Raw genomic sequence first — 144,179 nt, forward strand, 5'->3', positions numbered from 1 at the left:
GTCAGAAGAAAATGTACAGCTGGTTAAATACGGCGTAAAACCCTATCTCTACCAGTGCGTGTTTCAGATGTTTTGATTTTTTCACAATTTCATCACACATTGAGAAGATACCACATAAATCAAAAGCCTCTTGTAATAATTGTGTTTTAAAGGCAGGAACATTTCGGTGATGCCGTTTATATGTAAGAGTGATGCCCTCAAATATTTTAATGATAATGCTTGGTATATAATTTCCTTTAGAATAATTACGGAGTGCACTACCATTACTTTTCTATTTATAAGTTCAGTATAGCAAGTAATGTATGTTGTGCTGGTTACGATTATTTTTTCCCATAGCCTACTTTAGACAAATTAGTAAATAATTTTTCATAATGGCATCTTAATAGCAGGAAGAGGAGGAAATGTGCAATCATACAGATGTTCACTTAATGATAGTCCGTCAGGATTCATCCGAACGAAGGTACAACAAGCAACCCGAAAGTTGGATTAATGAGTAAACACTGAACTGATACTGAGTACAGTTACAGCATTTGCCATGTGAATTAACTTAGTATACTGTAAATAAACAATGGTAATAGTGGCACAGTATTTGAAAGTTTTAATAATAACCTAGGACGTGTACAAGGACGGCTCAAATGCGATACAATCTTTTTTTCTTTGCCTAGTTAGATCCAAAGTTTGTGGGGCAGGGTCCTGAACTAATAATAATAATAAAAAAAAGCTGGTCTACGAGAGAGAGAGAGAGAGAGAGAGAGAGAGAGAGAGAGAAATGTGTATTTCTGTTGTTACAGGCCCTAATGAATGTTTTATTGCTGGGAATAGCTGGGCAATACGTGTCAGTGTGCACGTTAGAGCTTGTAGCACCATAGACCTTATAACACCATCAGCTTGTAGCACCATAGACCTCATAGCACCATCAGCTTGTGGCACCATAGACCTCATAGCACCATCAGCTTGTGGCACGATAGACCTTATAGCACCATCAGCTTCTAGCACCATAGACCTCATAGCACCATCAGCTTGTGGCACGATAGACCTCATAGCACCATCAGCTTCTGGCACCATAGACCTCATAACACCATCAGCTTGTTGCACCATAGACCTTATAGCACCATCACCTTGTAGCACCATAGAGCTTGTAGCATCACATAAGTTAAATCTATGAGAGATGAATATGTACAAGTTGGGAATGACTGTACTGCTTCACTCTGTTTATGTCCATACCACCCATTACTGTATATTTCTTTTTGTCTATTCACGTTATATTACACCTCCCTCCCGTCACCCTCTCCTCCATTTTAAAATGCTCATGAATTTCTTCAATATTTATATCATCCATCCTACTGATGCCTGCAGCTCTTTTGAGAATTGGACCGTAGAAATTTCTTTGTCACTCAGTGCCAAGAGTCATTACTGTGTAAATGTTAGCAGTAAAACACTTGTAGCATTTTCTTTTCAATACATTATATGAATCTGAGATGTCACTTTCTAATGAAATACATATAATACAATAACAGTTGACATCATCATTTGGAAATTCCGATATCTTCGTATGAATACATTCAATAGCTTCCATCCTCATGTAGCATTCAAATTTAAAGATTTCTTAATATTGGTACTTTTTACTCTCTCACAAAATGAAGGACAGGCGGCCCTGGAAAAACGTGATAAAAGATCTATACATGGACTTCTGCTACAGTATATAACTTACTTATTATATGTCAATATTGTTTGCAGTGAGGTAGGTGTGCTTGGAAAAAACACTTAAAACATGAAAAAAACACTGTTAAACATGGTAAAAGCATATTAAAACATGGTAAAAAAACACAATTAAATCTGAAAGAATATCTCTGCAGGTACACACAACATATGACTTGTTATACAGTGGTCTCCAAAGTTCACATATCAGCTTGAGCATATTATCCATACAGTAGACCCTCTCTACAGTACACAGGATCAACTGGGGACAAACCCAATCTGATAAAGCTGATAATCCATTAAGTCTGATGGTCCCCCTATGAAGTGGGATTTCAGGCACACAATGGAAAATACTTGAATGAAATAGCATAGTTCAGTACTAAAAAGGAAAACTATACCCATTCTACACTTACGCAGCCCATACTTTCACACCTTTGTCATAGCACTTCATGACTAGCCTATGCGGGTTGAAAATACCACTGCCAGCATTGGTAACTGCATCCTGGGTCACTCCGGACAGGGGAAACAATCTGGTAGCCCTGCATCATGCGCCTTATGTAATGTTCAGCATGCGTTAACGGAAAAAAAAAAAAAAAAAAAAAATGTCTGGTCGGCGCAGAGTTGTCTGGCAGGTCCACATCGTTTTTCCCATTTACCAGATGGTATACGGTGTGTATGATGACTTGTGCAGGGACCTCAAAGAGCCGTTAAATCCAATATGCAGTCTAGTGGGGTACAGTAAAGCAAGGGTCTACTATACAACTACAGAGTGAATGAATGAGTGTTTTTAACTAGGGTATTAAAGAGGAAAAAAAAAATCCAACCATAGAGTTAAACTGCTTTTCTTACAGCTCCTGACACAACACCACATCACATTCAAGACACCAATGCTCCTTGACTTTGGTGAAAGGTAACATGCCTGAGTGTATTCTTTTGAAACAATTTACCATACTAATCACCCTAAAACTTCTTTACTTCTGAATGAACCAGTAAGTGATGGGTGAGGGTACCTTTGTGACTAAATAGTTTACCACATATATCACACCTGAACTTCACCTTTGAATGAGTCTGTGAGTGCTGGGTGAGGTTGGCTTTGGTACGAAACAGCTTACCACAGTCATTACACTTCAACTTCTCCCTTGAATGGATAAGTAGGTGCTTAGTGAGGTTACTTTTCAAATTAAATTGTTTACCACAATAATGACACATGAACTCCTTCACTCCTGAATGTATATCCAAATGCCTCGTTAGATAAGATTTCTGGCTAAACAGTTTACCGCACACATTACACTTGAACTCCTTCTCTACGTAATGAACTACCGCATGTCGGGTAAGTTTGCTCTTACACGGGAACAGTTTGCCACACTCCAGACATTTGAACTTCTCGCACCTGAAAGGGTGTGTGTCTTGGATAGTTTCATTTACCCGAACCTCTATCTTCACATCTGGTTCTACAACTATCTCTTCACTAAACTCCCTCTCACACTTCACATGTGGTTCCACAATTATTTCCTCACTCTCTGACTTCATATCTAGTGCTTCCTTAATCACCTCCATTACATCATCCTTCCGAGTTCTCTTAATACCTGCCAAACTCTGCCGTTTCTCCACTCTATTTCACCTAACTGCCCATCTTACAATTTACATGTAACATGATAAATAGCCAACATCAATGTCATGTCAGAAAATACCTATTAACCCTAGACACAAGATATCAACACAGATCACTAATACTGGATCATAACTGTCAATTTAAAAATCATGATTACTAAACCATTAGTAACATATAGATAAAACTGACCACCACATTCTTCAATCTTCCCCATGTCTGATTTCTATACACATTTGCAGCATTATAGTATACCATAATCTATCAACATAATAAATATTTTATCCACATTGCACTCTTGCAGTACATTAATGGTTCAGGGTTCTTATATGAAATCCATAAGGTGCTTCTAATGGCATGTGCTCAAAAAATTATATCAGGTATTCTTCCAGGGAACACCACAAAGTGTGAACTCACTCACGACCACACTTAGCATTTATAACTCAAACAGCTGCCTGAAGATCACACTGCTGATGCATCTATTTCAGTGATGTGACTTCAGCTGTGGACCTGGAACATCAGCAGCCATCAGACCAGCATATTGTATCAACGAACCTGATAGCACTGTACAGCACTTTATGCACACACAATCAGGAGGCACAGCATGAAGATATGAGTCATGCCACACCCCTTACCTTATAGCTGGGCTCAGCACGGTCCACACCAGCTCCTCGGCTGCATTGCCTGATGGATGTCTTGTACTGTACATCAGGCATCCCTAATCCAACTGCTCTCTCAACACTCACCTGAAGCATAACACGCCATTCTAATTTACAAAGAGCAAGAGAGAAGAAATATCTGGATTACTTTACATGAGAAACAGATGACCAAAAGTTGCAAAAATCTGCGTAAACAGCAACACCACACTCTGCCTTCCAGATGTCCAAGTGTAGAGTTTGTGGATAACAGATCAGAAACAGTGTCCAAATATGTTTTAATGCGATTTCTTGGCGATATTTTTGTCTTGTTCTTTTTAAAGCAATACCGTATACAGTGGTTCCAGAAACTAACCCATTTCTTTCCACATACAGTGACCCCCTCTGTATAGGGGTTCCAAAACCTAATCTTCTGCTCTGCATGTACAGAAAGGCATAAATATCTTTCCAAAGTTTGACTAATACATAGCAAAATAATCAAACCATATGAAAGATACTGTACATGAGATAGGATTTTCATTGTATTGTGCCAGTTGACGAAACAAGAATGTGTCATGTCTCCATGGTTCTTCAATCTGTATCTGGATGGAGATATTAAATAGATACAAAGTAGGGTAGTGGTTGCTAAGTGAGGACGAAGGGGAAGTGGAAGGCTTGGTGAATGAGTTTAAGAGAGTGCTGAAGAAACGGAATCTAAAGGTGAATGTAGGGAAGAGTAAAGTTATTGTCTTCAAGAAAAATGAAGTCACTGAATGTACGGTGCGGTTGGATGGTGAGGAAATGGAAAATGTGAGTGCATTTAAGTACTTCGGTAGAATGCGTAAGGATGGAAGTTAAGAGGATGAAGTCCATGGAAGGGTACAACATGGAAGAAAGGTTGCTGGTTCTTTGAAAGCATTGGTAAGAAATAACGAAGTGAGCATGGAAGTATAAGACAAGTCACTGCATGTTAGTATTTTGATACCAACTCTAATTTGAAAGCGAAGCTTAGACCTTGTTGGAAGGGCAGAAGTCAAGAGTGAGAGCAGTGGAAATGAGTTGTTTGAGAGGAGCATGTGGAGTTACGTGAAGTGACCGACTGACAATTGAGGAAGTGAAGGAGCGGTGTGGTGTGGATGTAATGTGATAGAATGAGGTGGTTTGGTCACGTGGAGAGGATGGAGAGTGCGAGACTAACGAGAGGGTGTATATGAGTGAGGTGGAGAGGGGGAGAGGAAGGGGGAGACCGAGGATGAGATGGAGGGATAGAGTGGAGAGGTATATGAGAGAGGGAGGTGAGAGCTGCGGGAGGTTAATGAAATGGAAGGGGACAGAGCGACATGGAAGCGATCTTTCTGTGGCCACCCCTTCTAGGATTGAGTCTCCTGGCTAGATAGATAGATAGAAATTTTCTTCAGACAGAACTGAAAAGATAGCTGTTCTTTGACTGTACACTGACTCTTCTTTATTCACAAGTGCCTTGTGCATAATACCTGTAGCTATAATTAGAGTATACCAGGAATGACACGTATGCAGAAAAAGTATGACTATGTGTCTACAGCCAGACACCTTAATCCCATAAGGGGTGGTCACAAATAAATCTTCCCCATGTCAAACTGTCCACTGCCTTTTCACTGTCCCTCCTCAAACTTACAACCCCCTCTCCCATATAGCTTGTTACTCCGTCCCTCCATCTCATCCTCGGTCTACTCCTCCCTCTCCCCCGCTTCACCTCATTCACATACACTCTCCTAGTTAGCCTGTCACTCTCCATCCTCTCCACATGGCCAAACCATCTCAGTATGTTTCCCTTAATGCTTTGTGTCACATCCACATCTACACCACAATGCTAATTCACTTCCTCATTTGTCAGTCTGTCTCTCCATAAAACTCCACATGCTCCTTTCAAATACTGTAACTCATTTCCACTGCTCTCATTCTTGATTTGTGTCCCTCCAGGAAGGTCCAAGCTTTGCTGCAGTACTTTAGAGTTGGTATCACGTTACCGTCATTCAGCAACTTTTTTACTTCCATGCTCACTTCCCTATTTCTTATCTCAGCTTTCACGGAACCAGCAACCCTTCTTCCCTGTTTTGCCCTTTCAAGCACTTCATCCCCCAAACTTTGATCCTTACTCATCACGCTACCCACGCATTTAAATACACCCACATTTTTCCGTTTAGATGGTAGGTGGTGGTGACCATTATCCACTCACTTGATGTAGTGCTGCCTACTCCTTCCTCCACCCTATTACTGTTTTTTTCTGTGTCTGCTCTTTCTCTTCCTATTTCTCCTATTTCTTCTGTCACCTTTTATTACTCTTCTTTCTTTTTCATGTGGCTTTACATTGGGTGACAAACCAAACGGTTTCCGGTAAGCCAGGAAACCCATTATAATGCTGGGTGGTAACCATATAACCAACCCATATGTGTTCCCCATGTGTTAACAAGTGGGTTGGTGGAGGGTTAGTGCCCCTCCCCATAAAACAACTAACTCAAAGCATAATGACCACCCCTTACAGAACTATGGTGTCTGGCTATAGATAGATAGATTTTTCCATTTCCTCATAATCCAGCCTCACTGTGCATTCAGTGGTTTCATTTCTCTCGAAGACCACAAATTTATCCTTCCCTACATTCACCTTTAGATTCTGTTTCTTACATACTCTCCCAAACTCATTCACCAAGCCTTACAGATCCTTTTTTGTCTTCACTTAACAATACAGTACTGGTATCATCTGCCAATAACAGAACAGGAAGTTTCCAGACATTGCCCTGTCTCATTCGGGGTGCTCCAACATCCACTGCCCTACCTTCAGTCTCTTATAATTTCCTTCATAAACAAACTGAACAACCATGGAGACATGGCAGATCCCTGTTTCAATATAACATTCAGACAGAAAAATTCACTCAGTTTACCATTCACACACTCTGCAGCTGTAGTGCCCCCATAGGTTTATAGCAAATATTTTCAACATTTCCCACATTCCTTCTCTAACCACTCTGTCTTATGTCTTCCCCAAATCCATGACGGCAGCATACAACTTCTTTCCCTTCTCTAGAAACTTTTCTATTAAACATCTCTGCATGAATATCTCATCTACATGACCTCGTCCCTTCCTGATATCTCCCCATTCTTCTTCATCTAATTCCTTTGTTAAAACCCTATCTCTGCCAGTGTCTTCCCATAGACTTTTCCTATTACACTAGAAGACAAATGCCTCTATTATTACCACACACTTCTCTTTCCCCTTTTCCTTTGAACAGAGGAATGATTATACCTGACCTCCAATCCTCCGGGACTCTACCTTGCTCCTAGGACAACCTCCATATTTTTCCATAGCCACTCCACTATTATATCTCCCCCGTGCGTCAGCATTTCACCACACATTCAATTATTTCCTGTGGCTTTCCCCTTCCTGACTTTCGTCATTGCTTCCACTACTTCCATCCTACTGATCTCTTCCTCCCTTCTTATCTTCCTCCTCCCAGCCAGTCCCCAGTCATTTATATTATTGTTAGTCTCATTCTCTATGTTTAACAGTTCCATAAAGTGTTCTCTCCACCTACTTCACATATTCAAGGAAAAATATACAAAATACAGTACATGCTAGGCCAGCTTTATGAAGTGAGTGGAAGGTAGTGTAGTAAGCTGAATGATGGTAAACTTACACACAACATATGAATTAGCTTCTTATGTCCATTTTAGAAAACTCAGTAGTGTACTTTGAATGGGAAGTTCTCCACAACCCATGACTCATACTGGAGAATTATTTAGGGATCTATTAACTGTAAAGGCAATGACACAAGACAACATCTTTATCACTGTGAGCAAAGCCTAAACTGCAGGTTACACGGCAGCTCAACAAGGGGGGTAATATTTATAATCTGATCCAATACATATTGAATATATCCTTTACTAAGGTATCACAGTAACGAATATTTTTAATAAAACATCAGTATTTTTTGTTGTTTATATTCCTTTATTACAACAATGAACTGTTAGACATAAAGGCGTAAAAAAATTATTTACTGTGGTAGTTTACAAGGTATTCACGTAAATATTTAGGACCTTTAATGGCTCAGGTTATACATATAACAATTACCCATAGTTAAGGTGGTAGGTGGTGGTGACTCTCATCCGTTCACTTGATGCAGTTCACCCTACCTTCACCTTTTATCATTCCTTTTCTCATCTGCCTTCCTCTTTTCCTATTTCTTCCATCCTTCTTGTCACTTTTTATTACTCTACTTTTCACTTCAGGAAGCTCTACGTTGAGTGGCAAGCCTAATGGTTTCCTGCAACCCCCAAATATTCACAATGGTGGTTGGTAACTATATAACCTAATAACAGGATGATGTGGAGCCTGCTATAGTGTCCCTGTTAACCAGCTGGAGAGACACCAATGCGGCATCCAGTGAAAGACCAAATCTTCACATTTTTCCCCGTCTCTTCCTGTGGCAAGATGCTGTCTAGCTCAAGGAATCCCCAGGGGTGGCTGTGGTTGATGTGTCTGCGTCACCAGGAAGACCGGGGATGAACAACAACAACAACAACAACAACAACCGGAAGTAAAAAATAGGAATTATGTATAAAACCATAAGCTATAGGCAACCCGTGAAAATTTATCGACTTGTACTGATTAGCTACCGTACTTCAAGAAATATTTTTCTCATTATGGTCCATAACTGGGGGAGGGAGGGAGGGGGGAGAGTTCTGGGAGCTGTTGCCACTCCTTACACTCAGAGATCTTTGTGTGTGGCATGTGCTGGAATGTAATGCTTTATGGCAGTGAGATATTCACAGGCTCAAACGTACAGAAATAACAATGATTAGATGGATATGTAGTGCATCCTTGGATGCAAGGCCCGGTGGGGTTTGGGGTGGCGACTGAAGAGTTGAGAAAAAGTATGGGACCGGAATGAATTTGTGTTGTGATGAGGAGGGGTAGAATGAGATGGTGTGGGGATGCTGAGTGGATGTAGGACGACAACTGGGTGTGGAAGGCGAGATTTGTCAACATCAGGGGTAGGACTGCGAGAGGCAAACCGAAAAGATCTGGGACGACGTCATGGAGCATGACCTCAGGAATAATGGACTGAACAGAAAGGCTGCCAAAGATGACGCAACATCGAGAGTGGACATTAGGTGACAAAGGCTGATGTATGCATGCATGTTGGAGCCTTTATAAACAATATGATATGAATGATATGAGTTGGCAGCCTGGATGAGTGTCATGTGGTATGCTCTAGCCAACCACTGGCTGAGTTGCTGTTTGGAAACTCAGTGATGTAGTATTGTTAAACCTTAAATCATAAAGTGAATTGCAAACCCGTAATATTATATTGTAATTTTTGGTGTGGTTATTGGTTATGGTCATCTTGTATCCAACATCACTGAGTGCAGTCAGCAACCATATAAGAAAGTTAAACATGTACCACTCTACTCACCTGCTTCAGAATGTGTAAAAAAAAAGAATTAGGGACCTTGCATTTCACTTAATGGTTTAGTAATTAAGCATATCATCATCAGTTTTATTATGGCAGGCACTTTCATTCCTACTCTTGAATTTTAAGAATATGAGGCTGACAGCTAAAGCAAGGCTGGAATTTGAGTGAAACTGCAGGAAAGATCCCATGCATAGAATTTACTACTGCAATTTTTTTAAAGAATAAACTATAATGTAACTATCACTGGGATAGGCTTAAAAAGTTGCATACATGCGTACTTATGAAGATACAGTACAAACTATACAACCCATCAAAATCTTCCACAGGAGTGGCCTCTAAATTTTAATAATATCCAAGTCAGTCCTGCATCATCTTTGAACATAATTAGGGTTTAATTTTCTTGACTATGGAAAGATCATATTACCTCCCTTCCAAAATCTGCTCCCAATAGATTACATGTACTAAGCCGACTCTATGCCTTCTTTACCCATTCACAGTTATTGACTTTATACAGAGGTTTCATATGCCTCTGTGTCGAGTATAACTTTCATGTGTGGGGTGGCGCAGGGGGCGTAGTATCGGAGTGATGTCAGCTTGCACGAAACGCAAGTTCAGTTGACGCCTGACCGTGGTGGTGAGTGGATGTATGCTACACTCTCCAGACCATGACACATTTTCAGTCCGAAGTGAGGGAAGGGACTGAAATGTGTGTGGGAAGGTGTGGGGGTGTGAGGGAAAGCATAGGGGTGAGTGAACCTACTGCTATGTTATACAGTTAAACGAGTCCACACTTCTTCCCCTTCTTCGTTTTCCCTTATTATAAATGTTTAATTTGAGTCTGCCCTTTTATACATTTTCTGTTACTTAAGTCTATTGACGTTACACACAAGCCACGTCTCCCTGTGCCCTCAAGGAAAGTGTACAGACTTCGTATTTAGTAGTCTTAGGACACAAGGACGAAGTCCTGTGGAATGACGGGACAGGAAATTTTGTACAGCATACCCGTCAATGGCGGTTATGTGAGACACAGATATTAGAATTTGTTCTAGAGGTAATAAAAGCTAATTTGATCGTTTGGCCTCCGTGCTTAAAGACAATACGTTATATTATCCGCACCGAATTCATTAAATAAAAGTATAACCAAATGGTGTAAAGTCGGCAACACACATGCAGACGGGCAATGAGTACGTGCACCCATGCCAGACGTATGATAGTACTTCAGCCGTTCCTACAAGCGAAGTTAGTAAATTTCAATTTAATATTGATATGTATTGCTTTCCACATATAATAAACGTTGAGTAGAAGTAAAATAATAATACATGATCAGTCCCATTGCTTTAATATTTTGTATACTCACTCCCTGCTTCCAAAACAGCATCTAGACATCTGAAGCATCCATCTGAAACATTTAACCACCCATCTAAAGCAAACAAATGAACTCGAGCACCCCCGCTAGACTATCATGAAGAAAAAAAAAGTCGATGCCTATGTATTTAATACCCTTAAAAATGATTTATTTGTTGTATTCTATAGATAATACGTGTTGATTAGTAGGAAAATAATGAACGTGCCGAGTTTGGTTTTAATCCCCGGCAGGGCCCTCAGAGTAACACAAACACGTCCTATATAATTCCTAACCATATGGCTCATTATTGTTTATTAGTCCAACTCTTATAATGGGATTATGATATGGCAACAATAGATAGGAGAGGGGCTAACAGCAAGGACCCGCCCACATAGCCCACCTAACGTTCGTTTCCTATCGAGCATCCCTAGGGGTAACGATAGTTTTTCTTATGACTGTACAAAAATTAAGCTGAAACTACACCAATGTTGGCAAGACTCTGCTCACATTATTGTGTAGTATATTTGTAGATAATTATGGAGTTGTTACATTCATAGTTTCAGGAATAGAGTGCCGGTAAAAGCTTAACTGGACTCTAAACTGTTGAACTGATGCCTCCAGGTCCTCTGAGCCCAAAGGCTGTGGATAAGCGGTTGTCGTTTCTCAGCTGCGGGAGGCTCCATCAGTGGCTGTGAAGGACCTGCTGTGGTTCACATAAGGTGGACTATGTCTATGAGGCGGAGCATGTGACCACCATGATCATGTTTCCCCAAACCAAGAGTCATCACAATGACTGGCATCCCTAGCTTATGCTGCCTAACCACCACCACACACAAATCAATCCAGTGTTCTCCAACATGAACAGTAAAGAAAGAACTCTCTTCCCAGATCTGTCAGAAGAAAATGTACAGCTGGTTAAATACGGCGTAAAACCCTATCTCTACCAGTGCGTGTTTCAGATGTTTTGATTTTTTCACAATGAGTTCATCACACATTGAGAAGATACCACATAAATTAAAAGCCTCTTGTAATAATTGTGTTTTAAAGGCAGGAACATTGCGGTGATGCCGTTTATATGTAAGAGTGATGCCCTCAAATATTTTAATGATAATGCTTGGTATATAATTTCCTTTAGAATAATTACGGAGTGCACTACCATTACTTTTATATTTATAAGTTCAGTATAGCATGTAATGTATGTTGTGCTGGTTACAGTTATTTTTTCCCATAGCCTACTTTAGACAAATCAGTAAATAATTTTCCATAATGGCATCTTAATAGCAGGAAGAGGAGAAAATGTGCAATCATACAGATGTTCACTTAATGATAGTCCGTCAGGATTCATCCGAACGAAGGTACAACAAGCGACCCAAAAGTTGGATTAATGAGTAAACACTGAACTGATACTGAGTACAGTTACAGCATTTGCCATGTGAATTAACTTAGTATACTGTAAATAAACAATGGTAATAGTGGCACAGTATTTGAAAGTTTTAATAATAACCTAGGACGTGTACAGGGACGGCTCAAATGCGATACAATATTTTTTTCTTTGCCTAGTTACTTCCAAAGTTTGTGGGGCAGGGTCCTGAACAAATAATAATAAAAAAAAAAAGCTGGTCTACGAGAGAGAGAGAGAGAGAGAGAGAGAGAGAGAGAGAGAGAGATGGGTATTTCTGTTGTTACAGGCCCTAATGAATGTTTTATTGTTGGGAATAGCTGGGCAATACGTGTCAGTGTGCACGTTAGAGCTTGTAGCACCATAGACCTCATAGCACCATCAGCTTGTAGCACCATAGACCTCATAGCACCATCAGCTTGTAGCACCATAGACCTCATAGCACCATCAACTTGTAGCACCATAGACCTCATAGCACCATCACCTTGTAGCACCATAGACCTCATAGCACCATCACCTTGTAGCACCATAGAGCTTGTAGCATCACATAAGTTAAATCTATGAGAGATGAATATGTACAAGTTGGGAATGACTGTACTGCTTCACTCTGTTTATGTCCATACCACCCATTACTGTATATTTCTTTTTGTCTATTCACGTTATATCACACCTCCCTCCCGTCACCCTCTCCTCCATTTTAAAATGCTCATGAATTTCTTCAATATTTATATCATCCATCCTACTGATGCCTGCAGCTGTTTTGAGAATTGTACCGTAGAAATTTCTTTGTCACTCAGTGCCAAGTTTCATTACTGTGTAAATATTAGCAGTAAAACACTTGTAGCATTTTCTTTTCAATACATTATATGAATCTGAGATGTCACTTTCTAATGAAATACATATATACAATAACAGTTGACATCATCATTTGGAATTTCCGATATCTTCGTATGGATACATTCAATAGCTTCCATCCTCATGTAGCATTCAAATTTAAAGATTTCTTAATATTGGTACTTTTTACTCTCTCACAAAATGAAGGACAGGCGGCCCTGGAAAAACGTGATAAAAGATCTATACATGGACTTCTGCTACAGTATATAACTTACTTATTATATGTCAATATTGTTTGCAGTGAGGTAGGTGTGCTTGGAAAAAACACTTAAAACATGAAAAAAACACTGTTAAACATGGTAAAAGCATATTAAAACATGGTAAAAAAACACAATTAAATCTGAAAGAATATCTCTGCAGGTACACACAACATATGACTTGTTATACAGTGGTCTCCAAAGTTCACATATCAGCTTGAGCATATTATACATACAGTAGACCCTCTCTACAGTACACAGGATCAACTGGGGACAAACCCAATCTGATAAAGCTGATAATCCAGTAAGTCTGATGGTCCCCCCCTTAAGTGGGATTTCAGGCACACAATGGAAAATACTTGAGTGAAATAGCATAGTTCAGTACTAAAAAGGAAAACTATACCCATTCTACACTTACGCAGCCCATACTTTCACACCCTTGTCATAGCACTTCATGACTAGCCTATGCGGGTTGAAAATACCACTGCCAGCATTGTTAACTGCATCCTGGGTCACTCATGACAGGGGAAACAATCTGGTAGCCCTGCTTCATGCGCCTGATGTAATGTTCAGCATGAGTTAACGGCAAAAAAAAAGAAAAGAAAAAGAAAGAAAGTGTCTGGTAGACGCAGAGTTGTCTGGCAGGTCCACATGGTTTTTCCCATTTACCAGATGGTATCCGGTGTGTATGATGACTTGTGCAGGGACCTCAAAGTGCTCGTTAAATCCAATATGCAGTCTAGTGGGGTACAGTAAAGCAAGGGTCTACTATACAACTACAGACTGAAAGAATGAGTGTTTTTAACTAGGGTATTAAACAGAAAAAAAAATCCAACCATAGAGTTAAACTGCATTTCTTACAGCTCCTGACACAACACCACATCACATCAAGACACCAATGCTCCTTGACTTTGGTGAAAGGTAACATGCCTGAGTGTATTCTTTTGAAACAATTTACCATACTAATCACCCTAAAACTTCTTTACGTCTGAATGAACCAGTAAGTGATGGGTGAGGGTACCTTTGTGACTAAATAGTTTACCACATATATCACACCTGAACTTCACCTCTGAATGAGTCTGTGAGTGCTGGGTGAGGTTGGCTTTGGTACGAAACAGCTTACCACAGTCATTACACTTGAACTTCTTCCTTGAATGGATAAGTAGGTGCTTAGTGAGGTTACTTTTCAAATTAAATTGTTTACCACAATAATGACACTTGAACTCCTTCACTCCTGAATGTATATCCAAATGCCTCGTTAGATAAGATTTCTGGCTAAACAGTTTACCGCACACATTACACTTGAACTCCTTCGCTACGTAATGAACTACCGCATGTCGGGTAAGTTTGCTCTTACACGGGAACAGTTTGCCACACTCCAGACATTTGAACTTCTCGCACCTGAAAGGGTGTGTGTCTTGGATAGTTTCATTCACCCCAACCTCTATCTTCACATCTGGTTCTACAACTATCTCTTCACTAAACTCCCTCTCACACTTCACATGTGGTTCCACAATTATTTCCTCACTCTCTGACTTCATATCTAGTGCTTCCTTAATCACCTCCATTACATCATCCTTCCGAGTTCTCTTAATACCTGCCAAACTCTGCCGGTTCTCCACTCTATTTCACCTAACTGCCTATCTTACAATTTACATGTAACATGATAAATAACCAACATCAATGTCATGTCAAAAAATACCTATTAACCCTAGACACAAGATATCAACACAGATCACTAATACTGGATCATAACTGTCAATATAAAAATCATGATTACTAAACCATTAATAATATATGGATAAAAATAACCACTACATTCTTCAATCTTCCCCATGTCTGATTTCTATACACATTTGCAGCATTATAGTATACCATAATCTATCAACATAATAAATATTTTATCCAGATTACACTCTTGCAGTACATTAATGGTTCAGAGTTCTTATATGAAATGCAATAGGTGCTGCTAATAGCATGTGCTCAAAAAATTATATCAGGTATTCTTCCAGGCAACACCACAAAGTGTGAACTCACTCACGACCACACTTAGCATTTATAACTCAAACAGCTGCCTGAAGATCACACTGCTAATGCATCTATTCCAGTGATGAGACTTTAGCTATGGACCTGGAACATCAGCAGCCATCAGACCAGCATATTGTATCAACGAACCTGATAGCACTGTACAGCACTTTATGCACACACAGCCAGGAGGCACAGCATGAAGAAATGAATCATGCCACAACCATTACCTTATAGCTGGGCTCATCACGGTTCACGCCAGCTCCTCGGCTGCATTGCCTGATGGATGTCTTGTACTGTACATCAGGCATCCATAATCCAACTGCTCTCTCAACACTCACCTGAAACAACACGCCATTCTAATATACAAAGAGTAAGAGAGAAGAAATATCTGGATTACTTTACATGAGAAACAGATGACCAAAAGTTGCAAAAATCTGCGTAACCAGCAACACCACACTCTGCCTTCCAGTTGTCCAAGTGTAGAGTTTGTGGATAACAGATCAGAAACAGTGTCCAAATATGTTTTAATGGGATTTCTTGGGAATATTTTTGTGTTGTTCTTTTTAAAGCAATACCGTATACAGTGGTTCCAGAAACTAACCCATTTCTTTCCTCATTCAGTGACCCCCTCTGTATAGGGGTTCCAAAACCTAATCTTCTGCTCTGCATGTACAGAAAGGCATAAATATCTTTCCAAAGTTTGACTAATACATAGCAAAAAAATCAAACCATTTGAAACATACTGTACATGAGATAGGATTTTCATTGTATTGTGCCAGTTGACGAAACAAGAATGTGTCATGTCTCCATGGTTCTTCAATCTGTATCTGGATGGAGTTATAAAATAGATACAAAGTAGGGTAGTGGTTGCTAGGTGAGGACGAAGGGGAAGTGGAAGGCTTGGTGAATGAGTTTAAGAGAGTGCTGAAGAAACGGAATCTAAAGGTGAATGTAGGGAAGAGTAAAGTTATTGTCTTCAAGAAAAATGAAGTCACTGAATCTACTGTGGGGTTGGATGGTGAGGAAATGGAGAATGTGAGTGCATTTAAGTACTTCGGTAGAATGCGTAAGGATGGAAATTTAGAGGATGAAGTCCATGGAAGGGTACAACAGGGAAGAAAGGTTGCTGGTTCTTTGAAAGCATTGGTAAGAAATAACGAAGTGAGCATGGAAGTATAAGACAAGTCACTGCATGTTAGTATTCTGATACCAACTCTAATTTGAAAGTGAAGCTTAGACCTTGTTGGAAGGGCAGAAGTCAAGAGTGAGAGCAGTGGAAATGAGTTATTTGAGAGGAGCATGTGGAGTTACGTGGAGTGACAGACTGACAAATGAGGAAGTGAAGGAGCGGTGTGGTGTGGATGTAATGTGATAGAATGTGGTGGTTTGGTCACGTAGAGAGGATGGAGAGTGCGAGACTAACGAGAGGGTGTACGTGAGTGAGGTGGAGGGGGGGAGAGGAAGGGGGAGACCGAGGATGAGACGGAGGGATAGAGTGGAGAGGTATATGAGAGAGGGAGGTGAGAGCTGCGGGAGGTTAATGAAATGAAAGGGGACAGAGCGACATGGAAGCGATCTGTCTGTGGCCATCCCTTTGGGATTGAGGCACCTGGCTAGATAGATAGAAATTTTCTTCAGACAGAACTGAAAAGATAGCTGTTCTTTGACTGTACACTGACTCTTCTTTATTCACAAGTGCCTTGTGCATAATACCTGTAGCTATAATTAGAGTATACCAGGAATGACACGTATGCAGAAAAAGTATGACTATGTGTCTACAGCCAGACACCTTAATCCCATAAGGGGTGGTCACAAATAAATCTTCCCCATGTCAAACTGTCCACTGCCTTTTCACTGTCCCTCCTCAAACTTACAACCCCCTCTCTCATATAGCTTGTTACTCCATCCCTCCATCTCATCCTCGGTCTCCTCCTCCCTCTCCCCCGCTCCACCTCATTCACGTTCACTCTCCTACTTAGCCTCTCACTCTCCATCCTTTCCACATTTGCCAAACCACCTGAATATATTTCCCCCTATACTTTCTGTCACATCCATATCTACACCACAATGCTCCTTCACTTCTTCATTTGTCAGTCTGTCTCTCCATATAACTCCACATGCTCCTTTCAAATACTGTAACTCATTTCCACTGCTCTCATTCTTGATTTGTGTCCTTCCTGCAAGGTCCAAGCTTTGCTGACATGCGTTAGAGTTGGTATCACGTTACCGTCATTCAGCAACTTTTTTACTTCCATGCTCACTTCCCTATTTCTTATCACAGCTTTCACGGGACCAGCAACCCTTCTTCCCTGTTTTGCCCTTTCAAGCACTTCATCCCCCAAACTTTGATCCTTACTCATCACGCTACTCACGCATTTAAATGCACCCACATTTTTCCGTTTAGATGGTAGGTGGTGGTGACCATTATCCACTCACTTGATGTAGTGCTGCCTACTTCTTCCTTCACCCTAGTACTGTTTTTCTGTGTCTGCTCTTTCTCTTCCTATTTCTCCCATCTCTTCTGTCACCTTTTATTACTCTTCTTTCTTTTTCATATGGCTTTACATTGGGTGACAAACCAAATGGTTTCCGGTAAGCCAGGAAACCCATTATAATGCTGGGTGGTAACCATATAACCAACCCATATATGTTCCCCATGTGTTAACAAGTGGATTGGTGGAGGGTTAGTGCCCCTCCCCATAAAACAACTAACTCAAAGCATAATGACCACCCCTTACAGAACTATGGTGTTTGGCTATAGATAGATAGATAGATTTTTCCATTTCCTCATAATCCAGCCTCACTGTGCATTCAGTGGTTTCATTTCTCTCGAAGTCCACAACTTTACCCTTCCCTACATTCACCTTTAGATTCTGTTTCTTACATACTCTCCCAAACTCATTCACCAAGCCTTACAGATCTTCTTTTGTCTTCACATAACAATACAGTACTGGTATCATCTGCCAATATCAGAACAGGAAATTTCCAGACATTGCCCTGTCTCATTCGGGGTGCTACAACATCCACTGCCCTACCTTCAGTCTCTTATAATTCCCTTCATAAACAAACTGAACCATGGAGATATGGCAGATCCCTGTTTCAATCCAACATTCAGACAGAAAAATTCACTCAGTTTACCATTCGGACACTCTGCAGCTCTAGTGCCCCCATAGGTTTATAGCAAATATTTTCAACATTTTCCACATTCCATCTCTAACCACTCTGTCTTATGTCTTCCCCAAATCCATGACGGCAGGATACAACTTCTTTCCCTTCTCTAGAAACTTATCTATTAAGGATATCTGCATGAATATCTCATCTACATGACCTCGTCCCTTCCTGATATCTCCCCATTCTTCTTCATCTAATTCCTTTGTTAAACCGTATCTCTACCAGTGTCTTACCATAGACTTTTCCTATTACAGTAGAAGACAAATGCCTCTATTATTACCACACACTTCTCTTTCCCCTTTTCCTTTGAACAGAGGAATGATTATACCTGACCTCCAATCCTCCGGGACTCTACATTCCTCCTAGGACAACCTCCATATTTTTCCATATCCACTCCACTACTATATCTCCCCCGTGCGTCAGCATTTCACCACACATTCAATTAATTCCTGAGGCTTTTCCCTTTCTGGCTTTAGTCATTGCTTCCACTACTTCCATCCTACTGATCTCTTCCTCCCTTCTTATCTCCTTCCTCCCAGCCAATCCCCAGTCATTTATATTATTGTTAGTCTCATTCTCTATGTTTAACAGTTCCATAAAGTGTTCTCTCCACCTACTGCATTTATTCAAGAAAAAATATACAAAATGCAGTACATGCTAGGCCAGCTTTATGAAGTGAGTGGAAGGTAGTGTAGTAAGCTGAATGATAGTAAACTTACACCCAACATATGAATTAGCTTCTTATGTCCATTTTAGAAAACTTAGTAGTGTACTTTGAATGGGCGGTTCTCCACAACCCATGACTCATACTGGAGAATTATTTAGGGACCTATTAACTGTAAAGGCAATGACACAAGACAACATCTTTATCACTGTGAGCAAAGCCTAAACTGCAGGTTACACGGCAGCTCAACAAGGGGGTTAATATTTATAATCTGATCCAATACATATTGAATATATCCTTTACTAAGCTATCACAGTAACGAATATTTTTTATTAAACATCAGTATTTTTTGTTGTTTATATTCCTTTATTACAACAATGAACTGTTAGTCATAAAGGCGTAAAAAAAATATATACTGTGGTAGTTTAGAAGGCATTCACGTAAATATTTAGGACCTTTAATGGCTCAGGTTATATATATGACAATTACCGTTAGTTAAGGTGGTAGGTGGTGGTGACTGTCATCCGTTGACTTGATGCAGTTCACCCTACCTTCACCTTTTATCATTCTTTTTCTCATCTGCCTTCCTCTTTTCCTATTTCTTCCATCCTTCTTGTCACTTTTTATTACTCTACTTTTCACTTCAGGAAGCTCTACGCTGAGTGGCTAGCCTAATGGTTTCCTGCAACCCCCAAATATTCACAATGGTGGTTGGTAACTATATAACCTAATAACAGGGTGATGTGGAGCCTGCTATAGTGTCCCTGTTAACCAGCTGGAGAGACACCAATGCGGCATCCAGTGAAAGACCAAACCTTCACATTTTTCCCCGTCCCTTCCTGTGGTGAGGCGCTGTCTAGCTCCAGGAAACCCTGCAGGGGTGGCTGTGGTTGATGTGTCTGCTTCACCAGGAAGACTGGGGATGAACAACAACAACAACAACAACAACCGGAAGTCAATAATAGGTATTATGTATAAAACATTAGCTATAGGCAACCTGTGAAAATTTATCAACTTGTACCGATTAGCTACTGTACTTCCTGTCTAACTCTCTTTACCTCTTTCCAGAACATTTTCGTACATTCTCTCCGCTTTACATTCAAATTCCTTCCAAATTCCTCATCCACTCTCTTCCTACTCTTTCTCTTATTAATCTTTTCATTCCTCTCTTCCTCTCCACATATAGTCTGCCTTCCGTCTCTCAACTTCTCCCACGCCCTGTTTCTCACCGACTCACTATAAGCTTTCTTCTTTTGTACCACAGCCTGTCTCACCTCTCCATTCCACCATGCTGTTCCTTGCACCCCCTTCCGTCTTCTCTTCACCCCACACACCACCTCACATGCTGCACAAATTTCTTCCGTGAATATCTTGCACACACTTACCACGTTTCCCATCTGCTCCAATCCATAGTTACCCAGTCGCTCCTCGACTTCTCTCTTATATTCTGCCTTTATCTCATCCTCTTGTAACCTTTCCGCTCTCCTTGCATATACTACTTCCTCCTGTCCTTCCATTCTTCTATTTCTCCATTTCAATTGGATCATGATTTTCACCACCACTAAGTGGTGGTCAATCGACTCCCCTAACCTCTATATACTCTTGCATTCATTACACACCTTCGCATCCTTTCATGCACGCACACATACTCAGTCATTGCCTTCCGTTCATTCAATTCATCACCTAACCTTCTCGACAATCGCCATGTATACCTATGGATCATTTTGTACCTGAAGAAGTTACGAACCCCTTCCTGGCACAAATGTCCACTAAAGCACTGCCAGTCTTAAGAGTGTGATTAAATATCAGTGTTAGAGTGATATAAGTACGAAGTCTGTTCAGAAAATATCCAATCTATGGCTCTAAAAAATTGAATAGGTAATGTGTTGAGCTAGGACATTATTCACCCACAAAGTAGGACCCTTCAGACTTGACACACGTACCCCAGCATTCTTTCCACTCACTGAAACATTTTCAAAGTCGGTTTTTAGCACAGGAGTGAAACTTGGCACTGGGTGACAAAGAAATTTCTACGGTACAATTCTCAGAATAGCTGCAGGCATCAGTAGGATGGATGATGTAAATGATGGAGAAATTCATGAGCATTTTAAAATGCAGGAAAGGATGACGGGAGGGAGGTGTGAAATAACGTGAATAGATCAAAAGAAATATACAGTAATGGGTGGTATGGACATAAACAGATTGAAGCAGTACAGTCATTCCCCAACTTGTGCATATTCATCTCTCATAGATTTAACTTTTGTGATGCCACAAGCTCTATGGTGCTACAAGGTGATGGTGCTATGAGGTCTATGGTGCTACAAGGTGATGGTGCTATGAGGTCTATGGTGCTACAAGGTGATGGTGCTATGAGGTCTATGGTGCTACAAGTTGATGGTGCTATGAGGTCTATGGTGCTACAAGCTGATGGTGCTATGAGGTCTATGGTGCTACAAGCTGATGGTGTTATAAGGTCTATGGTGCTACAAGCTCTAACGTGCACACTGACACGTATTGCCCAGCTATTCCCAGCAATAAAACATTCATTAGGGCCTGTAACAACAGAAATACCCATCTCTCTCTCTCTCTCTCTCTCTCTCTCTCTCTCTCTCATATACCAGCTTTTTTTTTTTTAATAGTTCAAGACCCAGCCCCATAAACTTTGGAACTAACTAGGCAGAATAAAAGATTGTATCGCATTTGAGCCTTCCCTGTACACGTCCTAGGTTATTATTAAAACTTTCAAATACTGTGCCACTATTACCATTACTTATTTACAGTATACTAAGTTAATTCACATGGCAAATGCTGTAACTGTACTCAGTATCAGTTCAGAGTTTACTCATTAATCCAACTTTCGGGTTGCTTGTTGTACCTTCGTTCGGATGAATCCTGACGGACTATCATTAAGTGAACATCTGTATGATTGCCCTTTTTTTCCTCTTCCTGCTATTAAGATGCCATTATGTAAAATTATGTACTGATTTGTCTAAAGTAGGCTATGGGAAAAAATAACTGTAACCAGCACAACATACATTACATGCTATACTGAACTTATAAATATAAAAGTAATGGTAGTGCACTCCGTAATTATTCTAAAGGAATTTATATACCAAGCATCATCATTAAAATATTTGAGGGCATCACTCTTGCTTATAAACGGCATCACTGCAATGTTCCTGCCTTTAAAACAAATCATTACAAGAGGCTTTTCATTTATGTGGTGTCTTCTCAATATGTGATGAACTCATTGTGAAAAAATCAAAACATCTGAAACACGCACTGGTAGAGATAGGGTTTTACACCATATTTAACCAGTTGTACATTTTCTTCCGACAGAACTGGGAAGATGGTTGTGTATTTACTGTTCATGTTGGAGAACACTGGATTGATTTGTGTGTGGTGGTGGTAAGGCAGCATAAGCTAGGGATGGCTGTCATTGTGATGACTCATGGTTTGGGGCAACATGGTCATGGTGGTCACATGGTCCGCCTCATAGACATAGTCCACCTTATGTGAACCACAGCAAGTCCTCCACAGCCATTGATGGAGTCTCCCGCAGCTGAGAAACGACAACCGCTTATCCACAGCCTTTGGGCTCAGAGGACCTGGAGGCATTAGTTCAACCGTTTAGAGTCCAGTTAAGCTTTTACAGGCACCCTATTCCTGAAACTATGAAAGTAACAACTCCATAATTATCTACAAATATGCTATACAATAATGTAAGCAGAGTCTTGCGAACATTATTGTAGTTTCAGCTTAATATTTGTACAGTCATAAGAAAAACTATCGTTACGCCTAGGGATGCTCGATACGAAACGAATGTTAGGTGCGCTATGTGGGCGGGTCCTTGCTGTTCGCCCCTCCCCTATCTATTGTTGCCATATCACAATCCCATTACAAGAGTTGGACTAATAAACAGGAATGAGCCATATGGCGAGGGAATTCATAGGACGTGTTTGTGTTACCCTGAGTGGCCTGCCGGGGATTAAAAACGAAACTCGGCACGTTTATTATTTTCCTACTGATCAACACGTATTTATATATAGAATACAACAAATAAATTACTTTTAAGGGTATTAAATCCATAGGCATCGACTTTTTTTTTCTCTTCTTGATAGCCTAGCAGGGGTGCACGAGTTCATTTGTTTGGTTTAGATGGGTGGTTAAAAGTTTCAGATGGATGCTTCAGACGTCTAGAGGCTGTTTTGGAAGCAGGGGGTCGGTATACAAAATATTAAAGCAATGGGACTGAGCATGTATTATTTTCCTTGTACTCAATATTTCTTATATATGGAAAGCAATACATATCAATATTACATTGAAATTTACTAACTTGGCTTGTATCGGCTGAAGTACTATCATACATCTGGCATGGGTGCACATACTCATTGCCCGTCTGCATGTGTGTTGCCGACTTTACATCATTCTGTTATACTTTTATTTCATGAATTCGGTGCCGCATAATATAACGTATTGTCTTTATGCACGGAGGCCAAATGATCAAATTAGCTTTTATGACCTCTAGAACAAATTCTAATATCTGTGTCTCACATAACTGCCACTGATGGGTTTGCTGTACAAACTTTCCTGTCCCGTCATTCCACAGCACTTCGTCGTTGTGTCCTCAGTCTACTAATACCAAGTCTGTTTACTTTCCCTCAGGGCTCAGGGAGGCGTGGCTTGTGTGTGACGTCAGTTGACTTAAGTAACAGAAAATGTATAAAAGGGCAGACTCAAATTAAACATTATAATAAGGGAAAACGAAGAAGGGGAAGAAGTGTGGACTCGTTTAACTGCATAACATCGCAGTAGGTTCCCTGACACCCCTATGCCTTCCCTCACACCCCCACACCTTCCCTGACACATTTCAGTCCCTTCCCTCACTTCGGACTGAAAATTTGTCATGATCTGGAGAGTGTACCATACATCCACTCACCACCACGATCAGGCGTCAACTGAACTTGCGTTTCGTGCAAGCTGACATCACTCCGATGCTCCGCCCCTGCGCCAGCTTGGACCCGTTTTAGGTGGAAGTGATCCGACTTGGTATTAGTAGACTTAGGCTGTGTCATAGTGCATAGCTCTGAAGGGTTATGATAGTTTTTCTTATGACTACATATTATCCAACAGGTTACCCAAAAAGGTTGTCATGGTATGGAACTAAATCTGATTTGGGGTGAGCTTGTGTGAACAATTGATATATGCAAATACTGTATTATAATATGCCCTTGTAATGAATATAGCTATGTAATGAAGCTAGCTCTGTGGCTAGAATAGGGAGTAATTGGAAGAAGTTCAGGGAGCTGTTGCCTCTCCTGACATTGAGATGGCTGTCCCTCCTTGCTAAGGGATCTTTGTATGTGGCATGTGTTAGTAGTGTAATGCTGTATGGTAGTTAGACTTGGGCAGTAAAGGAAGAGGATATTCGCAGGTCCAAACGTACAGAAATGACAGTGATTAGGTGGATGTGCAGTGCATCCCTGAGTCAAGGCCTTGGGTAGCTAGATTTACGACGGAAGAGTTAATAGGTAGGATGGGACCAGTGTGTATCGGTGCTGTGATGAGAAGGGGTAGATTGAGACTGTTTAGGCATATGGAGAGAATGGGGGATGATAATTGGGTGCAGAAAGTGAGAAGTGTCAATGTTGGGGGTAGGGATGCAAGAGGTAGACTGAAAAAGACCTGGGAAGAGGTCATTGGGTGTGACTTCAGAGATCTATCAATCTATCTATCTATATACCTAGGCTGCTTCCCCCAAGGAAACGGAGGTAGCCGAGACAGGACGACACACTCCCCATTTACTCATCCATTCAAACACATTCATTCGCATCTTAGCCCCAAAGGGGAGAACGGACAGATCCTCACTGCACCACACCGCACAAGGGTCAACTGCGCAATGCAATCAGTGACATCCGCAGCAGGGCCCAACAGCAGAACTGGTTTACCCCTGCCACATCATAACAGACCCATCCCCTTACCCGCACCTGACCTGACTAGCTGGTCAGACCAAATGCGGGAGAATATCCCCTCAGGGCTGCTTCATCACTTATTCATTCACAATTTCTCTCCATTTATTTCTGTCACGCACAGCCACTCTTCCTTGCTCAACAGACATCCCTCTCGCATCCAGCGCTCTCTTCACACTGTCCATCCATCCTATTCGTGGTCTTCCTCTCAGCCTTACACCTTTCACATCAGATCTAGTTATCTTTTTCACCAATCGCTCATTATCCATTCTCTCCATATGCCCAGTGAGAGATACGGAACTAAATAGGGAACCTGCCAGAGATCGAGCAGCAAGGAGAGCCGCCATTAGGTGACCGAGCCAATGCATGCAAGCATGTTGGAGCCTTCAAAAATGAAACCAGTGAATCCACCAGATCTGCCCTTTTCAGTCTGTCTCCCTCTACTGCTGGTTACATCACGGGTTAAAGCTTCCAAGGCTTTACCAACTTTTAAGTATTGAAATCAGTCTTGTGAAGTATGCAAGAACTGACTAAGAGTTGTAATAGAATATCCTAATTTTTAAGTCCTTGTTCTTGGCATGGAATTTAACCACTGATTTAATTTGTGGGCTTTAATAGAGTATACAAAATATAAGGGCATACTTCCAGACCATGTTGAGATTTCATTAAGGTGGTATAGCCCCTCTTTTTGTGGATGCACCATTGAAATTTGAAAGTTGATTGCATTTGTGTGAAATATTTTTAGGTTGTATCATTGATAAAGGCTTCAGCATGCTTGCATGCATCTGCCTTTGTCACCTAATGGTGGCTCTTCACGCGGTTCGAGAGGTCACACTGTATGACTTCATCCCAGGTCCTTTTCAGTCAGCCTCTTGCATCTCTACCCCCGACGTTCATACTTCTCATTTTCCGCATCCAGTTGTAATCCTCCATCCTCTCCACATACCCAAATCATGTCAATCTGCCCCTCATCACAGCACCAATATGCTCCAGTCCCATCCTTCCTCTCAACTCTTCAGTTGTAAACCTAGCCCCCTCAGGCCTCACATTCAAGGACGCAATACACATCCACCTAATCAATGTCATTACCGTTCATTTGAGCTCTCACGACCATACAGCATTACACTCCAAACACATGCCGCATGCAAAGATCTCTTAGCACAGAGGGAGAGCCCTCGCAATGTCAGGAGAGGCAACAGCTCCTTGAACTTCTTCCAACCACTCCTTACTAACCACAGAGCTAGCTCCAGCCCCACCTCCAGTAAAAAACTTGTCCCCTAAATAACAAAACTTCAACACACTCAAGAAACTCACCAGCAGGATCAATCCTTTCACACCTGACTATCTCTATATGCTCTCCCAGACTCACTGTCATAAATGACTTTGTGTCATAAAAGACTGTGTAGGTTCCTTTGTGGTAGAGTTATATATATTTTAGACTTGTGGACGAGCGGTCTTTATATCTTGGAGTAGATTCCCATTTGTCATGTAGTGACAGGACAGGTAAAGAATAGTATGGGACTATTTTTATTTGTCTTGGAAATATTAACAAGTCTCTCACACAGAGCGGAGTATAAAGTCCCGGGTAGCTACCTCCCTGTCTCGCTCTCTCTCTCCCATGTTGCTAAGCCCTTCTCCCCACTGACCTGCCTGTTCTAAGGCCTGTCTCCTTCTCTCTTTCCTGTTCTGTGGCTAACCTCCGTCTGAGCTCTCTTTCCTAAATTCTGGTGTAGCAGGGGTGTGTCACGTGTGTTCCTTGTGAGTGGAAAGTTTTAGCAGCCCGTGTGTGAATATGTGTGTATGTGTGTGTATGGTCACTAGGCACTGTCGTATGCCTATAAAGCATTCCTTGAATTAAGAGTGTGTAAGCATGTTTAGCATTGCTCGATTCTCGCAGACACAATACCTTCTCATCATCTGACTCCCTGCTTCTATCTGTCTCTCTATCTATCTATTTATCTATCTATCTATCATGATTTGTAATTATAATATGTAGTCCTGACATCTGCTCGGCCGCGCGAAAATGGCGTACCATCGACAGTTAATAGTCCTAACATATTAATACATACTATATACACATTATAATGAACTTATAAGCTAATTAAGTGAAATACATAATATTGTAAAAGTAACATAATTGTATGAATATTGTATACATATATTATTCATAGTAAATAGGGATTATTCAGTAATATTACATTTTAAACAAGTTGTATACATTTTGTGAGATGTGTATGTATAACAGACATACGCATATAATTGTGCAATGGCAATACTGCTAGGTTATACATTACATTTTTGAGTTATCACTTTAGTAATGTCTAATATTTCACCTAACTTGTATGATGATACTGGTAATACAGAATTGTGCTATAGTTGTATGACTTATAATATTGTACTAACATTGTGGTAATACATAATTGTAATATTTTATGAATTGTTACACAATATTGTGGTAATGCATAATTGTGTAGGCCTTATAATTGTAGTTACATTTGTTAATGCAACTCTTACATAAGTGTTTTGGCCTTATAATTGTAAAGTTACATAAAAGTTACATAAAAGTATTTAATGATTGAATTATGAAGATAATTGAAGTAGGTTTATGAATTTAAGTTGTAACTATACAACACGTTTTATATGTTTGTGCAGAAGCTTATTGTCTATCACTGTGTATTGTATAAATGAAGTAACTATGTAACTCATTAATTTTTACCGTGGTGGGAATGGTGTGAGTGGTGGTGCAAGTGGTGAGTTGACTGACGCGGCGTCTTTTCAGCAAGCACGCATGATGACCTCAACTTCCCACACTGGTAGCTGTGGTGAGTGAATGAGTAGCGATGAGTAACTTGAGTGAAGATGAGTGAGTAAGATGAGTTATAAGTCGTGTCTCACTCTTCGTTTGTTTGTTCCGTTTTTCTATGTCGATGTTTTCTCGGTCCTTTTCTCTAGTGATTTACTCGTTGTGGGATGAAGGCTGCCGCTTCTTGTAGGTGCGTGTAGAAGATTATACAGACGACGTAGAGTTGTTAATTGTAGATTTGTAGACTATTTGCATTGTAGGCTGTATTTTGTAGGAATTCACTTGTAGAACTGAAGCTAATCTTGTAGAGTTTCGCCTGCTCTTGTATAAATTTGCTTTTAATTCGGAGACGATGTCCGTAGATTCGCTGGTTCATCGTAGAAATTGCAAGATCGTATCAATATTTTGTTAAACTACTTGCAAGGCGTCGTGTGACCTCTTTCACCTCTGCATCAGCATGATGATCGGGGAGACGGAGGGGGGTGGTTGGAGAGAATACTGTCAGGAGCTGATGTTGTTGGTTGTGAGAGTTAATCTTTTTGTTTTCAATCTTGATATTTTGTAGGAATTCAATGTTGATTCGTAGGCGAGGTTCGTATACGTTCGCTGCTACCAAATGTCATAAATGACTTTGTGTCATAAAAGACTGTGTAGGTTCCTTTGTGGTAGAGTTATATATATTTTAGACTTGTGGACGAGCGGTCTTTATATCTTGGAGTAGCTTCCCATTTGTCATGTAGTGACAGGACAGGTAAAGAATAGTATGGGACTATTTTTATTTGTCTTGGAAATATTAACAAGTCTCTCACACAGAGCGGAGTATAAAGTCCCGGGTAGCTACCTCCCTGTCTCGCTCTCTCTCTCCCATGTTGCTAAGCCCTTCTCCCCACTGACCTGCCTGTTCTAAGGCCTGTCTCCTTCTCTCTTGCCTGTTCTGTGGCTAACCTCCGTCTGAGCTCTCTTTCCTAAATTCTGGTGTAGCAGGGGTGTGTCACGTGTGTTCCTTGTGAGTGGAAAGTTCTAGCAGCCTGTGTGTGAGTATGTGTGTATGTGTGTGTATGGTCACTAGGCGCTGTCGTGTGCCTATAAAGCATTCCTTGAATTAAGAGTGTGTAAGCATGTTTAGCATTGCTCGATTCTCGCAGACACAATACCTTCTCATCATCTGACTCCCTGCTTCTATCTGTCTCTCTATCTATCTATTTATCTATCTATCTATTATGATTTGTAATTATAATATGTAGTCCAGCCCCACCTCCAGTAAAAAACTTGTCCCCTAAATAACAAAACTTCAACACATTCAAGAAACTCACCAGTAGGATCAATCCTTTCACACCTGACTATCTCTATATGCTCTCCCAGACTCACTCCACACATGGAATCAGCATTATGCACCCACTTACCACAGATACTGCACAAGATGAAGTTACTTCCCACACTCTTGTGGCAAACTGCACATGGCCACTCTCCCTCTGTTTTGACAGTGTGTGCATCTGATAAACTATGGTATATTTTATTTTTCGGATTCCAAAGTTGTATATCCACCCAGTTCCTAGGAAAGGAAGTTCCTCTGACCCCTCTGATTACAGACCAGTAGCTGTCACATCTTCTCTTGGTAAGGTATTTGAAACTTTATTTAATAAGCACATTCTTAAACATCTTGAATCCAACAACTTAATTAATGATAGACAAAATGGTTTTCGCCAAGAAAGATCCACCAATGACATACTCAATCTCCAAACTCATACTGTCCATCAATCAACTGACCTACATGGAGAAACTCATGCAGTAGTCCTTGATATTTCTAAAGGCTTTCGACAGAGTATGGCACCGTTCCTTGCTGTCCAGACTTCCTGGCTATCGAATAACGTCTTTTGTTCCTTTGATTTCCTCATATCCCAGTGAGAGGAAAATAAGGGTAAAAGTAGATGATGTATATTCCAATTTCCACTCAGTTTACACCGGTGTGCCGCAGGGATCAGTTCTGGTCCCAATCCTGTTCCTGATTCATATTAATGGTCGCTTATCTGTCACTCACAATCCCATCCACTCATATGCAGATGACTCAACACTACGTAGTTTATTCACAGTCAGACACCCATTTACAAAGTCTAATATCTCTACCCCTCAACTCAGTACAGCCATTTCCTTAAATCACGACCTATCTACAATCAGTGAATGGGGACAATACAACCTTGTCTCATTTAATGCTACAGTAGTAAAACTAAATATATACAATTTAGGCTACTAATAGACAGATATTGCCAGTTTCGTATATTACCTTCAATGGTACTAATATTCCCATCTCCAAAAGTATTGAAATTCCTGGCGTCTTACATAACAGTGCCCTCAGGTGGACCTCTCATGCTAGACCACTTGCTAAAACCACCTCAAAGAAACTTGGATTATTGTACAGAGTCCGTAACTTCTTCACTGACGAGCCGTTAGCTATAATTTATAAGAGCCATGTGTGCTCTCAGCTTGAATATTGCTCACCCTTTTGGAATGGATGTGGAGAGGTTGCATTAAAAGAACTAGACAAAATTCAGAACAAAGCTGTTAGAATTATTAACAACCCTGCCATTACAAATAAACTACCTCCCCTACAAGTAAGAAGGAATGTTGCCTCCCTTGCATTATTTTACAGATATTTTTATGGCAAATGCTCAGACGAAGTTGTGTTCATGGTGCCACCTCTCCATGCCTTCCCTCATGCTACATGGGCATCTGGTAGCGCTCATGTCTGGAATGTCACACAGCCATATTGCAGAACTTCTGCCTATCAGAATTCTTTCATTCCCCGAACCGCATCTCTTTGGAACTCGCTTCCCCAGAGTTGTTTCCCTCCAAACTTCAACCTACAGCTGTTCAGGTCTAACTGTTACAGATATTTTATGAACAGAGGACACCAGTAATTTGGTGTATGGATTTTTTTTTTCTTCATTTGTTTTTCCTTCCTCTGTTCTGTTATTTAAAAAAAAAAATGTGTTTTGAAAAAGTGGTGTTGGGTCTGTATAGAGGAGAGAGAAGTGCGAGTGAGGAAGGGCGCCGCTCTCCACCTCCCCAACCTCCCCCACCACCCTCCCCTCCCCACCCTGATGAAGGCGACGAAGGAGACGATGCTGGAGACGGTAGTGTGTCGTGGAACTGGGAAGATAGGAGTAATTTCACTCCTATCATTCACCCTTTCACTGAGGAGTGGCGATCTGGTTGCACGGCACCAGGTATGCACATGGGCTCCACTAGGGTGGCTTTCTTCCACCTGTTCTTTGGGGAGGAGTTTGTGGACCGCATAGTGGAGCAGACACACCTATTTGCAAGAGGCCAGCGCCGTGAAAGTGAACGTCTAGGTACAACCAGCAGGCACTCCCAGCATTATGACTACCCCTTAACCCTTGCTGAGATGTTCGTATTTTTTGCCCTGGTTCTCTTGATGGGTGTTGTAAGAAAAAATCAAATTCCTGCATACTGGACCACGGACCCAATGACCAACACACCTTTCTTTGGAAAGGTAATGGGTCGTAATCGAATCCAGCAGATTCTCAGCCGCCTCCACTTTTATGATGCAGACGACCCTCCTAATGCTAATAATACAGATAAAATGAGGAGAATTAGGCTTGTCTTTGATCACCTACGGGAAATGTTCCGCTCATTTTATCCTTTCAGAGACCTCGTCATAGACGAGAGTCTTGTGTTGTGGAGAGGCAATATTTCCTTTTGCCAGTACATACCCAGCAAGAGACACCGTTTTGGGTTCAAGATCTTTGTTATGTGTAACTGTAAGACTGGTTATGTGCAAGACATAGTCTTGTACATGGGTGCACAGACAGCCATAACAGAAGATCGTAGTATTGGACTCTCAGGGGCCGTGGTGAAGACAATGATAGAGGAGTACCTTCATCGTGGTCATGTGTTGTACCTGGACAACTGGTACACTAGCCCTCTTCTCGCTAGGTTCCTCCACCAACACGACACCGGAGTCTGTGGTACAGTAAAGAGAAACTGTCGCCATATGGTCAAGGTAGGGAGGAAACTAGACAAGAACGAGGTGGTTTTCTTCCAGGCAAATAACATCCTTGCCACCCTGTGGAACCACAACAGGGAAGTTTGCCTCCTGTCGACTGTACACAGCCCCCTGATGCACCACACAGACTCCGTTGATCACCACAGAGAGAGGAGGTGCCACGTCTGGAAACCTGAGTCGGTACTGGTCTACAATCTCAACATGAGGCAAGTGGATCAGTCAGACTCCATGATTTCCAGTGTGGACTGTGCCAGGACCACGCTGAAGTGGTACAAAAAGCTCTTCTTCCACTTGCTCGACATCACGGTTCTCAACGCACACTACCTCCACGCCATGAACAACGGGAATCTCCGAGACCTTTGAGGGGTTTGTGAGGGAGCTGTCTCGTGAAATTATCGCCAAATACGCACAGGACAGACCCCCACACAGCACCCGAACCCCCATGGGTCCCCATACTCCCCTACGCCTCACAGGACGCCGCTACCCGAGCACTATCCCTTCCCTACCAAACCGTCGTAAACCCCAGCGCCGCTGCCATGTATGCAAGCACTCGACAGTAAGACCAGCCACTCAGAGAAAAGACACAAGGTACGAGTGTGCAGAGTGCAATGTTGAGTTGTGCCTTCAGCCCTGTTTCAAAGAATATCACAACTACCTACACTACTGATACTGTGTGTGATAGTGATAATATGATGCTCAGTATAATGGTAAGGCCAGTAAGTATGTGATAAGAAATATATAAAGTTGAAACGTGTGTAATGTTAGTGGTAAAAATTTTATATATGTTGAGAAATAGTGTAAGTTGAAACAAGTGATACCACAAGTATACACACTGTGTAATTCTGCAATAATATGACGCTCAGTAGAACAGTCGGGTCTGTAAATATGTGATAGCAATGATTTAAAGTGCAAACGGGTGTAATGTTAGTGGGAAAGTAATTTGTAAGTTGAAAAATAGTATAAGTTGAAACAGATGATGTCACGATTACACTCACTGTGTCAATATGCAATAATATGATGCTCAGTACAATAGTAAGGTCTCAAAATATGTGATAGCAATTATATAAAGTGGACACATGTGTAATGTTAGTGGAGAAGTATTATATAAGTTGAAAAATAGAGTGTAATTTGAAACAATAGTCATAGCGACTTCGCCCGCTTTGTAATTATGCACTATTATTACACTAAATATTATCGTAAGGCCTAAACTATCTGAAAACAGTTCTCTAAAGTGGAAAAAGGTATAATGTTATTGGAAAAGTATTATGTTGGTTGAAAAAAGAGAATGTGAGTTGAAACGACAGTCACAGCGAGTTCACTCACTACATAAATATGCACTAACATGACGCTAAATATTATCAAAAGGCCTGTAAATATGTAAAAACAGTTCTCTAAAGTGGAAAAGGGTATAATGTTATTGGAGATGTATTATGTAAGTTGAAAAAATGAAATGTATAATGAATCAACAATGATAGCAATTCATAGGTGAACAGTTTGGGTGATTTCGCTAGGTTTGCCCAATGGAACAATGCTTATTTCACCTCTATATTTGTATAAAATCCAATTTACTCTTGTACCACATGTTTTTTAGTTTGTAATAAATCCATATCTACCTACTTTTATTGGTTTCCCAGACGTATAATAGCATAGAAAACGTGAGCCACTGACCACCTCCACAGAACACGATACCAGGTGTAACGAAGGTATACCTGTTTCGGACACTTACGGACCCTGGGTGAACACTTTCTTTGTGATGGGCCATTGTTTCTCACCAAAAGCAGAGTTTTGAGCCAAAAGAATTTTGGTCCAAAAATGGTCGGGATTAGGGGGTGTCAGTGGTGGAAAAAAATAATTTATTTGTTGTATTCTATAGATAATACGTGTCGACTAGTAGGAAAATAATAAACGTGCCGAGTTTCGTTTTTAATCCCCGGCGGGGCACTCAGGGTAACACAAACACGTCCTATGTATTTCCTCGCCATATGGCTCATTCTTGCTTATAATTCCAACTCTTGTAATGGTATTGTGATATGGCAACAATAGATAGGGGAGGGGCGAACAGCAAGGACCCGCCCACATAGCCCACCTAACATTCGTTTCTCATCGAGCATCCCTAGGGGTAACGATAGTTTTCCTTACGGCTGTACAAATATTAAGCTGAAACTACACCAATGTTGGCAAGACTCTGCTTACATTATTGTGTAGTATATTTGTAGATAATTATAGAGTTGTTACTTTCATAGTTTCAGGAATAGAGTGCCTGTAAAAGCTTAACTGGACTCTAAACTGTTGAACTGATGCCTCCAGGTCCTCTGAGCCCAGAGGCTGTGGATAAGCGGTTGTCGTTTCTCAGCTGCGGGAGACTCCATCAATGGCTGTGGATGACCTGCTGTGGTTCACAAAAGGTGGACTATATCTATGAGGCGGACCATGTGACCACCCTGGCCATGTTGCCCCAAACCAAGAGTCATCACAATGACAGCCATCCCTAGCCTATGCTGCCTTACCACCACCACACACAATTCAATCCAGTGTTCTCCAACATGAAGAGTAAAGACACAACCATCTTCCCAGTTCTGTCAGAAGAATATGTACAACTGGTTAAATACAGTGTAAAACCCTATCTCTACCAGTGCATGTTTCAGATATTTTGATTTTTCCGCAATGAGTTCATCACACATGGAGAAGATACCACATTAATGAACAGCCTCTTGTGATGATTTGTTTTAAAGGCAGGAACATTGCATTGATGCCGTTTATATGTAACAGTGAAGCCCTCAATTATTATAATGATGATGCTTGGTATATAATTTCCTTTAGAATAATTACGGAGTGCACTACCATTACTTTTATATTTATAAGTTCAGTATAGCATGTAATGTATATTGTCCTGGTTACGATTATTATTTTCCATAGCCTACTTTAGACAAATCAGTAAATAATTTTACATAATGGCATCTTAATAGCAGGAAGAGGAGAAAATGTGCAATCATACAGAGGTTCACTTAATGATAGTCCGTCAGGATTCACCCGAACGAAAGTTGGATTAATGAGTAAACTCTGAACTGATACTGAGTACAGTTACAGCATTTGCCATGTGAATTAACTTAGTATACTGTGAATAAACAATGGTAATAGTGGCACAGTATTTGAAAGTTTTAATAATAACCTAGGACGTGTACAGGGAAGGCTCAAATGCGATACAATCTTTTCCTCTTTGCCTAGTTAGTTCCAAAGTTTGTGGGGCAGGGTCTTGAACTATTAAAAAAAATAAAAAAAAAGCTGGTCCATGAGAGAGAGAGAGAGAGAGAGAGAGAGAGAGAGAGAGAGAGAGAGAGAGAGATGGGTAGTTCTGTTGTTACAGGCCCTAATGAATGTTTTATTGTTGGGAATAGCTGGGCAATACGTGTCAGTGTGCACGTTAGAGCTTGTAGCACCATAGACCTCATAGCACCATCAACTTGTAGCACCATAGACCTCATAGCACCATCAGCTTGTAGCACCATAGACCTCATAGCACCATCAGCTTGTAGCACCATAGACCTCATAGCACCAACAGCTTGTAGCACCATAGACCTCATAGCACCATCAACTTGTAGCACCATAGACCTCATAGCACCATCAGCTTGTAGCATCACAGACCTCATAGCACCATCAGCTTGTAGCACCATAGACCTCATAGCACCATCAGCTTGTAGCATCACAAACCTTATAACACCATCAGCTTGTTGCACCATAGAGTTTGTAGCATCACATAACTTAAATCTATGAGAGATGAATGTGCACAAGTTGGGGAATGACTGTACTGCTTCACATGTCCATACCATCCCAGTACTGTATATTTCTTTTTAGCCATTCACGTTATTTCACACCTCCCTGCCGTCACCCTCTCCTCCATTCTAAAATGCTCATGAATTTCTCCATTATTTACACCATCCATCCTACTGATGCCTGTATCCGTTCTGAGAATTGTACCGTAGAAATTTCTTTGTCACTCAGTGCCAAGTTTCAACTCCTGTGTAAGTGTTAGCAGTAAAACACTTGTAGCATTTTCTTTTGAATACATTATATGAATCTGATATGTCACTTTCTAATGAAAAACATATATACAATAACACTTGTCATCATCATTTGGAATTTCCTATATCTTGATATGGATACATTCAATAGCTTCCATCCTCACGCAGCATTCAGATTTAAAGTTTTCTTATTATTGGTACTTTTTACTCTCTCATAAAATGAATGACAGGTGGCCTTGGAAAAACGTGATAAAAGGTTTATACATGGACTTCTGCTACGGTGTGTAACTTACTTATACCGGTATGTCGATAATGTGTACAGTGACGTAGGTGTGCTTGGAAAAAACACTTAAAACATGGAAAAACCACTGTTAAACATGGTAAAAACATATTAAAACATGGTAAAAAAAACACTATTAAACCTGAAAGAATATCTCTGCAGGTACACACAACATAATACTTGTTATACAGTGGTCTCCAAAGTTCACATATCAGCTTGAGCATATTATACATACAGTAGACCCTCTCTACAGTACACTGGATCAACTGGGGACAAACTCAATCTGATAAAGCTGATAATTCAGTAAGTCTGATGGTCCCCCCCTGAAGTGGGATTTCAGGCACACAATGGAAAATACTTGAGTGAAATAGCATAGTTCAGTACTAAAAAGGAAAACTATACCCATTCTACACTTACGCAGCCCATACTTTCACACCCTTGTCATAGCACTTCATGACTAGCCTATGCGGGTTGAAAATACCACTGCCAGCATTGGTAACTGCATTCTGGGTCACTCATGACAGGGGAAACAATCTGGTAGCCCTGCATCATGCGCCTTATGTAATGTTCAGCATGCGTTAACGGCAAAAAAAAAAAAAAAAAAAAAGAAAGAAAGTGTCTGGTAGACGCAGAGTTGTCTGGCAGGTCCACATGGTTTTTCCCATTTACCAGATGGTATCCGGTGTGTATGATGACTTGTCCAGGGACCTCAAAGTGCTCGTTAAATCCAATATGCAGTCTTGTGGGGTACAGTAAAGCAAGGGTCTGCTATACAACTACAGAGTGAAAGAATGAGTGTTTTTAACTAGGGTATTAAAGAGGAAAAAAAAAATCCTACCATAGAGTTAAACTGCATTTCTTACAGTTCCTGACACAACACCACATCACATTCAAGACACCAATGCTCCTTGACTTTGGTGAAAGGTAACATGCCTGAGTGTATTCTTTTGAAACAATTTACCATACTAATCATCCTAAAACTTCTTTACTTCTGAATGAACCAGTAAGTGATGGGTGAGGGTACCTTTGTGACTAAATAGTTTACCACATATATCACACCTGAACTTCACCTCTGAATGAGTCTGTGAGTGCTGGGTGAGGTTGGCTTTGGTACGAAACAGCTTACCACAATCATTACACTTGAACTTCTCCCTTGAATGAATAAGTAGGTGCTTAGTGAGGTTACTTTTCAAATTAAATTGTTTACCACAATAATGACACTTGAACTCCTTCACTCCTGAATGTATATCCAAATGTCTCGTTAGATGAGATTTCTGGCTAAACAGTTTACCGCACACATTACACTTGAACTCCTTCACTACGTAATGAACTACCGCATGTCGGGTAAGTTGGCTCTTACACGGGAACAGTTTGCCACACTCCAGACATTTGAACTTCTCGCACTTGAAAGGGTGTGTGTCTTGGATAGTTTCATTCACCCCAACCTCTATCTTCACACCTGGTTCTACAACTATCTCTTCACTAAACTCCCTCTCACACTTCACATGTGGTTCCACAAATAGTTCCTCACTCTCTGACTTCATATCTAGTGCTTCCTTAATCACCTCCATTACATCATCCTTCCGAGTTCTCTTAATACCTGCCAGACTCTGCCGGTTCTCCACTCTACTTCACCTAACTGCCCATCTTACAATTTACAGGTAAGATGATAAATAGCCAACATCAATGTCATCTCAGAAAATACCTATTAACCCTAGACACAAGATATCAACACAGATCACTAATACTGGATCATAACTGTCAATATAAAAAACATGATTTCTAAACAATTAGTAACATATGGATAAAAATGACCACATTCTTCAATCTTCCCCATGTCTGATTTCTATACACATTTGCAGCATTATAGTATACCATAATCTATCAACATAATAATTATTTTATCCACATTGCACTTTCGCAGTACATTAATGGTTCGGAGTTCTTATATGAAATGCATTAGGTGCTTCTAATAGCATGTGCTCAAAAAATTATATCAGGTATTCTTCCAGGCAACACCACAAAGTGTGAACTCACTCACGACCACACTTAGCGTTTATAACTCAAACAGATGCCTGAAGATCACACTGCTGATGCATCTATTTCAGTGATGTGACTTCAGCTGTGGACCTGGAACATCAGCGGCCATCAGACCAGCATACTGTATCAACGAACCTGATAGCACTGTAAAGCACTTTATGCACACACAGCCAGGAGGCACAGCATGAAGATATGAATCATGCCACAACCCTTACCTTATAGCTGGGCTCAGCACGGTCCACACCAGCTCCTCGGCTGCATTGCCTGATGGATGTCTTGTACTGTACATCAGGCATCGATAATCCAACTGCTATCTCAACACTTACCTGAAGCATAACACGCCATTCTAATTTACAAACAATAAGAGAGAAGAAAAATCTGGATTACTTTACATGAGTAACAGATGACCAAAAGTTGCAGAAATCTGTGTAAACAGCAACACCACACTCTGCCTTCCAGTCGTCCAAGTGTAGAGTTTGTGGATAACAGAACAGAAATAGTGTCCAAATATGTCTTAATGGGATTTCTTGGGGATATTTTTGTGTTGTTCTTTTTAAAGCAATACCATATACAGTGGTTCCAGAAACTAACCCATTTCTTTCCACATACAGTGACCCCCTCTGTATAGGGGTTCCAAAACCTAATCTTCTGCTCTGCATGTACGGAAAGGCATAAATATCTTTCCAAAGTTTGACTAATACATAGCAAAAAAATCAAACCATTTGAAACATACTGTACATGAGATGGGATTTTCATTGTATTGTGCCAGTTGACGAAACAAGAATGTGTCATGTCTCCATGGTTCTTCAATCTGTATCTTGATGGAGTTATAAAATAGATACAAAGTAGGGTAGTGGTTGCTAAGTGAGGACGAAGGGGAAGTGCAAGGCTTGGTGAATGAGTTTAAGAGAGTGCTGAAGAAACGGAATCTAAAGGTGAATGTAGGGAAGAGTAAAGTTATTGTCTTCAAGAAAAATGAAGTCACTGAATGTACAGTGGAGTTGGATGGTGAGGAAATGGAAAATGTGAGTGCATTTAAGTACTTTGGCAGAATACGTAAGGATGGAAGTTTAGAGGATGAAGTCCATGGAAGGGTACAATAGGGAAGAAAGGTTACTGGTTCTTTGAAAGCAATGGTAAGAAATAAGGAAGTGAGCATGGAAGTATAAAAAAAAGTCACTGCATGTTAGTATTCTGATACCAACTCTAATTTGAAAGCAAAGCTTAGACCTTGTTGGAAGGGCACAAGTCAAGAATGAGAGCAGTGGAAATGAGTTATTTGTGAGGAGCATGTGGAGTTACGTGGAGTGACAGACTGACAAATGAGGAAGTGAAGGAACGGTGTGGTGTGGATGTAATGTGATAGAATGAGGTGGTTTGGTCACGTGGAGAGGATGGAGAGTGCGAGACTAATGAGAGGGTGTACGTGAGTGAGGTGGAGGGGGGGAGAGGAAGGGGGAGACCGAGGATGAGATGGAGGGATAGAGTGGAGAGGTATATGAGAGAGGAAGGTGAGAGCTGCGGGAGGTTAATGAAATGAAAGGGGACAGAGCGACATGGAAGCGATCTGTCTGTGGCCATCCCTTTGGGATTGAGGCACCTGGCTAGATAGATAGAAATTTTCTTCAGACAGAACTGAAAAGATAGCTGTTCTTTGACTGTACACTGACTCTTCTTTATTCACAAGTGCCTTGTGCATAATACCTGTAGCTACAATTAGAGTATACCAGGAATGACACGTATGCAGAAAAAGTATGACTATGTGTCTACAGCCCGACACGTTAATCCCATAAGGGATGGTCACAAATAAATCTTCCCCATGTCAAACTGTCCACTGCCTTTTCACTGTCCCTCCTCAAACTTACAACCCCCTCTCTCATATAGCTTGTTACTCCATCCCTCCATCTCATCCTCGGTCTCCTCCTCCCTCTCCCCCGCTCCACCTCATTCACGTTCACTCTCCTAGTTAGCCTCTCACTCTCCATCCTTTCCACATTGCCAAACCACCTGAATATATTTCCCCCTATACTTTCTGTCACATCCATATCTACACCACAATGCTCCTTCACTTCTTCATTTGTCAGTCTGTCTCTCCATATAACTCCACATGCTCCTTTCAAATACTGTTACTCATTTCCACTGCTCTCATTCTTGATTTGTGTCCTTCCTGCAAGGTCCAAGCTTTGCTGACATGCGTTAGAGTTGGTATCACGTTACCGTCATTCAGCAACTTTTTTACTTCCATGCTCACTTCCCTATTTCTTATCACAGCTTTCACGGGACCAGCAACCCTTCTTCCCTGTTTTGCCCTTTCAAGCACTTCATCCCCCAAACTTTGATCCTTACTCATCACGCTACTCACGCATTTAAATGCACCCACATTTTTCCGTTTAGATGGTAGGTGGTGGTGACCATTATCCACTCACTTGATGTAGTGCTGCCTACTTCTTCCTTCACCCTAGTACTGTTTTTCTGTGTCTGCTCTTTCTCTTCCTATTTCTCCCATCTCTTCTGTCACCTTTTATTACTCTTCTTTCTTTTTCATGTGGCTTTACATTGGGTCACAAGCCAAATTGTTTCCTGTAAGCCAGGAAACCCATTATAATGCTGGGTGGTAACCATATAACCAACCCATATATGTTCCCCATGTGTTAACAAGTGGATTGGTGGAGGGTTAGTGCCCCTCCCCATAAAACAACTAACTCAAAGCATAATGACCACCCCTTACAGAACTATGGTGTTTGGCTATAGATAGATAGATAGATTTTTCCATTTCCTCATAATCCAGCCTCACTGTGCATTCAGTGGTTTCATTTCTCTCGAAGTCCACAACTTTACCCTTCCCTACATTCACCTTTAGATTCTGTTTCTTACATACTCTCCCAAACTCATTCACCAAGCCTTACAGATCTTCTTTTGTCTTCACATAACAATACAGTACTGGTATCATCTGCCAATATCAGAACAGGAAATTTCCAGACATTGCCCTGTCTCATTCGGGGTGCTACAACATCCACTGCCCTACCTTCAGTCTCTTATAATTCCCTTCATAAACAAACTGAACCATGGAGATATGGCAGATCCCTGTTTCAATCCAACATTCAGACAGAAAAATTCACTCAGTTTACCATTCGGACACTCTGCAGCTCTAGTGCCCCCATAGGTTTATAGCAAATATTTTCAACATTTTCCACATTCCATCTCTAACCACTCTGTCTTATGTCTTCCCCAAATCCATGACGGCAGGATACAACTTCTTTCCCTTCTCTAGAAACTTTTCTATTAAGGATATCTGCATGAATATCTCATCTACATGACCTCGTCCCTTCCTGATATCTCCCCATTCTTCTTCATCTAATTCCTTTGTTAAACCGTATCTCTACCAGTGTCTTACCATAGACTTTTCCTATTACAGTAGAAGACAAATGCCTCTATTATTACCACACACTTCTCTTTCCCCTTTTCCTTTGAACAGAGGAATGATTATACCTGACCTCCAATCCTCCGGGACTCTACATTCCTCCTAGGACAACCTCCATATTTTTCCATATCCACTCCACTACTATATCTCCCCCGTGCGTCAGCATTTCACCACACATTCAATTAATTCCTGAGGCTTTTCCCTTTCTGGCTTTAGTCATTGCTTCCACTACTTCCATCCTACTGATCTCTTCCTCCCTTCTTATCTCCTTCCTCCCAGCCAATCCCCAGTCATTTATATTATTGTTAGTCTCATTCTCTATGTTTAACAGTTCCATAAAGTGTTCTCTCCACCTACTGCATTTATTCAAGAAAAAATATACAAAATGCAGTACATGCTAGGCCAGCTTTATGAAGTGAGTGGAAGGTAGTGTAGTAAGCTGAATGATGGTAAACTTACACCCAACATATGAATTAGCTTCTTATGTCCATTTTAGAAAACTTAGTAGTGTACTTTGAATGGGCGGCTCTCCACAACCCATGACTCATACTGGAGAATTATTTAGGGACCTATTAACTGTAAAGGCAATGACACAAGACAACATCTTTATCACTGTGAGCAAAGCCTAAACTGCAGGTTACACGGCAGCTCAACAAGGGGGTTAATATTTATAATCTGATCCAATACATATTGAATATATCCTTTACTAAGCTATCACAGTAACGAATATTTTTAATAAAACATCAGTATTTTTTGTTGTTTATATTCCTTTATTACAACAATGAACTGTTAGTCATAAAGGCGTAAAAAAAATATATACTGTGGTAGTTTAGAAGGCATTCACGTAAATATTTAGGACCTTTAATGGCTCAGGTTATATATATGACAATTACCGTTAGTTAAGGTGGTAGGTGGTGGTGACTGTCATCCGTTGACTTGATGCAGTTCACCCTACCTTCACCTTTTATCATTCTTTTTCTCATCTGCCTTCCTCTTTTCCTATTTCTTCCATCCTTCTTGTCACTTTTTATTACTCTACTTTTCACTTCAGGAAGCTCTACGCTGAGTGGCTAGCCTAATGGTTTCCTGCAACCCCCAAATATTCACAATGGTGGTTTGTAACTATATAACCTAATAACAGGGTGATGTGGAGCCTGCTATAGTGTCCCTGTTAACCAGCTGGAGAGACACCAATGCGGCATCTAGTGAAAGACCAAACCTTCACATTTTTCCCCGTCCCTTCCTGTGGTGAGGCGCTGTCTAGCTCCAGGAAACCCTGCAGGGGTGGCTGTGGTTGATATGTCTGCTTCACCAGGAAGACTGGGGATGAACAACAACAACAACAACAACAACCGGAAGTCAATAATAGGTATTATGTATAAAACATTAGCTATAGGCAACCTGTGAAAATTTATCAACTTGTACCGATTAGCTACTGTACTTCCTGTCTAACTCTCTTTACCTCTTTCCAGAACATTTTCGTACATTCTCTCCGCTTTACATTCAAATTCCTTCCAAATTCCTCATCCACTCTCTTCCTACTCTTTCTCTTATTAATCTTTTCATTCCTCTCTTCCTCTCCACATATAGTCTGCCTTCCGTCTCTCAACTTCTCCCACGCCCTGTTTCTCACCCACTCACTATAAGCTTTCTTCTTTTGTACCACAGCCTGTCTCACCTCTCCATTCCACCATGCTGTTCCTTGCACCCCCTTCCGTCTTCTCTTCACCCCACACACCACCTCACATGCTGCACAAATTTCTTCCGTGAATATCTTGCACACACTTACCACGTTTCCCATCTGCTCCAATCCATAGTTACCCAGTCGCTCCTCGACTTCTCTCTTATATTCTGCCTTTATCTCATCCTCTTGTAACCTTTCCGCTCTCCTTGCATATACTACTTCCTCCTGTCCTTCCATTCTTCTATTTCTCCATTTCAATTGGATCATGATTTTCACCACCACTAAGTGGTGGTCAATCGACTCCCCTAACCTCTATATACTCTTGCATTCATTACACACCTTCGCATCCTTTCATGCACGCACACATACTCAGTCATTGCCTTCCGTTCATTCAATTCATCACCTAACCTTCTCGACAATCGCCATGTATACCTATGGATCATTTTGTACCTGAAGAAGTTACGAACCCCTTCCTGGCACAAATGTCCACTAAAGCACTGCCAGTCTTAAGAGTGTGATTAAATATCAGTGTTAGAGTGATATAAGTACGAGGTCTGTTCAGAAAATATCCAACCTATGGCTCTAAAAAATTGAATAGGTAATGTGTTGAGCTAGGACATTATTCACCCACAAAGTAGGACCCTTCAGACTTGACACACGTACCCCAGCATTCTTTCCACTCACTGAAACATTTTCAAAGTCGGTTTTTAGCACAGGAGTGAAACTTGGCACTGGGTGACAAAGAAATTTCTACGGTACAATTCTCAGAATAGCTGCAGGCATCAGTAGGATGGATGATGTAAATGATGGAGAAATTCATGAGCATTTTAAAATGCAGGAAAGGATGACGGGAGGGAGGTGTGAAATAACGTGAATAGATCAAAAGAAATATACAGTAATGGGTGGTATGGACATAAACAGATTGAAGCAGTACAGTCATTCCCCAACTTGTGCATATTCATCTCTCATAGATTTAACTTTTGTGATGCCACAAGCTCTATGGTGCTACAAGGTGATGGTGCTATGAGGTCTATGGTGCTACAAGGTGATGGTGCTATGAGGTCTATGGTGCTACAAGGTGATGGTGCTATGAGGTCTATGGTGCTACAAGTTGATGGTGCTATGAGGTCTATGGTGCTACAAGCTGATGGTGCTATGAGGTCTATGGTGCTACAAGCTGATGGTGTTATAAGGTCTATGGTGCTACAAGCTCTAACGTGCACACTGACACGTATTGCCCAGCTATTCCCAGCAATAAAACATTCATTAGGGCCTGTAACAACAGAAATACCCATCTCTCTCTCTCTCTCTCTCTCTCTCTCTCTCATATACCAGCTTTTTTTTTTTTAATAGTTCAAGACCCAGCCCCATAAACTTTGGAACTAACTAGGCAGAATAAAAGATTGTATCGCATTTGAGCCTTCCCTGTACACGTCCTAGGTTATTATTAAAACTTTCAAATACTGTGCCACTATTACCATTGTTTATTTACAGTATACTAAGTTAATTCACATGGCAAATGCTGTAACTGTACTCAGTATCAGTTCAGAGTTTACTCATTAATCCAACTTTCGGGTTGCTTGTTGTACCTTCGTTCGGATGAATCCTGACGGACTATCATTAAGTGAACATCTGTATGATTGCACATTTTCTCCTCTTCCTGCTATTAAGATGCCATTATGTAAAATTATGTACTGATTTGTCTAAAGTAGGCTATGGGAAAAAATAACTGTAACCAGCACAACATACATTACATGCTATACTGAACTTATAAATATAAAAGTAATGGTAGTGCACTCCGTAATTATTCTAAAGGAAATTATATACCAAGCATCATCATTATAATATTTGAGGGCATCACTCTTACTTATAAACGGCTCACTGCAATGTTCCTGCCTTTAAAACAAATCATTACAAGAGGCTTTTCATTTATGTGGTGTCTTCTCAATATGTGATGAACTCATTGTGAAAAAATCAAAACATCTGAAACACGCACTGGTAGAGATAGGGTTTTACACCATATTTAACCAGTTGTACATTTTCTTCCGACAGAACTGGGAAGATGGTTGTGTATTTACTGTTCATGTTGGAGAACACTGGATTGATTTGTGTGTGGTGGTGGTAAGGCAGCATAAGCTAGGGATGGCTGTCATTGTGATGACTCATGGTTTGGGGCAACATGGTCATGGTGGTCACATGGTCCGCCTCATAGACATAGTCCACCCTATGTGAACCACAGCAAGTCCTCCACAGCCATTGATGGAGTCTCCCGCAGCTGAGAAACGACAACCGCTTATCCACAGCCTTTGGGCTCAGAGGACCTGGAGGCATTAGTTCAACTGTTTAGAGTCCAGTTATGCCTTTACAGGCACCCTATTCCTGAAACTATGAAAGTAACAACTCCATAATTATCTACAAATATGCTATACAATAATGTAAGCAGAGTCTTGCGAACATTATTGTAGTTTCAGCTTAATATTTGTACAGTCATAAGAATAACTATCGTTACGCCTAGGGATGCTCGATACGAAACGAATGTTAGGTGCGCTATGTGGGCGGGTCCTTGCTGTTCGCCCCTCCCCTATCTATTGTTGCCATATCACAATCCCATTACAAGAGTTGGACTAATAAACAGGAATGAGCCATATGGCGAGGGAATTCATAGGACGTGTTTGTGTTACCCTGAGTGGCCTGCCGGGGATTAAAAACGAAACTCGGCACGTTTATTATTTTCCTACTGATCAACACGTATTTATATATAGAATACAACAAATAAATTACTTTTAAGGGTATTAAATCCATAGGCATCGACTTTTTTTTCTCTTCTTGATAGCCTAGCAGGGGTGCACGAGTTCATTTGTTTGGTTTAGATGGGTGGTTAAAAGTTTCAGATGGATGCTTCAGACGTCTAGAGGCTGTTTTGGAAGCAGGGGGTCGGTATACAAAATATTAAAGCAATGGGACTGAGCATGTATTATTATTTTCCTTGTACTCAATATTTCTTATATATGGAAAGCAATACATATCAATATTACATTGAAATTTACTAACTTGGCTTGTATCGGCTGAAGTACTATCATACATCTGGCATGGGTGCACATACTCATTGCCCGTCTGCATGTGTGTTGCCGACTTTACATCATTCTGTTATACTTTTATTTCATGAATTCGGTGCCGCATAATATAACGTATTGTCTTTATGCACGGAGGCCAAATGATCAAATTAGCTTTTATGACCTCTAGAACAAATTCTAATATCTGTGTCTCACATAACTGCCACTGATGGGTTTGCTGTACAAACTTTCCTGTCCCGTCATTCCACAGCACTTCGTCGTTGTGTCCTCAGTCTACTAATACCAAGTCTGTTTACTTTCCCTCAGGGCTCAGGGAGGCGTGGCTTGTGTGTGACGTCAGTTGACTTAAGTAACAGAAAATGTATAAAAGGGCAGACTCAAATTAAACATTATAATAAGGGAAAACGAAGAAGGGGAAGAAGTGTGGACTCGTTTAACTGCATAACATCGCAGTAGGTTCCCTGACACCCCTATGCCTTCCCTCACACCCCCACACCTTCCCTGACACATTTCAGTCCCTTCCCTCACTTCGGACTGAAAATTTGTCATGATCTGGAGAGTGTACCATACATCCACTCACCACCACGATCAGGCGTCAACTGAACTTGCGTTTCGTGCAAGCTGACATCACTCCGATGCTCCGCCCCCTGCGCCAGCTTGGACCCGTTTTAGGTGGAAGTGATCCGACTTGGTATTAGTAGACTTAGGCTGTGTCATAGTGCATAGCTCTGAAGGGTTATGATAGTTTTTCTTATGACTACATATTATCCAACAGGTTACCCAAAAAGGTTGTCATGGTATGGAACTAAATCTGATTTGGGGTGAGCTTGTGTGAACAATTGATATATGCAAATACTGTATTATAATATGCCCTTGTAATGAATATAGCTATGTAATGAAGCTAGCTCTGTGGCTAGAATAGGGAGTAATTGGAAGAAGTTCAGGGAGCTGTTGCCTCTCCTGACATTGAGATGGCTGTCCCTCCTTGCTAAGGGATCTTTGTATGTGGCATGTGTTAGTAGTGTAATGCTGTATGGTAGTTAGACTTGGGCAGTAAAGGAAGAGGATATTCGCAGGTCCAAACGTACAGAAATGACAGTGATTAGGTGGATGTGCAGTGCATCCCTGAGTCAAGGCCTTGGGTAGCTAGATTTACGACGGAAGAGTTAATAGGTAGGATGGGACCAGTGTGTATCGGTGCTGTGATGAGAAGGGGTAGATTGAGACTGTTTAGGCATATGGAGAGAATGGGGGATGATAATTGGGTGCAGAAAGTGAGAAGTGTCAATGTTGGGGGTAGGGATGCAAGAGGTAGACTGAAAAAGACCTGGGAAGAGGTCATTGGGTGTGACTTCAGAGATCTATCAATCTATCTATCTATATACCTAGGCTGCTTCCCCCAAGGAAACGGAGGTAGCCGAGACAGGACGACACACTCCCCATTTACTCATCCATTCAAACACATTCATTCGCATCTTAGCCCCAAAGGGGAGAACGGACAGATCCTCACTGCACCACACCGCACAAGGGTCAACTGCGCAATGCAATCAGTGACATCCGCAGCAGGGCCCAACAGCAGAACTGGTTTACCCCTGCCACATCATAACAGACCCATCCCCTTACCCGCACCTGACCTGACTAGCTGGTCAGACCAAATGCGGGAGAATATCCCCTCAGGGCTGCTTCATCACTTATTCATTCACAATTTCTCTCCATTTATTTCTGTCACGCACAGCCACTCTTCCTTGCTCAACAGACATCCCTCTCGCATCCAGCGCTCTCTTCACACTGTCCATCCATCCTATTCGTGGTCTTCCTCTCAGCCTTACACCTTTCACATCAGATCTAGTTATCTTTTTCACCAATCGCTCATTATCCATTCTCTCCATATGCCCAGTGAGAGATACGGAACTAAATAGGGAACCTGCCAGAGATCGAGCAGCAAGGAGAGCCGCCATTAGGTGACCGAGCCAATGCATGCAAGCATGTTGGAGCCTTCAAAATGAAACCAGTGAATCCACCAGATCTGCCCTTTTCAGTCTGTCTCCCTCTACTGCTGGTTACATCACGGGTTAAAGCTTCCAAGGCTTTACCAACTTTTAAGTATTGAAATCAGTCTTGTGAAGTATGCAAGAACTGACTAAGAGTTGTAATAGAATATCCTAATTTTTAAGTCCTTGTTCTTGGCATGGAATTTAACCACTGATTTAATTTGTGGGCTTTAATAGAGTATACAAAATATAAGGGCATACTTCCAGACCATGTTGAGATTTCATTAAGGTGGTATAGCCCCTCTTTTTGTGGATGCACCATTGAAATTTGAAAGTTGATTGCATTTGTGTGAAATATTTTTAGGTTGTATCATTGATAAAGGCTTCAGCATGCTTGCATGCATCTGCCTTTGTCACCTAATGGTGGCTCTTCACGCGGCTCGAGAGATCACACTGTATGACTTCATCCCAGGTCCTTTTCAGTCAGCCTCTTGCATCTCTACCCCCGACGTTCATACTTCTCATTTTCCGCATCCAGTTGTAATCCTCCATCCTCTCCACATACCCAAATCATGTCAATCTGCCCCTCATCACAGCACCAATATGCTCCAGTCCCATCCTTCCTCTCAACTCTTCAGTTGTAAACCTAGCCCCCTCAGGCCTCACATTCAAGGACGCAATACACATCCACCTAATCAATGTCATTACCGTTCATTTGAGCTCTCACGACCATACAGCATTACACTCCAAACACATGCAGCATGCAAAGATCTCTTAGCACAGAGGGAGAGCCCTCTCAATGTCAGGAGAGGCAACAGCTCCTTCAACTTCTTCCAACCACTCCTTACTAACCACAGAGCTAGCTCCAGCCCCACCTCCAGTAAAAAACTTGTCCCCTAAATAACAAAACTTCAACACACTCAAGAAACTCACCAGCAGGATCAATCCTTTCACACCTGACTATCTCTATATGCTCTCCCAGACTCACTGTCATAAATGACTTTGTGTCATAAAAGACTGTGTAGGTTCCTTTGTGGTAGAGTTATATATATTTTAGACTTGTGGACGAGCGGTCTTTATATCTTGGAGTAGATTCCCATTTGTCATGTAGTGACAGGACAGGTAAACAACAGTATGGGACTATTTTTATTTGTCTTGGAAATATTAACAAGTCTCTCACACAGAGCGGAGTATAAAGTCCCGGGTAGCTACCTCCCTGTCTCGCTCTCTCTCTCCCATGTTGCTAAGCCCTTCTCCCCACTGACCTGCCTGTTCTAAGGCCTGTCTCCTTCTCTCTTTCCTGTTCTGTGGCTAACCTCCGTCTGAGCTCTCTTTCCTAAATTCTGGTGTAGCAGGGGTGTGTCACGTGTGTTCCTTGTGAGTGGAAAGTTTTAGCAGCCCGTGTGTGAATATGTGTGTATGTGTGTGTATGGTCACTAGGCACTGTCGTATGTCTATAAAGCATTCCTTGAATTATGAGTGTGTAAGCATGTTTAGCATTGCTCGATTCTCGCAGACACAATACCTTCTCATCATCTGACTCCCTGCTTCTATCTGTCTCTCTATCTATCTATTTATCTATCTATCTATCATGATTTGTAATTATAATATGTAGTCCTGACATCTGCTCGGCCGCGCGAAAATGGCGTACCATCGACAGTTAATAGTCCTAACATATTAATACATACTATATACACATTATAATGAACTTATAAGCTAATTAAGTGAAATACATAATATTGTAAAAGTAACATAATTGTATGAATATTGTATACATATATTATTCATAATAAATAGGGATTATTCAGTAATATTACATTTTAAACAAGTTGTATACATTTTGTGAGATGTGTATGTATAACAGACATACGCATATAATTGTGCAATGGCAATACTGCTAGGTTATACATTACATTTTTGAGTTATCACTTTAGTAATGTCTAATATTTCACCTAACTTGTATGATGATACTGGTAATACAGAATTGTGCTATAGTTGTATGACTTATAATATTGTACTAACATTGTGGTAATACATAATTGTAATATTTTATGAATTGTTACACAATATTGTGGTAATGCATAATTGTGTAGGCCTTATAATTATAGTTACATTTGTTAATGCAACTCTTACATAAGTGTTTTGGCCTTATAATTGTAAAGTTACATAAAAGTTACATAAAAGTATTTAATGATTGAATTATGAAGATAATTGAAGTAGGTATATGAATTTAAGTTGTAACTATACAACACGTTTTATATGTTTGTGCAGAAGCTTATTGTCTATCACTGTGTATTGTATAAATGAAGTAACTATGTAACTCATTAATTTTTACCGTGGTGGGAATGGTGTGAGTGGTGGTGCAAGTGGTGAGTTGACTGACGTGGCGTCTTTTCAGCAAGCACGCATGATGACCTCAACTTCCCACACTGGTAACTGTGGTGAGTGAATGAGTAGCGATGAGTAACTTGAGTGAAGATGAGTGAGTAAGATGAGTTATAAGTCGTGTCTCACTCTTCGTTTGTTTGTTCCGTTTTTCTATGTCGATGTTTTCTCGGTCCTTTTCTCTAGTGATTTACTCATTGTGGGATGAAGGCTGCCGCTTCTTGTAGGTGCGTGTAGAAGATTATACAGACGACGTAGAGTTGTTAATTGTAGATTTGTAGACTATTTGCATTGTAGGCTGTATTTTGTAGGAATTCACTTGTAGAACTGAAGCTAATCTTGTAGAGTTTCGCCTGCTCTTGTATAAATTTGCTTTTAATTCGGAGACGATGTCCGTAGATTCGCTGGTTCATCGTAGAAATTGCAAGATCGTATCAATATTTTGTTAAACTACTTGCAAGGCGTCGTGTGACCTCTTTCACCTCTGCATCAGCATGATGATCGGGGAGACGGAGGGGGGTGGTTGGAGAGAATACTGTCAGGAGCTGATGTTGTTGGTTGTGAGAGTTATTCTTTTTGTTTTCAATCTTGATATTTTGTAGGAATTCAATGTTGATTCGTAGACGAGGTTCGTATACGTTCGCTGCTACCAAATGTCATAAATGACTTTGTGTCATAAAAGACTGTGTAGGTTCCTTTGTGGTAGAGTTATATATATTTTAGACTTGTGGACGAGCGGTCTTTATATCTTGGAGTAGCTTCCCATTTGTCATGTAGTGACAGGAGAGGTAAAGAATAGTATGGGACTATTTTTATTTGTCTTGGAAATATTAACAAGTCTCTCACACAGAGCGGAGTATAAAGTCCCGGGTAGCTACCTCCCTGTCTCGCTCTCTCTCTCTCCCATGTTGCTAAGCCCTTCTCCCCACTGACCTGCCTGTTCTAAGGCCTGTCTCCTTCTCTCTTGCCTGTTCTGTGGCTAACCTCCGTCTGAGCTCTCTTTCCTAAATTCTGGTGTAGCAGGGGTGTGTCACGTGTGTTCCTTGTGAGTGGAAAGTTCTAGCAGCCTGTGTGTGAGTATGTGTGTATGTGTGTGTATGGTCACTAGGCGCTGTCGTGTGCCTATAAAGCATTCCTTGAATTAAGAGTGTGTAAGCATGTTTAGCATTGCTCGATTCTCGCAGACACAATACCTTCTCATCATCTGACTCCCTGCTTCTATCTGTCTCTCTATCTATCTATTTATCTATCTATCTATTATGATTTGTAATTATAATATGTAGTCCAGCCCCACCTCCAGTAAAAAACTTGTCCCCTAAATAACAAAACTTCAACACATTCAAGAAACTCACCAGTAGGATCAATCCTTTCACACCTGACTATCTCTATATGCTCTCCCAGACTCACTCCACACATGGAATCAGCATTATGCACCCACTTACCACAGATACTGCACAAGATGAAGTTACTTCCCACACTCTTGTGGCAAACTGCACATGGCCACTCTCCCTCTGTTTTGACAGTGTGTGCATCTGATAAACTATGGTATATTTTATTTTTCGGATTCCAAAGTTGTATATCCACCCAGTTCCTAGGAAAGGAAGTTCCTCTGACCCCTCTGATTACAGACCAGTAGCTGTCACATCTTCTCTTGGTAAGGTATTTGAAACTTTATTTAATAAGCACATTCTTAAACATCTTGAATCCAACAACTTAATTAATGATAGACAAAATGGTTTTCGCCAAGAAAGATCCACCAATGACATACTCAATCTCCAAACTCATACTGTCCATCAATCAACTGACCTACATGGAGAAACTCATGCAGTAGTCCTTGATATTTCTAAAGGCTTTCGACAGAGTATGGCACCGTTCCTTGCTGTCCAGACTTCCTGGCTATCGAATAACGTCTTTTGTTCCTTTGATTTCCTCATATCCCAGTGAGAGGAAAATAAGGGTAAAAGTAGATGATGTATATTCCAATTTCCACTCAGTTAACACCGGTGTGCCGCAGGGATCAGTTCTGGTCCCAATCCTGTTCCTGATTCATATTAATGGTCGCTTATCTGTCACTCACAATCCCATCCACTCATATGCAGATGACTCAACACTACGTAGTTTATTCACAGTCAGACACCCATTTACAAAGTCTAATATCTCTACCCCTCAACTCAGTACACCCTTTTCCTTAAATCACGACCTATCTACAATCAGTGAATGGGGACAATACAACCTTGTCTCATTTAATGCTACAGTAGTAAAACTAAATATATACAATTTAGGCTACTAATAGACAGATATTGCCAGTTTCGTATATTACCTTCAATGGTACTAATATTCCCATCTCCAAAAGTATTGAAATTCTTGGCGTCTTACATAACAGTGCCCTCAGGTGGACCTCTCATGCTAGACCACTTGCTAAAACCACCTCAAAGAAACTTGGATTATTGTACAGAGTCCGTAACTTCTTCACTGACGAGCCGTTAGCTATAATTTATAAGAGCCATGTGTGCTCTCAGCTTGAATATTGCTCACCCTTTTGGAATGGATGTGGAGAGGTTGCATTAAAAGAACTAGACAAAATTCAGAACAAAGCTGTTAGAATTATTAACAACCCTGCCATTACAAATAAACTACCTCCCCTACAAGTAAGAAGGAATGTTGCCTCCCTTGCATTATTTTACAGATATTTTTATGGCAAATGCTCAGACGAAGTTGTGTTCATGGTGCCACCTCTCCATGCCTTCCCTCATGCTACATGGGCATCTGGTAGCGCTCATGTCTGGAATGTCACACAGCCATATTGCAGAACTTCTGCCTATCAGAATTCTTTCATTCCCCGAACCGCATCTCTTTGGAACTCGCTTCCCCAGAGTTGTTTCCCTCCAAACTTCAACCTACAGCTGTTCAGGTCTAACTGTTACAGATATTTTATGAACAGAGGACACCAGTAATTTGGTGTATGGATTTTTTTTTCTTCATTTGTTTTTCCTTCCTCTGTTCTGTTATTAAAAAAAAAAAATGTGTTTTGAAAAAGTGGTGTTGGGTCTGTATAGAGGAGCAGTGACACAGTTGTGTTCAGAACATTAAAATGTCCTCTGGAACTAAATAACTAAGCCTAGAATTATGGTCTTGCCATTCTAATCACCTTTCACAACATATCGGTACTTCATGACAACAGTAGCTGACAGAACAGGTTTTTACTGCTGGTGCATTGCAACTCAGCCATACTAGCACGGTCATTCCAATCTGCTGCTGCATCACCACTTGTTCCTACCAATGCTACCAGCCCTGACTGTTGGTGTACTACCACCAGGAATAGCTTGGTCTACCAGTCCCAACCACTGATAAACAATACCACCATCTGCCACTACTGGTGCTAGTCAGTGTGCCTTCATCTAGTTTGTCAGTGCTACCAGAGCTAATTGTTGGTGTGCCATCACAATGTTACCAGTGCTGACTGTTGGTGTGGGCTCACCCCCACCCTCACCAACCAGTGCTGAGTGGACATTACAACGGCAAGACAGCTCACCAATACAGAGGGATATGAGGTTGCTGATGATGAGGGTCATGATGATGCCAGTGATACCGAAGTAGCAGTACGAGACATCATACACGGTCCTGCCCTCACTCCTGCTGGCACCATACCACACCCTCAAACATTTGCATATGTAAAGAAATAAACTCGCTGAATCATTACCAGTGAATAAGAACAAACGCTGTAGTCATGTCCATGTAAAAAAAAAAATGAAGTAATTGAACTGAGTGCAAAAAATATTGTGATTTGTTTGTACATTGTTGTTGGAAAGTTGATATGGAAGAATTATCATGGAATAAGTGATGCAGTATATCAACACACCCGCTGATTGATGAACAGGATAGTTTTACTAGTGGTTGGGGATTTATGGATCAAGTCCCTGTAATAGAACAATGGGAACTGCTTGTGAAATGAAATGTTAGATGTTTATGAAAGATATCGTTTATATAGGTTCCATCATGCTTGCCTGCATCGGCCTTGGTCACCTAATTGCAGCCCTCCACGCTGCTCGGTATCTGGCAGCCTCCCTATTTAGTCCATTTTCCCTGAGGATTTGGAAAAAGCATATGCCAAGGTAAGCAGAGGGGTATATGGAATGTTTTGTGTATGTACGGTATGGACAGACAGCCATTATTTGCTGTTAAGAGTTTTTATTATGGTAGTCAGGCTTGTGTAAGGGTGACTTAAGTCTATCTGTCTATCTATCTATTGCCAGACGCCTTAATGCCGTAAGGGGTGGCCACAAACAAATCGCCTCCATGTCGCCCTGTCCCCCGCCATTTCACTGCCCCGCTTCCAGCTCACACCTCCCTCTCTCATACGCCTCTCCACTTCAGCCCTCCATCTCATCATTGGCCTCCCCCTCCCTCTCCCCCCCTCCACCTCACTCACGTACACTCTCCTCGTCAGTCTCTCACTCCATCTTCTCCACATGGTCAAACATCTCAGTGTGTTTCTCCTAACACTTCCTATCACATCCACATCCACATCACAACGCTCCTTCACATCCTCAGCTGTCAATCTGTCTCTCCACATGACTCCACATGCTCCTTTCAAATAACTCTTCCATATGTTAGAGTTGGTATCACAGTAGTGTCACGTAGTAACTTTTTCACTTCCATGTTCACTTCCCTGTTTCATATCATTGCTTTCAAGGAACCAGCAACCTTTTTTCCTTGTTGTACCCTTTCAAGCACTTCACCCTCGAAACTTCCATCCTTACTCATCACACTACCCAAGTACTTAAATGCACTCGCATCTTCCATTTCCTCCTCATTCAGCCTCACTATACATTCACTGACTTCACTTCTCTCGAAGACCATATCTTTATTCTTCCCTACATTCACCTTTAGATTCCGTTTCTTACAAACTCTCCCTAACTCATCCACCAAGCCTTGCAGCTGTCCTTCGTCTTCACTTAACAACAGAGTATCATCTGCAAACTACATTACAGGTAGTTTCCAAACACTGCCCTCTCGCATTAGGGCCACTCCAATATCCTCTGCCCAACCTTGTATCTCTTTTATAACCCCATTCATATACAGATTGAACAACCATGGAGACATGACACATCCCTGCTTCAATCCAACCTTTAAGTTGAAAAATTCACTCAGTTCACTATCCACGTGCCCTGCGGCCTTAGCACCCTCATACGTACTCTTCACAGCAATCAGCATCTTCCCATCTACTCCATATATTCTTATTACTCTCCACAATCCTTGTCTATCCACCCTGTCATATGCTTCTCCAAATCCATGAAAGCCGCATACAATTTCTTTCTCTTCTCTAGAAACTTTCCACTAAAGTTTTAAAAATGAATATCTTATCTACATAACCTCTTCCCTTCCTAAAACCTCCCTGTTCTTCTCCAACTAATTCCTCTGTTATTTCCCTAACTCTGTCAATAAGTATCCTACCATATGCTTTTCCTATTATGCTAAGAAGACAAATGACCCTATGACTACCACACACTTCTTTTTCTCCTTTTCCTTTGTAAAAGGGAATAATTAAACCTGACTTCCAATACTCTGGGACTCTACTCTCCTCCCAGGCCAATCTGCACATCTTCCACATCTATTCTACTACTATCTCTCCCCCATACTTCAGCATTTCACCACACACTCCATCAATTCCTGGGGCTTTCCCCATTTTGACTTTCTTCATTGCTTCCACTACTTCAATCCTACTGATTTCTTCCTCTCTTTTCACATCCCTCCTTCTCCCAGCCCCAGCCACTTATACTCACATTACTTTCATTGTCTATGTTCAACAATTCCTTCAAGTGTTCTCTCCATCTGCTCACTTTTTCTTCCTTGTGCATTAGTAATCTACCATTTTTATTTTTCACTCCCCGACTAACTTCACTGCCACCCTGTCTAACTCTCTTTACCTCTTTCCAGAACACTTTCGTACATTCTCTCCACTTTACATTCAAATTCCTTCCAAATTCCTCATCCACTCTCTTCTTACTCTTTGTCTTATTAATCTTTTCACCCTTCTCTTCCTCTCCACATATAGTCTCTCTTCCGTCTCTCAACTTCTTCCACATCCTGTTTCTCACCCACTCACTATAAGCTTTCTTCTTTTGTACCACAGCCTGTCTCACCTCTCCATTCCACCATGCTGTTCCTTGCACCCCCTTCCGTCTTCTCTTCACCTCACACACCACCTCACATGCTGCACAAATTTCTTCCGTGAATATCCTGCACACACTTACCACGTCTCCCATCTGCTCCTCTCCATAGTTACCTAATCGCTTCTCGACTTCTCTCTTATATTCTGCCTTTTTCTCATCCCCTTGTAACCTTTCCACTCTCCTTGGATATACTACTTCCTCCTGTCCTTCCTTTCTTCTATTTCTCCATTTCACTTGGATCATGATTTTCACCACCACCAAGTGGTGGTCAATCCACTTCCCTAACCTCTATATACTCTTGCATCCATTACACACCGCATCCTTTCATGCACACACATATAGTCAGTCATTGCCTTCCGTTCATTCAGTTCATCACCTACCCTTCTCAACACTCGCCATGTATACGTATGGATTATTTTGTACCTGAAGAAGTTACGAACCCCTTCCTGGCACAAATGTCCACTAAAGCACTGCCAGTCTTAAGAGTGTAATTTAATATCAGTGTTAGAGTGAGATAAGTGCGAGTTCTGTTCAGAAAATATCCAACCTAAGGCTCTAAAAAATTGAATAGGTAATGTGTTGAGCTAGGACATTATTCACCCACAAAGTAGGACCCTTCAGACTTGACACACGTACCCCAGCATTCTTTCCACTCCCTGAAACATTTTCAAAGTCGGTTTTCAGTATCTCCTAGAGGTGCTTCGTCACATTCATCATGATATCTTCTCACGTCTCTAATCAAGAACCCTTCAGCGCAGTTTTGAGCTCTAGGAGTAACCAAAAGTCACACGGAGCCATGTCTGGCGAGCAGGAAGCCTGCTGGGCCTGCAGGATGTTGTGCTTGGCTAAAAATTCCTGAATCAGTTGAGAAGAATGAGCAGGGGTGTTGTTATGTTGCAGCTTCCAACTTGCTGCTTTCCAAAGGTCTGCTCTCTTCCTCCGAACTGCATCACGGAGACAACGGAAAACGTGGAAGTAGTAATGTTTGTTGACAGTTTGACCCTCCGGTGCGTATTCGTGATGCACAACATCATAGTAGTCGAAAAAAAAAAAAATCAACATGCGAGTTCATTTCACCTTGCTGTGGACCTGTCGTGCTTTTTTGGCCGAGGGAACCCTGCATGCTTCCACTGGGACGACAGTGCTTTGGTTTCTGGATTGTACTCGTACACTCAAGTCTCATCTCCAGTGATAACAATCTTCAGGTCTGGATCACGAGTTGCACACTCCAACATGTGTTGAGCAATGTTCATCCGAGAGAAGAGATCATTACGAACGCGATGATTCACCTGCAGGAGATATTGAAAACCGACTTTGAAAATTGTTTCACCCAGTGGAAAGAATGCTGGGCTACGTGTGTCAAGTCAGAAGCTATCTACTTTTAGGGGGATTAGTGTTGTAGCTCAACAGGTTACTTAGTCGGATACTTTCTGAATAGACCTCCTATGTGTAACATACTCATGGCTTTTCAGTGTACATATCATATACTGTGCATGAGTGGGTTTATTAGAGTTAAAAAAAAAAATCAAGCTATTGAGAGAGGGATGAGGACAGTAACGAGTGGTGAAGGGTGGATTATCTCAAACATGGTGTGGGCAGATGATGCTGTGTTAACTGCTGAACAAGAGATTTGAAGATTGGTGCAGACTGTTGTGAATATTTGTGAGCATATTGATCCGAAAGCATATGTAAATGAGAGCAAAGTGATGGTTGCTGAGGGAGAAGGTGACTCCCAGTGTGATGTGATGGTGTATGATGAGAGACTTGAATTAGTGACAGATTCAGTACAGAGGTGGTGTAGTTGAGAGTGGTAAATGTGCAAAGGAAAGGAAAACTGGAGTCTCACAGGAAAATAGAGTGGCAGTTGCTATGATGATACAGTACTGATGTGAAACAGGTCTAAGTATATTGGCTATGCTTGAGGACTACACATAGGAGTTTCAATGCCCACAGTAACATTTGAGTGTGACATTGGTGTGAAATGAAAAGCTTAGAGTAAGTACAGTAGAAATGTAGTTCGGGGGGAATGAGTATGAAATGTGGATGGGATGAGCAGTATAGTGTGAGTCATGAAAGATGTGGAATGAGGAAGTCTATGGACAGTAGAATGTGTCTTTAGATGGTATGGTAATTTGAAGAGGATGGATGTAAATACTGTAGTATAGCGAAAAGGATATAACTGTTGAAACATGAAGGTTGGAGGAGGTATGGAAGACCAAGAAGGTGGACAGATATGGTGAAGGAATGTGTGAGAAAATGAGGCATGGAGGTTGATAAGACTAGGAAATTATCCGGGGATCAAACTGCTTGAAAGAATTTTGTACTGAAGTGTGACGTGGTTTGGCACCTCTGTTTTTACCACGTGATGTGACAGTCATCAGAGTGGTTCTATCTGATCAATAAGGTGAAGTACATAAGTGTGGTAAGTTATGTTTGTGATGGGAAGTCAGGATTTCAGGAGTTTGAATGGTGAGTAAATAAGAATGTGGTTCATTTAACTAGGCATGTTGTTGATTAGTTCTCCTCCTGCCATTTTTTCTTTTTTGCCCTCTGGCCCTGTCTCACTGCATCCTTGGTTGGGAAAAAATGTTGAGATGCTGATAATGAAAATGATGAAGCTCAAGAAAACTAAAAGGTAAAGCAAGAGAGGGTAATATCCCCTCTTGCTTTACTTTTTACCAAAAAATAATTTCATGAGTAATTCTCCTTTCATGCTGAATCTATCTGTCTATCTATCTATAGCCCGACGCCTTAATCCCACAAAGGGTGGCCGCAGACAAAACGCCTCCAAGTCGCTCTGTCACCCACCATTTGACTGCACTCCCCCCAACTCACTCCCCCCTCTCTCATATACCCCTCAACTCCATCCCTCCATCTCATCCTTGGTCTTCTCCTCCCTCTCCCTTCCTTTACTTCACCTGCATACACCCTCTTAGTCAGTCTTTCATTCTCCATTCTCTCCACATGTCCAAACCACCTCAGTGTTCTCCCAGTTTTCTCAACCACATCCTCATCCACCAGACAACGTTCCTTCACTTCTTCATTTGTCAATCTGTCACACCACATGCTCCTCTCAAGTAACTCATTTCCACTGCTCTCATTCTTGACTTGTTCCCCTCTTGCAAGGCCCATGCCTCGCTACCATACGTCAGGGTAGGGATCACAATCCTATCATGCAGTGACTTCTTAACTTCCATACTCACCTCCCTATTTCTCATCACTGCTTTCAGTGAACCAACAACCATCCTTCCCTGCTGTACCCTTTCACGCACTTCATCCCCCAAGGTTCCATCCTTACTTATCACACTACCCACTCACATTCTCCATATCCTTACCATCCAGCCTCACTGTGAATTCTGTGACTTCATTCCTCTCAAACACCATAACTTTACTCTTGTTTACATTAACTTTCAGATTCCACTTCCTACACACTGTCCCAAATTCGTTCACCAAACCTTCCAACTCCCATTCATCTTCACTCAACAATATTGTATCATCAGCAAACAGCAACACCGGATTCTTCCAAATCTCATCCTCATTCATTAGAGCCACCCCCACATCCACTGCCCTACCTTGCACCTCCTTCGCAACCCCATCCATGTATATATTAAACAGCCATGGAGACATCACACATCTCTGTTTCAGTCCCACATTTAGAACAAAGAACTCACTTAGCTCATCATCCACTCACACCGTAGCCATAGCTCCTTCTTACATAGTCTTCACAGCACTCAACAATTTCCTCCACTCCATATATTCTTAATACCTTCCTCATACCTTGCCTATCTATTCTGTCATAAGCTTTCTCCAAGTCCATGAAGGCAGCATACACTTTCTTTCCCTTCTCCAGATACTTCTCCACTAAACATCTTAGAACAAATATCTGATCTACACCCCCTTTTCCCTTCCTAAATCCCCCTTGTTCTCTTCCAACTAGCTCCTCTGTTATATGCCTAACCTATCACTGAGTATTCTACCATATATTTTTCCAGTCACACTAAGAAGGCAAATACCCCTATGGTTACCACATACTTCTCTCTCCCCTTTTCATTTGTATAAAGGAACAATTATACTTGATATCCAGTCCTCTGGAACCCTTCCCTCTTCCCAAGCCAGTCTACACAACTTCCATATCGACTCCACAAGAATCTCACTCCCATACTTCAGCATTTCACCACACACTCCATCAATTCCTGGGGCCTTTCTCATCTTGATCCTCTACATTGCTTCCACTACTTCCGCCCTACTGATTTCTTCCTCCCTCCTCTCATCTCTTCTCCCAGCCATTTCCCAACCACTTATACTCGCACTGCTCTCACTCTTTACATTTAACAAATCCTCGAACTGCTCCTTCCATCTCCTCAATTTCTCTCTTTTCTCCACCGGCAATCTATTATTCTCATTTTTCACTCCCCTAATATTTCCTCTTTCACACTGTCTTTCTTAACCTCCTTCCAAAACAATTTCTTACTCACCCTCCACTTAACACTCAGATTCCTCCCAAACTTTTCATCCACTTTCTTCTTACCTTTACCAATCTCTTCACCTCCCTTCTCCTCACATATACCTCTCTCTTCTCTCATCTCCTCCCCTACCTATACTCGCTAGTCAGTCACTATATGCCTTCTTCTTTTGTTCCACAGCTCGTTTCATCTCATCATTCCAACATGCTGTCATCTATTGCACACCCCTGCATCTCCTCTTCACTCCATAAACCACCTCACACGCTGCACCTATCTTTTCCATGAATATCTTGCATATGTACATCTTGCACCTCTTCCATCTGCTCTAACTTATACCTTCCCAATCTTTCTTCCTCTGTGCTCTTATACTCTGCCATTTTCTCACTCTCTTGCAACGTCTCCACTCTTCTCACAGGAGCTGTTTCCTCCTGTCTTCCCCTTCGTCTCTTCACCCATTTTCTTTGCAGCCTTACATTGGCCATCACTAAGTGATGGTCCGAGATTCCATTCCTCCACCCTCTTGCATCCAACATTTGTCTTCTCATTCGCTCATCCACACACACGTAGTCTATCATTGCCTTTCGTTCAACAAGTTCACCGTCCCATCCTCCTCATGACTCTCCATGTATACCTGCAGATCATCTTATACCTAAAGAAGGTGTTGGCTATTGCCAACCCGTTACCAGCACAGATGTCCACCAAAGCACTACCATTCCCAACTACTTTAGCTGGCATACCCCACTGACCAACCACTCCATCCACTTGTACATTCCCAACTTTCCATTCATGTCTCCAATCAAAAACACTCTCTCGCTCCTCTCAAACTTGTCCATATACGCTTCTACACTCGCCCAAAACTCATATTTCACTCTTGCTACTCGGTCCTCTGTCGGCGCATACACACATAGAATCGCCCAAGCTTGTCCACCTACTTTCATCCTCACCCATACAGTCCCTGCACCCACTATTCTATACTCTCTTATATTCTCCTTCCACTTCTTGCCTCTCATCAGACATACTCCCTCTCTTGCCCTCTCATTCTCATTAACTCCTGCACATATTCCTAAACAGTATTTCCATTCTCTCACCCTTTCACCCCCCCGTTTATTTTCATTCAATCCACATACATCCATTCTTGCATACTCAAGCACCTGAACATCTCTCTCTTTCACTTCATCATTCACTCCTCTCACATTCCATGTCCTCACCCTTAGAATGTCCTTTGTCCGTTCCTTAGTCATTAACGTATGGTCCGTCCTGGTCCGAGGCGCGTTATTCGCTTGTTTAGTTAGTTCTTTTTACGAGGTGGGGCACTAACCCACCACCAACCCTTTTAATCACCTCATACGACAAGCAGGGATACTGGGGGAGTATTCTTGAAAACCCCCCTACTTGTAGTTAAAGAGAAAGTTTCATGTTTGATGACACTGTTTGTTAACCTGTTAGTGTCAGGTGTCATAGTGGTGAAATCTGCAGTCAGGTCAGTAGTGAGATTGGTGCTGGGTGTAGCAGTGGTGATGTTGCTGATGAAGGCGACGATGGAGGCGTTGACAGGGTGGAGGAGGTTCTCAGGACAGCTCTCAACAGAAAGGGGGAGGTGGGTGGGGTGTCCTCCCCCACGCAGGAACTTGCCCACCACCACCCAAATGTTGTAACAGAAGGCCACCAGGAATCCTAACACTGCACCCTGAAGATTGTGGTACGGTCATATGAATCACTGTGGTTTTATGTGGACATCAGTTGATATAAAATACTACTTGCATGTGTTATAATATTCCCTTCCATATTCCCAGCAGACCTGATATTAAAAAGGAAGAGGATCAACTGAGATAACAGTCTCATATCCTCTGTTCTTACTCTCGGCAGTTTTGCAGCAATCCTCTGATCTAGGTCCTACGCCAGTAATAAGCTAGGTCGTGTGGCATTTAGATATGAGATGTGAATATTGTGAATGTGTTAAGGAATTCAAGGTATGTTGTGTTGGCACTGCGTGAGGCAAGGATGAACAGGCATGAAGTGGAGGAGTGAGAAGGTGTGAAATGTATGGGTCAGGTATATAAGCGTGAGTGGATGGCGTAAGGAAGGAGTTGCTCTGTTGATGAATGATGTATAGCAGAGGAATGAAAGATCATTAATTTGCCAGCATGAGATTTATATATGTCAAGTTCCAATCTGGGAAAAAAATGTGATAATAAAAGATACATTTGGTGACGAGAGAGAGAGAGAGAGAGAGAGAGAGAGAGAGAGAGAGAGAGAGAGAGAGAGAGTAACCTTGACACTGGTGTTATGAGCATAAGAGCAGTAGAGAGGACTGAACTTTTGTTGTAGCTAATTATGATACAAATAATTCTTCCTTTGTGCATTATTGTAATTTACAAAAGTTTTGCTGGTGAAAAATATGAAATCCACAACAGGGAAATCTGCAGGTATGGATGAGTGTGCTGTGGAATGCCTGAAGGGTGGTGGAGTGACTATTGTTGACTGGTTAGTAAGATTGTTGAATGTGTGCTTTGAGAAAGGTATGGTGCCAATTGACTGAGCAAGTGCTTGTGTGGTCCCGTTGTATAAATGCAAGGGTGATAAGTATGAATGTACTAGCTTTAGGGGTATAAGTCTGTTGAGTGTTGTAGGTAAGGTGTATGGTAGAGTGTTAATTATGAGAGTTAGAGAGGGTACAGAGGGAGTGATTGGTGATGAGCAGTGTGGCTTTAGGAGAGGGAGGGGATGCGTTGATCAGGTGTTTGCTGTGAGACAAGTGTGTGAAAAGTATTTAGCGAAAGGCAAGGATGTGTTTTGGGCATTTACGGATTTAGAGAAAGCGTATGATAGAATTGATAGGGAGGCTTTGTGGACTGTTTTAAGATTGAATGGACTTGATGGTAGGTTACTAAAAGGGGTGAAAAGTTTTTATGTAAATAGTAGAGCGTGTGTAAGAGTGGGAAATGCTGTGAGTGATTGGTTTCCCGTGAGAGTTGGGCTGCGACAGGGATGTGTGATGTCGCCTTGGTTGTTTAATATTTACATGGATGGTGTTGTAAGGGAGGTGAATGCAAGAGTTTTAGGTGGAGGTCTGAGTCTGGTGAATGTTGATGGTGGAGAGTGGAATCTGAAGCAGCTGCTGTTTGCAGATAATACTGCACTAGTGACTGATTCAGAGGAGAGATTGAGACAGTTGGCAGACGAGTTTGGAAGGGTGTGTGAAAGGAGGAAATTGAAAGTAAATGAGAATAAGAGTAAAGTGATGAAGTGTACGAGGTTGATAGATGGTAGGGGGATCAATATAGTTTTGAATGGTGAGTTGCTTGAGGAAGTAGATTTTTTTAAATATCTAGTGTCACATGTTGCTGTGGATGGAAGAATAAATACAGAAGTGAAGTTTACAATAAATGAAGTAGGAAAGGTGCTGGGAGGAATGAAAAATGTGTTTAAATGTCGTTCGCTTAGAATGGATGCAAAGCGAAGGCTGTATGAGGGTGTTGTGGTACCGACTGCGTTTATGGGGCTGAAACATGGAATATGGGTGTAGGAGAGAGGAAAAGTTTGAATGTAATGGAGATGAGGTGTCTGAGGAGTATGTGTGGAGTGACGCGTATGGATCGGGTGCGAAATGATGAAGTGCGAAGGAGAACTGGAGTTGTTTGGGAGATGGCTGGTAGAGTTGAGCAGAGGGTGTTGTGATGGTTTGGGCATATGGAGAGAATGGATAATGAGCGATTGGTGAAAAAGATAACTAGAGCTGATGTGAGAGGTATAAGGCTGAGAGGAAGACCACGAATAGGATGGATGGACAGTGTGAAGAGAGCGCTGGATGCGAGAGGGATGTCTGTTGAGCAAGGAAGAGTGGCTGTGCGTGACAGAAATAAATGGAGAGAAACTGTGAATGAATAAGTGATGACGCAGCCCTGAGGGGATATTCTCCCGCATTTGGTCTGATCAGCTAGTCAGGTCAGGTGCGGGTAAGGGGATGGGTCTGTTATGATGTGGCATGGGTAAACCAGTTCTGCTGTCGGGCCCTGCTGCGGATGTCACTGATTGCATTGTGCAGTTGACCCTTGTGCGGTGTGGTGCAGTGAGGATCTGTCCGTTCTCCCCTTTGGGGCTAAGATGCGAATGAATGTGTTTGAATGGATGAGTAAATGGGGAGTGTGTCGTCCTGTCTCGGCTACCTCTCTTTCCTTGAGGGGAAGCAGCCTTGGTGTATAGATAGATAGATGTGATTATGAAGAAATGTATGATAAATGAGAGGAACAGTAAGTTATAAAACCTGTGACATCTTTGCTTCCCTACCTGAGTTTCAAGATGTACAGTGATTATGAAATACTAGGCTATGTAAGAGTGAAAGAATTAGCAATAATTATATTATGTCACGATTTACATGAAGTAATCTGTGCTGCTTCTGCCATAATAATACAACGATTGTACAGTTCTGGTGGCGTCTTCTGGCTAGCCTTTTGCATGCAGTATAGTATGTTTCACAAACAAAAGACCTTTCCAGCCAACGTAGTAGCCATCTTTATAAAACTTCCCTCTCACACACCACTCACAAGAAGGTAATGATTTGCATTTACTTATTCTGCGTGATGTGTCTGACCATTAGGGAAGGGTAAACTTTAGTTTTGAAAGAGCTGATACTCCCTCCCTTCTCAAAACCCTGTGTGGGAGGTAATGCCTGCAAGATACAGTAAATCCCTGTAGTTGTAGGTTACATGTATAATTTTTTTACTATTAATAATATGCTCCTCATGGGGCAACGTAGGATTGGATGATGAAATAACAATACTTTTATGTGGAGAGTGTAAACCTGTGCCCACCTTTGTGTTGACCCAGGGTGTGCACATGCCAGCCAGGAAGACGCCTAGGATTGGTCCCATGACAGCTCCTGAAATGCTGATGATGACGTGGAAGATGTTGCCCAGGTTGCCTGCCAGCACACCCACACAGATGCTTGACAGGCCCATCACCCCAGCTGCCACCAACATGCAGCATCAATACACAGTGTCAGAAAATTGTGTCTACCAGAATGTAAGGAAAGTGTTTTGCAAAACTCTATGCTGATGATACAATCTGGTTCCATTGTATGTAATTATAAATGCCATGGAAAACATGCAGTGCTGAGTGTGTACTGACAACACAGGGAATGATTTTTAAAGGAGTTTATGGACCCTTCAAAACTGCTTTATTATTGCTGATAACATGAGAAGAAAGCCTTACATATGAGCTTAAGGACTCTGGTGGCTGAGGCATCTGACATCTTGCTGAAGTATGGAATATCCTTCAGAAAGTCCTCCCACACCAGGCAAGCCACAGAGTTACCGTAGCTGGACAGCGAACTGTGTCGAAAGTGGGACATTGTTTGATAATTATGAATGTGTTGTTTGAAAGGGAAATTTTTCCTCCGAGCTAGACCTTACTAGATCATATAGCCCTGCTAGGTGACAGAAGGGCATTACCCCTCCCGGCATGGCAGCTACCAGGCATGGCTCGAACTCACGACTCCCCCAGTCCCAAGTCCGACACTCTACCACTGTGCCACCCTGACCCCATGTGTTTGATAAATACATAGATGATAACTTTATCAAGAAATTTATAATCTATGATTATTTTTCTTGCATGACTAATGTAAGTAAAAGCTAAAATTTGAAATGTGGCAAATAGTCACTTGAAGTGGAAGGGTAATGTGTGCTCTGAAAGTTGTGATATGGAGAAGGAAATTGAACAAAGTGGCTGCAAGAGAACTTCAAAAAGGAATATATACTAGGCTCAGCATTGTCATGTGGATGGAAGAAACTGACTTAATAATAAAAAAAAAAAAAAAAAAAAAAGGAAAGTGATCCATTGAGAAATGTGGAATAATATATCCTTGGATCATTAGGATAAGAACTGATGTAGTTGAAAACAGAAGCACAATGGAGATGTTTCCTCCAAGAACTGTAGACTGCCTCTGGTGTGACAACATGGAACACTTATATTTTTGTGAGGAAGTACATGTACAGTAGATGATGGAAGAATGAGATACTGTACAGCAGTTCCAACAGATGGACAAACAAAGGTGTGTACAAGACATCAAGATGTGGAGACTGATGAAGCAAAGAATTAGCAAATGATTCCACTGTATTGAAGATTCTTGCACAGAGTTATGTATGATTCAGTTATGGCATTGTCTCTCTTGTTGCTGAGTATGTGCTTACTGAGATGAGTTATCTCAAAGAAAAAGACCTATTCCATACCAGCCTCAACTCAGGTGTGGAACAGTGCCCCTTGTGAGATACACTTTTATCCTTTAGCAACTTCAGTGCAGTTATTGGCACTGACAGGAAAGGCTTTGAGGATTGTGTATAAGTAGGTCCTCATGGCTGTAGAACCAGGAATTCCAATAGTTCTAACTTTCTGTATTTTGAAAAATCCCATAAGTTGAAAACTTCTGCATCCAGATTCCACAAGCCTTATCTTCACCGCTGGACTTGCTATTCCATCGTTGAAGGAGTTGCTAAGGAGACTGACCACCTTGTTGTAAGAACTCTGGAGCATCCTGTAGAACCGCTTGGTTTTCAGGAAAACAGAGTTCTTTTCTGCAGTTCACAGACTTGATGTTGCTGCTCTAAGGCTACAGATGAAATATGGGAAAATCTTGGGATGCCATATATAACTATTCAGTTTTGAGTATGGAATGCACTGATGAGTATGCAGTGGCAGTCAGGAGTCATTTTGGTGTGGTCAGTGCTGTTGATGACCCTTTTGAGTGGTAGGGTACTAATAAGTGTGTTACTGTGGGAGAAGCTGATGAATGTGTTGTTGAGTGCTCTAGATCAAGTAAAGGATTTGTCTCACCAGGGACGCTAGCAACAGTTGATGGGCTGTGCTTCTACACTGGCTAGGGACTGAGGGCCACAAATGTTTCTGGTTTCTCGGTCAAGAGTTTTACCAAGAACGGACTAAGAGAGGTAAGTCAGGGAAATTCCTGAGGAGTTAGAGGGTGGGTTTCAAGTACAGTAAAAGTCTTATAATCCGAATGCCAGGGGACCGAGGATCTTTTGGACTACTGCTTTTTTCGGACTACTGGAGGGACCTCTGAAAACATTAGAAATATATACAGGATCATTAAACAAACACTTAAAATGATATGGGTTATTGTTTTACTCACCGGAAATACAAAGAATTGTAGATGAATAGTTGCAGACAGGTACATCTAAGTCGAAGAGAAAGTCCAAGCCAGATAAATCTTTAAAGCCCAGAGAATTTTGAAAATGCCTAGAAAATTAAAAACAATTCGCCTTGCAATATTCGGAGTATTGGGATGTTTGGATTATTGGTGGTCGGATTGGAGGTCTTTTACTGTAAATGACCTTCGACCTGCTATCAAGCCCTGAAGAAACTCTGCTCCAGACCTGCCTCTCAGGTTAACTCTGCTGAGATAGTAGATAGATGGCTTGTGTCTAGAGTGAGTGACTAGAGGGCTCATTGGCCTGAATACTTAAAGTAGTTGTGTATAGCAGAACCCAGCATGGAGCTTCCATCAGCTGATGTGCAGTCGCTAGCTGCCATCCCACCAGTCTACAATGCCATGTCTTCCTTAGATGATACAGGAAGGCAGTGACAAGGCTGAAAAGTGGTAGGGCGACTGGTCTTTGTGGCATCCGGCCAAACTGATCAAAGCTGGGGAAGAAGCCATATATGGGTATTACTTGCAGTAGCAGTAGCTGTTCGATGTACTGGTATAATTCCTCCTGACTGGACCAGGTGTTTGGTTAGCCTTGTTTGGGAAGGTAAAGGAGATCAGTGTGACTGCAGTAACTACCACGGTGTTACAGTGTTCAGTGCTCCAGGCAAGGGTCTTGCTCATATGCTGTTGATGGATATCCAGGACCATTAGTTAAAGATTCAGAAGCCTCGGCAATCTTCACCCAAGAAGTCTAAACTTCATTGGATTCTAACCATTGTATCAGCAAGGGCTGCTGGCAGCCTGCATCAGTCTCAAGAAGGCACTTCACTCAGTAAAAGATGCAGCAGTAGGAGGACTCCTGTTCCCCTGGCACCCCCACAGTGATTATCCAGTTGATAACTGGCTTGTATTTAACACTGTATGTATGTGTGTGTGTGTGTATGTGTGTGTGTGTGTGTGTGTGTGTGTGTGTGTGTGTGTGTGTGTGTGTGTGTGTGTGTGTGTGTGTGTGTGTGTGTGTGTGTGTTCTACTGTTTGCCCATTGCGTTTCTTTTATTTTTCAGTGTGAGAATAATGATGAAAAGTGTGAGGGTCATGACGAAAGATGTGATAGTGATGATCAGGATCGAATCCAAGAATATTTTGAGGTGTTGTCCATACACAATCCCATAATGATGAGCAATTGGCAGTTGGTATAATTTGCTCTTTTATTATATTTTCAGACTTTTGACCCGATGATGAAGTGCTGTGGACATGGATATGAATATTGTTCGTGTACCGGTATTGTTCGTAACTTTCGTTTCGTTTATAAAGGCTCCAACTTGCTTGCATGCTCCAGCCTTGGTCACCCAATGGTGTCTCTCAACGCTACTTGATCTCTGGCAGCTCCCTATTTAGTCCATTATCCCTGAGGCCACACTCTGTAACCTTATCCCAGGTCTTCTTCGGTCTGCCTCTCGCAACCCAACTCCCAACGTGAATAGGTTGTATCAACTTTCTATCGTTCATTCATTTTTGAAGGATCTAACACGTTTTGCATGAATCGGCCTTGGTCATCTAATGGCGGCTGTCCATGCTGCTCAATCTCTGGCAGCTTCCCTATTCAGTCCCTTATCCCTGAGGTCACACTCAGTGACCTCGTCCCAGGTCTTTTTCGGTCTACCTCTCGCAACCCTACCGCCAGCATTAACACTTCTCACTTTCTGCAGCCAATTATACTCTTCCATCCTCTACACCAGCGTTTCTTAACCTGGCGTGCTAGCACCCCCAGGGGGTGCTGAAATCAATTATAGGGGGTGCTGGCAATTGCTCTATTATTTTTTTTCTAATTGGTTTTGCTCAGTATTGGCATCCTTGATTTTTTTAATTTGAGAATGTATAAAATAAACTGTCAGGCAGTACTTCACTTCAATTTAACCCTACAGTCGTGTAGCAACTACAGTCCCAGTAACCAGATTTAAAGGGGTGTTGGACTGAGACCTTACGACAGGAGGGGTGCTGAGGTCGGAAAAGGTTAAGAAACGCTGCTCTACAAATACCCAAACCATCTCGATCTACTGCTCCTCATCACAGCACCAATACACTCCAGTCCCATCCCATCCCTCAACTCTTCCACTGTAAACCTAGCCCCCCACTCCCCCAGGTCTCACACTTAAGGACGCACTGCACATCCACCTAATCACTGTCATTTCTATACGTTTGAGCCTGCGACGAACTCTTCCTTTACTGCTCAAGTCCCACTACCATACAGCTTTACACTCCAAACACATGCTGCATACAAAGATCCCTTAGCATGGAGGGAGAGCCTTCTCAATGTCAGGAGAGGCAACAACTCCCAAAACTTCTTCCAACCACTCCCCACTCTAGCCACAGAGCTAGCTCCTGCCCCACCTCCAGCACATTACATATCTCCCAAATAACAAAACTCTTCCACACACTCAAGAGACTCACCAACAAGCTAAATCCTTTCATGCCTGACAATCTCCACCTGCTCTCCCCGCCACACCACGCACATAATATCAGCATTATCTCGCAGTCTAGCTCTAATACCACTACATCTCTCATGCTCCCACTTATCACAGACACTGCACATGATGGAATTACTTCCCACGCCCTTGTGGCAAATCGCACATGGCCACACTCCCTCTTACAGTACCGCCCCCAGCCCTAGATATCATCACTTTTGTTTTATCTCCATTTGCTCTTAAGCTCCTGTGTCCCATACCATCTCTCCACTTCGTAAATCTTTCCTCTGCCCCCCTTTCATTCTCTGCAATTATCATCAAATCATCAGCATACAACATCTCCCACGGGAGTCCACTTCTCAAGTCACGTGAGAGGGCTTCAAGTACCATGATTAACAACATGAGGCCCAAGACTGACCCCTGATGCACACCAACATTCATGGAAAACTCATCACTCAAATCTCCATTCACCCTTACCTGGGTGCGAGCACCCACATACATGGCCATAGGCCCATAACCACCCTAACCAGCCACTCCTCCATCCCAAGCTCTCTCATTGCCCACTTCACCACCTCTCTAGGGACTCTGTCAAAGGCCTTTTCCAAATCAACAAAAACAAAGTACAGTTCCCTTTTCTTTCCAATATATTTATATGTGTATATTGCAGAGTTAAATCGGGGAAAGCCCCAGGAATTGATGGAATGTGTGGTGAAATGCTGAAGCATGGGGGAGAGATAGTAGTAGAATGGATGTGGAAGATGTGCAGATTGGCCTGGGAGGAAGGTAGAGTCCCGGAGGATTGGAAGTCACGTATAATTATTCCCTTGTACAAAGGAAAAGAGGAAAAAGAAGTGTGTGGTAATCATAGGGGCATTTGTCTTCTTAGTATAATAGGAAAAGTGTATGGTAGGATACGTATTGACAGAGTTAGAGAAAGAACAGAGAAATTAGTTGGAGAAGAACAGGGAGGCTTTAGGAAGGGAAGAGGTTGTGTAGATCAGATATTCATTCTTAGATCTTTAGTGGAAAAGTTTCTAGAGAAGGGAAAGAAGTTGTATGCGGCTTTCATGGATTTGGAGAAAGCATATGACAGGGTGGATAGACAAGGATTGTGGAAAGTGTTAAGAATATATGGAGTAGATGGGAAGTTGTTGAATGCTGTGAAGAGTATGTACGATGGTGCGAAGGCTGCAGTGCGTGTGGATGGTGAACTAAGTGAATTTTTCTCTTTGAAAGTTGGGTTGAAACAGGGATGTGTCATGTCTCCGTGGTTGTTCAATCTGTACATGGATGGGGTAATAAAAGAGGTACAAGGTTGGGTAGTGGATGTTGGAGTGGCCCTGGTGAGAGAGGATAGTGTTTGGAAACTCCCTGTACTGTTGTTTGCAGATGATACTGTGCTGTTGAGTGAAGACGAAGGGGAGCTGCAAGGCTTGATGGTGGATGAGTTTGGGAGAGTGTGTAAGAAACGGAATCTAAAGGTGAATGTAGGGAAGAGTAAAGTGATGGTCTTTGAGAGAGGTGAAGTCAGTGAATGTACAGCGAGGTTGGATGGTGAGGAATTGGAAAATGTGAGTACCCCCTGGGGGTAGGGGGGTTTCAAGAATACTCCCCCAGTATCCCTGCTTGTCGTACGAGGCGACTAAAAGGGTTGGTGGTGGGTTAGTGCCCCACCCCATAAAAAGAAGTAACTAAAAAAGCAAATAAAGCGCCTCGCACCCGGACGGACCATACGTTGACGACTAAGGAACGGACAAAGGACATTCTGAGAGTAGGAACGTGGAATGTGAGAATAGTGAATGATGAAGTGAAAGAGAGAGAGATTGTCCAGGTGCTTCAGGATGCAAAAGTGGATATATGTGGATTGACTGAAACTAAATGCAAAGGTGAAAGGATGAGAGAATGGGAATACGGTGTAGGTATATGTGCGGGAGTCAGTGAGAATGAGAGGGCAAGAGAGGGAGTATGTCTGATGATAAGCAAGAAGTGGAAGGAGAATATAAGAGAGTATGGAACAGTGGGTGCAAGAATTGTATGGGTGAGGATGAAAGTAGGTATACAAGCATGGGCGATTGTATATGTGTATGCTCCAACTGAGGATCGAGTGGCAAGAGTGAAAGATGAGTTTTGGGCGAGAGTAGAAGCATGTATGGACAAGTTTGAGAGAACGAGAGAGTGCTGTTGATTGGAGACATGAATGGCAAAGTCGGGAATGTACGAGTGGATGGAGTGGTTGGTCAGTGGGGTGTGCCAGCGGAAGTAGATGGGAATGGTAGTGCTTTGGTGGACATCTGTGCTGGTAAGGGGTTGGCAATAGCCAACACCTACTTTCGTCATAAGATGATCCACCGGTATACATGGAGAGTAATGAGGAGGATGGATGGTGAACTTGTTGAACGAAAGGCAATGATAGACTACGTGTGTGTGGATGAGCGAATGAGAAGACAAGTGTTGGATGCAAGGGTGTGGAGAGGGTGGGGGAATGGAGTCTCGGACCATCACTTAGTGATGGCCAAGGTAGAGCTGCAAAGAAAGTGGTTGAGGAGGCGAAGGGGAAGACAGGAGGAAGCAGCTCCTGTGAGAAGAGTGGAGAAATTGCAAGATAGTGAGAAGAGGACAGAGTATAAGAGCATAGTGGAAGAAAGATTGGGAAGGTATGAGCTAGAGCAGATGGAAGGGGTGGAAGACGTATGTAAGATATTCACGGAAGAGATAAGCGCAGCGTGTGAGGCGGTTTGTGGAGTGAGGAGGAGATGCAAGGGTGTGCAAGGGACAGCATGGTGGAATGATGAGGTGAAACGAGCTGTGGAACAAAAGAAGAAGGCATATGGTGAATGGTTGGCGAGTAGAGGTAGGGGAGAAGATGAGAGAGAGAAGAGAGAGGTATATGTGAGCAGGAGAAGGGAGGTTAAGAGACTGGTGAAGGAGAGTAAGAAGAAAGTGGATGAAGAGTTTGGGAGGAATCTGAGTGTGAAATGGAGGGAGAGTAAGAAATTGTTTTGGAAGGAGGTAAAGAAAGTAAGGCAGTGTGAAAGGGGAAATAGTAGGGGAGTGAAAGATAGGAATAATAGATTGTTGGTGGAGAAAAGAGAGAAATTGAGGAGATGGAAGGAGCACTTTGAGGATTTGTTGAATGTAGAGAGTGAGAGCAGTGTGAGTATAAGTGGTTGGGGAATGGCTGGGAGAAGAAGAGATGAGAGGAGGGAGGAAGAGATCAGTAGGTCGGAAGTAGTGGAAGCGATGAAGAAGATTAAGCTGGGAAAGGCCCCAGGAATTGATGGAGTGTGTGGTGAAATGCTTAGGTATGGGGGTGAGATTGTTGTGGAGTGGATATGGAAGTTGTGTAGATTGGCTTGGGAAGAGGGAAGGGTTCCAGAGGACTGGAAATCAGGTATAATTGTTCCTCTGTACAAAGGAAAAGGGAGAGAGAAGTATGTGGTAACCATAGGGGTATTTGCCTTCTTAGTGTGACTGGTAAAATATATGGTAGAATACTCATTGATAGGGTTAGGCATATGACAGAGGAGCTAGTTGGAGAAGAACAAGGGGGATTTAGGAAGGGAAAAGGGTGTGTAGATCAGATATTTGTTCTAAGATGTTTAGTGGAGAAGTATCTAGAGAAGGGAAGGAAAGTGTACGCTGCCTTCATGGACTTGGAGAAAGCTTATGACAGAATAGATAGGAAAGGTATGTGGAAGGTATTACGAATATATGGAGTGGAGGGGAAATTGTTGAGTGCTGTGAAGAGTATGTACGAGGGAGCTAGGGCTACGGTGCGAGTGGATGGTGAGCTGAGTGAGTTCTTTGATCTCAATGTGGGACTGAAACAGGGGTGTGTAATGTCTCCATGGCTGTTTAACCCGTCACGTCCCGAGGTTTTCCGCACCTCCGACATCCCCCAGTCCCGAGGTATTTTCGATTTTTTTTTTTTTTTGGCTAAAACCTTCGCTTTTGGTGAGAAACATCGAAAATTCAGAGAGAAATCGCTCACCTGAGGTTTAAAGTGCCCAATCCAGGTAGGAGTTCCTCCTTACCTGAGTGGGTTTTCTAACATGCTGGCACCAAAGAAAACGAGTTCTATGGGAGGGTAACTATTTTATCCACTCATAAATGGTATTTATTTATTTACTTGGTACGAATGTATATGTAGTATGACAGTATATTGGTTTTCAAGCAGTAATAAAGGCATTATAAGCATTGTTTCACTCACTAACTAATCACCATACCTGACCTATTTTTGCCACACTACCTGATCATTATTTCTGGCTGTTTCTTCTTCTAATGCTATGTAAACATTGTCCTCCACATTGTCATCGATTGGGGAATCACTCTGGCCCTGAATAACTTTACTAGCCAGGTCACTGGTAACAGGTCCTTTGCCAAGACAATGGCGTGAGGGGGGGAGGGGGGAGGTTATGCAGTGTAAGGCATTGTCCCTGCTTGGTATCTTGTACAGGAATAGAGGAAGGTGCCCCGTGCATACATACGAAAAATCATGTGCGAAAATTGAAAATTGTGCAAATTAGGTACCTTGCAATTGCACGACGTACTGGTACGTCGCCGGGACTGGCAAATGCAAATCGTGGTGACGTACCCATACGTCGTCGGGACGGGGCGGGTTAATATATATATGGATGGGGTCGTAAAGGAGGTACAAGGTAGGGCAGTGGATGTGGGGGTGGCCCTAATGAATGAGGGTGAGATTTGGAAGCTTCCGGTGTTGCTGTTTGGTGATGATACAGTATTGTTGAGTGAAGATGAATGGGAGTTGCAAGGTTTGGTGAATGAATTTGGGACAGTGTGTAGGAGGAGGAAGCTGAAAGTTAATGTAAACAAAAGTAAAGTTATGGTGTTTGAGAGGAATGAAGTCACAGAGTGTGAAGTGAGGTTGGATGGTGAGGATATGGAGAATGTGAGTGCATTCAAGTACTTGGGTAGTGTGATGAGTAAGGATGGAACTTTGGGGGATGAAGTACGTGAAAGGGTACAGCAGGGAAGGAAGGTTGTTGGCACACTGTAAGCAGTGATGAGAAATAGGGAGGTGAGTATGGAAGTTAAGAAGTCACTGCATGATGGTATTGTGATCCCTACCCTGACGTATGGAAGCGAGGCGTGGACCTTGCAAGAGGGGAACAAGTCAAGAGTGAGAGCAGTGGAAATGAGTTACTTGAGAGAAGCATGTGGAGTGACATGGAGGGACAGGTTGACGAATGAAGAAGTGAAGGAACGTTGTGGGGTAGATGTGGATGTGGTTGAAAAGATTAGGAGAAATACACTGAGGTGGTTTGGACATGTGGAGAGGATGGAGAATGAAAGACTGACTAAGAGGGTGTATGTAGGTGAGGTGGAGGGAGGGACAGGGAGGGGTAGACCGAGGATGAGGTGGAGGGATGGAGTTGAGAGGTATATGAGGGAGGGGGGGGGTGAGTTGGGGGGAGGGGAGTCAAATGGTGGGTGACAGAGTGACTTGGAGGCGTTTTGTCTGCAGCCACCCTTTGCGGGATTAAGGCGTCGGGCTATAGATAGATAGGTAGAGTACATTTAAGTACTTGGGTTGTGTGATTAGTAAAGATGGAGGTTTGGAGGGTGAAGTGCTTGAAAGGGTACAGTAGGGAAGAAAGGTTGCTGGTGCTTTGAAAGCAGTGATATGAAACAGGGAAGTGAGCATGGAAGTGAAAAAGTTACATGACAGTATTGTGATAGCAACTCTAACGTATGGAAGTGAAGCTTGGACGTTGTTGGAAGGACACAAGTCAAGAGTGAAAGCAGTGGAAATGCGTTATTTACGAGGAGTCACATGGAGAGACAGGCTGACGAATGAGGATATAAAGGAGCGTTGTGGTGTGGATGTGGATGTGATAGGAAGCGTTATGAGGAACACACTGAGGTGGTTTGGCCATGTGGAGAGGATGAAGGGTGAAAGACTGACGAAGAGAGTGTATGTGAGTGAGGTGGAGGGGGAAAGAGGGAGGGGGAGGCCGAGGATGAGATGGAGGGATGGTGTGGAGTGGTATATGAGAGAGGGGGGTGTGAGTTGGGAACAGGGCAGTGAAATGGCGGGGGACAGGGCGACATGGAGGCGATTTGTTTGTGGCCACCCCAAACGAGATTGAGGCGTCTGGCAATAGATAGATAGATAGATATTTTCCTGAAGCTGTCGAACAATGAATATAGCATCAGTTGTCCCTTTACCTGGCATAAACCTAAACTTCATCTCATCAATATTCAGTCCTTCTCTAATCATACATTCTAGAACTCTCTTCATTACCTTCAGTATTTGGTGTAAAAGCTTTATGCCTCCATAATTTCCTTTTCCAGGGCATCACCCTTCCCCTTGTACACATTTCTATGGAGGAAAAAAAATAATAAAAAGGGAAAGACCCAATTTGTATGTGTATATTGGAGAGAGTCGCAAATAATGCTTCACTAAACTCATGTGGCAGTATCTTGTGTGTTGTGGGTATGGCTCAGTCTGCTAGTATGGGCGCGATGGTGGAATGTGAGTATGAAATAAATATGCGATGCAGGGTAGATACTGGTAACACTGAGTGATGATAAAGGATGTGAGAGTGATGATTATGGATAGTATTGATGGATGTGAGAGTGAAGATAAAGGATGAGAGTGATGATAAAGGATAGTGATGATAAAAGATGTGGGTGATGATAATGGATAGTGATGATGGACGTGAGTGATGATAAAGGATGTGGGTGATGATAATGGATAGTGATGATGGATGTGAGTGATGATAAAGGATGTGGGTGATGATAATGGATAGTGATGATGGATGTGAGTGATGATAAAGGATGTGGGTGATGATGATGGATAGTGATGATGGATGTGAGTGATGATAAAGGATGTGGATGATGATAATGGATAGTGATGATGGATGTGAGTGATGATAAAGGATGTGGGTGATGATGATGGATAGTGATGATGGATGTGAGTGATGATAAAGGATGTGGGTGATGATGATGGATAGTGATGATGGATGTGAGTGATGATAAAGGATGTGGGTGATGATAATGGATAGTGATGATGGATGTGAGTGATGATAAAGGATGTGGGTGATGATAATGGATAGTGATGATGGATGTGAGTGATGATAAAGGATGTGGGTGATGATGATGGATAGTGATGATGGATGTGAGTGATGATAAAGGATGTGGGTGATGATAATGGATAGTGATGATGGATGTGAGTGATGATAAAGGATGTGGGTGATGATAATGGATAGTGATGATGGATGTGAGTGATGATAAAGGATGTGGGTGATGATAATGGCTGCTGATAAGAAAAGGAAGAACCACTACATCACCCACCTAAGGGCGCCGCCATAGACAGCTGCCACAAAGACCCCAGGAACGCCAGTGAGGTGACCCAGCTTCTGCATGACCAGGTAAGTGATCACTTGGTCGGGTTTCTGTATCCTGCCTGATGCCAAGGGATCGCAGCCTCTGAAGGCAGCATAGGCAACCAGGCCGGAGAAGTAGAACAGACCCCACAGCAGCCACACACCCACGGCAAAAGAGATGACCAACCTGTGGGGAAAAACACGTAAATTAAGGATTAAATGGTACCAGCAGATACCTTTTAACAACAACACACCCACAGCAAAAGCGATGACCAACCTGTGGGAAAAACACGTAAATTAAGGATACCTTTTAACAACCACACACCCACAGCAAGAGATGACCAACCTGTAGTAAAAACAAGAGACTTGCGAGGTCCATGTAAATTAAGCATTGGTGAGTGTATGTCAGTGAAGTACCCTGTAGTGAGTTGAAGCACTGATCTTCCGAGCACTACAAATGATTGTTCGTGTTTAGTGTTGGGAGGATACGTGGATTAAGCAGTGTTATGCTGGGCCAGTATATGTACAGTTTATGTGAATTCTGTGTTTTCAGCCCTTACCTTGAGGATTTTTATACGCATATGAGGTCTGCTATGAATTTTAACATAAATGAATCTGAGAGTTATATGTAGAAAGAAAGAGAGAGGTGAAAAGATTAGTAAGAGAAAGAAGAGAGTGGATGAGGAATTTGGAAGGAATTTGAGTGTAAAGTGGAGGGACTTTAAGAAAATGTTTTGGAAAGAGGTGAAGAGAGTAAGACAGGTTGGAAGTGAGGTTAGCAGAAGAGTGAAAGATAAAAATGGTAGATTACTAGTGGAGAAGGGAGAAAAAGTGAGCAGATGGAGAAAACACTTTAAGGAATTGTTGAACATAGAGGATGGAAGTAATGCGAGTATAAGTGGCTGGGGAATGGCTGGGAGAAGGAGGGAGGTGAGAAGACAGGAAGAAATCAGTAGGATAGAAGTTATGGAAGCAATGAAGAAAGTTACATTGGGGAAAGCCCCAGGAATTGATGGAGTGTGTGGTGAAATGCTGAAGCATGGGGGAGAGATAGTAGTAGAATGGATGTGGAAAATGTGCAGATTGGCCTGGGAGGAAGGTAGAGTCCCGGAGGATTGGAAGTCACGTATAATTAATCCCTTGTACAAAGGAAAAGAGGAAAAAGAAGTGTGTGGTAATCATAGGGGCATTTGTCTTCTTAGTGCAATAGGAAAAGTGTATGGTAGGATACTTATTGACAGAGTTAGAGAAAGAACAGAGGAATTAGTTGGAGAAGAACAGTGAGGCTTTAGGAAGGGAAGAGGTTGTGTAGATCAGATATTCATTCTTAGATCTTTAGTGGAAAAGTTTCTAGAGAAGGGAAAGAAGTTGTATGCAGCTTTCATGGATTTGGAGAAAGCATATGACAGGGTGGATAGACAAGGATTGTAGAAAGTATTAAGAATATATGGAGCAGATGGAAAGTTGCTGAATGCTGTGAAGAGTATGTATGATGGTCCTAAGGCTGCAGTGCGTGTGGATGGTGAACTAAGTGAATTTTTCTCTTTGGAGGTTGGGTTGAAACTGGGATGTGTCATGTCGCCATGGTTGTTCAATCTGTTCATGGATGGGGTAATAAAAGAGGTACAAGGTAGAGTAATGGATGTTGGAGTGGCCCTGGTGAGAGAAGATAGTGTTTGGAAACTCCCTGTACTGTTGTTTGCAGGTGATACTGTGTTGTTGAGTGAAGACGAAGGGGAGCTGCAAGACTTGGTGGATGAGTTTGGGAGAGTGTGTAAGAAGCGGAATCTAAAGGTGAATGTAGGGAAGAGTAGAGTGATGGTCTTTGAGAGAGGTGAAGTCAGTGAATGTACAGCGAGGTTGGATGGTGAGGAATTGGAAAATGTGAGTATGTTTAAGTACTTAGGTAGTGTGATGAGTAAGGATGGAGGTTTGGAGGGTGAAGTGCTTGAAAGGGTACAGTAGGGAAGAAAGGTTGCTAGTTCCTTGAAAGCAGTGGTAAGAAACAGGGAAGTGAGCATGGAAGTGAAAAAGTTACTACATGACAGTAATGTGATACCAACTCTAAAGTATGGAAGTGAAGCTTGGACGTTGTTGGAAGGACACATGTCAAGAGTGAGTGCAGTGGAATGAGTTAATTAAGAGGAGCATGTGGAGTCACATAGAGAGACAGGCTGACGAATGAGGATATAAAGGAGCATTGTGGTGTGGATGTGGATGTGATAAGAAGGGTTATGAGGAACACACTGAGGTGGTTTGGCCATGTGGAGAGGATGGAGGGTGAAAGACTGACGAGGAGAGTGTATGTGAGTGAGGTGGAGGGGGGAAGAGGGAGGAGGAGACCGAGGATGAGATGGAGGGATGGGGTGGAGAGGTATATGAGAGAGGAGGGTGTGAGTTGGGAGCATGGCAGTGAAATGGCGGGGGACAGGACGACGTGGAGGCGATTTGTTTGTGGCCACCCCAAACGGGATTAAGGCGTCTGGCAATAGATAGATAGATAGATGAATCTGAATACTTAAATATGCAATGTGTCCACACTCACTTCTCAATATGCAACTCCATGAGAATGTTGTGGGGTTGCGCAGTTTTGTTGTGCCTGTCTTCTCTACGGATATACACACACCCTTCTTACCCTCAGCACATTCCCTTCATTCATTTGACTGTCTTGCATCCACTCTCGTCTCCCCTTTTCCCCCACTGCCCGGTCAACATAGGCATCCCACCAAATTGAACCTTTCTTACTGCTTGCTACCCTTGCATTCCTAACCACACACTCCATTCATCAGCTCCACGCGTTTTCCAGATCCATTTGTTCCTAATTCACTGACTCTAACTCATCTTTTCCCTCAGTACTCACATCACTGCTTTCACTATAAATTACTCTTCTTGTCATTCCCGTTGTCCCCTTCCTCTCTATCCACCACGTTCCTCGCAGCGTTATCTTTTATACCACAGTCTTACGATCAATGAACTTCCACCATCACCTCTAACTGCTTTCGTATCAATAGCACTTCTAAGCATCTTTCTAAAAATATTACAACCAGTTAGTCTCCCTTCAATATAAATAGGAAGGTAGATAGACCGATGGATAGAGAAATGTAAACAAGGCCATCTAACCATTGTGCCATAGCGAGGTTGCCGATGGAGGCAAATCTCTGGTAGCTGGGCTGGTGGATGCCAATGGCGTCCATGGTGAAGTAGAAGCCAAGCGCGGTGGTCGACCAGAAGGTGTGGCGCACGAAAGGACTTGTGTTCATGCTAGGGCAGAAACAGGAGGCTGTAGTGTGGCCTGTTACTGTATGGTCATATATATTTTTCTCCTTATTATTTCAGTGTCGTTGAATATTATAAAGCCGACTCTAACGTTAACTCTTACCTGTATGACTTTATGGTTATTTTTTTCTTTTATAATTTCAATCACGTTGAATATTATGAAGTTGACTCGAATAAATGGGTTTTATTATATGTGTGCGCAAAATGACAGTAGACTGTTTTTATTGATTTTAAACGCACACCACATTATCTCCTCTCTCTCTCTCTCTCTCTCTCTCTACACACACACACACACACACACACACACACACACACACACACACACACACACACCAATGTTGCCAATTTAGCGGTTTTCCCGTTAAATCTGGAGGTTTTGTTTGTAGTCTAGCTGGTGAAATATTGATTTAGCGGCTGGCGGGAAATCTGGCGTGATTGCATACTCGTCTGACGGTTTCCTAGAGGGATGGGAAGGATATATTTGTCCTGCAATCTCACAAATTCAACTAGTAGAATTAATGAACTTGTAATCAGTCTGCCTCCCACTCTTAAGCATGTATGTTACACTACTGCCTACGTTCATTTCACTTTTATTGGTTCATGTTCACGTCCGTTTCCTGTCAGTTCGGTCATACTGCGTTGGCGAGTCGGTTACTGTCCCAAGTGAGTCAGTTTACAGATTGTGACGGATGTACTGTTGCTTTCAGTATTCCAAGAACACATCTTCATTTATCGAGGTCTGGAGATCACATTAATTCTCATTTTAAATGCATTGGTGACCAAGTTCAGCACGTGATAATAAGTACTTCCCATGTTTAATTTTTCCATACAATTGGAATATCATGTTTGTAGCCAGGTCTCGATACTGACTGTGTCCCAGGAATTTTGAAGGCAATAGTACTTTTTAATGATTTGTTTCTTGTTGTAATCAAGTTAATTATAATGGAATTATTGAGACAGGCTTGTTCTGAGGGAACCGCAACTTATACAGGAAAAGTGTTGCAACGAACATAAATATGCTGTTCGTTGCAACACTGGTATTGCTTTTCCTGTATAACCGAATTATAAAACATTTAACTCTTGATTAGTTTGTCAAACAATGTGAATTATCGTTTTCTTAGTATGTTTTATATAATAGAGAACATTTTAAAATCTAGCGGGTTTTTGCCAAAATCTAGCTTTTGGGGGGGCCCAGTCTAGCGGGTTTTGAAATTCGGAGTTGGCAACACTGACACACACACACACACACACACACACACACACACACACACACACAGAGTTTTGTGCATTACTGTTAAAATACAAACATTTCCCCTATCACAAGAATCAAACGGTACTCCCATTGCAGATTCTGGCGCTTTCCGTCATTTGGAATTTGCGCCGAAGTAACAGTGACTCACTTGAAGAACTCTATCCTGGAGCCCTGGTCAGCTATGGTCCAGACATTGACAAGACCAATTTCCTGGCAGCAGATGATGACCACGACCAGCACCCCGCCGAACATGACCAGCGTTTGCATCACATCAGTATACACCACGGCCCTCACACCACCCTGCAACCACACAGCCCCATCGGTTAAGGAAGCTCCCTAATACGTTTTCCCAAGCGATTTATTTTGCATATTACATCTCACTGTCCTCTTTTGCGTTATGTAAATCCTTCAAACATAGCCATACTCTGCATAAATAACGTACAAAACGATATTAACTAGCCAAGTCTAAAATTAAATCACTAAGGAAGAGGTGTTACTGAGACTCCTTACCTGACGACAATACAGACTACATCTCCCTCTCACTTAACCCCTTCCTTACGCTGACGTCTTTTGTACTTATTCTTGATAGCTACGAATGATTTTATTATTATTATTTTTTTTTTACTTTGGATAGAACGAAGGAATTAATGAAGGCTATACTAACCCCTCCAATTGAGAGAGAGAGAGAGAGAGAGAGAGAGAGAGAGAGAGAGAGAGAGAGAGATCACCTAACCTGCATATAATTTCGAAAAGATTGTTATACCGACACGAAAACTGAGTCCTCGGTTTGAAAGGAGTAACTTTTTTTTTTTTTGGCCTATCGACCATTGGGGCAAAGCCCCTGGTCAGTAAGGCCATATATATATATATATATATATATATATATATATATATATATATATATATATATATACACACACACACACTTCCGTGAATATATACATACTTTCAATCACACGTACATATATATATATATATATATATATATATATATATATATATATATATATATATATATATATAAATTTTTATTTTAATATTTTTTTGCATTTTTATTTTTATTTTTTTTTATTTTTATATTTTTTTACCTTACATTATGAACAAAAATACCTAATCTAAAGAACCTGAAACTAATCACCTAACTGACAAATCACTAACCTATACTAAAAAGACAAATAACTAAACCTACACTAATGGTAGAAAGGCCTCGACCAAGAGAACACCATCGACTGCAGATATGTAATGCGTCTCTACATTACACACCTGCACTCATCACTTGGTGACTGTCAGTCGAGGCACAACCTAATGTAGGGGACATCAATATATGAAAGAGAACCAGACAAGTCAGGAACTTTTTCATATACGTCAGCTGTCGGCCCTAACTAGTAACTTCAGGAACATGGTATAATGTGTTTACATAATATGTACAAAAAGTGAAGAACCTCGCCCAACAGATCACCATCGACTGCAAGTGCCCAATACCTTTCTATATTGCACACTTGCACTCATCAGCTGGTGACTGTCAGTCGAGGAACGGGGTTTAATGTAGGGGACATCAATAATAGAAATAGGTCACTGGGAGGAAGAACTATTTCAAATACGTCAACTGTCAACCCTAATTAATAGTACAATATATACATATTTACAGTTGATAACCATACCCATACAGTAAAAAAGTCACATCACTCTGATCAGTCTGGTCTTTCTCAAGAAAGCCATCAATTTATCAGTCATAACAAAGAACAGAGAAATTAGTTGGAGAAGAACAGGGAGGCTTTAGGAAGGGAAGAGGTTGTGTAGATCAGATATTCATTCTTAGATCTTTAGTGGAAAAGTTTCTAGAGAAGGGAAAGAAGTTGTATGCGGCTTTCATGGATTTGGAGAAAGCATATGACAGGGTGGATAGACAAGGATTGTGGAAAGTATTAAGAATATAGGGAGTAGATGGGAAGTTGTTGAATGCTATACAGAGTATGTACGATGGTGCGAAGGCTGCAGTGCGTGTGAATGGTGAACTAATTGAATTTTTCTCTTTGAAAGTTGGGTTGAAACAGGGATGTGTCATGTCTCCATGGTTGTTCAATCTGTACATGGATGGGGTAATAAAAGAGGTACAAGGTAGGGTAGTGGTTGTTGGAGTGGCCCTGGTGAGAGAGGATAATGTTTGGAAACTCCCTGTACTGTTGTTTGCAGATGATACTGTGTTGTTGAGTGAAGACGAAGGAGAGCTGCTTGGTGGATGAGTTTGGGGAGTGTGTAAGAAACGGAATCTAAAGGTGAATGTAGGGAAGAGTAAAGTGATGGTCTTTGAGAGAGGTGAAGCCAGTGAATGTACAGCGAGGTTAGATGGTGAGGAATTGGAAAATGTGAGTACGTTTAAGTACTTGGGTAGTGTGATGGGTAAGGATGGAGGTTTGGAGGGTGAAGTGCTTGAAAGGGTACAGCAGGGAAGAAAGGTTGCTGGTTCTTTGAAAGCAGTGATAAGAAACAGGGAAGTGAGCATGGAAGTGAAAAAGTTACTACATGACAGTATTGTGATACCAACTCTAACGTATGGAAGTGAAGCTTGGACGTTGCTGGAAGGACACAAGTCAAGAGTGAGAGCAGTGGAAATGAGTTATTTAAGAGGAACCTGTGGAGTCACATGGAGAGACAGGCTGACGAATGAGGATATAAAGGAGCGTTGTGGTGTGGATGTGGATGTGATAGGAAGCGTTATGAGGAACACACTGAGGTGGTTTGGCCATGTGGAGAGGTTGGAGGGTGAAGGACTGATGAAGAGAGTGCATGTGAGTGAGGTGGAAGGAGGAAGAGGGAGGGGGAGGCCGAGGATGAGATGGAGGGATGGGGTGGAGAGGTATATGAGAGAGGGGGGTGTGAGTTGGGAGCAGGGCAGTGAAATGGCGGGGGACAGGGAGACTTGGAGGCGATTTGTTTGTGGCCACCTCAAATGGGATTGAGGCGTCTGGCAATAGATAGATAGATAGAACAATGTCCCCATCACCCAGGATGGTGGAAAGGGTGAAGGGGACGTCTACTGCACCACAGTAATTTATAAGTGAAACACGTTCAAGAATAAATCGCCGACAGCGCAGGATGATATGACTGATAGATAACACCACATTACAGATGTCACAGTGTGGTGGGAAGCGTCTTTCCATATATGGTTTCATGTGAGTTAAAATGGTGGCATTCAGCTGTAGTCTCGCCATTACATTTTCTCCAAGGCGACTGGGGTGGTTGGCAGTGTCCCAGTCGCCCAGGTGCGGCTTACAAGTTGGAATATTTAGTCTGGTCCACTGACCTTGCCACAGAAGATTTATTGATTTCTTTCCGAGAGAGAGATTCGACTGTAGATCACGAGGAACGTCCCAAGTCTCCTTGAGCTCTAAAGCCGACTTTGCAAATAAGTCAGCCTGCTCATTGCCGTAGATACGACAATGACCAGGCACCCAGATCAGCGTGAATGACTTGTTGCATGAATGCAACTTGTCAACGATGCGGCCCTGGATCTCGTGAGAGTCCGTAGTACAAGATGCAATTGCCTGAAAGGTTGATTTTGAATCCGACAATATGACAAATGAGTCATGCCTAGAATTGAGAGCATAGTCTATGGCTCTGTCAATAGCAAAAAATTCGGAGGTAAACACAGATGTATGAGTCAGCAACCGATACCTAAGTGCACATTCAGTCGACCACACACTTGCACCCACACATTCACTTGACTTGGAGCCGTTGGTGTACAATTGATGGGACCCCAAGTGACGAACGATGATGTTACGAAACAAGTGGTGGACCTCTGCCTCCGGCGCCTTGGCCTTTGGTGCTGGGAGCCATGATACATCCACTGTAAAGCCGGGTGGCTCCCAAGGCGCTATATTTTTAAACACCAACTTGTCACAGTCACTGAGGGCCACACCAAGCTCCTGAGTTAGTAAGTGGAGGCGAACAGCAAGTGGCCGATGCACCCCCCGCATAAGGTGGTGGTATTGACACAGAGGGGGTACAGGCCACATTGCCAATATCACTTTTCCTCGATGTTCGTAGGCCATACGATAAGGCCAGGTGGTCACGGCGAATATGGAGGGGAGGCACGTTTGCCTCCACTTCCATACGAGCTATGCAGGTACACCAGACGGCTCCAAGACACATTCGCAAACACTTATTCTGCAACACATCCAATCCTTTCAACGTGGCATCGGATGCCGAGCCATACACCTGTGCGCCATAGTCTAGCTTCGATCGAATAAGGGACTTATACACCATTAATAAAGATTTTCTGTCGGCACCCTATGTGGTACCCGTTAGGTACTTGAGGACATTTACCAGTTTATCACAACGTGCAATCAAATTATTAACATGAATTTTGAAGTTCAAACAATGATCAAAATGTATTCCCAAAAACTTTACAGAATTTTGAAAAGGTACCACCTGATTATCTAAAGTTAAGCACAAATTAGGTACGTTACGAGTCGTAAAAACTACAGCAGCACACTTATGGATGGAAAACTTAAATCCCCACTGCAAGGCCCATTAGTGGACGGAGTCAGGGGCTGCTTGAATCTGCCCAGCCGAAAATTGTGCATTACGGGAAGAGTGCCATATTGCACAATCGTCAGCGTAGAGCAAGTATTTAAGATTTCTCAGGATGGGAGCTGATGACAGAATATCATTGATCATAATACTAAATAAAGTAGGACTATGCACACTTCCCTGTGGCACCCCGTTTTCCTGGATAAATATGGCCGATGTTACGTTATGGGGCAATTTGTTTGAGAAAGTCCTGTCCCTTAGGAAATTTGAAATAAAAATAGGCAAATTTCCTCTTAAACCATTAGCATAGAGCTTCATTAGTATACCGTGTCGCCATGGCATGTCATAGGCTTTATGGATGTCCAAGAACACCCCTATCATGACTTCTTTATTGGCAAATGCCTCTGAAATACATTAAATTCATTAAATGATCTAGTGAACTTCTGTATTTACGGAAGCCACATTGTTGATCATTTAACAAATTCTTCGACTCTACAACAAAAAGAAGCCTATTATTAACCATTCGTTCCATGACATTACATAGACAAGAAGTCAACACAATAGGTCGAAATGAAGTGGGATTCATAAGACGACCAGCCTCTTTGGGTATCAATATGACGTGCACAAAGTGCCATGAGTTTGGGAACGTTCGAGATGCCCAAATCTCATTGTACAATGCTAACATCTTAATCAGGTTGTCCTCATTAAGATGCTGGATCATACCGTATGTGATGGTGTCTGGTCCAGGGCTGGTGTCTTTACAGGATTTAAGGGCAAGGAGCAGTTCATCTAGCATAAACTCTTGATTGTATGGGGAGTCTACGTCCTCTGTGGCAAAGTCAATTAACTGTAGCTCAGCCGTGTGTTTATGATGTTGAAAACGCGGATCATAATTGGCTGAGCTACTTATATGAGAAAAACTCCTGGCGAGGGTTTTAGCAACGTCCACGGGCTCGTCATAGATGGTGTTATTCACCTGCACGATGGTCACAGGGAAGTATAGGCCTTTATTATTTAATATTCTTATAGTGGACCAGACTTTACTTAATGGTGTTGTACGAGTCACCGTGGACACAAAGGACCGCCAGGAGTCACGTTTGGACCTTCTTATTATTTTCCTTGCCTCAGCCCGTGCCTGTTTGTATGCAATAAAATTTTCCTCAGTGGGCTGACTATCAAAAATCCTGTATCTCCTATTGCGTTTCCTTAATGCTTGTCGGCAATCTGGCGTCCACCAATGTGCTCTATGCTTTATGAACTGCAGAAGTCTTGGGAATAGCAGCCTCAGCTGCATGTAATATGGAAGTAGTTACATTTCGACCTTAACATCTATGGTCTCCCCAGATATATCTAAATTGGCGATCCTTGAGAAAGATCCCCAATCTGCTTTCTTATAGTTAAATTTTGGAGGTGGAGGGTCCGAAATGATGTCGCGTGTATAAGAAAGACAGATGGGTAAATGATCACTTCCCAAGGAGTCGTCATAAGGGTCCCATGAGAAATCTTGATGTATACCAGGGGAGGCCAAAGATAAGTCAATGGCCGAAAAGTTACCAGTATGATCATCTACATGAGTCGCTCTACCATCGTTCAGAAGACAGAGGTTGGACTGTAGTATTACATCAACTACTTGCTCCCCACGACCATCGATCCTCAAGCTACCCCATTGATAGTGATGGGCGTTAAAGTCACCCAACACTAACTTATTCCCAGGTAGATGTTCAACTAGTGGATTTAAAGCATCACTATCAATGGGGCCGTGTGGAGGACAGTACAGAGAGCAAATAGACAGATACTTGTTACTAAATTTTACTCTGCACATAACAGCTTCCATAGTAGAATTCAGAATCACTTCTGTTTGTGGATGTGATTTGTGTGTGTATATGGCAACTCCGTGACTGTCACGAAATGGCGCGATTTTCTATCTAAATAAACTTGTGACATTGAACTTTGGTGGGAAACCCCGAATTCTAGTGTAATCCCAGTAAGTATCACTCAGTCAACCGCCACGTATTCACCCGATCGGGAGTGTTTTCAGAACAATTTTTCGCTGTTTCATAAGTGATCGTCCTTGCGTGTGACATTAGCACTTCCGCTGAGTGATTTGTTATGGGCATGTATCACTTGAATTAATTCTGTTAGCAAAAGCGCAGCCGACACTCGCCTCTCTCTCACAATTTGAACCAGTCAGACTTAGAGCACCGTGGGACTAGGTTCGTTGGCCCAGCTTGGAGCAGCATATGTACAGCGAGTTCCTGAATCTCCACCTAGCGTGAATCGGCGAGAGGTTCAGCGTGTGTGGCAGTGTCCTTCCTCAGCAATGGCGCCCAGTTCATTCCGCTTAGCCCACTCTCTGACCAGTATTTCTTTTCGTATTTTTCCTAGGTTTAAGAGTTTAACTTTTGAGTGAGCGAGTGAGTGTGTTCTCCTTATTTTTGAATTCATTTTGAAACATGGAGCGTAAATTTAACTCATTGTAATAAATAAATAAACAGTTCTTTTTCTTGAGCTTAATGTAATGTAAACTCGTGTTTTATTTCTCCACATTAAGCTTATTTCACTTAACGCTCCTAATTTGCATAAACGCGTTGCATTATTCATAACTGGTACTTAGGCTAGTCCTTTTTAACTTAAATCTGTTGTGCAACTTGGAGTTAATGCACCAGCAAGAACCTGCTTATCGTTCATAGCATTAGTTTTTGATTGTCAGGGGTGGAGTCACTTTCTCGTGAAGCTAGCAGTACTAACACACAGCCCTTATGAGTAATTAGTCTCTGCATGTACTGCTGAGAAAGTAAATAAATTCTCGTCCTTAGAGAATCGGCGAAGTAAGCCGGCATAAAGTAATTATTACTTGATTTTCACAAGTCAGTTCATTGTCCTGTTCTCAAGTAACATTTTAAAGTTTCAAGTATTATTGAATATTATTCTTTAATATTGTATATTCTCAAAAACCCCGTGACATCTGGCGACCTCATTCCAGGATATTAACTCCTAGCTCTAAAGTTATTCACGAGACAATACTCACTCGCTCATACTTAGGGATTTATCATTAAAGTCTATAGGCACTATCTTATTGGTGATTATTGATTCAGTTCAATTAATTTTACATAATAGTTTTCATAGTCAGTTGTTTGTTTAATTATTTCTTTATCAGTTTAACTATATAAAACTGGTCACCACTAACCTGTGCCTATATTCTTTATTCTCGATCATTGGCATCTTTCTCTGCAAAATAGCAGTCAGTACTTAGTCTCTAGTTCACTTAGATTGACTTAGCATCATGTCTACCAGCGTCTATGTACATGAAGCTAAAGATATGGGGCTTACAGACCCCAAAGAAGTAAAGGATTACGTCCTCTCTCGGTTTAATTACGAGCAGCAATGTGAGAATGATGCTCTCAAAGAGCATCGAATTCAGCGTGAGGAACGTGAGAGAGAACGTGAACACGAGCAAAAACAACGCGAACTCGAGTTAGAACAACGAGAGAGAGAACGCGAACACGAGTGAGAACAGTGCGAGGAATGCAAGAGAGATCATCAACACAAGTTAGAACAACGCGAGAGAGAACGTCAACACGAGTTACAACAACGTGAGAGAGAACGTGAATACGAGCGTGAACAATGAGAACACGAACGTGCCGAGCGAGAAGCACGCGAAAAACATGAACTTGAAATGTTGAAACTCAAGCGAGATTCCTTGGCTTCAGACACATCTGGTGCAGTTGGCCCAAGCTCCACGAGCGCTCTCCGTGCACATGTTCTGGCAACCCCACACATCAAGCTTCCCCCATACAAGGAAGGTGAGCGAATCGTGCCATTCATAGCTCGTTTTGAAGACATGGCTCAACTTTACCAGCTGGATGAGGCAGCTAAGCGGCTTCAGTTTCTTAGCCTGTTTGAGGGCCCTGCCCTCGACATTCTCCATAGAATTCGTGGAGACAATCTCACGTATGAGATGATGAAGGCCGCACTCGTCAAAGCATACGGCCTCACAGTTGATGACGCCAAGAGTCAGTTCATGAGGGCGCGTTTATAGGAAAAAGAGACTGCCATTCAGTTTCTTGACCGGCTGACTGCTTACTTAAATGAGTGGATGGAGAAAGATGAAAATCCTTCCACGCGTGAGGGGATAATCGACCTTATGCTGCGCACGCAGCTAGAAAAGTCGCGACCTACTGAACTTATGGCTCAGCTTAAGATCTGCCAGGTAAGAGATGCCAGCCAACTGGTGGAGAAGGCAGATGCATTCTTCACTGCCTATGGGTACCAAACTCGCAAGCAGCATACCTGGAACATGAAAGCTGATAAATCTGGGAAACCGTTTCAGACTGAACCCCAGCAACAAGGCTGTTCTCAGAACAATGGCCAAGGTCCAAAATCGCAGAGGAAGGACCAGGGGCAAAACACTCAGAAGCCTGAGTGGAAGAGGCACAACAGGTACCCTAACCAGCAGCAGTATCAGCCACGCAACCGACCGTCGGGACTGTCCTTTTCAGCACCAGCTCGAGTGAATACGAGGCAGGAGGCAAACGCAGCCTTCATTCCTCAGCAGCTGCACGGTGGTCACGTCCCCACCAGTACGGGTACTCCCCCACAGTTCTCTAGTCCCACAGTGACAGTGAACACTCTGCCACAGAAGGTCAGTGTTCCATCTCCCTCAACAGTGAGTACGACCCCTCATGTATCTAATTCTCAGGGCACCATATTTGCTGCATCATTTATTCAGCAGCCTAATCAGTGATAGTGCTTTCCTTGTTCAGCCAGGGTTTGTGGGACACATTCCTGTGAAGGTCTTGAGAGACAATGGTTCCTCAGGTTGCTCTGTCAGCCAGAGTCTAGTTCGGACCGAGGATTACACAGGTCGACAGATCCAAGCTAACCTTATTGATGGATCAGTGAGATTGTTCCCTGAGGCATGTATCCAGGTGGCATCTTCATTTTACACTGGTACAACACTCGCAGTTGTCATGCCAGAACCTTTGTTTGACCTTATCATAGGCAACATTCCCGGTGCCAAGGATAGTTGCACCGACGATGACGCTACTCAAATTTCAGCTACAAGAGCCATGGCTGAGGCTCCAAACTGTGTCACCCCGGTGACCACTGAATCGCCGCAAGATCTGATGTGTAGCCAAGTTGTTGTTCAAGAACAACATTCTGACCCGACACTTGCTGCCGTGCAAAAGAAGCAAAAGGGTAGAGTGATAAAGTATTCACGGGGAAGTCAAGCCAAGTTCCTTCGCAAACAAGGATGGCTGTACCGTTAGTCGCGAACACCCCAGGGCGAGGTTCGACTGCAGTTTGTCGTCCCCGCAAAGTACCGCCAAGCAGTGTTAGAATGGGGTCGTTGTTCAGTCTCAGGAGGTCACATGGGGAAAAGGAAAACCCAGGACCGTATCCATGCTGACTTTTTCTGTCCAGGGATGGGACGAGAGATAGATAGTTTTGTGCGTTCCTGCAATGTGTGTCCACGTACCACTAATCAGGGACATGTCCTTCCTGTGTCGGATGAAACCACACCCGTAACCTCTGAGTCAGTTGAGAGACAGGGCAGTGGTGAAATGGGTGCAGACCTGAGGGCTTGCCCGTTGGCCCCACAGGACACATCATGTCCAGGGCCTGTACATACATATGTACCGTAAGTTAAGGGGGAAGTTCAAGAACCCTGTAGAGACAGTCCGAGGCTGTGTATGAATTACCTCGTAGAATGTCTCGGGCTGTGGGCCTCTCAGTGGATTCCTGAAGAATGCACATTATCCACATGAGTGTTCACACCCACGGTGGGTGTTAAAATGTGACCTGCCCAAGATTGCGTAGGGATTCTCAGCTTCCTGTCATTAATCGTAAGTGTAAAGGGGAAAAAGAAGTGTGTGGTAATCATAGGGGCATTTGTCTTCATAGTATAATAGGAAAAGTGTATGGTAGGATACTTATTGACAGAGTTAGAGAAAGAACAGAGAAATTAGTTGGAGAAGAACAGGGAGGCTTTAGGAAGGGAAGAGGTTGTGTAGATCAGATATTCATTCTCAGATCTTTAGTGGAAAAGTTTCTAGAGAAGGGAAAGAAGTTGTATGCGGCTTTCATGGATTTGGAGAAAGCATATGACAGGGTGGATAGACTAGGATTGTGGAAAGTGTTAAGAATATATGGAGTAGATGGGAAGTTGTTGAATGCTGTGAAGAGTATGTACGATGGTGCGAAGGCTGCAGTGCGTGTGGATGGTGAACTAAGTGAATTTTTCTCTTTGAAAGTTGGGTTGAAACAGGGATGTGTCATGTCGCCATGGTTGTTCAATCTGTACATGGATGGGGTAATAAAAGAGGTACAAGGTAGGGTAGTGGATGTTGGAGTGACCCTGGTGAGAGAGGATAGTGTTTGGAAACTCCCTGTACTGTTGTTTGCAGATGATACTGTGTTGTTGAGTGAAGACGAAGGGGAGCTGCAAGGCTTGGTGGATGAGTTTGAGAGAGTGTGTAAGAAACGGAATCTAAAGGTGAATGTAGGGAAGAGTAAAGTGATGGTCTTTGAGAGAGGTGAAGTCAGTGAATGTACAGCGTGGTTGGATGGTGAGGAATTGGAAAATGTGAGTACGTTTAAGTACTTGGGTAGTGTGATGAGTAAGGATGGAGGTTTGGAGGGTGAAGTGCTTGAAAGGGTACAGCAGGGAAGAAAGGTTGCTGGTTCTTTGAAAGCAGTGATAAGAAACAGGGAAGTGAGCATGGAAGTGAAAAAGTTACTACATGACAGTATTGTGATACCAACTCTAACGTACGGAAGTGAAGCTTGGACGTTGTTGGAAGGACACAAGTCAAGAGTGAGAGCCGTGGAAATGAGTTATTTAAGAGGAGCCTGTGGAGTCACATGGAGAGACAGGCTGACGAATGAGGATATAAAGGAGCGTTGTGGTGTTGATGTGGATGTGATAGGAAGTGTTATGAGGAACACACTGAGGTGGTTTGGCCATGTGGAGAGGATGGAGGGTGAAAGACTGACGAAGAGAGTGTATGTAAGTGAGGTGGAGGGGGAAAGAGGGAGGGGGAGGCCGAGGATGAGATGGAGAGATGGGGTGGAGAGGTATATGAGAGAGGGGGGTGTGAGTTGGGAGCAGGGGAGTGAAATGGCGGGGGACAGGGCGACTTGGAGGCGATTTGTTTGTGGCCACCCCAAAAGGGATTGAGGCGTCTGGCAATAGATAGATAGATAGTAAAGTTAGTTTAACCAGTAAACTGGGTTCCATTAGCGAATTGCAGCGTTTGATGTCCTGACAGACGCCCAGTCTTTTTGCTCTTGACCACGTTCCCTGGTTAATTTAGCAAATTGCAGCATTTGATGTCCTGCACAAACGCCCAGTCTTTTCACTAATTAAGTTTAGGGTTTAACCAGTAAACTGGGTCAGCGTTTGATGTCCTGCAGAGATGCCTTGACTACGTTTCCTGGTTAATAGTGTAAATAGTGTACTTTTTGTAACATAAGTACTGATTGCTAGGCTGAGAGAGAGAAATGACACTTTTGATGCTCCACCTTGATTGCTTTCGCAGGTGTAGCTGGCGTGTGCAGCATTGCCGTGCAGAACAGCTGATCGTCCCTGATGCATGCTGCCGCCTCTTCTCTTCTGCCTTGTCGTCATCATTTACCATTGATTTGTATTACATGATTTTACACATAGGTACAGTTACACCACAACTGTCACACCTACACCGTGTATTACATACATCATGCTACATAACAAATAGTTGTTAATGTAAATGTAGCGAATTTTTCGCTTAGTTTTATCTGAGTACAGGATTTTTCACCATCGTCATGCAGTTTTTTCCTCAAGCTTGCTTCTATTAACGTAAATACGAGTTTTTCTTTTCGCTCACTGGCGACTATGACTTTCTTCTATAGCAGGATAGCACACACACCACAGTGTGAATCTTGTGTGACTGAGTTAGGATTTATATGTATGTATATATCGTAAAAAATTTTGTAGAAAAAATTTTGATTTTTGATGGGGCGTAATGTCACGAATTGGCGCGATTTTCTATCTACATAAACTCGTGACATTGAACTTTGGTGGGAAACCGCGAATTCCAGTGGAATCCAAGTATCACTCAGTCAACTGCCACATATTCACCCGATCGGGAGTGTTTTCAGAACAATTTTTTGCTGTTTCATAAGTGATCGTCCTTGCGTGCGACATTAGCACTTCCGCTGAGTGATTTGTTATGGGCATGTATCACTCGAATTAATTCTGTTAGCAAAAGCGCAGCCGACACTCGCCTCTCTCTCACAATTTGAACCAGTCAGACTTAGAGCGCCATGGGACTAGGTTCGTTGGCCCAGCTTGGAGCAGCGTATGTACAGCGAGTTCCTGAATCTCCACCTAGCGTGAATCGGCGAGAGGTTCAGCGTGTGTGGCAGTGTTCTTCCTCAGCAATGGCGCCCAGTTCATTCCGCTTAGCCCACTCTCTGACCAGTATTTCTTTTCGTATTTTTCCTAGGTTTAAGAGTTGTCACCGATAGCTTTGAAAGTTTTCAGTAGAGTGTTGTTAAATAGGTTGGAGCCGGTGGTTGAGGGTATTCTGAGGGATGAACAGGCTGGTTTTAGAAAGGGACGTGGTTGCAATGATCAGATCTTTATAGTTAGGCATTTGATGCAGCAAGTTAATGAAATGAAAGTACCGTTAAGTCTTTGTTTTGTTGATTTTGAAAAGGCTTTTGATAGTGTTTCGAGAGAGACTATGGGGAAGATCATGAGACATTATGGAATACCAGAGGAGTTTGTGAGGGTCATTATGAACATGCATGAGGACACATTTTGTAAAGTGATGGTTGATGGTTGTCTGAGTGATTCGTTTGAAGTCAAGTCCGGAGTAATTCAAGGTGGTGTTCTATCGCCTTTACTATTTATATTGGTCATTGATTACATTATGAAACGCGTTGGAACAGAAACCGGTGCAGGTATACTTTGGGGAGAGAACAGGAAACTTTTGGATTTAGATTATGCAGATGATATAGTTTTGATTTGTGATGGGTCAGAAGAGATGCAGAGAGTGTTGGACTGTTTGGTGAGTGAAGGTCGCAAGGTGGGTTTGGTTATTAATTGTGGAAAAACTGAAATAATCAATATGAATATGGAAAATGCGCAGGAATGTGTAATTGGAGGTATGGTTGTAAAGCAAGTTGATAGGTTTAAATATTTAGGTACTTATTTAGCCAAGGATGGTTCTTTGAACTTTGAATTCGAGGAAAGGTTAAAGAAGGCTAATCAGGCAATGGGAATGCTTAAAAATATTTGGAATAATAACAATTTCTCTGTGCATACAAAAATCAAACTTTATAAGGTAATGGTTAGGAGTATCTTAATTTATGGACACGAGTCTTGGTACAGCACAGTGACTATGGAAAATAAATTCTTGGTGTTTGAAAATAAAGCACTTAGAAGAATATTAGGAGTTAAGTGGTGGGAAAGGATACCAAATAGTAGAATTAGAGAAATAACGGGAGTGCAGCCGATCGATGAATATGTTAGATTCTCACGATGGAAGTGGCTAGGACATGTGTATAGGAGACAGGGAATAGTACGAGGTACACCAGGGTGGGTGGCACTTGGTAGGAGAGGTAGAAGAAGGCCAAAAGAGACGTGGGTGAGGACAATGAGACGGGAAGCTGGAGATGAGTGTTGGGGAGATCTTGAGGAGTTAGCACAAGATAGGATGTGGTGGTGTGAGTTCATCGAGGCCCTATGCATCCCCGAGGGTGCCACAGGAAATGATTGATTGATTGATTGATTAAGAGTTTAGCTTTTGAGTGAGCGAGTGAGTGTGTTCTCCTTCTTTTTGAATTCATTATGAAACATGTAAAGTAAATTTAACTCATTGTAATCAGTAAATTAACAGTTCTTTTTCTTGAGCTTAATGTAATGTAAACTCGTGTTTTATTTCTCCACATTAAGCTTATTTCACTTATCGCTCCTAATTTGCATAAACCCTTTGCATTATTCATAACTGGTACTTAGGCCAGTCCTTTTTATTAACTCAAATCCGTTGTGTAACTTGGAGTTAATGCACCAGCAAGAACCTGCTTATCGTTCATAGCATTAGTTATTGATTGTCAGGGGAGGAGTCACTTTCTCGTGAGGCTAGCAGTACTAACAAACAGCCTTTGTGAGTAATTAGTCTCTGCTGTGTACTGCTGAGAAAGTAAATAAATTCTCGCCCTTAGAGAATCGGCGAAGTAAGCAGGCATAAAGTAATTATTACTTGATTTTCACAAGTCAGTTCATTGTCCTGTTCTCAAGTAACATTTTAGAGTACCAAGTATTATTGAATATTATTCTTTAATATTGTATATTCTCAAAAGCCCCGTGACAGTGACCTTCATATCTTCTATATGAGTGATAGTGTTTGAAATGTGGAGGATCATGATGATCCTCTAGGCGTGTCTCCTGTAAACAAACAACGTCTGGCCTGTGTATTGACAGGAAGATTGCTATATTTGGTAACTTATTCCCAATACCTCTACAGTTCCACTGTAATATAGTGAATGTGGCGGTTTAAGGTTTACGTGGGGGGCCAGTGTGCTTAGACTTTTTTTGCCGCCCGCCAGAAGGCGAGCGACTACCGGCGTACCTATCCCGGTGCTTGCTTACGGAAACCTCCATATTTTCATCAATAACGAGGTTCCCAGATTCCACCGAGGAAGAGCTGCCCTTTCTCTCCCTCACTGGGCCAGGAGCAGGAAGAAAGTGAGGTCGTGACTTAGTAACGGTGGTCATATTACTCTTACAAGAGTTGTCAGGCTTCGTTTTAGGCTTGTCTGACTGAGAAGCAGCAGCAGCCTGAGAGTAGGAAGTCGTAACAGGGGTATCAGGTTGAGAGGTGGATTGGACAGGAGGCTGAGATGAAGAGGTAGAATGTGTAGCAAGAGGAGCCGGTTCAGGGTCAGTCTGTGTTGCAGCAGAGCACATCATGTGACGAGACATCACCGCCGAAGCATAGGACCTATTCGGCGTAGGAGTTGCATGCAACTCCTTCACCTTTTTCCTTGCTTCATAGTAGGAGACACCCTCAGTTGCCTTCACTGTGCAGACCTCTTTCTCCTCCTTCCACTTGGGACAATCCCTAGAGAAAGTGGAGTGAGCACCTTTACAGTGGAAGCAACAGATAGTCTCTGATGTGCATTACTCAGCATCGTGACCCTGTGTTGCACATTTGCAACACACTGACTGTGAAGCCCGACAATTCTTAGCAACGTGCCCATATAATTGACACTTCATGCAACGGAGTGGGTTGGGGATATAAGGTCTAATATTAACAATTTCATAGCCAACTTTGACATGTGCTGGGAGTGAAACTTTGCCCAAAGTCAAAACAATGGTGGCCGTCTTCGTCCTCATGCCTTCGGAAAATCTAGTGATGAATCTGGCATCGATGACATCTTGCTGAGCAAGTTCATCTATGATCTCTTCCTCACTCATCACCATAAGATCCCTGCAAGTGATAACCCCCTTGCAGGAATTCATGGAAGTTGGGATCTTGGTTTCGACATCATAGCAATGAAAATTACGCAGCTACAGCAAGTCTTTAACTTGGGAGGAAGTGCTAGTCTTGACAAGGAGGTCTCCATTAGCAAGTTTTTTTACTTATTCCACCTCCCCAGCACAGCCATCAATAACCTTCTTGATCATGGAGGGATTGAGATTGCTCAAGGGAGTGGAACCTAGAGCATGAACAATCACAAACTCTGCATTTTTTACATGTATGTCCAGAGGCTGATGAGTCTGGGGCCATTCTGTCTGGGGGCTGTCAGTCCGTTGATCAGTCAGGGGTCGGTCAGGACCACCTCCCCCCCTGAAGGAGGGGGAGGCAGTAGGGGCGTCCATCATAGTACCACTCCCCTCTAACGGGGGAAGTGGGAAGGTGAGAAAACGAGCAAAGGACAATCACCCTGGGACCAAACACCTAAGTCTGAGGTTGCCCTCTCAGACCACTCCAGGGAGGCCTACCGTGTCAGTTCACGCCCCAGAGTGATCAGTGGGGGGGACCCTCTGTGGGCGATAAGCAAAGGCAAACTCCGGAAAAGATACAAACACCTATTGTATCTCTAACAGGGAGGGGAGGAAAATGAGTACTAACTAACCTAACTTTATTTAAAAAACGTCCTAGTGGCGGAGAAAAAACAAAAACTAATGCCGGTGAGGCAGCCCTATGCTAGAGGAGAGCCAGAAAAACACGTCCGAACTCCCCACGACCATGCATCAAAGTCCTAGGCGTAACAGCTACACTCATTTTCACCCATCCTATTTCCCTTTTGTATTTCATGTTACCGACTCATTTTCAAGCAAGGAGCATTAAGTGAAGGTCAAGGTGCTTTCCAAGTCTCTCTCTGTGCTGACAAAACTTATATAATTAGCCTATTATACATTTTTTCATTTTTTTTCTAAATAGGCAAAATGACAATGTTTGATTTCTGGATTACATAAGAGAATGAGATAAGGCTCCAGTATTGTTTCCAGTGTTAATAATATAGGACTAGCGTTTGAATATCTCTCAAAGGGTGAATGATTCTTGTTGGTGGTTCTCCAGTTCACAGAAGTAGTGGAAGTAGTTTCAGTAGGAAACCTGACCTGACATAGGCTAACCTAAATGGGAATGAATGTGAAGGACCCACGGAGATCTGCATGACCTAAAGGAGACTAAGTAGACAAATGAACTTAACTGAGCATGACCTTCGTAACCTAACTTCACATAACAAGGCCAAATGGATGAGACAGGCCCACCTGCACTGATAAACCTGACTGAATTTAATTTGCATGACCCCAATTGAACCGAATTTAGGTGAATGGAATGGGGTGGACCAAAAATAGATGGATCTGATATTTGAATTCCCCTAATCTGATCGATGGGCACAGCCATATTTGCACCAAACATGTGATCGACGGGAGGACCTAAGGCTCAGGGTCCATCCAACGCTCAGACTCGGACATTGAAGCAGACCTAACCCAGTGCTTCGTTTCATCTCGTCGATCACATGTTTCGAGCAAGTGTGGCCGTACACTGAGACTGCCTGACTGGTTCCCACCTTGCAACTCACCACAGAGATGTAGAAGGTGCACACGAGCCCCATAAGCACGATGGAACCATGAACAGAGAGATTGGTGACAGTGGAGAGAGCCAGGGAGGGCGCGTAAAGAAACCCCCCCATATACATGAACATTGTAGTGAGCTGACACGTGGTTCCAAGGAGACGCACTGCCCTCGACTTGAACCGCAACTCCAGGTACTGTGACACAGAAAAAAGGCATGAGCTTTATAAAGTGGATTGTGGTATTTTATTATCATTATTATTATTATTATTATTATTAGCAGTAGTAGTAGTAGTAGTAGTAGTATTGGTGGTGGCGATGGTGGTGGTGGTGGTAGAGGTGGTGATATTATTATTATTATTATTATTATTATTATTATTATCATTATCTGCAGTAGGTGGGGGCACTCACTATCCACTCACTTGTAGTGCTGCTCTCAGGTATCTGCCCATGCCTCTCTTGCATCCTTCTTTCCTTCCTTCCTCTTCTGTCTTTCTTTCCTTCATTCTTTCCTCGTGCTTCTGCCTATGGGTGATTTTACACTCCTTCTTTTATCTTTCATTCCTTCATTCTTTCCTCTTCCTTCTGCCTGTGGATGACTACACTGAGCGACAAGCCAAATGGTTTCCTGTACACCAGGAAACAATTTACTATGCTGGGTGGTAACCATATAACTAGATTTTGGTGTCTGGTGGTTTAATGAGTAATTACGGCGCTCCAGTCGGATTGAGCCGGTGAAGGTTTATATCCAAGGGTTGGTTGGGGTATATTGCTCACATAATGCCACTCAGGGATGAGTGAGGCTGGTCACTCTCATCTTAAATGCTAGTACCAACTTCCCTAGTCCCGGGCTCCTACGCTCCTCATGGGGCATGTAGGATTGGATGATGATGATGATATTATTATTATTATTATTATGAGTTGGGGGGAGGGGAGTCAAATGGTGGGTGACAGAGTGACTTGGAGGCGTTTTGTCTGTGGCCACCATTTGCGGGATTAGGGCGTTGGGCTATAGATAGATAGATAGATAGATAGATTATTATTATTATTATTATTATGCTAGATGTTTAAGGGTCAGCTTCCTGTCCCTTGAATGCCTAGTGTGCAGCTGGGTTCTCTTTCTAGACAGGAGCTTAGACAAATAAGAGAGAGGCAGGACACAAAAACTCAAGGCAACAACCTTACCCGTGTATTGACTAATTCTATATGTGGAACAGGTAAATGTCATAACAACAGGAATCTGGGTAATTATAAGTCAAGTACTAGTATCACAGTATCGCACAGGATACTATTTAGACAATAGTTCAGGATAGCATGTGAATGAAACACTAAAAAGTGTTTGTAGTATTTTGGGCAGTGGAATAGATCACTGTCACTTGGAGGGAAATATAAACTGTATTTAGGCTGGGCAAATATACCACTGGTCTTGCAGTGCAGAGGAATTACACTATGAATGCCGAGTCTCATGTTCACTGAAATCACTGCACTCTTATTAGATCTTTCTTCTTACTCTCACTATGTCACTGTTTGCCCAAATCATAATTATCACACATTACTAGGCCTTGGACTTATGTTCCCTTGGATGATACACTGCCCGATATTCCTGTCACTATTACACTGTCACTGCACTCTTCACTGTCACTTACTGTTGGTGGGGCGGCAGCGTGGTTAGTGGGGGGCTGCAGGAGGACTCACAGCCCGACTCCTGATGGGGGCTGAGACCCGCCTGTGGCTTTTGTGCCCAGCGCCCACAGGATCACTTGTAGGGGTATTCTCTTTCATCCAAGGCTGTGGGAAGGAAAGGGCCCTGCACTGTCAGGGCTGGGAGTTAGAATGCAGCCCTCAGGGCTGGGACCAAATAGCCTCCTGAAGCACTCACTTAGGCGCTGGATGGAGGACAAGGGTTGTCTGCATTGGGGTGGGGAGAGGCCTCGCCTGGGGGTCCTCGGGGTTGCCTCGGCGGCCTGGTGGCTGTGGTCTCCTGCAGTCGGGGGCGCCGTCAAGAGTGAGCCGTAGCATTGGTCATCATTGGAGTCCATCAGGTAGGGTCCCTCTGGAGCCGGCTGGGTGGAGTACAACCCTGGGGATAGCACAGGGCCTCTCCATAGGTCCTCGGGACTGGGATCCTCCTCCTGGAGGATGTCACGTCATGGGGGTGTGGCAACACCTGACGAAGGAGCGGCTGCTGGCCATATGAAGAAGGGGTGAGCGGCTGCAAGCCGCCTCAAAAAGGGCGTGGCTACCAGCCATCACTGGGGTGCTGCCTGGAGCTAGAGTAATAGCTCCACCCCAATCCTGTCGAGGATCAGCTTGCCCGGAAGGTAGTCTCCTTTTCCCAGTATGGTGGCAGTGGGCGAGTTCTGGGTCATAGGGGTGCGCGGCCCAGGCAGACTTATGTCCCTGTCACCCGGGGTTGGGTTGCACTCTGTCTGCTCCTCCGTAGGCTCCTCCCGGGGGTGCCGTGTTGCCCATTGTCACTATTCCCGGCATTTTACCACCGTCGTTGGGGAAAAAGTCACATCCCCGTGACTGGAGGTGATAGACTTTGGTGTTGTTGGTGTGGTGCACGGGTTGGAGATGTTGAAGGAGGGCATTCCATGCTGTGGTGGCTGGGTTGTTGTCCATCTGGGTGTCACAGGTGACGAAAAGGGTGGACGTGTTGGTGGTGGTGTGGAGGAGTCTCAGGAGGTGGGAGGGGCCTCGGACGTGATGTTTGTGTCCATAGGACGGCCCCCGTATGGCTCGTAGGATTCTCATGTTGGCAGGTCTTGTCTCCGCTACAGAGCTGTGTTGAATGCTGGAGATCGCCGGGGAGCGTGGGGTTTTATGATGGGGCAATGCGGCGTGATGTCTCTGGGGAGTGGTGGTAGCCAGGATTTGGGCTTGGTGTAGCAGGACTGTGGTGGAATTCGTGTTAGGAGGGGGAGTGTGGTTTTGTGGTGAGGTGGGTGGTGTATGGGTGGGGGCGTATCGGGTGGGTGGGCGGTAAAGGTGGCTGGAGCGTGTGATGGTGGTCTTTAACCCACGGCGTCCCGTCGACGTACTTCCACGTCCTCACGTTTTGTCACAGCTAATCCCGTCGACGTACTTCAACGTCCTGCAATTGCAAGGTTCATAATTTCCACAATTTTCAAAATTCGCGCGAGATTTTCGATTCGCCACGTACCCAAGCCTCCCCTACCTGCCGCCAGGCGGGCAGCATCCTAGACCTCGCGTGACCCGCGCTCGCCCTTGTCTCGGTCACTCACCTGCTAGCAGTGACCCAGGTCAGACATGGCGCAGAAAGGTCTCTCAGACGAGGAAATCGCATCCGTCCTGGAAGCCTTCACTGGAGATAGTGATTCTCCACTCGACGATGATGTGGTGGATCGCAATTACTTCCAGCCAGAGGAAGAAATAGTTAGCAGTGATGAGGAGGTCCCTTTGCCCCGAAAAACGCGGTATGTGACATACCGTAAGGCAAGGGAAGGCCAACCTGCTCCCCAACCAAGTGCACAGTTATCTCTCCATCCCGAATCTGATGAGGACGAGGATGAGGACGATGAGGATGACGGAGGCTTAGGACGTGATATCGCCACGTGGTTGGGAAAAGAGAAAATATCACCACGAGGATTAGAAGGTGGGGCGAGACGACACATAAGGTATGGTGAAAGTACTTTGTCTGGGGAAGTGGCAAGTGGTGTGGTGGGATTGCTGGGAGAAAGGGAAAGTGTTGTGGCGGCAGCGTGGGGTGAAAGTGAGAGTGGTGTGGGGGTAGTGCGGGGTGAAGGGGCAGGTGGTGTGAGGGAGGCAGCACGAGCACGTGGTGCTCGTAGGCCTAGGGGAGAGGAGATTGAGTCACTCCCCAGCACTTCTTTCGCCCCTGAACATTCCCAAACTTCCTCCCCACAGCCCCAGGATGTGGGGAAAGGAAAGAAAGGGAAGGGAAAGGGTAAAGGAAGAGGGAGAGGGAAGAGAAGTGCGAGTGATGAGAGGCGCCGCTCTCCACCTCCCCAACCTCCCCCACCACCCTCACCTCCCTACCCTGACGAAGGGGACGATGGTGACGTGGCTGGAGACAGTGGTGTCACGTGGAACTGGGAAGATGGGAGTAATTTTACTCCCATCATTCACCCTTTCACTGAGGAGTGGCGGTCAGGTTGCACGGCTGCAGGTGTAAATGCAGGTTCTTCACGGGTGGATTTTTTCAACTTGTTCTTTGGTGAAGCGTTTGTGGGGCGCATAGTTGAACAAACTAATATTTTTTCACAATCACAGCGCCATGAAAGTGAACGTTTGGGAACCACGAGCAGGCATTCCCAACAGTATGACTATCCCGTGACTATTTCAGAGATGTTCCTATTTTTGGCCCTGGTTATCTTGATGGGTGTGGTAAGGAAAAACCAAATTCCTGCCTACTGGACAACTGACCCAATCATCCTCACACCTTTCTTTGGAAAGGTGATGAGTCGTAACCGATTTCAGTATATTCTCGGCCGCCTCCACTTTTTTGATGCAGAAGATCCAGCCAATGCAAATAACACCGATAAAATGAGGAGAATTTGGCTGGTATTTGATCATTTACGGGAAATGTTCCGCTCCTCATTTTATCCCTACAGAGACCTCGTCATAGACGAGAGTCTTGTGTTGTGGAGAGGCAATATTTCCTTTAGGCAGTACATACCCAGCAAGAGACACCGTTTCGGGTTCAAGATCTTTGTTATGTGTGACTGTAAGACTGGTTATGTGCAAGACATAGTGTTGTACATGGGCGCACAGACAGATATAATAGAAGATCGGAGTATAGGACTGTCTGGGGCCGTGGTGAAGACAATGATAGAAGAGTACCTTCATCGTGGTCATGTGTTGTACCTGGACAACTGGTACACTAGCTCTCTTCTCGCTAGGTTCCTCCACCAACACGACACCGGAGTCTGTGGTACAGTCAAGAGAAACCGTCACCATATGGTCAAGATAGGGAGGAAACTTGACAAGAACGAGGTGGTTTTCTTCCAGGCCAATAACATCCTTGCAACCCTGTGGAACCACAACAGGGAAGTTTGCCTCCTATCAACTGTTCACAGCCCCCTGATGCACCGCACAGACTCCGTGGATCACCGTAGCGAGAGGAGGCGCAACGTATGGAAACCAGAGTCTGTACTTGCCTATAATCTGAACATGAGGCAAGTTGATCAGTCAGACTCGATGATTTCAAGTGTTGACTGTGCCAGGACCACGATGAAGTGGTACAAGAAACTCTTTTTCCACTTTCTCGACATCACGGTCCTGAACGCCCACTACCTGCACGCAATGACCACCGGAGTATCCGAGACCTTTGAGGGGTTTGTGAGGGAGCTGGCACGTGAAATAATCGCCAAGCATGCCCAGGACAGACCCACACACCGCACCCGCACCCCCATGGCTGCTCAGACTCCCCTACGTCTTGCAGGCCGCCACTATCCCAGCGCAATCCCTTCCGACCCAAACCGTCGTAAACCCCAGCGTCGCTGCCATGTATGTAAGCACTCGACAGTCAGACCATCCACTCAGAGAAAAGACACAAGATACGAGTGTGTCGAGTGCAATGTTGCGTTGTGCCTTCAGCCTTGTTTCAAGGAGTATCATAATTTCCTACACTACTGAAACTGTGTGGGAAGGCGAAATGACGCTCATTATAATGGTAAGGCCAGTCAGTAGGTGCTAAGTCAAATATAAAGTTGAAACGGGTGTTATTTTTTCAGAAAAGTAATGTATAAGTTGAGAATTAGTGTAAGTGGAATGAATTGATATCAAAACTACACCCACTGTGTAAATCTGGTCAGTAAATATGTGATAGCAAGGAAATAAAGTGGAAACGGGTATAATATTAGCATGAATAAAACGTATAAGTTGAACAATAGTGTAAGTTATAATAATTGATGTCACGAGTACACCCACATTCTGGTCAGTAAGTATGTGATAGGAATTATATACAGTGGATTTTGTTGTAATGTTAGTAGTAAGGTATTTTATAAGTTGAATACTAGTGTAAGATGAAACAAATGATATCGCGATAACACTCCCTGTGTAAGTACGCGCAAATATGACGCTCAGTTCCATCGTAAGTTCAGAAATTATGTGATATCAATTATATCAAGTGTAAACATGTGCAATGTTAGTGGAGAATTATTATATAAGTACAAAAATAGGTTGTAAGTTGAAATAGTTGTCATAGCGACTTCACCGTGTGTGTTATTATGCGCTATTATTACGCTATATATTTACGTAAGGCCTGAAATAATCTCAAAACAGTTCTATAAAGTTGAAAAGTGTATAATAATATTAGAAAAGTATTATGTAAGTAGAAAAAACACAATATGAGTTGAAACAACAGTCACAGCGAGTTCACTCACTACGTAAATAAGCGCTAACATTACGCTAAATGTTATCAAAAGGCCTGTGAATACGTAAAAACAGTTCAGTAAAATGTAAAATGGTATAATGTTATTGTAGAAGTATTATGTAAGTAAAAAAAATTATATGTATCATGATTTTAGAATGTTAGCGATTCATCATGACCAAGTTGGCCGATTTTGCTCGTTTCGCATGATGGTACAATGCTTATTTCTGCTCTATTTTTGTATAAAATCCAATATACTCTTTTATCACATGTTTTTATGTTTGTAATAAATACATTTCAACTTACTTTCATTGGTTTCCCAGACTTATAATACCATAGAAAACGTTAGAGGCTCAGACCGCCTAGGGAGAACACGGGGCCAGGTGGGACCAAGGCATACCTGGTTAAGGTAATTAGGGACCCCGGGGACCAATTTCTTTGCCACTGACCATTGTTTCTGACCAAAAGCGAAAGTTTAAGCAAAAAAAAAAGGGTCGAAAAATGGTCGGGATTGGGGGGTACCAGTGGTCGAAAAGTGGTCGGGACGGGGCGGGTTAAGGTGGGTGTGGGTGGCGAGTGGGCAGTGTGGTGGAGTTGAGGGTGGTGGGGAGGTGGGTGGGGTGTGTGGGGGCAGTAGTGCAGTGGTGGTGCTGGAAGTGGTGATGGGCAGTGGGCAGGGTGAACTGTGGGCAGGTGGAGGAGAGGTTGGTCCATGGATGGGACACGTGGAGATGGGCATGGGGGATTGGGAGGCAGGTGGGGTGCGTGGGGGTGGAGAGGTGGCGATGGGGCTGGGGGAGGTGGTGGGTGGTGGGTGGGATGGAGTGGAGTCTGAGTGGGTGGAGGAGTGGTTGATGCGTGGGCAGAACACACGGTGGTGGGCGTGGGGGATGGAGAGGGTGGCGGGGAGGGATGGGGGAGAGATTTGAGCTGGGTGGTGTTGGTGTGTTCTCAGGTGAGGTGTAATGCGGCATTCCAGGGGATGGGGTGGGAGGAGACGGGGAGGGGAAGCAGGTAGAGAAGGTGAGGGTGAGATGTGGCAGTCATAGGAGTTAGTGGAAGGGTTGGCAGTGGTGGTTGGCGGTGGGGAAGGTGGTGTTGGGGTTGGGGAGGTGGTGGTGGGTCTTGCAGGCGGGCGTGAAAGGTGGCCATAGCGATTGATGGCGGGTTTTAGGGTGGGAGTGGGTGGTGAGGTGGGTGTGCGCCCCTTTGGTGCTTTGGCTGTGTGTGGCGTGGCCGTGGAGGTGGTGCGCCAGGGTGGGGTAGTTTCGGGTTAGCGCTCCGATGATGGGCGTGGGTGAGGCGGTGGGGCTTGAGGTGGGAGGTGAGTGGGGGTGAGAGGGTGCTCTGGTACTGGAGGTGGGCAGTGGTGGTGAGGTGGCAGGTGAGGTGGCGTTAAGTGTGGAGGGCGAAGGGGCTGGAGGAGAGGAGGTGGGAGGCTGGCTGTGGAAAAGAATTTTTGGCGGTGGTGAGGCGGCAGGTGTGATGGTGTGAGGTGCAGGTGATGAGGAGGTAATGTGGTCTTGTGGCACCATCTCGGTGTTTGGTGGCAGGGTGGCTTGGGTGGTGGCAGGGTCCTGTGTTCGCAGTGTGAGGTGGGCAGTGGGTGCTAAGCAAGGGGATGGTGCAGGTGTGGGGGTTGTGGTGGGCAGTGTGCGGTGCTGGAACTGTGGTGGCTTGGTTGGGGGTGGTTGTATTGGTGGTGGTGGTGGGGTGGCGGGAGCTGAGGTGTGGGGTTTGGCGAGTAGTGAGGCATCTGGTGAGGTTATTGGTGATGAGCTGGGGGTCCATGGGGATGGTGAGGTTGGGGGTGGGGTAGGGGAGGTGACCGAGAAAAAGGAGGTGGGCGAGGGTAGGTTAGAGAGAGAGGATAGTAAAAGAGAAGAGATAGAGGGAGGAGAGCAAAAGGAAACGTGCCATTTCCCCATTTCGTAGACTGTGGGGGGGGGTGAGGTGGCCCCCGTTAGTATAAGGGGGTGCGGGGGCAGAGGGGGGGCGCCTTCTGTGCATTTTTCTTCAGGTTTTGCTTCCCTTGGGCTCGGGGCAATTGACATATAGTGGGGCAGCTTGTAGGCATTCTTGGGTCGTTCTGCTGTTCCGGGGCAGCTTTTAGCTGTTTGCAAATGTCGTGAATGGGGCATTCGTGGCTGCAAGCAGTAAATTCCCACGGGTCAATTCGCGATGATGTTCATGGGAAACTGATTGACAGCGTTGATGTGCTGAGGGGTGGAGTGGATGGCTAGAAGGCACCTCGTTACTTGGATATCTTTATCCAGGTCTCCCGTAGGGTCATGTATTATAAAATGTTTTTTGATGAAACTGGGGAGGATCCTGATAAGTGTGTTAAACATGAGCTGTTCCCGGGTTTCATCATCCACCTCAGGGTAGGTGGCAGTTACCAGGCATCTGGCCTGGATTAGAGTATCATCCAAATTGCCATCATATATCAGGCTCTCCAACTGGGATAGTGCCACTACTTTTCCTAATGAGGGTGTGATGGCTTGGATCACGAGCTTTGTGAAGTTTTGCCATGTGAGCCTGGGGACGATTTTTGGCGTGATATTTGCCGCCGCTTTGCCCAGTAGTGGGAGTGTTACTGATATTTTTTGTTTGTCGTCCTCAAACCCAATATCTAGCAATGGCTTAATAATCGCCAGATACGTGTGGACATCGTACTGTTCTGGGTCAAATTTAGGCAATTGCACATGAGTTTTGGTTGCCATTTTGCCTGTATTTCATGAATGCCTCTCTCGTATGCCCGGGTCAGTAACCACCCCTGTGCACCAGTGTTATGCTAGGTGTTTAAGGGTAAGCTTCCTATCCCTTGAATGCCTAGTGGGCAGCTGGGTTCTCTTTCTAGACCGGAGCTTAGACAAACAAGAAAGAGACAGGACACAAAAACTCAAGGCAACAACCTTATGTGTGTATTGACTAATTCTATATGTGGAACAGGTAGATGTCACAACAATAGGAATCTGGGTAATTATAAGTCATGTACTAGTATCGTTGTATCGCATAGGATACTATTTAGACAATAGTTCAGGATAGCATGTGAATGGCACACTAAATAGTGTTTGTAGTATTTTGGGCAAAGGAATAGATCACTGTCACTTGGAGGGAAATATAAACTGTATTTAGGCTGTGCAATTATGCCACTGGTCTTGAAGAGCAGAGGAATTAAATTATGAAGGCCGAGTCTCATGTTCACTGAAATCACTGCACTCTTATTAGATCTTTCTTCTTACTCTCACTATGTCACTGTTTGGCTAAATCATAATTATCACACATTACTAGGCCTTGGACTTATGTTCCCTTGGGTGATACTCTGCCCGATAATCCAGTCACTATTACTTTGTCACTGCACTCTTCACTGTCACTCACTGTTGGTGGGGCGGCAGCAAGGTTAGTTGGGGGCGGAGGGAGGACTCACAGTCCGACTTGTGATGGGGGCTGAGCCCCGCCTGTGCCCTCTGTGTCCAGCGGCCACAGGATCACTCGTAGGGCGTCCTCTCTCATCTGGGGCTAGGGCCAGTGAAGGGCCCTGCACTGTCAGAGCTGGGAGTTAGAGTGCGGCCCTCAGGCCTGGGGCTGAACAGTCTCCTGAAGCGCTCTCTTAGGCGCTGGACAGAGGACAAGGGTCATATTTGTCGGGGTGAGAAGAGGCCTTGCCTGGGGGTCCTCGGGGGCCCAGTGGCTGAGGTCTCCTGCTGTTGGGGGCGCCGTCAGGAGTGATCTGCGGCATCGGTCGTCATTGGAGTCTGTCAGGTAGGGTCCCTCTGGAGCCGGCTGGGTGAAGTACAACCCTGGGGATAGCACAGGGTCTCTCCACAGGTCCTCAGAACTGGGACCCTCCTCCTGGAGGATGTCACATCGTGGGGGTGTGGCAGCACCTGACGGAGGAGCGGCTGCTAGCCGTCTCCTGCCAAAGGCCCTGGCTGCTGGCAATGGTCTTTTAGGGGCACGGCTTCCGGCCATTGCTGAGGCCTGGCTACTGGCTGTGGCCTCTGTGGGGGAGCGGCTACTGGCCATCTCCTGACGAAAGCGGGAGCAGCTACCGGCCATCTCCTGAAGTAGGGGTGGGCAACTACTGGCCGTCTCAAGGGCACCTTTGGAGCGGCTACCGGCCATCTCCTGACAAAGGTGGAAGCGGCTACCAGCCGTCTCCTGAAAGAGGGTGAGCGGCTACCAGCCGTCTCCTGAAAGAGGGGTAAGCAGCTACCAGCCGTCTCTAGGGCACCTTCAGAGCGGTTACCGGCCATCTCCTGACGAAGGCAGGAGCGGCTACTGGCCATCTGAAGAAGGGGTGAGCGGCTGCAGGCCATCTCAAAAAGGGCCTGGCTACCGGCCGTCGCTAGGGTGCTGCCTGGAGCTAGAGTAATAGCTCCACCCCGATCCTGTTGAGGGTCAGCTCTCCCACAAAGTAGTCTCCTTTTCTTACTATGGTGGCGGCGGGTGAGTTCCGGGTCACAGAGGCGTGCGGCCTGGGCGGACTTATGCCCCTGTCGCCCGGGGTCAGGTCGCGCTCTGTCTTCCCCTCCGTAGGCTCCTCCTGGGGGTGTCGTGTTGACCTCACTCACTATTCCCAGTATTTTACTTATTATCATTATTATTATTATTATTATTATTATTATTATTACCCCTGGGGGTAGGGTTTTTTTTTTCAAGAATACTCCCCAGTATCCCTGGTTGTTGTAAAAGGCGACTAAAAGGGTTGGCGGAGGGTTATTGCCTCTCTCCAGAAAACAACTAACTGAAAAGACAAAAAATAAGCCTCGGACAAGGACTGACCAAAAGATGACGACCAAGGACCGGTCAAAGGACATGGTTATCAGAACTTGGAATGTAAGGAGAGCGAATGATGAGGTGAAAGAGAGAGAGATTGTCCAGGTGCTTGAGGGTGTGAAAGTTGATGTATGTGGAATAACTGAAACGAAATGGAGAGGTGAGAGTGTGAGAGAATGGGAGTATGGATGGGGTATATGTGCAGGAGTAGGTGAGAATGAGAGCAAAAGAAGGAGTATGTATAGTTGTGAGTAAAAGATGGAAGAAGAGCATAAGAGAGTATGGATCAGTTGGCTCAAGGATTGTGTGGGTAAGATTGCAAGTTGGAATACAAATGTGGGCGATTGTGTGTGTGTGTATGCACCAATGCAAGATCACGCAAGCAGAGTGAGAGAAGAGTTCTGCACAAATGTGGAAGTGTGCATGGAAAAGTTTGGAAGGAATCAGAGACTGCTTTTGATCGGTGATATGAATGGTAAAGTAGGGAATGTGAAGGTGGATGGAATAGTTGGTGAGTGGGGTGTGCCTGCTGAGATAGATGAGAATGGGAGTGCGTTAGTGGACATTTGTGCTGGGAGGGGGTTGGTGATAGCCAATACCCTCTTCAGGCACAAGATGATCCACAAGTATACATGGCGAGTGATGAGAAGGGTGGGTGGTGAACTGAATGAAAGGAAGGCAATGATTGACTATGTGTGTGTGGATGAAAGGATGCAAAAATGTGTAATGGATGCAAGAGCTTATAGAGGTTGGGGGAGTGGACTTTCTGACCACTACTTGGTGGTGGCCAGAATCAAGGTCCAATTAGGATGGAGAAATTGAAGAAGGGAGGGATCGGAAGAAGGAGTATTTGTAAGGAGAGTGGAAAGGTTACAAGAGGATGAGAAAAAGGCAGAGTATAAAAGAGAAGTGGAGGAACGATTCGGCAAATATGAATTGGAGCAGATGGGGGACGTGGAAGGTGTGTGCAGGATATTTACAGAAGAAATATGTGCAGCATGTGATGTGGTGTGTGGGAGGAAGAGAAGACAGAGGGGTGTGCAAGGAACAGCGTGGTGGAATGAAGAGGTAAGACAGGCTGTGGCACAAAAGAAGAAAGCATACAATGAATGGATGAGAAATAGGGGTGTGGAAGAAGTTGAGAGGTGGAAGAGAGAGTTATATGTAGAAAGAAAGAGAGAAGTGAAAAGATTAGTAAGAGAGAGTAAGAAGAGAGCAGATGAGGAATTTGGAAGGAAATTGAGTGTAAAGTGGAGGGACTGTAAGAAAATGTTTTGGAAAGAGGTGAGAAGAGTAAGACAGGGTGGAAGTGAGGTTAGCAGGGGAGTGAAAGATAAAAACGGTAGATTACTAGTGCAGAAGGGAGAAAAAGTGAGCAGATGCAGAGAACACTTTAAGGAATTGTTGAACGTAGAGGATGGAAGTAATGCGAGTATATGTGGCTGGGGAATGGCTGGGAGGAGGAGGGAGGTGAGAAGACAGGAAGAAATCAGTAGGATAGAAGTTGTGGAAGCAATGAAGAAAGTTACATTGGGGAAAGCCCCAGGAATTGATGGAGTGTGTGGTGAAATGCTGAAGTATGGGGGAGAGATAGTAGTAGAATGGATGTGGAAAATGTGCAGATTGGCCTGGGAGGAAGGTAGAGTCCCGGAGGATTGGAAGTCACGTATAATTATTCCCTTGTACAAAGGAAAAGGGGAAAAAGAAGTGTGTGGTAATCATAGGTGTATCTGTCTTCTTAGTATAATAGGAAAAGTGTATGGTAGGATACTTATTGACAGAGTTAGAGAAAGAACAGAGGAATTAGTTGGAGAAGAACAGGGAGGCTTTAGGAAGGGAAGAGGTTGTGTAGATCAGATATTCATTCTTAGATCTTTAGTGGAAAAGTTTCTAGAGAAGGGAAAGAAGTTGTATTCGGCTTTCATGGATTTGGAGAAAGCATATGACAGGGTGGATAGACAAGGATTGTGGAAAGTATTAAGAATATATGGAGAAGATGTGAAGTTGTTGAATGCTGTGAAGAGTATGTACGATGGTGCTAAGGCTGCAGTGCGTGTGGATGGTGAACTAAGTGAATTTTTCTCTTTGAAGGTTGGGTTGAAACAGGGCTGTGTCTTGTCTCCATCGTTGTTCAATCTGTACATGGATGGGGTAATAAAAGAGGTACAAGGTAGGGTAGTGGATATTGGAGTGGCCCTGGTGAGAGAGGGTAGCGTTTGGAAACTCCCTGTACTGTTGTTTGCAGATGATACTGTGTTGTTGAGTGAAGACGAAGTGGAGCTGCAAGGCTTGGTGGATGAATTTGGGAGAGTGTGTAAGAAATGAAATCTAAAGGTGAAAGTAAGGAAGAGTAAAGTGATGGTCTTTGAGAGAGGTGAAGTCAGTGAATGTACAGCGAGGTTGGATGGTGAGGAATAGGAAAATGTGAGTACGTTTAAGTACTTGCGTAGTGTGATGAGTAAGGATGGAGGTTTGGAGGGTGAAGTGCTTGAAAGGGTACAGCAGGAAAGAAAGGTTGCTGGTGCCTTGAAAGCAGTGATAAGAAGCAGGGAAGTTAGCATGGAAGTGAAAAAGTTACTACATGACAGTACTGTGATACCAACTCTAACGTATGGAAGTGAAGCTTGGACGTTGCTGGAAGGACACAAGTCAAGAGTGAGGGCAGTGGAAATGAGTTATTTAAGAGGAGCCTGTGGAGTCACATGGAGAGACAGGCTGACAAATGAGAATATAAAGGAGCGTTGTGGTGTGGATGTGGATGTGATGGGAAATGTTAGGTTAGGAGGAATACACTGAGGTGGTTTGGCCATGTGGAGAGGATGGAGGGTGAAAGACTGACGAAGAGAGTGTATGTGAGTGAGGTGGAGGGGGGAGGAGGGAGGGGGAGGCCGAGGATGAGATGGAGGGATGGGCTGGAGAGGTATATGAGAGAGGGGTGTGTGAGTTGGGAGCGGGACAGTGAAATGGCAGGGGACAGGGCGACGTGGAGGCGATTTGTTTGTGGCCACCCCGAACGGGATTGAGGCGTCTGGCAATAGATAGATAGATTATTATTATTATTATTATTATTATTATTATTATTATTATTATTTTCATCATCATCATCATCATCATCTTTCCTATCTCCAAACAATATATTCAGATTATGGGAGATGTATCAAACGCAAGTGAGGCAATTTACCCCAGTTAATCCCATTATTGGCACACCTTCTTAATAATTTAAATACAGCAATCTGCCTCTAAGGAAAACTAAGAGAGTACGTCATACGAAGGAAATAACCACTACGAAGACAAATATATCTTTTACTGTGTTTAATCTTGCAATGCTTCCAGCTTGCATCCCATCTCCAAGTACCCCCAACACAATGGCATGAGTTTAGTGAGCATACATGGCCATATTATTGAAAATGAATTTTTTTAATATTATTATTATTTACAGGAATTTCTCAAACATTTAAAGATCATGTACAGTCAAAGAAGCAACTGTCTTCCCAGTTCTCTCAAGAAAAGAAAAACTGGCGAAATGCAGTGAAAAACTTTATCGGTATTAGTGTGTGTTTCAGATGCTTCGATATTTCCGTTATGTTTTCGTCACAGTTTGGAAGATACTTGTGTGTGTCTCTACAGTAACATGTTTGAATTTTTTTTTTTAATTATTTTTACTTCACGCCGTTGTGTGGGATGCAGGCCAATCACATTTAACTGTAATAACAAGTGTTCCCCCAATAAGTCCAAACTGAAGGCTTGTTTACATTTTCGTGCACTCAGCTTTTATAATGCAGGTCCTTAATACCAGCATCATGATTACGTCTTTGTGATTCGTGCACTACTCTCAACTTGAACCACAGCCGCAGGTGCAACATCACAAAGCCGCGAGTTTACTGGGCTCTCACCAAGTTATAAATGATACAGTTATAGAATATTGCCTGAAATAGGAGAATAACAACGAAATAGCCACCAAATGCCCAGGCTATGATAGTAGGAACTATGTATGGCATGTGGAGTGTCCTCAGTGCCTGCGGAGGATGCCAAGTAAGAAGACGCACAACAACAGAGCCTCACCATTTTGTGCCTGCCTCACAACCCTGCCATCCAGTTTAGTGCCAAGCTCACCGGGATGTTAACCCTTCACCTCCGTACCTGTACAGGTTGTGGCATCCAGCAGCAGCCACATCATAGAAAGAGGGGCGACCTCCCCAGACCACAGCGTGAGAGGAGACAAAGCCATCATCAACTGGGTCCCAGCTGCCTCAAACAGACTGCTTCCACTGACACAGTAGCGATCCAGACCGTTTACACTGCCACGGTGGCCACTCAGGCCAAAGTTACCCTCATCCAGGTTGTAAAAGAGTTTGGCAATTTAGACCAAATCAGTGAAAAATATGGCATTTTAGACCAGTTTAGAAAAGAGAATGACAATTTTAGACCAAGATAGAAACGAGTATGGCATGTTAGACCAAGTTAAAAAAGGAAATGTCAACTTTACACCCAGTTAGAGTGAAAAGAGTGGAGGCCAAACACTGACCTGACTAATGGACACAAGACGCAGGTTGTAGAAGAGTGGAAGGGTGAGCTGGTGGGTGACGATGCTGCCCAACACCACGCCCAGCAGAATGACCACTATTTGTGTCCCGTATAAGTACACTTCAGTGGGATTCCCTGAAGAAAAATAGGGATGGGATTGAAATGGGTTTAGGGAAATACTTTGAGAGAATGGGAGACTGACTAGAAGAGTTTATGTGAGTGAGGAGGTGGAGGGGGAGACCAAGGATGAGATGGAGGGATGGAGCAGAGAGGATGTAGAATGGAAGACTGAATAGAAGAGTGCATGTGAGTGAGAAGGAAGGGGAGAGGGAGACCAAGGATGAGATGAAGGGATGAAGTGGAGAGGATGGAGAATTAGAGACTAACTAGAAGAGTGAGAGGAAGGTGAAGGGGGAGAGGAGGAGGGGGAGACCAAGATGAGATGGAGGGACAGAGTGGAGGGGATGGAGAATTAGAAACTGACTAGGAGAGATGTTGACTCCTTCAGTTTTAGACATTAATATTCTGGTGACTTGATTAAATATCATGTTATTTTACTGAAACATTTGTCTATGGAAGAATGTATATGAATTTACTGCATCACTCATTGAATAGTGAACCCTGACGAGAGAGAGAGAGAGAGAGAGAGAGAGAGAGAGAGAGAGAGAGAGAGAGACTAACCTAGTACAGATATAGCCGAGATGATGCCACCAAGGAGAGAGAGTGCCACAGGGAAGGGTGTCATGGCGCCGCTGCCCATCAAGTACTCCTGCGTGGACTCCTTGCCGCGACTCCTGTAGGCTGTCCACACCCCGATACCGACCGACACCGCCAGCATGAGACTAAACAGAGCATAATCCACGGCGGTGAAGTGCTCAGCAGCGTGACTCTCATCCACTCCCGACGCCATCACTCCACGACCCCGACACTGCTACCAAGAAAGACGGTATTGATTAGGTTCAGTTCACGTTCTGTACACAGTGTTTTGGCGCTAAGTTTGATCTCTACTTTTTCTGTCTTCTCCTTTACTCTAACGAAACCAACCCCAACAGACTAACAAACTACCAAGAAAGACGGTATTGATTACGTTCAGTTCACGTTCTGTACACAGTTTTTTGGCGCTAAGTTTGATTTCCATAAATAAAGGATCGAAAATTAGGCACAAAATTCTTACCTGTCGACTGCAGTTAAGCGATTTAATTTCTAAGACACATTTTTCTCCAAAAATACGATACGCGGAGCATTTTATCTATCAGTATATCTGTCTATATATCTATTCAGACGCCTTAATCATATCTCTCTCTCACTCTCTCTCTCTCTCTCTTTCTATTTGCTTCCGATGCCTATTTGTTGTCAGTCCACACAAGATAAAAAATACGAGAGAGAGAGAGAGAGAGAGAGAGAGAGAGAGAGAGAGAGAGAGAGAGAGAGATGTACGGAGGAAAATAGATGGGAGAAAGGAAGGAGGGAAAGAGAGTAAAAGAAAAGCTTTGTAAAGGAAAATGAAACTAGGAGAGAGAGAGAGAGAGAGAGAGAGAGAGAGAGAGAGAGAGGTGCAGTGTGTCGGTGGGTAACTTAGTGTTCTTAAGTTAGCTGAGAGGGTGTCCCAAGGCGCCACTAAGTTAACCTGTCCGTGTAGATAGAGAGATCGATAGATAGACTGGGGCAGATAGATGGGTAGACTGACAGACTGGGACAGATAGATAGATAGACTGAGGTAGACTGGGACAGATAGATAGACAGACTGAGGTAGACTGAGGCAGATAGATAGATTGACTGAGGTAGACTGGGGCAGATAGATAGATTGACTGAGGTAGACTGGGGCAGATAGATGGGTAGACTGAGGTAGACTGGGGCAGATAGATAGATTGACTGAGGTAGACTGGGACAGATAGATAGATAGACTGAGGTAGACTGGGGCAGATAGATACATAGACTGAGGTAGACTGGGGCAGATCGATAGATAGACTGAGGTAGACTGGAGTAGATAGATAGACTGATTGGTTGGTAAATAGACTGAGGCAGATAGATATATAAACTGAGGCAGGTAGATATATAGACTGAGGCAGATAGATAGATAGATAGACTGTGTCAGAAGGATATAGATAGACTGAGGCAAAATGATAGATATATAGATAGACTGAAGCAAAATGATAGATAGATAGATAGATAGAAAGATAGATAGATAGACTGAGGCAAAATGATAGATATATAGATAGACTGAAGCAAAATGATAGATAGATAGATAGATAGATAGACTGAGGCAGAACGAGAGATAGGTAGATAGATAAGTAGGTAGATTAGACAGACAGACAGGCAGACACAGACTGAGACAGGCAGATAGAGATAGACAGATAGATAGATAGACGGATGGATTTTGTAACTCCATCTGTATCAACCCATGTTAGGTCCACTTCTTTGCTGTGGGAGAGTGACAGCCAGATATAACCCTTACAAATACTGGCTAAATACGAAGGAGGTGTGTATGCAGGAAGAGTGATGCATGGTTTGCTCTGATATTCTCTCTCTCTCTCTCTCTCTCTCTCTCTCTCTCTCTCTCTCTCTCTCTCTCTCTCTCCAGGAATATCTTGAGTGATAATCATTAGGGTAGGACCGACTGACAGGGCCATTCCTAGAGATGTTTCTGCATCAAAATGAATATATTGTTATTACTACTACTGCTACTATTACTACTACTACTACTACTACTACTACTACTGCTGCTGCTGCTGCAGCTGCTGCTGCTGCTGCTGTTACTACTACTATTACTACTACTACTACTACTGCTGCTGCTGCTGCTGCTGTTACTACTACTACTACTACTACTACTACTGCTGCTGCTGCTGCTGCTGCTGCTGTTACTACTACTATTACTACTACTACTACTACTACTACTACTACTACTACCACTACTACTACTACTACTTCTAGTACAATTACTACTACTACTAACTACTACTGCTACTACTACTACTACTACTATTATTATTATTATTATTATTATTATTATTATTATTATTATCATTATTATTACCATTATTATATTATTATCAGAAAAACTGACCTAAATTGACATTACCTTCAATTGACCTTGACCTAAATTGTTACCGCATGAGTTTACCAAAGTCTCTGTTCGTGTTGTGGGTGAGAAAATAGGAGTGGATGTACTAACCCTACCTGAGACGTGTTGTGTGAATGGCTTAACTTATAAGTCGGCATTGTGTACTGTGCTGGAGTATAGCTTATGCTACTTGTAATTAGCCAACACTACTAATGCCCCATTTAAGCTGCATACGGGGACTCAGATTGGTGATTTCTTGGTATACCCAGCGGCCTAACGTGTGTGCCAGGACTTCCCACTCTGTTGCAGATGTATACTCAGTTGTTCAGTCCACTGACATTACCACCCCATCTAATCTTAAATTTCATGTGAAACAGAGTGATTATCCAGAGTACAGAAGTCAGTTGCTTGATCTCTTGCGAGACTATCATGAAGTAGTAGCCCTACCCGGTGAGAACATGGGCAAAACTAGCTTCCTCCAGTATTATATTGCATTACAGCCTGAAGCTTAACCAGTGTAGGCCTATATCCCTGCCTACTTTTTACTGCACAACCAACGCCAACAGGCTGATCGTCTTATTCAGGAAATTTGGAATCCAACGTTATCGAACACTCTGATAGTCCATGGAACAGTTCACTATTTCTTTTTCCAAAGAAGGGTGGTGAGTTGCAACCAGTCATAGATTACAGACGCGTAAATGCGCTGACTGTCCCGAACAGATTTCCAATTTCTGTACTCACTGATTTGTTGGAATCCTTAGGAGAAAACAATTGTGTTTTCTCCTCCCTAGATCTTCTGAGTGGCTACTGGCAAGTAGAAATGGAGGAATCATCTCGTCCAATCACTGTTTTTAGCACCCCATCCGGTCATTATCAGTTCCGTAGACTCCCATTTGGCTTAAGAAATGCACCATCAGCGTTCATGCAGCTAATTCATACAGTTTTCGCTGGCATGATAGGTCACTCAGTCTTCGCTTATCTAGACGACGTCATAATAGCTAGTCACTCTGTAGATGAACACTTAGAAAAATTGACCAAGGTCTTCACTAGGCTCAAACAAGCTGTACTGAAAATCAAACTGTCAAAGTGCCATTTTTTACATAAGCTACAGTTCCTAGGACATGTCGGCAATGCTCATGGAATTCATACATTAGATGACCAGGTCAGTGGAGTAACAAACTTCCCTTCTCCCACCAACACAGATGCAGTACGTAGTTTTCTCGGCCTTAGTGGCTATTATCGTCGTTTCATCAAAGGGTACGCCCAAATTGCTGTGCCATTAACGAAACTGTTAAAGAAGGACGAGCCTTTTATGTGGTCAGATGAACAAGTTACCGCATTTACCACCTTGAAAACTGCTTCTGCACAAGCTCCGGTTTTGGCATTCCCTGATGATTCATAACCATTTCTTCTATGTACTGATGTTTCTGGAGTGGGACTCAGTGCCGTTCTCATGCAAGATGACTCTGAAGGAAAGAAACGTGCCATTGCCTAGGCCAGCCGTGTGTCAAACTCAGTAGAAAAGAATTACAGTGTAACTCATTGGGAATCCCCCTGAAACATTTCCACGACATCATCTATGGTTACCCTGTTCACATCCAAACAGACAATCTTCCTCTGTGTGACCTGTTTCGGGGACGTAATCTTACCGGTCGACTTGCACATTGGGCAGTCCCTCTTAATGACTGTAATCCAACCTTTGAATACATTCCAGGGAAATCAAATGTTGTAGTCGATGCCCTCTCTCGGCACATAGCCACAGTCTCCACTGATTGTGACGTAAATTTAGCGTTCAGTTATGACACTCCATGGGTTCCAGCACATTGATCCTCTATGGTCTCAGGTCATATACTTTCTTGAGTCTGGTGATGATTCTTCCTTGCCCAAGTTACCGGTCCCTGTATCTGATTTCTTCCTCGACAGTTGGTGGATAGCGAGTGCGATAAACGTCATTTTACGTCTTCTGTGGGCAATTTCTGTGTTATTGCCCCCTTGCCCATGGTACTGCATCTCCCATGACGATAGTCTGTTCCTGCCCCCAGCCTCCAGCCTCTTTGCAGTTTTGGTGTGGTTCTGCTATGGAATACCTAACTGTAGTTCTGCTATGGAACACCTAACTGTGGTTCTGTTACGGGAATACCTAACCCACACCAACCCCCACCTGCCACCACTCCGCCACAACCCCAGTAAGTCCTCCACCACTAGCCTCACTACCTGCCTGAACTGCCAGTCCTGTAAAACCCATTATTACATTACCACCCTGCACGAGCATAGAGATTTAGCCATCATAGTCCCAACCGACCCCCCCCAATCCCCACTACAGTGGGTAGCCCCCAATCGCCACCAAGCTTGGTGCATCATCACCACCCAACACCAAGCCTCCCTGACGTCATGAAAGAGGGAGCATGGCCACTCACAGAGGGCTACGTCACAGTCTTCCACTCCTATCAACTTCTCGCCTCGTCTCTTACATAACATTATCATCCCACACTCTCGTCATAATCCTCTTCATAAGTATCACCTCTAACTTCAACTTAGTTTATAGGAAAGACAAGTTGCACTTGCTCCTGCGGAGGGCTTTCATGCTGCTATAATATATTTTAGTTATAACTGTGGGCAAAAAATTCTACGAAGATCCAATGCTGGGCGCCTTGAGCAGCATTTTTTGGGACAAAATGTGATCGCTCATTAAATATAGTAAAAGTTTTTCAACCGTGATGGGACCAAGTTTTTTCACATCAGTGAATTATTTGTGATTTTTGTGCCAGTTTTGGTGCGATTTGAATGTGTAGTTTCGGCTGCCCAAAATACACACACACACACACACACACACACACACACACACACACACACATGCCTACTGCTATAGTATATTAGATGTTGTGGATCTATGTGCTGGCAGTGCTGACCCAAGTCGGGTCTGGATTGGGTGAAGACGATGGTGTCATATGGCCTGGGGCCTTGGTTGGCGCGGAAGGCGAGGTAATGGTGGTGAAAGATGTAGTCTTCTTGTGCTACTACCTAGAGCTGCTGGCTGTCGTGGCCATCGCCCTGCCACATTTCACACACCAGCTAGTGGAGTTACAGGCTCTTCTGTCTGCCATCAAGGAACAACATCCAAAGGATGCGTTTTGGTACCCACTCTACCTACCCATATGCTGGAAGATGGATTATGTAAGGCTTCAATTGTCTCATCTCCAAGACTCTTTCCCTAACCAAACACCTGTACGTTGTTCATGAGTGAAACGTGGACTTTTTGATCATGGAGGAGAAATTCTATCTATCTATCTATCTATCTATTGCCAGACGCCTCAATCCCGTTTGGGGTGGCCACAAACAAATCTCCTCCACGTCGCCCTGTCCCCTGCCATTTCACTACCCTGCTCCCAACTCACACCCCCCTCTCTCATATACCTCTCCACCCCATACCTCCATCTCATCCTCGGCCTCCCCCTCCCTCTTCCCCCCTCCACCTCACTCACATACACTCTCTTCGTCAGTCTCTCACCCTCCATCTTCTCCACATGGCCAAACCACCTCAGTGTGTTCCTCATAACGCTTCCTATCACATCCACATCCACACCACAATGATCCTTTATATCCTCATTCGTCAGCCTATCTCTCCATGTGACTCCACAGGCTCCTCTTAAATAACTCATTTCCACTGCTCTCACTCTTGACTTGTGTCCTTCCAACAACGTCCAAGCTTCACTTCCATACATTAGAGTTGGTATCACAATACTGCCATGTAGTAACTTTTTCACTTCCATGCTAACTTCCCTACTTCTTCTCACTGCTTTCAAGGCACCAGCAACCTTTCTTCGCTGCTGTACCCTTTCAAGCACTTCACCCTCCAAACCTCCATCCTTACTCATCACACTACGCAAGTACTTAAACGTAATCACATTTTCCAATTCCTCACCATCCAACCTCGCTGTACATTCACTGACTTCACCTTTCTCAAAGACCATCACTTTACTCTTCCCTACATTCACCTTTAGATTCCGTTTCTTACACACTCTCCCAAACTCATCCACCAAGCCTTGCAGCTCCCCTTCGTCTTCACTCAACAACACAGTATCATCTGTAAACAACAGTACAGGTGTATTATAATTACAAATCATAATAGATAGATAGATAAATAGATAGATAGACAGCCCTATGCGAGCCTGGGAAAAGGAAATGAGCTTGCAAGTTACACTGAGGAAAAGCTGACGACAGATTACGAAGTAGCCAGTAAGGAGATGATGCAGTTAGTTGTCAGCAGTCCAACCGTGAACAAAGACCTAGTGACCATACACACACATACACACATACTCACACACAGGCTGCTAGAACTTTCCACTCACAAGGAACACACGTGACACACCCCTGCTACACCAGAATTTAGGAAAGAGAGCTCAGAAGGAGACAAGCCATACAAGAGGCAGGTCGCAGTGAGAAGGGCTTGGCAGATAGAGAGAGAGACAGAGAGAGCGAGACAGAGAGATAGCTAGCGGGACTGGACTCTATCCTCCGCTCTGTGTGAGAGACTTGTTAATATTTCCAAGACAAATAAAAATAGTCCCATACTATTCTTTACCTCTCCTGTCACTACATGATAAATGGGAAGCTACTCCAAGATATAAAAACCGCTCGTCTAATATAAATATATATAAAACTCCACTACAAGTAACTACAAAGTCTTTTTATGACATTTGGTAGCAGCGAACGTATACGAACCTCTTCTACGAATCAACATTGAATTCCTACAAAATATCAAGATTGAAAACAAAAAGAATACCTCTCACAACCAACAACACAACCAGCTCCTGACAGTATTCTCTCCAACCAGCCCCCTCCGTCTCCCCGATCATCATGCTGATGCAGAGGTGAAGAGATCACACGACGCCTTGCAAGTAGTTTAACAAAATATTGATACGGTCTTGCAACTTCTACGACGAACCAGCGAACTACAACCATCTACAAAACAACTCTATAATCTTCACGTAACTTCAAGCAGCAACAAGAAGACTATAAAACAAAGCAAGTAAAGAAGAGGAAAGACCAAAGCAACAAGCACACTCTCTCCCGCCTGACGCAGAGGTCAAGACACGCAGCAAAACACCAGAGCCACATTTATAACGCGACTTACTTACCTTTCTTCACCCAGCTTAAGCATCGCTACTCAGTATTCACCACAGCTACCAGTGTGGGAAGCCGACTTCACCATGTGCTGAGACGACAACACGTTAATCAACCCGCGAAGGACATCGCTATCACCACGTGCAACACCACTCACACCATTTCCTCCACAGTAAAAATTAGTGAGTTACATAGTTACTTCATTCATACAGTACACAGTGATAGACAATAAGCTTCTGCACAAACATATAAAACTTGCTGTATAGTTACAGCCTAAACACCCATACTTACTTCAGTTATCTCCATAACTCAAACACTAAATAATCACCAACAATAAATATTCTACACTGTATATATTCATTCATTTATTATAACATTTATTTACTACCAACGAGTGTTACCATTTATACCTACATAAAATACGTGTTTCATACATACAACTATACATTATTATATCTACAAAGTGATAAAGAAAATATACCATCACAGTTACTCAGTGAGCGATCAAAAGAACTGTATTAAACATTTATTAATTAAAACTACCTAGTGGAAACAGATAAATTAAGTTACAAGGAAAACCAGAAAAAAAAAAATGGCCAACACAAATGACGTTAGCAAGAGTGAACATCTTCAACACAATCGTGAAGACAATGATTTCCACACAGTGCTGACACACATATTACCCACGATAGGTACAAGTGAACAAAAAATCAGTGTATATAGTTAATACTGTATATAGTGTATATATATTTTTTATATAAAATAACAAAATATGGGACTATATTATATTTTCAGGAATACCTGTGCAATATAAACTAAACTTTAAAAAAATATCCCAAGGAAATTAGCCAGTAATTATGCAACCATGAACAACATAGAGAAAGCGTACACAAGCGAACAAAAACAAACTATAGAAAATCAATACATACAGAAAAAAAAAAAAGAAAGAAAGAAAGAAAAGTAAGAAAGAAAAAAGAGAAATAGAGTAAGATCACATAACAAACAAATGAAAATAAGTGTAAGTGTTACTACATATGCCAAAATACCACATAAACTACAAACAAAAAAGCAAATTGTTGTCTCCACAAGCAAGTGGCATGACACATCATCACTATCATCGACCGCAGCATGATCGGATTTATATGTTAGGACTGCAGTTATTACAATTATGTAACCCCATATTATAATTATGTAACTACAAACAATATGTACCATTTATGTAACAGTTACATTAACAAGATGTAACTTTTATGTAACTTTAACTACAATTATGTAACTACAAACGATATGTAACAATTATTTAACGACAAACGATTGCATTATGTTACACTTTGCCAATTAACAGTTGCATTAACAAGATGTAACTTTTATGTAACTTTAACTACAATTATAAGGCCAAGACACTTATGTAACAGTTGCATTAACAAAATGTAACTACAATTATGAGGCCAACACAATTATGCATTAACACAATATTTTGTAACAATTCATAAAATGTTACAATTATGTATTACCACAATGTTAGTACAATATTATAAGTCATACAACTATAGCACAATTCTGTATTACCAGTATCATCATACAAGTTAGGTGAAATATTAGACATTACTAAAGTGATAACTCTATGTAATGTATAACCAAGCAGTATTACCATTGCACAATTATATGCGTATGTCTGTTATACATACACATCTCACAAAATGTACACAACTTGTTTAAAATGTAATATTACTGAATAATCACTATTTACTATAAATATTATATGTATACAATATTCATACAATTATGTTACTTTTACAATATGATGTATTTCACTTAATTAGCTTATAAGTTCATTATAATGTATATATAATGTGTATTAATATGTTAGGACTATTAACTGTCGATGGTACGCCATTTTCGCGTGACCGAGCAATGTATTATAATTACAAATCATAATAGATAGATAGATAAATAGATAGATAGACAGCCCTATGCGAGCCTGGGAAAAGGAAATGAGCTTGCAAGTTACACTGAGGAAAAGTTGACGACAGATTACGAAGTAGCCAGTAAGGAGATGATGCAGTTAGTTGTCAGCAGTCCAACCGTGAACAAAGACCTAGTGACCATACACACACATACACACATACTCAAACACAGGCTGCTAGAACTTTCCACTCACAAGGAACACACGTGACACACCCCTGCTACACCAGAATTTAGGAAAGAGAGCTCAGAAGGAGACAAGCCATACAAGAGGCAGGTCGCAGTGAGAAGGGCTTGGCAGATAGAGAGAGAGACAGAGAGAGCGAGACAGAGAGATAGCAAGCGGGACTGGACTCTATCCTCCGCTCTGTGTGAGAGACTTGTTAATATTTCCAAGACAAATAAAAATAGTCTCATACTATTCTTTACCTCTCCTGTCACTACATGATAAATGGGAAGCTACTCCAAGATATAAAAACCGCTCGTCCACAAGTCTACTATATATATATATATATATATATATATATATATATATATATATATATATATATATATATATATATATATATATATATATATGACATTTAGTCTTTTATGACACAGGGAGTTTCCAAACACTATCCTCTTTCAGCAGGGCCACTCCAACATCCACTACCCTACCTTGTACCTCTTTTATTACCCCATCCATGTACAGATTGAACAACCATGGAGACATGACACATCCCTGTTTCAACCCAACCTTCAAAGAGAAAAATTCACTTAGTTCACCATTCACACGCACTGCAGCCTTAGCACCATCATACATACTCTTCACAACATTCAACAATTTCCCATCTACTCCATATATTCTTAATACTTTCCACAATCCTTGTCTATCCACCCTGTCATATGCTTTCTCCAAATCCATGAAAGCCGCATACAACTTCTTTCCCTTCTCTAGAAACTTTTCCACTAAAGACCTAAGAATGAATATCTGATCTACACAACCTCTTCCCTTCCTAAAGCCTCCCTGTTCTTCTCCAACTAATTCCTCTGTTCTTTCTCTAACTCTGTCAATAAGTATCCTACCATACGCTTTTCCTATTATACTAAGACTGCCCCTATGATTACCACACACTTCTTTTTCCCCTTTTCCTTTGTACAAGGGAATAATTATACCTGACTTCCAATCCTCCGGGATTCTACCTTCCTCCCAGGCCAATCTGCACATCTTCCACATCGATTCTACTACTATCTCTCCCCCATGCTTCAGCATTTCACCACACACTCCGTCAATTCCTGGGGCTTTCCCCAATTTAACTTTCTTCATTGCTTCCACAGCTTCTATCCTACTGATTTCTTCCTGTCTTCTCACTTCCCTCCTTCTCCCAGCCATTCCCCAGCCACTTATACTCGCATTACTTCCATCCTCTATTTTCAACAATTCCTTAAAGTGTTCTCTTCATCTGCTCACTTTTTCTCCCTTCTCCACTAGTAATCTACCATTTTTATCTTTCACTCCCCTGCTAACCTCCCTTCCACCCTGTCTTACTCTCTTCACCTCTTTCCAGAGCATTTTCTTATAGTCCATCCATTTTACAATCAAATTCCTTCCAAATTCCTCATCCACTCTCTTCTTACTCTCTCTTACTAATCTTTTCATCTCTCTCTTTCTTTCTGCATATAACTCTCTCTTCCGCCTCTCAACTTCTTCCACACCCCTATTTCTCAGCCATTCATTGTATGCTTTCTTCTTTTGTGCCACAGCCTGTCTCACCTCTTCAGTCCACCACGCTGTTCCTTGCACAACCCTCCGTCTTCTCTTCCTCCCACACACCACATCACATGCTGCACATATTTCTTCTGTAAATATCCTGCACACACCTTCCATGTCCCCCATCTGCTCCAATGCCTATTTGCCGAATCTTTCCTCCACTTCTCTCTTATACTCTGCCTTTTTCTCATCCTCTTGTAACCTTTCCACTCTCCTTGCAACTACTCCTTCCTCTCGCCTTTCCCTTCTTCTATTCCTCCATCTTACTTGGATCCTAATTCTGGCCACCACCAAGTAGTGGTCAGAAAGTCCACTCCCCCAACCTGTGTAAGCTCTTGCATCCATTACACATCTTTGCATTCTTTAATCCAAACACACATAATCAATCATTGCCTTCCTTTCATCCAGTTCACCACCCACCCTTCTCATCACTCGCCATGTATAAGTGGATTATTTCGTGTAGCTACCACCTCTGACCTTTCTGGATGTAAATCTGACCTTGTTGAATTAGCCAGTGACCTAGAATCTCAAAACAGAGTAATTAATGTTCAACATGCTATGCTACAGAATATCACAAACCATTTAGTTGATGTCACACACAAACATTAAACAACTTCTCCAGAATTCTAACAAAGGAAATTTCAAAAGTTAATATTGTATCAGAACTTTTGTATGTAAAACTCCAACTAGACAACCTACAGGTTTCTCTGGACTCACTTGTCTCCCTAGTTTCTATCTTAATTTGTATTCTGGTAAACACTGTCGATGGTCGTGTCACTGTAGATTTAATACCTATCTCTGACCTCCGCTCTACATTGGAATGGGCTCACTCCACTTTTGACTAATCTCCAGTGATTTCATTTTGCTGCTTAGAATACTACTACCCAATACTTGAAGCCACGTTCCTTACTAAAGTAATAGTTGTTCATATCCCTCTTCGTTCTTGTATCACAATCGATCCCTTTCACATAATTCCTTTTCCTTTCTGGTACAGTACTTCCCTAGTACAGGCCTCTGTTTCTTCAGAGTACTTCCTTCTCACACATGATCATATCTCTATTGCTTTCACATCCTCCAATGACCTCAACAGCTGTGCTTTTCTTACACCTAACTCTCAAATTTGTGCTGCATACCTCCTGACAATCTTTCCTAGCAGCGTTGCTCCTTCCGAATCTGCCTTAGTTCGTAATTTCTCAGTACAATCTGTCTGTTCCTTTGTTCCAGCCCCCAAGCTCCAAGTACACCATGCTTGTCTGAACCATATCCGCTATTTCTTCTTTGTGTATCAACAATGAATTACTTTACAAAAACTCGGTATTCACAGGTAACAATGTGCCTTGTCACGACGTTAAGCAAATAGTCATTCGAACAGACTTAATTCCTGCTGCTCTTCATTTAATCCATGACACCCCTCATGCGTCAAATCCTGGCAAAGACAGAAGCTTACGACAAGCACGTCTTTCATATTATTGGCCCACTATGTGAAAGGATACAGAAGCACACTGTGATGTATGTTTATCGTATGCTCGTCATAAAGGAACAACCGGTCAACCTGCTCCTATATTGCAATACCAAGTACCATCAAGGCCTTGGCAAACTGTCTCCCTTGATCTTCTGAAGCTACCCTGTACAGAATCTGGCTTTGTCTATCTATTAGCAATAGTCGATCATTTCCCCAGATTCATGATATTGGCTCCATTGCGTGACAAATCTGGCAATGCAGTTGCCCATGCTTTCGTTATTTCAGTCATTTGCCCATTCACAACCCCAGAAGTCATTCTAACTGACAACGGGTCAGAGTTCAACAATTCAGTGCTGAAGAAATTTGTCTTTGATACGGAATTGGGAAATGCAATATAGTGTCCCATCATCCAGCCTCGAATGGCCTCGTAGAGTGCCAGAATAGGAAGATATTGGAGAGTCTGCGTCACATGGTGGGGGTTCAACAAAACTGACTTTGTCTTAAAATGATCTTCCCCTAAATTGACCTTACCCTAAAATGACCTTCCCCAATGACCCTGCCTTTAATTGACCTTGCCCTGAATTGACCATGACCTCAATTGACCTTGACCTAAAATGACCTTGCCCTTTGACCCTGCCCTTTGACCTTGCCCTAAAATGACCTTGCCCTAAATTGACCTTGCCCTAAATTGACCTTGACCTAATTAACCTTGGGCCAAATTGGCCTTGACTGGTATTGAGTTTGCCCTTAATTGACTTTGATTTTAACTGACCTATGCCTAAGTTGACCTGGATCTAAATTGACCTTGCCCTAAGCTGACCTTTTCCTAATTTGACCTTGACCTAAATTTACCTTGACCTAAATTAACCTTGTCCTAAATTGACCTTGCCCTAAATTGACCTTGACCTAGATTGACCCTGACCTAGATTGACCTTGCCCTAAATTGACCTTGCCCTAAATTGACCATGACCAATATTAACCTCGATCTAAATTGACCTTGACCTTAACTGACCTTCCCCTAAATTGACCATGACCAAAATTAACCTTGACCTAAATTGATCTTGACCTAAATTGACCTTGACCCAAAATGATCTTGACCTAAATTGACCATGACAAACTGACCTTGACCTTAATTGACCTTGTCCTAAATTGACCATGACCAAAATTAACCTTGACCTAAATTGACCTTGATCTAAATTGACCTTCACCAAAATTGACCTTGCCCTAAATTGGCCTTAACCTAAAATGACCTTTGACCTTCTCCTTTGACTTTGACATTTATCCTTGTCTTATCCTGAAGCCTTCCACAAAGTTTAGTTTCTCTCTCTCTCTCTCTCTCTCTCTCTCTGCGTGTGCCTGCCTAACCTTTTGTTCATGTGGGCGAGAATATGCGAGACTTGACAGAGATGGAGACCGAGACTGTTACAGAGACAGACATAGACACAGAGAGGAGATAGACAGACAGACACAGAGAGGAGATAGACAGACAGACACAGAGAGGAGATAGACAGACAGACACAGAGAGGAGATAGACAGACAGACACAGAGAGGAGATAGACAGACAGACACAGAGAGGAGAAAGACAGACACAGAGAGGATAATAAACAGACAGACACAGAGAGGAGATAGACAGACAGACACAGAGAGGAGATAGACAGACACAGACAAAGAGAGGAGAGAGACACAGAGGAGAAAGACAGACACAGAGAGGAGAAAGACAGACACAGAGAGGAGTGAGAATGACCCAGACAGAGAGGAGAAAGACAGACACAGATACAGGGAGGAAGAAGATGGAGGAGGAGGAGGAGGAGGAGAAAGAAGAAGAAGAAGAAGAAGAAGAGAAGAAAAAGAAGAATGAGAAGAAGAAAAAGAAGAAGAAGAAAAGAATAAAAAGAAGAAGAAGAAAAAGAATAGGAGGAGAGGGAGGAAGTAGAGGAGGAAAAAAAAGAAGAACGAGAAGAAGAAGAAAAGAAGAAGAATATGATAAGATGAAGAAGAAGAAGAAGAAGAGGAAGAGGAGAAGGAGGAGGAGGAGGAGGAAAAGAAAAAGAAGGGCTGGAAGAAGAGGAAGAGGAGAAGAAGATGATAAGATGAAGAAGAAAAGGAGGATGAAGAGGAGGAGGAGGAGGACGAGAAGAAGAGAAGAAGAAGGAGACAAGACTATCCTCCTCCCTTAGTTCATTACACCTTGATACCTTTCACTAAATAAAATCGTCAGTAGCAATATAACAGGAACGAAAATAATAAATGCAGAAACTTCAGGGCCCTCCAGTTAATGCTGTTGGTGTGGTAGGGTGTGGGAGGGGGATTTTGGACGGTGTGGTGTGGTGTGTTTTGGTGTCAGAGGGTAGTAATATTTGTGGCGTGGTGTGTTGTGGTGTGAGAGGGTGGCAATATTTGTGGTGTGGTGTGAGGTAGGATGGTGTGATGGTGTGGTGTGGTGTGATGTTGTGGCTTGGTGTGAGAGGGTGATTTTGGTCGGTATGGTGCGAGACGGTGGTATGGCATGTGTGGTATGGTGTGTGGTGTGATGTGATGTGTGGTGTGGTGTGGTGTGGTGTGGAGTGGTTTGTAGTGTGATGTGCTGTGGTGTAGTACGGTATGCTATGGGATAGCTAAAGTCTTTGATAAAGTCTAAATTAAAGCACCTCGCATCCGAAAATCATTAATGAGAGACAGACGGACAGTCCCCCCCCCCCCCCAGAAAAGCTCCCATATAAAAAGGGTATCGACTCCTGGCCCGCTTTAAGCCTGCGACCCTCGCCATCCGTAACTGCATAACCCACACCAACAGGCTATGGCACCTCTCTCTCTCTCTCTCTCTCTCTCTCTCTCTCTCTCTCTCTCTCTCTCTCTCTCTCTCCCGATGCCAGTTGTGTGTGTGTGTGTGTGTGTGTGTGTGTGTGTGTGTGTGTGTGTGTGTGTGTGTGTGTAAAACTGCCTTTATTTATTACGCACATGAAGAGTGAGATCAAAGCATGAATGAATTTAACTTTACAATTAAGCGCCCCCTACACGATCACTATTATTGCGTAATATTCCGTATTGCACAATAATAACAACAATGTAGGGATAGTACTGAAGACTAACGCAGTATACTGAAAACATCAAAAAGGGTTTGATATTTTACTGCACAATACGAGTATATTGAGTAGTGTGAAGGTAACATTGCACAGTCTTCTGTCAGTGTGTGTCCTGCCTTCATACGGTCGACATGGCTGGCACGAAAGATGATCTGATGACCATCCCTACTGGAATGCAAACAAGTAGCCGGTATAGTATCATTGACATACCTGTAGGTTCGGCGAATGTGGCGACAGATAGTTCTGTAACAGGAACATCACTTTGCCAGTGTGTTTCTTCCTTCACTTAGAAATTGGAGTCTACGTGAGTCATAAGGAATTATAGTAAATACTACAGCTACACACGGAAAGGATTTCTCTTATTATTACAAAATTATTCATGTCACTGATGGGAAGGCATTTTCAACAGTAAGTAGGCTATATCCTGTGGTATACCATTACGGTTAATTATGTTAATGAAAATATATTTTAAATGTCAGATAACGTAAGGATATATTGTATTATTTTATTTTTTAAACATAAGTGTAACCTAATTGTCACAACAACGTGTTCCATTCTTTAAGTGCAGTTTACATGTTTTGTTGTGCATAGTCATTTATTTTTCATATATAAATACTGAAAGTATAATGCCTGTTTTACTTACCTTTATATATCCTTTGAGGCAGTGAATAATAGCTTAGCATGACTCCATCACGCTACAGCTGATCGACTGAGGGGACACTGCTCTACCAGATTTCACATCTTCAAATGTGTTGCCGGTGGCAAGATAGCGTAGTGTTACTGATAGCTGCGTACTTGCAGAGATACATTCCCTCATCACAGTGTTCTTTTTGGAAATAACTGGAGCTGCCATCTTCGGTAAGCCGTCAAATGCTGCACTGTCCATTCGCATATAATTCCTGTAATCCTCTGGTTCACAGACCCTTATATCCTTCAACAAATTCTCATTGCTGTACTCATGTCTTTTCTTGTACCACTCTTTCATTCATCTGTGACTTTTCTTCTTTTTTGTGCAGCTGGCTATTGCAATTCCGATTAAAGCAATGTCAGTGTTAGTCATGTCACCCTGAGATCGCTCGCTAGACTGACGATACTGAGCAATAATATGGAGCCATGTAGGGGGGACGCATATTGCACGATAATACTGAGTCAATATATTGTGTCGATAACATTGATCATGTAGGGGACGCTTTAGTGATAAAGCATTGACAAAAAATAGATACAGACAGATAGATAAATAGATAGAGATAGAAGGACAGATTTCTTCATATATTTATAGGCAGATAGATAGAAACGATAGATTTATAACAGGTCGATAGAGTGATAGGGAGAGATATAGATAGATAGGTAGATTTACTGATAGATAGATGGAAAGACAGACAAATAAAATATGGATTACTATGTGGGTCGGTAGATAGGTAGATGGATAGATACAGCGATAGATAAAAGCAGGGAAACAGATAGACATATGGATATAAATACACAGACATGCGTAGACAGACAGACACACAGACAGACAGACGGACAGACAGACGGACAGACTTATCTAACATATGCTTTATACTTTAATCTACCTTCTGCCAGAGAGAGAGAGAGAGAGAGAGAGAGAGAGAGAGAGAGAGAGAGAGCATGTCTAAGGCCTATACACAGTACCCTTAATGAGCCTGGGGATGTTGAGAGTGGGGTGCTTACCCCTATGCCCGCAAGGCTTCCAGTGTGCCTCTCTCTCTCTCTCTCTCTCTCTCTCTCTCTCTCTCTCTCTCTCTCTTTCTCTCTCATCACCATAATCCTCCCGTTAAATTGTACCTTGTTAAGATTATTTAGCTAATTGTTTGAGTGCGTGATTGTATTTCCTTTGCTTTGATATTTTGAATTTACTTTGAGATTCTTGTAACGTAAATTTATTTTCTTGTAATTAATAAATCTACAGATCTTTTCTTTGAGCTCATTTAAATGTAAGAAGTGTGTTTGATTTCTCCACATTGTGCTTACTTTAGTCTGCCGCTCCTAGTTTGCACAAACATTAATCAAGACTGGTAGTTAGGCCAGATGTTTGGTACTGATTCATAATAAATCCGTTGTGCCAGCCAGGAGTTTGCACCAGCAAATCTGTCTTGATTATTATTAGTATTATTATTGATTGTCAGGGGTCAGGACACTTTCTCAGAGGTCAACAGTATCGACAGTTCAGCATTCGTGAGCGATTAGTCTCCACTGTGTACTGTTGAGAAAGTTTATGAAATTCTCGTCTTTAGTGATTTGGCGAAGTAAGCCAGAATAGAGTAACACTTACTACTTGACTCGATTCCTTTGTGACAACCGACTATTTATTGGCATTTCATTCGTATTTCCACTCCCCCCTTCACACACACACACACACACACACACACACACACACACACGCACACACACACACACACACACACACACACACACACACACACACACACACACACACCACTGGTCACTGAGTTGTATCGGGAGGGCCAGTGCTGCATAAAGTCTTTTTGTGTTTAACCAGTAACATATTAATTCTTTCTCCTGGAAGAATACTGCAGGGGTGGGTGCGGCTAATCAATGTGTCCCTTGTCTTATGAATGTCGCCCCACAACCTGATACCTCTTCGCGCATTTATTTATTCATTATTATTTCCCCCACAAACATTGCTGTGCAGGTGTCGTGCAAGTACGAGTATATATCAATTATCTATTTATTTGTCGGTCTGTCTACATGTCTCTCTGTCTGTCTGTCTGTCTGTCGGTCGGTCGGTCCATCTACCTATCTGTCTACCTATCTAATTGCCTCTCTCTCTCTCTCTCTCTCTCTCTCTCTCTCTCTCTCCATGTCTGTTTTTATGATTTTTTGTTTTGTTTTTTTATGCGAGAAAGGAGCCAAAGGCTAGGAGCCCACAAAATACTTCCTTCCAAGAAAAAAAGCAAAAACAATACACAAGAGAGCCAAATTCAAGATCCGTTCATTTCGAGATGCCTGGACACACTGCGTTTGAAAGACTGGAGATCATAGGAAGCAGGAAATACAGAGAGAGACAGTTCCAGGGTTGACCTCTTGCATAAATGAAGGACTAGGAGTAACGGTTAACTTTTGTATTAGAGAGTTGGACAAAAAAGGGATGAGAGTTTGCGGCTAGACGGGTGCTCGTAAAGGTGGAGGGATGCAAGCAGACAGTTCAGAGGAGCAGTGACCATTGAAGTAGCGATTGAAAAGAGATAAAGAGACAACAGTGCGGCGAAGAGACAGAATTTGAATGGAGCCAATAAGAGGAGAGTTAATAAGATGAAAAGCCTTTGACTCCACCCTATTGAGGAGAGCTGTATGTGGGAAGCCTCCCCACACATGAGAGTTGTACCCTACACAAGGGCGAATAAAATCCGTGTATAAAGTCAACAACCGTGCAGGGGTAAAGAAGGTACGGAGTTGGCTTAGCTCACCAAATCTCTTGGAAGCACATTCTACAAGAGATGTAATATGATCTCTCCAAGATAGATCCCAAGCAAATGAAACCCCAGGCATGTTCAAGGATGATGCAGGATTGAGTTTCTGTATTATTACACATTAGTGGGTACTCCTGTGGAATATATTGTCGGGTTGATAGGTGTAAAAACCGATTTTTTTATGCATTAAAAACAACCAAAGTATTTTTACCCCATTCAGAGATACGAGCCAAGTCAGACAGTAGGTGTGCCATAGACTCATCCTTTGTTGAAGTTACTGCTCAGATGGACCTTGCGGGAACCGAATGGAAAGATGAAGGGTGGTATCATCAGCGTACGAGTAGATAGGGTTAAATGTATAGTCAGCCAAAAAAGTTGTGTCTTCGTTCCGAACCCCGTAAATAATCGAACAGATAAGTGGCAGCAGCAGGGATAGCTTCACAAGTCTGGTAACTGTGTCAGATCAGACGGTGGTGGGGATGAGTGGACTGGGGGTGGAAGTGGGGTAGTGGAAGGTGTGTGTGCTCTCATGTTTTATATACCGTGCATTACCGAAGGGTGGAAGCTGTTGGGAATAACATACTGGGTAATAGGGTTATAGTCAATTTTTATCACTAGTATGTCGCTAAATGTCTACATATGCATCATCATGAGTTTACATGTAATCAAAATATACTGCAGTTTCATATACATGGGCTGTCATGTCTAATTCATCTTTGTTATTTGGAATACTTCAGAGGACGGAATGACTGTGGAATACGTGTCATAACGAGTGATTGGAATTTAATGGAATGTCATGGTTGTGATAATATAAAACAACATTTATTAGTGACAACATGAATCTCCCCTCTAATTTTCCTGTTGCCCAATATAATAACTGAATGACTGTGAAGCTATGACTATATGCTGGTGGGTGTATATCTGGGTGTCATTACCGTGCGTAACACTTGTGGTCAGGTTTCCCTTACCCCTTTACCAAAACATTAACCACTTGCGGAAACAAATGATTTTCTCGTTATTACTGTGAAGGCACTGCATGCCCCTGTGCCACACCACACATGGTAATGGTATGTAATATATCCTGTCATGTTCAGAAGGTAAACATACAGTAAAAACACAGCTGTCTGTCCTTTATTCACATGTTATGTGGCTAGCTGATGCCCGGTGGAGAGGGTGTGGCAGGAAGGTGGGGAGAGGGGTAGAACCTCGTCATTTCTGCTAACTCTTGTTTGGCTACATGTTATAGGCATTATTTCAGGTTAACGATACATTTCACTATTAACAGGTATTAAAATCAGGTGTAATATAACATTTAGAGCCTTTACTGTGCGGTGTATTGCTAGACTACACTGCCAACAAAAATTACAGATTACACTGCAGTTGTTTAAGAGTGCTGTGACGGGGCATGCAGAAGAGGTGTGTAGTGTGAGACGTGTGGGTGGTGGTGTAAGAAAAGGAAGTGAATGGTGGTGCGAGGAAGTAAGTATGACTATGGCTGAGAAGAGACGTGCATATGAAGTGTGGCTGCAGAGGAAGGATGAGGTGTCATATGAAAGGTATAAGGAAAAGTGGAATAGGGCAAGAAAGGCTGTGCATGATGCTAAAGTGGCAGCAGATGAGAGGTGGGGTAGGTGGCTGACTGAGAATTTTCAACAGAATAAGAAAATGTTCTGGAAGGAGGTGAAAAGGGTGCAAAAGGAAGAGTCTGGGAAGGAAGAGCGAGTAAAAGCAGAGGATGGAAGGATGTTAAATAAGATGGATGCAGTAAGGAAGAGATGGGCAAAGTATTTTGAAAGATTGTTAAATGTAGAGGAGGAAAGGGTGGATGAGACTGTGGCGGATGGAAGGGTGCAAGGAATAAATGTGTTGGGAGAGTTGAATGATTCTTTGATCACGAAGGAGGAAGTGGAGAAGGCAGTAAAGGAGATGAAAACAGGGAAAGCTGCAGGTATGGATGGGTGTCCTGTGGAATGCCTAAAGGGTGATGGAGTGACTATTTTTGATTGGTTAGTAAGATTGTTGAATGTGTGCTTTGTTAAAGGTATGGTGCCAATTGACTGGGCAAGTGCTTGTGTGGTCCCATTGTATAAAGGCAAGGATGATAATTATGAATGTACTAACTTTAGGGTCTCTTGAGTGTTGTAGGTAAGGTGTATGGTAGAGTGTTAATTATGAGAATTAGAGAGGGTACAGAGGGAGTGATTGGTGATGAGCAGCGTGGCTTTAGGAGAGGGAGAGGATGTGTGGATCAGGTGTTTGCTGTGAGATAAGTGTGTGAAAAGTATTTAGCGAATGGCAAGGATGTGTTTTGGGCATTCATGGATTTAGAGAAAGAGTATGATAGAATTGATAGGGAGGCTTTGTGGACTGTTTTAAGATTGTATGGACTTGATGGTAGGTTACTAAAAGGGGTGAAAAGTTTTTATGTAAATAGTAGAGCGAGTGTAAGAGTGGGAAATGCTGTGAGTGATTGGTTTCCTGTGAGAGTGGGGCTGTGACAGAGATGTGTGATGTCACGTTGGATGTTTAATATTTATATGGATGGTGTTGTAAGGGAGGTGAATGCAAGAGTTTTAGGTGGAGGTCTGAGTCTGGTGAGTGTTGATGGTGGAGAGTGAAATCTGAAACAGCTGCTGTTTGCAGATAATACTGCACTGGTGGGTGATTCAGAGGAGAGATTGAGACAGTTGGTAGAGGAGTTTGGAAGGGTGTGTGAAAGGGGGAAATTGAAAGGAAATGAGAATAAGAGTAAAGTGATGAAGTGTACTAGGTTGGTAGATGGTAGGGGGATGAATATAGTTTTGAATGGTGAGTTGCTTGAGGAGGTAGAGTGTTTTAAGTATTTAGAGTCACATGTTGCTAAAGATGGAAGAATAGATCCAGAAGTGAAGTTTAGAATGAATGAAGTAGGAAAGGTGCTGGGCGGAATGAAAAAGGTGTTTAGATGTCGTTCACTTAGAATGGATGTAAAGAGAAAGCCGTATGGGGGTGTTGTGGTACCGACTGCATTATATGGGGCTGAAACATGGAATATGGGAGTAGCAGAGAGGAAAAGTTTGAATGTAATGGAGATGAGGTGTCTGAGGAGTATGTGTGGAGTGACGCGTAAGGATCGAGTGCGAAACAATGAAGTGCGAAGGAGAACTGGAGTTGTTCGGGAGATGGCTGATAGAGTTGAGCAGAGGGTGTTGCGATGGTTTGGGCATATGGAAAATGGATAATGAGCGATTGGTGAAAAAGATAACTAGATCTGATGTGAGAGGTGTAAGGCTGAGAGGGAGACCACGAACAGGATGGATGGACAGTGTGAAGAGAGCGCTGGATGTGAGAGGGATGTCTGTTGTGCAAGGAATAGTGGTTGTCCATGACAGAAATAAATGGAGAGAAATTGTTAATGAATAAATGATGACACAGCCCTGAGGGGATATTCTCCCGCATTTGGTCTGATCAGCTAGTCAGGTCAGGTGCGGGTAAGGGGATGGGTCTATTATGATGTGGCAGGGGTAAACCAGCTCTGTTATTGGGCCCTGCTGCGGCTGTCACTGATTGCACTGCACAGTTGACCCTTGTGCGGTGTGGTGTAGTGAGGATCTGTCCCTTCTCCCCTTTTGAGCTAAGATGTGAATGAATGTGTTTGAATGGATGAGTAAATGGGGAGTGTGTCGTCCTGTCTCGGCTACCTCCCTTTCCTTGGGGGAAGGAGCCTAGGTATATAGATAGATAGATAGATAGACACTGCCAACAATAATTACAGCACACACACACACCCCACTTCCCCACCTCCACCTCCAGTCCACTCACCCCCACCACCGTCTGATCTGACACAGTTACCAGACTTGTGAGACAATTCCTGCTGCTTCCGCTTATCTGTTTGAATATTTACAGGGTTCGGAACGAAGACACGACTTTTTTGGCTGACTATACAGCTTAGAAGATCATTAATGAATAAATGGAAGAGAGTTGGTGATAGGACAGAGCTTTGAGAAACACCATTGCTGATAGATCTAGGAGAAGAACGATGGCCGTCACAACATCAGCAGGTATAGAACGACCAGAAAGGAAGCTATAGTTGAAGGCACAGATAGAAGGATAGAAACCATAAGAGGGCAGTTTGGAAATTAAAGATTTATGCCAGACTCGATCGAAAGCCTTTGAGATGTCAAATGCAATGGCAAAGCTATCGCCAAAGTCCCGAAAGGAGGATGACTAGGAGTCTGAAAGGTAGGTGAGAAGATCGCCAGTGGAGCGTCCCTGACGGAACCCATACTGACGATCAGAAAGAAGGTTGTGATAGGAAAGATGCTTTAAAATTTTTCTGTTAAGAATTAACTCAAAAACTTTTGAGACACAGGATGTTAAAGCAATTGGACGATAGTTAGAGGGTTGGGAATGGTCACCCTTCTTTGGGACTGGCTGAATGAGAGCAAACTTCCACCAAGAAGGAAAGTTACAAGTTAAAAGAGTTTACCCAGGCAGGATGTAAGCACAGAAGCACAGTTCATGACGACCACAGGAGGGACTCCATCAGGCCCATTTGCCTTGTCAGTATTGAGGCCAGTGATAGCTGAAAATACATCAGCTGTAGAAATTTTAATGTCAGCCATGAGGAAGTCAGAGGGGGGAAGTGATAGAGGAACAGCACCAGAATCGTCTAAGATGGAATTGGAAGAGAAAGTCTGATCAAAGAGATCTGCTTTATCAGTAGAAGAAATAGCTACAGAGCCATCAGAGTAGAAAAGAGGAGGGAAGGATGATGAGGTAAAGTTGTTAGAAAAGTTTTTGGCAAGGTGCCGGAAGGATCGGGAAGAATTCAACTTGGAAAGTTGAAAGCATTTAGTACGGATTAAATTATTTTTAGCAGAGCGAAGAACATACTTAGCACAATTCCGGGCAGAAACATAAAAAAAATGTGATTCAGGGGTAGGTTGGCTCCAGTACCTTTTATAGGCCCTCTCCTTGTTGCAGACAGCATTAGAACAAGCGTGCTTCAACCAAGGATTTCTTGCATTAGTAAAAGGATATGGGAAAGGAGTGTATGCTTCCATGCCCGAGAGAAAACCCTCTGTAATACGCAAGACACACTGAAATGGCTCCCGGCCATGGAAGCAATAATCATTCCAGGGAAAATAGAAGAAGTACTGCCTGAGGGCCTCCCAATCCTCAGCTCCAAAGTGCCATGGTTGACGTTTCTTTGGAAGGTCCACAGGCCAGACTGGAGCGATAGGACAGGTTAAGGTAATAAGGTTGTGATCAGAGGACCCCAATGGAGAGGAAAGATCAACAGTGTAAGCAGAAGGATTAGTTGTAAGGAAGAGGTCAAGTATGTTGGAGCTCTCCCCAAGGCGGTCAGGGATACGGGTAGGGTGCTGTACAAGCTGCTCTAGGTTGTTAGGATAGAAAAGTTGTAGGCATGTTCACCAGGTGGATCAGTGAAAGGAGAGGAGAGCCAAAGGTGGTGATGAACATTGAAATCTCCTAGAATGAAGATTTCAGAGAAAGGAGAAATGGATAGAATGTGTTCCATCGTAGAAGTAAGATAGCCGAAGAATTTTTCATAGTCAGTAGAATTAGGGGATAAGTAAACCGTCCAGATATGTTTAGTCAGAGAATGACAGGAGAGCCGAAGCCAGAGAGTAGAGATTTCGGACGAATAAAGTTCAGGAATACGAGAGGAAGATAAGTCGTTGTGTACGTATACAGAACAGCCACCTTTGGCTTTTAAATGAATATAGGGAAAGTAGGAGGATACAGAAAAGGGTTTGCTGTCAGTTGCCTCGGACAGCTGAGTCTCGGTTAAGAAGAGAAGGTGAGGTTTAGAGGAGGAGAGGTGGTGTTCAACAGAGAGAAAGTTAGAGGGAAGGCCGTGAATGTTGCAGAAATGAGGAAATGAGTCAGACAGTGGTTCCAGGCATCTGGTTGAGTCGTCACCGGGAGAAGGGCGGATGGGGGCATTTATGGCCCCCCACCCCTGGGGACTCCGAGACATGGATAGTTGTCTCCATATTACTTTTTAAATTTTGAAAAGGAAGTGTAGTGTGTAATGTGCATGTAGTTTGGTGTTGACAGTTAGAGTAACTTGTATTTGAGAGCATGCTGGCCTACTCTCTGTGTTACTGAGACACTGAAAAAGTTCAGCAAGGGGGGATGGTCAGGAACTAGTCCCGAGTATGATGAAACGGGAGCTCCAGCTCTCTCTGTCATCAGTTTTCCATCCACCTTTGGAGTACTGCCCTGCTTGACTGGTGCTACAGTCTGCAGTCTACAGTCTACCTATTTATCTGTCTATCCATAGATCAATCTATATCTATCTCTCTTTCTCTATCTATCTGTTTGTCTGTCTCTGTACATATCTACTATGTCTGACTTTATGTACGTATCAATCTATCTTTCTATATATCTATCTCTACCTCTCTAGCTGTCTATCTGTCTTTCTTCCTCTCTCTGTCTCTATATATATAATACCGGTATGTCTGTCTTTATGGACGTATGAATCTATCTATCTATCTATCTGTCTCTATCTGTATATCTCTATCTACCTATCTGTCTTTTTGTCTGTCTGTCTATCTATCTATCTGTCTTTATGTACGTATCAGTCTCTGTATCTCTATCCAACTGTCTCTGTCTGTCTGTCTGTCTGTCTGTCTGTCTCTCTACTATGTCCCTTTATGTATCAGTCTATTTACCTATTTAACTATCTATCTATCTATCCATCTGTTTGTCTGTCTTTCTATCTAACCATCCATCTATCTATCTGTCTGTCTGTCTGACTGTCTGTCTGTCTGTCTGTCTGTCCGTCTATCTGTCTGTCCGTCTGTCTGTCTGTCTGTCTGTCTGTCTGTCTGTCTCTCTCTCTCTCTCTCTCTCTCTCTCTCTCTCTCTCTCTATTATGTCCCTTATGTATCAGTCTATTTACCTGTCTATCTATCTATCTATCCATCTATCTATCCATCTGTTTGTCTGTCTGTCTGTCTGTCTGTCTCTGTATGTCTATACTATGTCTTTATGTATGTATCAATAGAGTCTATCTATCTATTTATCTGTCCACGTATCCACCTATCAATCAATCTATCTATTTATCTATCTATCTATCTCTTTGTCTGCCTCTGCCTCTATATATGTATACTGTGTCTGTCTTTATTTACGAATCAGTAAATGTCGATCTATCTATCTATCTATCTGTCTATCTCTATCTCTGCCCATCCACCTATCTATCTATCTATCTGTCTCTCTGTCAACGTATTTATCTATCAGTCTATCTCTATCTCTCCACATATTCATCCATCTATCTAGCTATCAACCTACATATCTGTCTTTCTGTCTATTTATCAATCTATCTATCTATCTACCTATCCAGCTATTCCTCTATCTCTATCTATGTCTATCTGTATATATATTTTTCTCTCTCTACTTACTCATCTATCTATCTATCTATCTATCCACAATCTATCTATCTATCCATTTGTCTATGCCCCTATTCATCTATCTATATATCTATCCACCTATCTATCTATCCGTCTATCTATCCATCTATCTATCCACCTATTTATCTATCTTTCTATCTACCTATCTACCTATCTATCCACCTTTTCATCTATCTATCTATTTTGTATCTATCTATCCACGTATCTATCAATTTATCTATCCCCCTATTCATCTATCTATCTATTTATGTATGTATGTATCTATCCCCCTATTCATCTATCTATCTATCTATTTATGTATGTATGTATATATGTATCTATTCATCTATCTATCTATTTATGTATGTATGCATCTATCTATCTATTCATCTATCTATCTATTTATCTATCTATTTATGTATGCATCTATCTATCTATTCATCTATCTATCTATTTATGTATGCATCTATCTATCTATTCATCTATCTATCTATCTATACCCTTACAAACATAAAAAGCGTATATAGTTCTCAGACATCATCATATTCCTTCTTGTGGTAAATGATAATAATATGAGAAACGCCACACCTTTATCTATAGTGGCAACAAGTGCTCGTGGGTCCTTCGGGCCCCTCGCACTTGCTCCTGCGGAGGGCTCTCGCGTTTATGTGCTGTTCTAGTGTAACGTTG

The 144,179-nt window shown here is 42.8% G+C and overlaps 1 protein-coding gene across 1 annotated transcript; it reads right to left on the reverse strand.

Moving 5' to 3' along the window:
• Positions 1-37,893: 37,893 nt before the first annotated feature.
• LOC145399310 (sodium-coupled monocarboxylate transporter 1-like) lies at positions 37,894-117,099 on the reverse strand. Its single transcript, XM_080271975.1, has 13 exons — positions 116,871-117,099; positions 116,191-116,324; positions 100,534-100,722; positions 83,069-83,220; positions 81,513-81,653; positions 78,361-78,579; positions 66,628-66,746; positions 66,228-66,382; positions 62,856-63,103; positions 54,232-54,413; positions 42,866-42,966; positions 38,441-38,551; positions 37,894-37,899 (listed from the first exon to the last, which is right to left on the reverse strand). Exons 1-13 carry the CDS (start codon positions 117,097-117,099, stop codon positions 37,894-37,896), a joined length of 1,986 nt encoding a protein of 661 aa, XP_080128101.1.
• Between the last annotated feature and the right edge of the window lie 27,080 nt (positions 117,100-144,179).

This window comes from Coenobita brevimanus, chromosome 48 (assembly GCF_032717465.1).
Source record: "Coenobita brevimanus isolate Jiangsu-jjx chromosome 48, ASM3271746v2, whole genome shotgun sequence".
Taxonomy (NCBI): domain Eukaryota; kingdom Metazoa; phylum Arthropoda; class Malacostraca; order Decapoda; family Coenobitidae; genus Coenobita; species Coenobita brevimanus.

Excerpts from the sequence above, each read along its gene's own strand:
- LOC145399310 (XM_080271975.1), bottom strand. The coding sequence starts at position 117,099 with ATGGCGTCGGGAGTGGATGAGAGTCACGCTGCTGAGCACTTCACCGCC. Across the intron at positions 78,580-81,512 it reads AACCTCGCTATGGCACAATG|GTTGGTCATCTCTTTTGCCG; the intron begins GTTAGATGGCCT and ends TTTTCCCCACAG. Across the intron at positions 66,747-78,360 it reads GTCTATGGCGGCGCCCTTAG|TTCGCTGTCCAGCTACGGTA; the intron begins GTGGGTGATGTA and ends CTTTCGACACAG.